The sequence below is a fragment of the Hyperoodon ampullatus genome (genome assembly GCF_949752795.1).
Source record: "Hyperoodon ampullatus genome assembly, chromosome: 18".
NCBI lineage: Eukaryota > Metazoa > Chordata > Mammalia > Artiodactyla > Ziphiidae > Hyperoodon > Hyperoodon ampullatus.
In genome coordinates this window covers 1,375,890-1,485,346 of record NC_136931.1, presented here as the reverse complement: position 1 = coordinate 1,485,346, position 109,457 = coordinate 1,375,890, and the positions used below count along the sequence as shown (strand labels likewise).

General features: G+C 55.4%; 4 protein-coding genes across 7 annotated transcripts; 2 read left to right on the top strand and 2 right to left on the bottom strand.

Annotated features, from left to right (window-relative positions):
- Positions 1 to 41,683: 41,683 nt before the first annotated feature.
- Positions 41,684 to 84,708, top strand: ZC3H18 (zinc finger CCCH-type containing 18; the record flags this gene model as incomplete). 3 transcript variants are annotated; one of them, XM_079724270.1, is made up of 18 exons in its annotated part: positions 41,684 to 42,271; positions 50,268 to 50,352; positions 51,070 to 51,141; positions 58,517 to 58,665; positions 58,963 to 59,055; positions 59,876 to 60,033; positions 62,456 to 62,573; positions 63,927 to 64,189; positions 75,555 to 75,746; positions 76,482 to 76,607; positions 78,379 to 78,480; positions 79,477 to 79,620; positions 79,967 to 80,026; positions 80,879 to 81,039; positions 81,169 to 81,368; positions 81,781 to 81,877; positions 82,956 to 83,052; positions 83,873 to 84,708. In XM_079724270.1, 18 exons carry the CDS (start codon positions 41,696 to 41,698, stop codon positions 84,084 to 84,086), a joined length of 2,907 nt encoding a protein of 968 aa, XP_079580396.1. In that variant the 3' UTR covers positions 84,087 to 84,708. The 3 variants fall into 3 exon arrangements, with proteins under 3 accessions (XP_079580396.1, XP_079580395.1, XP_079580394.1); XM_079724269.1 differs by lacking the exon at positions 51,070 to 51,141 and having other exon boundaries at positions 41,696 to 42,271; XM_079724268.1 differs by lacking the exon at positions 79,967 to 80,026 and having other exon boundaries at positions 41,696 to 42,271.
- Positions 84,709 to 89,827: 5,119 nt separating this feature from the next.
- IL17C (interleukin 17C) lies at positions 89,828 to 91,631 on the top strand (the record flags this gene model as incomplete). Its single annotated transcript, XM_079723312.1, has 2 exons — positions 89,828 to 90,591; positions 91,037 to 91,631. The coding sequence occupies 2 exons, from the start codon at positions 89,828 to 89,830 to the stop codon at positions 91,296 to 91,298; spliced, it is 1,026 nt and encodes a 341-aa protein (XP_079579438.1). The 3' UTR covers positions 91,299 to 91,631.
- Positions 91,632 to 93,733: 2,102 nt separating this feature from the next.
- Positions 93,734 to 101,450, bottom strand: CYBA (cytochrome b-245 alpha chain). Of its 2 annotated transcripts, none has more exons than XM_079723775.1 (6): positions 101,321 to 101,450; positions 97,737 to 97,806; positions 97,174 to 97,248; positions 96,880 to 96,963; positions 96,277 to 96,358; positions 93,734 to 94,097 (listed from the first exon to the last, which is right to left on the bottom strand). In XM_079723775.1, exons 1-6 carry the CDS (start codon positions 101,376 to 101,378, stop codon positions 93,888 to 93,890), a joined length of 579 nt encoding a protein of 192 aa, XP_079579901.1. In that variant the 5' UTR covers positions 101,379 to 101,450; the 3' UTR covers positions 93,734 to 93,887. The 2 variants fall into 2 exon arrangements, with proteins under 2 accessions (XP_079579901.1, XP_079579900.1); XM_079723774.1 differs by lacking the exon at positions 93,734 to 94,097 and adding an exon at positions 94,149 to 95,386.
- A 943-nt stretch (positions 101,451 to 102,393) lies between these two features.
- MVD (mevalonate diphosphate decarboxylase) lies at positions 102,394 to 109,145 on the bottom strand (the record flags this gene model as incomplete). The annotated part of the gene is made up of 10 exons (XM_079723489.1): positions 102,394 to 103,058; positions 103,422 to 103,530; positions 104,327 to 104,442; positions 104,635 to 104,853; positions 104,951 to 105,025; positions 105,114 to 105,313; positions 106,090 to 106,236; positions 106,502 to 106,616; positions 106,983 to 107,053; positions 109,076 to 109,145. 10 exons carry the CDS (start codon positions 109,143 to 109,145, stop codon positions 102,978 to 102,980), a joined length of 1,203 nt encoding a protein of 400 aa, XP_079579615.1. The 3' UTR covers positions 102,394 to 102,977.
- Positions 109,146 to 109,457: the final 312 nt, after the last annotated feature.

Here is a 109,457-nt window from a genome sequence, read left to right as displayed (position 1 = left end):
CGTACCACTGTTTTCTTAGGTCAGTCTCCCAAGGCAATAGAAATAAAAACAAAAATAAACAAGTGAGACCTAATCAAACTTACAAGCTCCTGCACAGCAAAGGAAACCATACACAAAACGAAAACACAACCTACAGAATGGGAGAAAATATTTGCACATGATGCAACCCACAAGGGCTTAATTTCCAAAAGATTCAAACAGCTCATACCACTCAACAACAACAACAAAAATAAAACAAAGCACCCAATCGCAAAAAATGGGCAGAAGACCTAAGTAGACATTTCTCCAAAGAAGAAACACAGATAGCCAATAGGCACATGAAAAGATGCTCAACATCACTAATTATTAGAGAAATGCAAATCAAAACTACAATGAGGTACCACCTCACACTGGTCAGAACGGCCATCATTAAAAACTCTACAAATAAATTCTGAAGAGGATGTGGAGAAAAGGGAACACTCCTCCACTGTCGGTGGGAATGTAAGTTGATGCAGCCACTACGGAAAACAGTATAGAGGTTCCTCAAAAAACTAAAAGCAGAATTTTAGTTGCCCAGCAATCCCACTCCTGGGCACATAACCAGACAAAACTCTAATTCCAAAAGATACATGCACCCCTATGTTCATAGCAGCACTATTCACAATAGCCAAGACATGGACTGAATGTCCAACAACAGATGGAAAAAGAAGATGTGGTATATACATATATACATACATACACAAACACATACACACACACAATGGAATGCTACTCAGCCATAAAAAAGAACAAAGTAATGCCATTTACAGCAACGTGGATGCAACTAGATATCATACCACGTGAAGTAAGTCAGAAAGAGAAAGACAAATACCATATGATATCACTTATAAGTGGAATCTGAAATACGACAGATGAACCTTTCTAAGAAACAGAAACAGACTCACAGACATACTAGTGGTTGCCAAGGGGGAGGGGGTTGGGAGAGGGGTGGAGTAAGAGGTTGGGGTGAGCAGGGAACTATATTTCAGTACCCCATGAAAAACCATGATGGAAAAGAATATTAAAAAAAAGAATGTATATATATGTGTAACTGAATCACTGCTATACAGCAGAAATTAACACAACATTGTAAATCAACTATACTTCAATTTAAAAAATGAGAAAAATAAGAACTGATAAGACAAAATACATTTCTACAATATAATCAGAATAAACACAGGATAAGAGATACTTATATTGAAGTATAGTTGATTTACCATATTGTGTTACTTTCAGGTGTACAGCAAAGTGATTTGCCTATACATTTTTTCGACTGTTTTCCATTATAGGTTATTATAAGATACTGAATGTAGTTCTCTGTGCTATACAATAAATCCTTGCTGATTTTCTATTTTAAACAAAGTCATGTGTATCTGTTAAACTTATACTCCTAATTTATCCCTCCTCCTCCCTTTTCCCCTTTGGTAACCATAAGTTTGTTTTCTGTGTCTGTAAGTCTGTTTCTATTGTGCACATAGGTTAATTTGTATTTTTTTTTAGATATTACATATAAGGGATATCATATGAAATTTGTCCTTTCTCTGCCTTCACCTGGCATGATAATTTCTAGGTCCATCCACATTGCTGCAAATGGCATTATTTCATTCTTTTTTACGGTTGAGTAATATTCCATTGTATATATGTACCACATCTCCTTTATCCATTCATCTGTCAACGGACACTTAGGTGGCTTCCATGTCCTACCTACTGTGAAGAGTGCTGCAGTGAACACTGGGGGGCAGGTATCTCTTTGATGCTGTGGGCTTTGCCCCCTCCCCACTCACTCTCGACTCCCCCCTGCACAACCCAGTGGCCCTCCAGCTCCACAAGGCAATCCCGGCTCCCAGCCACCATCACGGGGGGCCCACTGCTCACAGACAGACAACAGTGGCCAGGCCCCCACAGGCTTAATACTTCTGCTCCTACACACACTTCATCCCCCTGTTTCTCTGCACGACCCCCTTGCTCCCAATTACGCCTTGATCTAAGTGCGCATGTCACTTCCTAACCCTTCTCAGGTCACCTGGGGGGGCTGTGTGAGGGCAAACAGATTAAAATAGGGAAAAAATTAATTCTCTGGGTGCCAAAAGGGAATGGGACCATCCCCTCTCTTTCCTTAGAGCATTTTTAAAAACCTGTAAATTCTCTCTCTGCCTCTTCTGAAATGGATGTCATTTTATAAAGAGCTACATAAGCCTCTTGCAGGTTTTGTGACCCAGGACCGTCTTTCTCAAGCACGTGGGAGCTGCCTCTTTGAATGTGAGCCTTAGGAAGGTGGCTCCCTATCTACTCCCAGTTTCCATGGGGGCAGGTGCCTGGCTCCAGGTTGAAACCCCACTCTTGAGAGATGTCAGAACTTTTATTGTCCCTTTAGATAAAGGCAATTAGCTAACACAGATGCCCCCAATTAGAGGAAGAGTTGGCATGAACTATGTGTGACAAATGGCACTGTCAGGCCTCCTACATAAGGACTAACTCTTGTCTGTCCTGGGAATGTGTGCCTAATGGGCTGAATCTTCTTGGCTAAATGAAAGGGTGAGCTTCCCTCGTGTGTGCAACAGCCTAGTGGGTGTGATGAGCATCCCATGCCAGTTTCACACATATTCAATCATGAAACCGTCCTCTCTATTGTACCCCGAGGAGAGATTTTCTGGGTTGGCAGGACGTTTTGTTCTAATCATACAGGCTCACCTCAGAGATACTGCGGATTTGGGTCCAGACCATCGCAGGCAGTAACGCAAGCATGGCAATAATGTGAGGCACGTGAATTCTTTGCTTTCCCAGAGCATATGAAAGGGATGCTTACACTACACTGTAGTCTGTTAAGTGTGCAGTAGCAACGTGTATAAAAAATGATGTGCAAACTGTAATTAAAAATACTTTACAGGGACTTCACTGCTGGCAGAGTGGTTAAGCATCTGCCTGTTGACCAGAGGGCAGACAGTAGAAGCAAGAAGAACTAGAAACCTGCAGCCTGTGGAACAAAAACTACATTCACAGAAGGATAGACAAGATGAAAAGGCAGAGGGCTATGTACCAGATGAAGGAACAAGATAAAACCACAGAAAACAACTAAATGAAGTGGAGATAGGCAACCTTCCAGAAAAAAAATTCAGAATAATGATAGTGAAGATGATCCAGGATCGCAGAAAAAGAATGGAGGCAAAGATCGAGAAGATGCAAGAAATGTTTAACAAAACAAAAACCTAGAAGAATTAAAGAATAAACAAACACAGATGAACATTAAAATAACTGAAACGAAAACTACACTAGACGGAATCAATAGAAGACTAACTGAGGCAGAAAAATGGATAAGTGACCTGGAAGACAGAATGGTGGAATTCACTGCTGCAGAACAGAATAAAGAAAAAAGAATGAAAAGAAATGAAGACAGCCTAAGAGACCTCTGGGACAGTATTAAACGTAATAACATTCACAATATTGGGGTCCCAGAAGGAGAAGAGAGAGAGAAAGGACCCAAGAAAATAATGGAAGAGATTATATAGTTGAAAACTTCCCTAACATGGGAAAGGAAATAGCCACCCAACTCCAGGAAGCAGAGAGAGTCCCATAAAGGATAAACCCAAGGGAAAACACGCCGAGACACACAGTAATCAAACTGGCAAAAATTAAAGACAAAGAAAAACTATTGAAAGCAGCAAGAGAAAAATGACAAATAACATACATGGGAACTCCCATAAGGTTAACAGCTGATTTCTCAGCAGAAATTCTACAAGCAAGAAGGGAGTGGCATGATATACTTAAAGTGATGAAAGGGAAGAACCTACAACTAAGATTACTCTACCCAGCAAGGATCTCATTCAGATTTGATGGAGAAATCAAAAGCTTTACAGACAAGCAAAAGCTAAGAGAATTCAGCACCACCAAACCATCTCTACAACAAATGCTAAAGGAACTTCTCAAAGTAGGACACACAAGAGAAGTAAAGGACCTAAAAAACAAACCCAAAACAATTAAGAAAAAGGTAATAGGAACATACATATCAATAATTACCTTAAACGTGAATGGATTAAATGCTCCAAGCAAAAGACACAGGCTTGCTGAATGGATACAAAAATAAGACCCATCTATATGCTGTCTACAAGAAACCCACTTCAGACCTAGGGGCACATACAGACTGAAAGTGAGGGGATGGAAAAAGATATTCCATACAAATGGAAATCAAAAGAAAGCTGGAGTAGCAATACTCATATCAGATAAAATAGACTTTAAAATAAAGAATGTTACAAGAGACAGGGAAGGACACTACAGAATAATCAAGGGATCAACCAAGAAAAAGATATAACAATTATAAATATATATTCACCCACATAGGAGCACCTCAATACATAAGGCAACTGCTAACAGCTATAAAAGAGGAAATCGACAGTAACACAACAATAGTAGGGGACTTGAACGCCTCACTTACACCAATGGACAGATCATCCAGACAGAAAATTAATAAGGAAACAGTCTTTAAATGACACAATAGACAAGATAGATTTAATGGATATTTATAGGACATTCCATCCAAAAACAGCAGATTACACTTTCTTCTCAAGTGCGCATGGAACATTCTCCAGGATAGATCACATCTTGGGTCACAAATCAAGCCTCAGTGAATTTAAGAAAATCGAAATCATATCAAGCATCTTTTCTGACCACAATGCTATGAGATTAGAAATTAATTACAGGGAAAAAAACATAAAAAACACAAACACATGGAGGCTAAACAATACGATACTAAATAACCAAGAGATCACTGAAGAAATCAAAGAGGAAATCAAAAACTACCTAGAGACAAATGACAATGAAAGCACGACGATCCAAAACCTATGGGATGCAGCAAAAGCCATTCAAAGAGGGAAGTTTATAGCTATACAAGCCTACCTCAAGAAACAAGAAAAATCTCAAATAAACAATCTAACCTTACACCTAAAGGAACCAGAGAAAGAAGAACACACAAAACCCAAAGTTAGTAGAAGGAAAGAAATCATAAAGATCAGAGCAGAAATAAATGAAATAGAAACAAAGAAAACAATAGCAAAGATCAATAAAACTAAAAGCTGGTTCTCTAAGAAGATAAACAAAATTGACAAACCTTTAGCCAGACTCAAGAAAAAGAGGGAGAGGGCTCAAATCAATAAAATTAGAAAGGAAAAAGGAGAAGTTACAACAGACACCACAGAAATACAAAGCATCCTAAGAGACTACTACAAGCAACTCTACGCCTATAAGATGGACAATGCTGAAGAAATGGACAAATTCTTAGAAAGGTATAACCTTCCAAGACTGAACCAGGAAGAAACAGAAAATATGAACAGACCAATCACAAGTCATGAAATTGAAACTGTGATTAAAAATCTTCCAACAAACAAAAGTCCAGGACCAGATGGCTTCACAGGTGAATTATATCATTTAGAGAAGAGTTAATACCCATCCTTCTCAAACTCTTCCAAAAAATTCCACAGGAAGGAACACTCCCAAACTCATTCTATGAGGCCACCACCACCCTGATGCCAAAACCAGAAAAAGATACTACAAAAAAAGAAATTTACAGACGAATATCACTCATGAATATAGAAGCAAAAATCCTCAACAAAATACTAGCAAACAGAATCCAACAACACATTAACAGGATCATACACCATGATCAAGTGGGATTTATCCCAGGGATGCAAGGATTTTTCAATCTACACAAATCAATCAATGTAATACACCATATTAACAAATTGCAGAATAAAAACCATATGATCATCTCAATAGATGCAGAAAAACCTTTTGACAAAATTCAACACCCATTTATGATAAAAACTCTCCCGAAAGTAGGCATAGAGGGAACCTACCTCAACATAATAAAGGCCATATATGACAAACCTACAGCAAACATCATTCTCAATGGTGACAAACTGAAAGCATTTCCTCTAAGATCAGGAACAAGACAAGGATGTCCACTCTCATCACTATTATTCAACATGGTTTTGGAAGTCCTAGCCATGGCCATCAGAGAAGAAAAAGAAATAAAAGGAATCCAAATTGGAAAAGAAGAAGTAAAACTGTCACTGTTTGCAGATGACATGATACTATACATAGAGAATCCTAAAGATGCCACCAGAAAACTACTAGAGCTAATCAATGAATTTGGTAAAGTTGCAGGATACAAAATTAATGCACAGAAATCTCTTGCATTCTGATACACTAATGATGAAAATCTGAAAGAGAAATTAAGGAAACACTATCATTTACCATTGCAACAAAAAGGATAAAATACCTAGGAATAAACCTACCTAGGGAGACAAAAGACCTGTATGCAGAAAACTATAAGACCCTGATCAAAGAAATTAAAGATGATACAAACAGATGGAGAGATACACCACGTTCTTGGACTGAAAGAATCAACATTGTGAAAATGACTATACTACCCAAAGCAATCTACAGATTCAATGCAATCCCTATCAAATTACCAATGGCATTTTTTACAGAACTAGAACAAAAAATCCTTAAAATTTGTATGGAGACACAAAAGACCCCGGATTGCCAAAGCAGTCTTGAGGGAAAAAAACAGAGCTGGAGGAATCAGACTCCCTGACTTCAGATTATACTACAAAGCTGGAGTAATCAAGACAGTATGGTACTGGCACATAAACAGAAATATAGATCAATGGAACAGGATAGAAAGCCCAGAGATAAACCCACGCACCTATGGTCAACTAATGTATGACAAAGGAGGCAAGGATATACCATGGAGAAGACAGACTCTTTTTTAAGTCGTTCTGGGAAAACTGGACAGCTACACGCAAAAGAATGAAATTAGAACACTCCCTAACACCATACACAAATGTAAACTCAAAATGGACTAGAGACCTAAATGTAAGACCAGACACTATAAAACTCTTAGAGGAAAACATAGGAAGAACACTCTATGACATAAATCACAGCAAGATCTTTTTTGACCCACGTCCTAGAGTAATGGAAATAAAAACAAAAATAAACAAATGGGACCTAATGACACTTAAAAGATTTTGCACAGCAAAAGAAACGACAAACACGACAAAAAGACAACCCTCAGCATGGGAGAAAATATTTGCAAATGAATCAACGGACAAAGGATTAATCTCCAAAATTTACAAGCACCTCATGCAGCTCAATATCAAAAAAGCAAACAATCCAATCAAAACATGGGCAGAAGACCTAAATAGACATTTCTCCAAAGAAGATATACAGATTGCCAACAAACACATGAAAGAATGCTCAACATCATTAATCATTAGAGAAATGCAAATCAAAACTACAATGAGATATCATCTCACACCAGTCAGAATGGCCATCATCAAAAAATCTAGAAACAATAAATGCTGGAGAGGGTGTGGAGAAAAGGGAACCTTCTTGCACTGTTGGTGGGAATGTAAATTGATACAGCCACTATAGAGAACAGTATGGAGGTTCATTAAAAAACTAAAAATAGAACTACCATACAACCTAGCAATCCCACTACTGGGCATATACCCTGAGAAAACCGTAATTCAAAAAGAGTCATGTACCACAGTGTTCACTGCAGATCTATTTACAATAGCCAGGATATGGAAGCAACCTAAGTGTCCATCGACAGATGAATGGATAAAGAAGATCTGGCACATATATACAATGGACCATTACTCAGCCATAAAAAGAAACGAAATTGAGTTATTTGCAGTGAGGTGGATGGACTTAGAGTCTGTCCTACACAGTGAAGTAAGTCAGAAAGAGAAAAACAAATACCATATGCTAACACATATATATGGAATCTAAAAAAAAAAAAAGTCATGAAGAACCCAGGGGCAGTACAGGAATAAAGATGCAGACTTACTAGAGAATGGACTTGAGGACATGGGGAGGGGGAAGGGTAAGCTGGGACAAAGTGAGAGAGTGGCATGGACATACATACACTACCAAATGTAAAACCGAGAGCTAGTGGGAAGCAGCCGCATAGCACAGGGAGATCAGCTTGGTGCTTTGTGAGCACCTAGAGGGGTGGGATAGGGAGGGTGGGAGGGAGGGAGACAGAAGAAAGAAGAGATATGGGGATATATGTATACGTAGAGGTGATTCACTTTGTTATAAAGCAGAAAATAACACACCAGTGTAAAACAATTATACTCCAATAAAGATGTTTAAAAAAAAAGTCATGTACCACAATGCTCAATGCAGCTCTATTTACAATAGCCAGGACATGGAAGCAACCTAAGTGTCCATCAACAGATGAATGGATAAAGAAGATGTGGCACGTATATACAATGGAATATTAGTCAGCCATAAAAAGAAACGAAATTGAGTTATTTGCAGTGAGGTGGATGGACCTAGAATCTGTCATACAGAGTGAAGTAAGTCAGAAAGAGGAAAACAAATACCGTATGCTAACACATATATACGGACTCTAAAAAAAACCAAAATGGTCATGAAGAACCCAGGGGCAGGACGGGAATAAAGACACAGACCTACTGGAGAATGGACTTAGGACATGGGGAGGGGGAAGGGTAAGTTGGGACAAAATGAGAGAGAGGCATGTATAAATATACACTGCCAAATGTAAAATGGATAGTTAGTGGACAGCAGCTGCATAGCACAAGGAGATAAGCTCGGTGGTTTGTGACCATCTAGAGGGGTGGGATAGGGAGGGTGGGAGGGAGGGAGATGCAAGAGGGAAGAGATATGGGGATATATGTATATGTGTAGCTGATTCACTTTGTTATAAAGCAGAAACTAACATACCATTGTAAAGCAATTATACTCCAATAAAGATGTTAAAAAAAATAAAATTTAATTTTAAAAAACTACAATGAGGTATCATTTCACACCAGTTAGAATGGGCATCATCAGAAATTCTACAAACAACAAATGCTAGAGAGGGTGTGGAGAAAAGGGAACCCTCTTGCACTGTTGGTGGGCATGTAAATTGATAGAGCCACTATGGAGAACAGTATGGAGGTTCCTTAAAAACTAAAAATAGAACTACCATATGATCCAGCAGTCCCACTACTGGGCATATACCCAGAGAAAACCATAGTTCAAAAAGACACATGCACCCCAATGTTCACTGCAGCACTATTTATAATAGCCAGGTCATGGAAGCAACCTAAATGCCCATCGACAGACAAATGGATAAAGAAGATGTGGTTCATATATACTATGGAGTATTACTCAGCCATAAAAAGGAACAAAATTGGCTCATTTGTAGAGACGTGGATGGATCTAGAGACTGTCATACAGAGTGAAGTAAGGCAAAAAGAGACAAATATCGTATATTAACGCATGTATGTGGAACCTAGAAAATGGTACAGATGAACCAGTTTGCAGGGCAGAAATTGAGACACAGATGTAGACAACAAATGTATGGACACCAAGGGGGGAAAGTAGTGACGGGGGTGGCGAGGGAGGGGGTGCTGTGATGAATTGGGAGGTTGGGATTGACATGTATACACTAATATGTATAAAATGGATAATAAGAACCTGCTGTATAAAAAATAAATAAAATTTAAAAATTCAAAAAAAAGGAAAAAATTTAAAATAAAAATAAAAAATGCTAACCATCCTCTATGCCTTCAGCCAGTTGTAATCTTTTGTCCAAGAGTAACATCACAGATCACTGATCCGAGATCCCCGTAACAACTATAATGAAAAAGTTTGAAATATCACGAGGATTACCAAAATGTGACACAGAGACACAAAGTGAGCAAACGCTGTTGGGAAAATGGCACCAATAGACTTGCTCGACGCAGGGTCACCACAGAGCTGCAATTGGCAGTGCTGTAAAGCAAGCTCTGCCTGGGTTTCCTGACAGCTGGTGTAGGTGCGGACGGAGCCTCGGTCTGGACCCGCCGGGCACTTGTGGCCCAGGACAGCCCCGCACAGGTCCTCACTCTCCCAGGACAGTACCAGCAGCTGCCTCTGAGGCCTTCAGGGAAACTCAGGCAGGTGATGGAGTTGAAGGTAGTTTGTGGGTGAAAAGGAGCTCTTTTCACTTCTGTCTACCTTCTTAGGTTTCTGCAGGGCACTCACTGATTAGAATTAAGCGCCGGCAGTGATTTTTTTGTGATTCGGGACATGGATGCAGGTCCCTTGCAGGCAGGCAGGGCTCCTTCCACCTCTGCAGGCACTGCAGTGAGCTGCCCTCTCCTCTCGCGGTGCTCACAGGTGCGGGCCGCCTGAGGGGCGGGGGCTGATCCTGACGGAGGGCTCCAAGGGCTCCAAGCTGCACCTCTCCTCTGGCTCAGGAGTCACCAGCAGGAAGGAGGAGGGAGGTGGAGCATCGCCGGGCGGGAGTAAGGCAGGCGCCTGGCGCTGCCTGTGTCACGGGTGAACCTTTCCTCTCTGCACGTCAGTTTCCCCAAAAGTAAACCGAAAGGAAGGACAATGACTATTTATCAACGACAGGACTTGCCAGGTACTATATTAATCCACACCTCCTGTCTAAGTAATCTGAAATCTTTTCATCTCAGGACCCCATTTATGTTCTTAAATTACTGAGGACCCCAAAGAGGTTTGATCCACGTAGGTTGTATCTACAGGTATTTACCGTATTAGAAATACCTGAGGGGCTTCCCTGGTGGCGCAGTGGTTGAGAATCTGCCTGCCAATGCAGGGGACACGGGTTCGAGCCCTGGTCTGCGAAGATCCCACATGCCGCGGAGCAACTAAGCCCATGTGCCACAACTACTGAGCCCATGCACCACAACTACTGAAGCGGGCACACCTAGAGCCCATGCTCCACAACAACAGAAGCCACCGCAATGAGAAGCCCGTGCACCGCAACAAGAGTAGTCCCCACTCACCTCAACTAGAGAAAGCCCGCGCACAGCAACAAAGACCCAACACAGCCAAAAATAAAGAAATAAAGAAACACTTGAGAATTTTAAAAATATTCACGTTATTTAAAAATAACAGTAATGGGGGCTTCCCTGTTGGCACAGTGGTTGAGAATCTGCCTGCTAATGCAGGGGACACGGGTTCAAGCCCTGGGCTGGGAGGATCCCACATGCCGCGGAGCAACTAGGCCTGTGAGCCACAACTACTGAGCCTGCGCGCCTGGAGCCTGTGCTCCGCAACAAGACAGGCCATGATAGTGAGAGGCCCGCGCACCGTGATGAAGAGTAGCCCCTGCTTGCCGCAACTAGAGAAAGCCCTGGCACAGAAACCAAGACCCAACACAGCAAAAATAAATAAATTAATTAATGTCAGATGCAGGCTTGTGACATCCTCTGTCACATAGGGGAGGACGTAAGTCAGGCACCAGCAGATAAGCAAAGCTTTCACTTTGGCATTGGTGAGTGCAGTAGGTGGAATTCTAAGACGGCCTCTAGGATCGCCATCCCCTGCTGAATACACACCTTCCTCCAATGATCCAATCACACTAATCAAAAAATAAAATAAAATAAAAAATAACAATAAACCCATTACATGTTAACAGAAATAATGTTTTCATGAAAAATAATAGTTTCTAAAGTAAGGAGAAGGACACTGCAGTGCTTCAAGTTGCTTTACTGTTGGCTATTTAACAGCAGACAGTGGGATTCGCGTCTGTGTCTATACACTATTTTGAAGTACGCAACGAAAATGTGGCCCCACACATGTGTGGCTGGAAACGCAGAGGCATTTCAGTAGCCCCGTCGGACCCCCCGGCAGGCCCTAGAGACTAGCTTCGAGGTGGACTCTCCTACCATATCCCTGACCCTTTCCTCCCCTGTTACATTAAAATCCATTGGTTTGTTTTGCACATTGGAAGGATTTTTACCCAGGCATGCTCGGGCCGTTTGGAAAAATCTAAGTTCACGGGGTCCAGTGGATCTCCCAGTGGAGACTCACCTCACACAACCTCAAACACAGACACAGCAATCCGCCCCGTCACCACCAACTGTCAGCAAAGAGAAACCCTGTGAAGCTGTCAAGCTGTGCACAATTCTGATTTTCACGTGACAGCCCCAGCTTGATCACCAGCACAGACTCTGAGCTGGTCTCGTGGGCACGTCCTGGAGGAGACTCGGCCCCGCCCGCAGCACCTCGGCTCACAGCCACACCTGCTCCCCCCCGTTTCATTACCAAAACCATTAAAGAGACAAAACTCAAGAGCTGAGATTCAGTACGATTGGTATCTTGTTGCTGCCTCATCAAGGACAGCATCAGCGTCAGCTGTGGGGACCCCCGTGAGCACAGCCCGGGCCGAGGCCATCAGAGCAGAGGTCACCTTGTGACAAAGGCAAGTGGCGTCTCAGTGGCTTTGACGTCACAGACCTTGAGGGGGGCGAGCTCTGTTTCCTGAAGAAGAAACTGGAGGCTCGGTGATGTCAGCACAGGGCCCCAGCCCTGCCACTTGTCTCTAGCGGGACAGGAATCTGTGCGTGGCCCCTACTCCCACCCCACGCAGCCCAGCTCTCTGCCCCCCCAGCCTCTGTTAAGGCCCCCTCCCCTCCGCTGGGGACCTCAGACGGCCAAGCCCCCAGGTAACTCCCCCTCACCACGGCCCCCCCGCAGCCCAGCGATGACCCAGGTGTCCGTCGAGCCCCCAGAACAAGAACACTTCACCACAGACGAAGCGCAATTCACCCTCTTTCACCCTCAGGACCAGCGTGAGGATTGTTCCAAGCGGCTGATGAGCGGCGGGGGCCTCGTCTCCCAGGCTCTGGGGATGCTCCCACCAGAGCACGGCTCTCCTGACCCTCACGCCCCCCACACCTGCCCCCTCCCCAGCTTCCCCCCGGCCCTGCCCCCCAAGCTCAAACTCAGGAGCCACCTCGAGGAGTAAAGAGAGAGCTGGGGGGCTCACATGGGCCATGGACGCCTCTCCCCGTGCCTGCTGGCCCCAGGCCCTCCTCTGAGGACCACCCTGGCAGCATCAGTCGCCCCGCCCAGCGCCAGCTGCAACGCCTCCCAGATAATTCCTTCTCAGTCACCAAATCCCTTCGGAGCCAGGGTCCTGACATGAGCATCACTTGGCTGGACTGAGCACCTGGAACCCCAGGCCCAGGCCAAGCAGAGCAACCCTGCCCAGAGACAACCACTCCCCCTGGCACCCGCCTTCCCACCGAGCCAGCAGGCATCTGTGCTCTGGGCCGGGGTCCACAGCTCCTCAGTCAGGTGGGGGTGGGAGAGCCTGAGAGGGCCCCTGGCCTCGCAAGTAGGAGGACAAGGAAGATGCGGGCTTGGGGGGCCCGAGTCTCCCGAACATGCGAGACCCTGAAGGACCAGAGGCAGCGCCAAGCGCCCTGGGCGGTGGGCCTGAAGCTTCCTGGGGTCGGAGGGAGACAAAGTGCTGTGCATCTGTGTGGCGCTGACACCAGGCATCTACTGCCTGAGAACACGCCAGAACCCAGCAGGGGAGTGGGCGTCCCATCGCCCCGGGCCAGCCCAGCCCCGCCTGCAGTTCAAGGAGCAGCAAGGCGCCTGCGTCCACACACAGCTGCCTGTCCTTACTCGGTCTCTCCGGTGAACCTTCTTCCCTGGCGTTTTTCTCTGCAATTTCTTTAATGCATGATTCTCAGGCCCCTTGATCCTCCAGAACCAGCTCAGACCAGGAGCTCGGTCTGAGACATCAGAACCCTGAAGGAGGGGCTCTCCGGGGTCACCCAGTCATGCCCACCGTGCTAGGCGAGACCTGTCGCACCTGGACGGCCTGAGCAGCCAGCCACTGGACACGTGTCACTAGCCCAGGAGCACTGGAGACTAGAATTCAAAGCCGTGTGCAACGCACTCACTACCCCAGGGCCCATAAATCAACGTTGAGCACCTAGGGAAAAGTGTTAGGGTCTCGGGAGTTTTGGGGAGAGGAAGGAGTGGTGGGGAGGAAGGGGAGGGAGTAGTGGGGAGGGAGGGGAGGGAGGCGTGGGACGTGGGAGGGCTGGGGGTGCCACCAGCTGGGGGCTACCCGAGGGCTTCCTGGACGGGGAGCCTCCTGGTGAAGGTAGCAGCTAAAGAGGCACTGCATCAGGCGCAAACCCCGATTGACTGGCTGTAATGACACGATGCCCCCCAACAGTGAAGCGCCCGTTCGGGCTCCACATGAGGCCGAGCACAGTGGCTCCTCAGCTACACGGTGCTCACTCTCCTGGAACGGCCAGTGTGGCTTCCAAAAGGGCAAAGAGCCCTTCGTGTCCACGCACAAAGCTCAAGAAACTGCAAACAGGCTCCTTACCTCCACCATGGTGACTTCAGGCACCCCCTGGACTGTCCACTAAGTGCCGCTGGCTCCGTCCAGCCCTGTGACAACCAAAAAACCGCCATGCAGGCTGATGAGGTGGGTGAGACCAGCGCCGGAGACCAGCACCGGGCAAATCGAGGGAAAACAAGCTCTGGGCCCAGTGCCTGCTGGGATATCGGGATGAGGAGGCGAACACGTGAGCAACTGAGTGGATACTAACTCAGCACACCTGCGCCACTGCGGCGTGCGGCCTTCACAAGAAACACGTGGGCCGCCGTGGGGCCCGCTCAGCCCGCAGTGACCGCCAAACCGCAGACCCAGAGCAAGCAGGAGGGCTCCCCAGGGCCGAAGACTAGATGTCCCGGCAGGCAGCCCTGCCCTGGGCTCCTGTGAGGGGAAGGAGAGGTGTGACGGGGATGGCCTGTAGATGACAGGGCGGTGGTCTCCAGCTGGGCTTGTTTGACAATCAGGGGAATCTCGGTCAGCTGAACTGGAAATGGTTTTCTCTGTAGCTAGTTTCAGGGGAACAAGCGGCTCTAATCTCAGCTAATCAACCACGAGATGAAGATTGGGGAGCTGGAGGGTCACGGTCTGGCCTAGTCGTAGGTAACCCAGGGGTATCTGGGGTCCTCAAGGGGGTCCTGAGGAAGAGTGAATCAACTTCACTGCATTCGGGGAAGTCTCTGCAGTAAGCCGTCTCCCAGGGTGCTTTGAAAAACAAGGGGTTTGTGAGGCTTCTTACTTGCCCCTGTTTTCTGGGAGCACAGGCTCAGAGGGGACGTCACCCGTACACAGGCTGCTCCGGCATTTCCCAGGGGAGCCCACTGCCCGCAGGGCCCAGCGCTGGGCTGGGGAGTGTGGCGATGTCCCTGCACCCACGGCGGCCCCTGCTGGAGGTGGGGGAAGTGGGTGACCCACACAGGCTCCCGGAGAGGGGGCCGCAGGGTTCGCTGGCTCGGCCCGAGCGGGGCCGGCACCGGGCCCCACGCCCTCGGCAGCCCTTTGGCATTCACCCCGAGGGCCACACACACTCATCAGAGAGCAGAGCCTCGCGGGAGCTCCGAATGGCACCGAGTAAGCCAGCACCAGACATGGTGTCCCGATGGCCCAAGGGCGCTGCATGGCACACCCCACCCAGGGCCCTGGCACCGCTCCTTTTCCGAGCACTGTTTTCTGGGTCTGTTCCCAGGCAGCGCCCGCTCTAACCTCTAACTGCTGCATCTTCTCCCACGTGGCGACAGCTCCTCTGCGTCGTCCAGGACAGCTTGATTTCTGAGCCGCAGCAGGTCAGGCTTCACACACGTCCCCCGGGCCTCCCAGCCCAGCTGGGAGTGAACCACTGGTGTCCCCCTCCACACACCAAAGCTTCCTCGCTTTTAGCCCCTCGGGGTGGGAAATCCATCCAGAGCACAGTGCTGGTCCTTGTCCCCTTAAACCGGACGCGCTGCCTGTCACAGGCGCTGTCACAGTTAACAGCTGGGGTGCCCAGCTGGGGTTCTGGGGCTCTCTGCCTGTCCCGGTGCGTCCCTTAGAGCGGAGCGGGTTGTCACGGATTTGTTTCCCACCCAGGGCAGTGCTCCTGCCGAGTAGCTCTGGCCCCTCTTCTGCAGGCGCCCAGAACTCTGGGCCCAGGCCCAGCACTGGTATTTTTGAGGCTCCCCAGGGGGTGGGACGTGGGAATGGCTATTGTGAGAACCAGGAAATAGAAATCGGAGCGACTGAGTGAGGGGCTTCAGGGGGAGGCCCTGACGCACACCAGGTCTGGGGAGCCCTGGACCACCCAACAGGGCTCCTGAGAGCTGTGTGCAAAGTGAAGCCAGGGCATAGGCTTACTCCTGGGCATCAGGGCAGCAGTTTGGGGTCCTCTCTGACTTTCAGAAGTTCCCTTTTTTCATTTGCAGGGGCGTGGGGTGCCCAAATTAACTTATTTCCTGATTTGCATCTATGTCCTGGGTAAGGGACAATAAAGCAGTCAACCTCCCTGTCAATGACATGTCCCTATGCCAAGAGAAAAGAGAAGAGCAGTTCAGACAGCAGGACCAGCACAGCGGTGAGGCCAGAACTCCCATGACAAGTACCTTCCCTTGGCCCGGTCTTAACTGGGTGCAGGGGCACCTGAGCCCAGGTGTGTGACGGAGTGACGGGAAGGGTATCAAGAAAGGCCAGGGGCTTCCCTGGTGGCGCAGTGGTTGAGAGTCCACCTGCCGATGGAGGGGACACGGGTTCGTGCCCCGGTCCGGGAGGATCCCACATGCCGCAGAGCGGCTGGGCCTGTGAGCCATGGCCGCTGAGCCTGCGCGTCCGGAGCCTGTGCTCCGCAACGGGAGAGGCCACAACAGCGAGAGGCCCGCGTACCGCAAAAAAAAAAAAAAAAAAGGCCAGGAGGAGACCCGAAGCCTCACAGCAGGGGCTCGGTTTGGTTGGAGAGGTAACCTTAGCGTCAGGAGACCGTCCAGAAGGTACCAGAAACAAAGCTTGAAGCTAGGAACAGAGTAAGCAGGAAAAGCTGTCCCAGCTGTGCTGCGTCGGTCGGCGCCCACGCAGGAAGGCCTGCAGAGCTCGCCTCCCTTTCCCAGATGAAGGCAGAAGGGGCTACGGCTCAGGTCTCGGGACCGTAAGTAACGCGGCCGGGGCTGGCCTCTTAACGCCAGTGCCCAGACCTGGGCCCCGCACACCCTCAGTGGCCACAGGAGATGCTCACGCCCAGGCAGCCTCCATCCCTTGAGCTCAGCCAGGTCAAGGTGAGGGCGCCCTCCCTCCAGTGAGGCCCCATCTTCTCATCGTCCCCCATCTGTCCCCCGGCTCTCTCTGGGGACAGAGCCCCACCACGGCCCCAGCTTTCAGGACGCCCGACCTCCCTGACGGAAGTAATTCCCCATTCCCACCTCCTTCCATCCTGGAAGTCACATTTGGGCGACCTCTGGACACACAGACCTCCTCCCAAACAAGTGTCCACGGAAAATCTGCTTTAATGAGCATCACAGGGGCCCAAGAGGAAACTAATTTCGGAGAGGGTGGGGATGGGGTCAGGGTCCTGTGCCTTTGGCCTAACGAGCTTTGTGGTCAGGAGTTCCGCGGCTCACCCACAGGGGACAGGTGACCGCCTGAAGGTCTCCCGGCCTCAGTTTCCTCATCAGTAAAACCGGGAGAGCTGGAGGTCCCCCTTGACAAGGTCATTGCTGGGTTAGAAGGGCTGCTTGTAGCGGGCTGGCCTGGAGACCCTTACCGTCAGTAAGGACCACCAGGAGGAGGGCCCGGCGTGGACAGGCGGCAGGCAAGGGGCCAGCGGGGCGCCGCTGTCTGCGGCTGTCACGTGACCACGGCCACACCCACTCACACCCACGCTCTCCCCTCATTGGTGGATCAGCAGGATGGACAGTCGTGAGCACCAATGGAAGGCCGGGCATCAGTTCGTCCCGCTTGGCCGACACCCTCCGGTCGTTGTAAATAGGCCGCGTCCTCCCCTGGGGCCCGGACGGCTCAAAGCATAGCAGGCCGCCCGCAGGGCCATTGACCTGAGGGCTAGCTCTGGGGTCCCAGGTTCCTGGCCGCTCGCATGTGGCCCTCGGCCCAGCCTCCGCTGGCGCTTGGAGTCACAGCAGAGGTGACAACCCGTGATCTGTGTCCCTGCCCATGATTTTGAAAGCACTTTCCATACAGAGTCTCGCCTGGGAAGTGGCGGGAATTAACTGAAGCCTGAGGTTCTGAAAGCCGGGCAAGGCAACGGTCCCACGCACCAGCTGGCCCAGAAACACATCTGGCTCCCCTGCGGAGGGCTTCTTCTGCCACCTGACGCCTGAATTGTCAATGCCTTTGGCTGCAGTGTTCCACCCAGAAAAGAGATGAAGTCTGAGAGGAAGAAGCCTGGGGCCTGGCCGTCCCACGCCCTGACCTCCCTCTCTGGTGCTGGGTGTGGAGGGCGGTGGTCAGCAAAGCGGGCCCCACAAGAGCAGAGCTTGAACACTTCGAGCGAGGGGGTTCAGGAAGGCTTCCTGTTTCTGGCTGAGGGGCCCGAAGAAACACAGCACTCTGCTCTGTTTATGACCCGAGGCAGCAGCACTCAGGGCTTGTGGTCCAGGGACAGAGCTCAAAGGGGAGGAGGCCGGAGGCCCGGGTACCGGCCAGCCTCAGCACACGTGAGTGGCGAGTCTGCCAGCGGTGTCTCTGGGTGTCAGCGGTAGGGCTGGGTACCCTTTCTATGTGGCCCCAGGTGGCACCGTCCTGCTTGGAAAACGTCGCACACGGGCTCTGCCCACAGCCAGACTGACACAGGCTATCACCAGAGACTGGAAATGCATTCCTGTAATACCCATCAGGACTTTTGCCCTGGAAAACAGAGTGCTTAAACGAATGAATAATAACAGACGGAGGGTCCTAATTTTACACCAGTGAAGGCTGGCCCCCTCCCAGCTTCTTCCTGCTCCTAACCCCCCCCACTTCCAGAGGAGGGGAGAGCGCTACCCAAATGGAGTCCAGCCACCGGGCCAGAACTAGGACACGTGACCAGTCCTCGTTCATGGGGAGGGAAGGCACCAGGGACCCAGAAGAGCCGTTGGCAAAGGAGTGTCTCCCCTCTCCTGGCCCTGCCAGCCACCAGCGGACAGGACCCAGCACAGGAGCAAACCGAGGGAGGCAAGAGGGGCTGGGCAGGGGGAGGCAGCCCTCAGACGGTGCTGAAACCAGGCCCCTGCTGCTGGAGTGGGAGCCCAGCTGCCTGAGGGCCCGTGGCCTCACTCCCGCGGGTCTGCATCTTCTGGGGTCCATGCTGTGGCTGGTGGAGCTGAGGCCAGCCGTGCGCCTCTGTGGCTTCTCCACCCCACCCCCGCACAGCCGCTGGCAGGCAGCCGGAACTTCGGGGACGTGAGGCTGTAGATGATGGGGTTGATGGCGCTGTTGGTGTAGACACAGGTGCGGCAGAAGAGGAGCCCCCAGGGGTCCGGGAAAGGCTGGGCCACAAAGGAGTAGCGCAGCACCAGTGTGCGGCAGGGCGTCCACAGGGCGGCCAAGAGGGGCACGACCACCACCAGCACCGTGGTGACCTGCAGGGCGGGAGGGCAGGGGTGGGAAGCCCCTGGCACCCGGCACACCGAGTGACGTGGCTCCTGCCTCAGGGCATGTTTGCTAAGTGATGAGAACGTTAACTACGATAATCACTTAAACTACCACTGCGTATGGCTCTGTGCTAAACGTTTCCTGTGCAGGAGCCCAGGGCCGGCATTCAGAGCTGTGCTGGTTGATACGCTCATGAAATAGCCCCACTTCAGCTGGTAAATACTCACTGCCCTGAGCCCCCTGGCGCACCCTATCCACCAGACCTCTCAGACGCCCAGCAAGTGAAGACCGGATGCCTGGAGCGGGGCCTCGGGCCCGGGATGACACAGGAAGGCCCCAGGTGGACGCTGTGGCTGCTGGCACTTAGGTTACGTCCCCTGCACCGGGCCCTCCAGTGGTTCTGTTATCATCTCCACATGAAGGACAAGGAAGCAGGGAGTTCCCTGGTGGTCCAGTGGTTAGGACTCGGCACTTTCACTGCCAGGACACAGGTTCAATCCCTGGTCTGGGAACTAAGATCCTGCAAGCCACGCAGACAAAAAAAAAAAAAAAAAAAGGGAGAGGAAGCAGAGGCTCAGAGTGAAGGATGACACAGCACACGCGCCATGAACCAGCTTCTCCTGCAGCCCGCCTGTGCTCACCGCTGTCCCGAGGAGCCCAGCCAGCCACGGTCATATCCCCTTTCTACACCCCAATCTGTTCTTTCAGCCCAGGAGTGAGTCGCCAGGCCCAGAAGACAATCCTGTCGGGAGGGGGGCTGAGGACAGGGATACTCTGGGCTCTTCCACCTAACTTTCAGCTGCCAGCCCAGGGTCCCGGCTTCTCTGCGAGGGAGGAGGGTCAATGGGAGGGGAAGGGGCATGTGTCCCGGCCACCTCCGAGGGCAGCCTCCACTGACCCATGCAGGGAGCTTCCTATGGGCCCCAGAACTGAGGGGAGGTCTCAGGGGGGCCTGGTATCTGCTCTAGTCTTGGGCCCTCCCTGCTGCCGCCTTCAGGATGCAGGGGCAGTGGGTGGGAGCATGGGTGCTGGAGCCAGCAGGCGTGAGCTGTGTGACCACTTCCCAGCTGTGTGACCTTGGGCAGCCCCCTTAACCTCTCTGAGCCCCCCTCTTCCACTTGTGGCATCAGAATAGCAGTGTCCTTCACGAGTCTGTGGAGGGGTAGTGGGGAGAGGGCTCCCCGTGAAGTCATCACTGTTTTGCCCCAGGAAGTTTGACATCTCTGTGTCCATAGCTTTGTGCTGGGGCCATGCTACACCCCGGGTGCCAGCAGGCCTTGGCCGCTCTGTGCTTCTGGCTCTCCGTCCGTCTCTCCTTCTCTCTCCGCCTCTCTCCCTCTGTCTCTCCATCTCTCCCTCTCACTGTCTCTCTCTGTCTCTGTCTCTGTCTCTGTGTCTCCCCCTCCACTCACATCTCTGCTGCTCGTCCACAGGGGCCCTCTCTGCTCAGCCTTCCCCCTGCCTCAGCCTCTCCGAGTGCCCGTCGTGGTTACATGTGGGACCTGTGCACACCTGTCTGGGGCTCCAAATGTATGGGGATCCCCCTGAAACTGGAGGGGGGTGCGGCCCCTTCGCTCAGAGCCCCGGCCCCCTCCAGTCAGAGGCAAGTGCTTCCCGGGCCCCCCATCCTTGCTGATCCTCGGTGCACCAGGCCCTCCCCCTGCCCCCTTCCCCCGCCGCCTGGACCACTTCCTGGGTGTCTGCTTGGTCACCTCAGATCTTTATTCAGTCATCACCTCAGCAAGGTCTTCCCGAACTTTCCCCTAAACTCCCACTCCTCCGGGCTCCATTTCTTCCTCTGACAGGGTCCATGTTTACTTGTCCTGCTGTGAGCCCCGGGGGCAGGATGTTTATCTTGTTCTGTTCTCCCCTGTGTCCCCGCACCTAGAAGCTGGCCTGGCACACAGTCGGTGCCCAGGGGACACCTGCTGAGTGAGTGGGTGGACGAACGTGGAGCCAGCACCCCACCCCCCGTCCATTCACGCCTCAGCCGCATCTCCCTGCCTCTCTGCAAACCAACCCCGCCCACCCCTGCTCCCCACCGGCCACCCCCACCCACCTGCTTCCTGGAAGAAAGGGAGCCTCTGGCCCCGGGGCAGCTGCCCGCTGCGCCCCGCCTGGCCCACGGAGCTGCCTCCCCTGGGTTCCGGGCTCTGGCCAGTCCTCGCCACCCCCATGCTGGCCCTCAAGCTGGTCCCCGAGCTGTGGCAGGTGGGCCGGGGAGCTCTGGATCAAGACCCTCCCTACAGGACTGTAGAGGATGGTGGCCTCCAGCAGGGCGTAACGAAGAAGACGGTGACGTCCAGCAGGCAGATGGGCAGGTACAGGCTGCGGCCCCCGGTGCCCGCCAGCGTCCAAGTCCGCCAGGAAGAACCAGAGCAGGCAGTAGGTGGACGTGATCCCCCAGACGCCGGCCACGCGGCCTGTGCCCGCATCGGGTGTCAGATGGCGAGGTACCTGCAGGCCACAGGGCAGTCACGTGACCCACCCGCCGACCCCGGGGATTGGGCCATGGAGGGTGGTCCACTCAGCTAATCAGATTCCCCGATGGGGAACCGAATGTGGGCGCAATGGTGCAACTGCCCCTTTCGTAGGGGACCTGGAAGGCCGTGTTGAGGCAGCCTCGGGGACTGGCAGAGCAAAGGTGCCGGTCTTGAGGGGAGGGCAGGGCCGAGTCGGAAGGTGCAGCCCCTCGAGGTCCGGCCAGGCCCACAAGGTTCAGAGTGCCCTTGCGAAGACCTTGACCTTTGTGCAAATCCCAGGGTGGGTTTTCTACTGTCCACCGCCAAAGGTCACAGGCTGAGGGGTCAAGGACATTGCGACCCTAGATGGGCACAGCAGGGGAGAACCAGGACCGGGCCAGGGTATGGATGTCAGAAGGCCTCGGTTACGTCCCCGTTCTGTGTAGCCCTGGACGAGACATCCTAACCCTCTGGGCCAACGTGCTGAAGGCCACGCAGCTGGGAAGAGGCAGCGCTGGGCTTGAACCCGGTCAGAGGGTTTCAGCGTCCACATGCTTAGAGGCTAGATGGCCTCTCAGGTGTTAACTTCATAGCTGGAAGTCCGGTCCCAGTGCCCACGTTCCCGGTGGGGACACCAAGCCCAGAGAAGTGCAGGGTTACCTTGACATCCGCAGCAAGTCAGTAGCAGAGGTGAGATGAGAAGCCCGCTTCCCGGCGCCTGCCCCCGCCCTTGCCGGGTTCCTGCAGGGTCCCACACAGCGCCCCCTCCATAAGTGGGGAGCAGACTCAGTTTACCAAGGATCGTGGCCAGGAAGTCCTGGCCTGCAGGAGGGGTTGGAGTGTACCTCCCTCTCCGCGGCGAACGCCGGGACGGAGGAGGAGGAGGCACGGATGGCCAGGTACCGCAAGCAGGTGATGCCCAGGCAGCTGGCGTGGCCGCAGACCCACTGCCCAGCCAAGCTTTGGAGACGTTGGGCAGCCCGGCAGCCACCAGCACAGTAAGGTTTGCCAAGGCCAGGCTGACCAGGTAGCAGTTGGTGGGCATGTGCATGTCCCGTGTGGTCAGCACCACCATGGCGTTGCCCACTGTCCACCATGCACACGAGGAGCACCGGGAAGACCGAGACCATCTTGTACTCAGGGCTGGGGACGGCATCACTGGGAACCAGGGACACGGTGCTGGGGCTGCCCAGCCTGCTCCTGTTTTCCACGGTGGCTGCGCAGGCGCTGGAGGGGGAGGGGACTCTGGGAGGCGTCCACACCAGCGGCCGGGCCTCACGCCGCTGGATGAACACCTGCCTCTCCAGAGAGCCCGGCCCCAGGGACACGCAGGGACCCGGCGCTCGTGACGTGACTGCTTGGCCAGGCGAGGGACAGAACAGGGATGCTCCTTCTGGCCTCTGCCGTAAATACAGTCAGAGAGCTGCCTGCTGCGCCAGCCTCAGTCCCCTGGGACGTAAATGCAGACAACCGTCATACCTAAGATGTGAGACCGAGCGAAGGTTAAACCTGGAGGGATGCACGTCAAGCCCCAGCCCAGCACCTCCTGAGTGCTCAGCGGCCAGCTGCCCCCGGTCACTAGGAAGCCACACAGCATGTCCAAGCCCCAGGCAGCTTGTCTGTGAAACTGGGGGAATCAAGACACCTGCTTCTCAGAGACACGGTGAGAGTCCCACAAAACGGCGAGGCACGGAAATTTCTGGGCCCGGAGCCTGGCACCTGTCTCATGTCCGTTCCTCATGTTAAAATTGAGGCTTTAATCACCCTGGGCCTCAGTCTCCCATCCTTCAGGGGATCCTAGCTCGATCCCGGGTGGGCTGCGTGGAGTGGATGAGACGGGGGCGCCCAGGGCGTCCGCAGGGCGTCCGCAGGGCCCCAGCCGCGGCTACGCGGGCTCTGCTCCCTGTTGCTCTGGAAACGCCAGGGTCAGCCAGCCCCCCTCCACCCATCGAGGTTCACAGGCGCCCCTCCCTCCCGTCTCAGCTCCTGGAGTGATGGCAAAAGGGTTTGTATCGTGAGCTGATCGAGGGGTGAGGTCACAGCTGGGACTGGGGCAAATGGCTGAAGGCCCAGGGCACACACAACACTGACGCCACACGATGCACAGCACACCTACACACGCACACCTACACACGCACACCACGCACCACCCACCTCCACCCGTTAACCCCACAGGTGTCACCGGCCAGCAGTGCCGCGTGCCAGCTCCCTCAGAGCACGGCCTCGCCCCTGGCAGCCCCGCCTCCCTGCTGGACAGGCGACCCAGGACCAGAGCGGAGCCGGAGCTCTGCTGAGCAGACGGATCCAAGGCTGACACCACCAGAGCTTCACAGGGCGGTCCCCACTGTGGCCCACGGGGCAGGGCTGGGAGAGAGCTGGTGGCCCCAGGATGCCGGCCACACGCCCGCGCACACATGCAATACACACACAACACACGACATACCCACAGCACACCTGCACCGCACACGCACGCAACAGTCACATGGTGTTCACACACGTGCATACACATGCTGCCCACACAGACAGCCCAACTGCCCCTGTGCACAGCAACACGCAGAAATGCAGACACACAAGCACACAGACACAACACACATGAACCAAACCCCCCTGCACAGCATACCCGCCACACACAACAATACACACACACACATGCATCCACTTCTGCATGCACACTTAACTCACCCCACGCACACCTGTACCCACAACACAGGGACCCAAAAGCACACACAAGTACACAAATGCACATCACAACCCAGGCGTCTGTGCTGTAGCTAAAGACACACACTGTCCACACTCACACACCCAGGTGCACAAGCACGCAGAACACACGCCACACACCTGTGCCCACAGGCGTCTGCAGACACTCCCACACACGGGTCCACGCGGCCTGAGGCCCCTCGCTCTGCTGGAAAAGAGCATCTCTCCCGTTTAGCTGGAGGAGACCATGGCCCCAGGGTCACAGCAGCCGCCACGACCCCAAAGGCTCCACTTCCCTCCAGCCGGCGGCCCGGGGTCAGGACACACCCAGGGCTCTCCCAGCAGCCCCCCACCCCCGTGTGCAAGGCCCCCTGCGGCCCGGCGCTCACCCGGCGGTGTCTCGGGGGCCCCCCTCCTCCTCACCTCCATCCCCCTCCTGCCTGCACGCGAGCCTGTCTGAACAAAGCCTTCCACCAGGCGGGCAGCCGGGACCACCGTCTCCCAGCTGAGAACTTACCCAGCGAAGAGACTCAGCACCTTCCTCCTCCCAGAGGGGGACAGAGGGAGAGGTGAGCCGATCGCACAGCAAGGCTTCTGCTTCCGCAGGCTACAGTGCCGCCCACAGCCGTGCTGCGTGCTCACACGCACGCGCCCCCGCCCACTTCTCCCCGCCCCCGCCCCCCACCTGCCACCCTTGCGGGGCTGAAGGCAGCCGATGCAGCTTCCCCCGCAGGGACACCTGTGAGAAGAAAGCCCAAGCCCCCTGCCTTCCCCAGGCCACAGGTTCGCCAGGCTGGGAAGGACCCCGCTCGCCCGCTGAGCCCCTAGAGCCCGACAGGAAGAGGCGGAGACCCAGGGAGGAGGTGGGGAGGGCGTGGACTGGTCCCCTTACCCGGGAGGCTGGGATTACTGGGGCGGGGGACTCAGATGTCTGGAATCTGAAGTTGAGTCTGGTGTGGGGACCGCCCCCCGAGGGCCTTCCACTGTGATCTGGAGAGGAGGGGACACCGAGCTGAGCGCCGTGCTGGCTGGGAGGCTGAGGCCCGGGCAGGGGTGCAGGAGCGGGACTGGGGCCCTGGCCTGGGGGCTCCAGGGAGCAGGGGTGCCCCACCCTTCCCGCTGGGCTGGGACTGCCGTTGTGCACCCCACGGCTGGCACACCTTCTCTTGGCTAGCCTTCGGGAACAGAGCCCGAAGGGGCCCCTCAGCTGGCTCAGAAAGCAGGAATCCCAGCTGTCACCCCCAAATGGCCAGCGGCCTGGCTCTTCCAAGGCATTTAAAGTGCAGATTGCAGTGCCAGGCCCGGATGCCTCAGGCTGGAGGGACCTGGGTAGCGTGCGGATCCCTGGCCACCAAATCGAGCATCCAGGCGAAGTGCCCTTGAATACCTGTCTCCCAGAAAGACCAGCGACACCTAGTGTCTTTTCTTGTTTCTTTACGTTTTGATTTTGGAACATAGTATGCTCAGAGAAAGGTGCCCGAAACATGAAACGACGGTTGAATGAATAAAGCGAGCACGTGGGTGCCATCGCCCGCCCCCACCCTGGGGGCGTCCCCATCACTGTCTTCTGTTGTGCCCGTCACGGAACTTTTTATAACCAGAGCCACTGCAACTGTGTCCTGCTTATTCCGCTGGCACCGGCGGGTGGGGACTCGCCTGGCTGTGTGTAACCAGCTCATCCGTCTCCCCTGCTGTGTGATTCTCCGCCGTAGGGCTGGGCTGCAGTATGTCCACGCAGGATGGACTCTCAGTGGACTTCTGGGTTGTTTCCAGTTTGGGGGAATCAGACGCCACTGTTGTGAACACTCCTGTACGTGAATCCTCGCTGAGTGCATTTTCATCTGCTTGGTCCCTGAGATGTGATTCCCAGGACCTGGCTGGACACAGAGATGAGCGGAGGCGGGGGGAGGGCTGCTGGGGAGGAGAAAGGACGGCAGAAGAGACAGCATGCCTGGCAGGCTGTGGTCCTACTGCCCCAAACATGGCAGCCCAGCTCCCCACTGGGGCTGCCTGGAACACTGGGAGGGCCACACGGAGGGCTCCGCAGTACCCGGTGGGCAGGGGATCTCCCTGGCTCTCCCTGCCACCCCTAACCCACTTCCTGCGCCTTTCCTCTCTCCTCCAGGGTGGCCCTCCCCTGGGAATTCCGCTCCCAGGACAGCTCTCGACTGCTGTCCTCCTGGCTGGTGCTGAAATCACCAGGCTGGACTAGAATCTGTCTTAAGCCTCACATTTGGCCCTCACTCTACACCACTCGCCTTGCTCTTGGGCACGGGGCTCCTCCTTCTCTCTCTCGGACAGGAAAAAGGTGCCAGAGGGGCAGAGGCATCGCCGCCCAGCACCGATGTATAGAATGCCTCACCCGCCCTGAGTTCTCACCCACTAGCTCATCTGTGGACAGACCACAGCCCGCAGACTTTCCCGCGTCTCCACCCTCCGGTTGCCCCTGGAGTCCTGCAGCCAGCAACACACCGCCCAAGCAGCCCAGAAATCCTCGGTGGCTTCTCCCAGGTATGATGCAGTTACGGACCTCTTGTTCACGGTAAGACAACTCGCTGACAACTTAGATGTTCACTCGGAGTGGTTAGGACTTGATGCTATGTCCCCACAGCTGGATGCCTGGCAGTTAAAACAGATGTGGTTGAGAAAAACTGATTGGCATGTGGTCGGTTGAGTTAAAGGGCGGGCTGCAAATAGTGGGTGAGCGCTCTCACCTGTTTGCAAAATGTATTCGTGTCTCATAGCAGCCATCCTCCAGGAGCTTGGCATGTGCCAGGCATGGGGCCCGGCCCTGGGCATCTTGTGTGGCCATCACAACTATCCCCTCATGGTGGCAACTGTTATCGTCGCCGTTTTTCAGAAGAGAAAGCAGAGCCTCACAGGCGCAAGTTGGTTAGCTCAAAGCCACAGAGCTAGTCAATGGTAAAGCTGGTATCTGAACCCAAATCTCTCCTTCTACAAAGTTGGTGTCCTCGGCCATAGGCTCCAGAAATGTCTGGAGAAAAGGGACACCCGGCACCTGGGTCACCTTGTTTCTCTGTCTGCATTGATAAATGTGGGTTGATTCTGTAGTTAGGAAAAGAGACAAGGGACTTCCCTGGTGGCACAGTGGATAAGACTCCGAGCTACCAATGTTGGGGGGCCTGGGTTCAATCCCTCGTCAGGGAACTAGATCCCACATGCATGCCACAACTAAAAGTTCACATGCCGCAACTAAGGAGCCAGTGAGCTGCAACTAAGGAGCCAGCCTGCCACAACTAAGACCAGGTGCAACCAAATAAATAAATAAATATTTTAAAAATACATTGTAAAAAGAAAGAAAGAAAAGGAGATGAAATGCCCCACTGAAAGGCTGCCTGTCTCATGGGATCCTTCCTGTATTTGGTCCCAAGGCCCTCCACCTTGCCACCCTGCTACTCTCTGGAACCGTCTAGACGTCTCCACGGCCCAGGATCCAAAGCGTAAATGTCTGGTCCTATGTCGGAGGCCCTTCTGGCTGGTTGGTGGCCACACTGTCTGGTGATTAATGGATATTTGAGCAGCACGCCTGGGTATTTGGCCATGGGTTCTGCTGGAATCTGGGCAGAGAGGAGTGGATGGCTCCAGGCCAGGGGAGGAAGGGGTGGGGTGGGAGGTGCTCCTGGAGATGAGGTGATGTCTGTGTAAAAGAAGACGGAGGCACAGGCAGAAGGCTGTAGGCGTAAAGAGACCAGGCAGGCTGGTGCTTGAAAGGGGAAGAGTCACACTCAGGCAGTGACCTCACACAGAGGCTGGGCACCGGTGGGTGGGGCGCCTGGTCCCCGCCATGGCAGTGCCCCTGCCGCCTTGGTCCTCTGGTGCCGGGTGACTGGCCGCCCCCAGCGCAGGACCGACACTACAGCCTCCTTGTCATCCTGCCTTTCTGTCGGCGGCTCTTCTGCACGTGATGACGGCTGGGATGGTGTCCGGCTGCCTGGCTGGTGCCCACGGGGAGGATGGGCCGGCTGGGCGGGGCCTCTGCCTCTCCCTGCAGCCAGACCAGCAGACAGCTGGGCTCCCTACACGGCAGCTCAGCAGCCTGTCCCCTGCATCGCCAAGGCCCAGCCAGATTGAGGGGCTGCTGGGGAGCTCAGTCCCCGCAGGCGGGCAGGCAGGGTCCCTTGGGGCCGTCCTGGAGCCCGGCCACCACAGTCTACTTGTCTTCAGAATAGGAAGCTGCCGGCTGGACCACAGCATGGCCTGCGGGTTCACCATGGGCTCTGTTGGTGGCCAAAGTGGAGGAGGATGTTGGGGTGTGAAACTGCCGCACCCGGGTTGTCCACTGTGGGAGGGAACCCAGGGTCCTCGATAAAGGCCTCGAGGTGGGAACTGAGCTGACCTTCATCCCTTAGCTCAGTATTCACTCATCAGGACCTCCCTGGCAGTCCAGCGGTTAAGAGGCCACGCTTTCACTGCTGAGAGCATCAGTTCGACCCCTGGTGGGGGAATTAAGATCCCACAAGCCGTGCTGCGAGGCCAAAAAATAATAATCATTCATTCATTCATTCATTCATTCACCAGAACCAGCCTGCCCAGGCCCTGCCATGCGAGGGGCCCTGGGGCCACAGAAACTACACAGCTTTAGGCGAGGAGGTCCCAGGAGCCCTTTCCCCCCAACCTCCCCGGGGCCTGTGAACCTCATGAGACAGGGGCAGGCAGCCACCCGTTGGCTGGGTTTCAGGGTCTCCCCTGGATGTCTCCAGGGAGGGAAGGAAGCCAGGTGGGGTCAGTGCCGGGAACCCCATGAGGCCAGGATGGAACCTGGAGGGACCAGGGGTCCCACAGGGGTCAGCACCCCTGACGGTGGAGCCCATCCTTTCCTGAGAGTGGAGCCCTCTCACTGCGTCCGCGTAGGGGCTGCGACGTGAGTGGGGTCTGGATGAAGATGGGGGAGTGTGCACGTGTGTGCACGTCAGGGCCCGCACATGAGCCTGCGCCCACCTGTGCCCCTCACCACGTGACCGTGAGCTAGTGCAGGGGACGGACAGCATTTGAACGTCCAGGAGCCTGAGGCCCTCCCAGCATGGGACCCCAAACGCCCGTACTGGTGCGCCCTCTGGTGACAGCCTGAGGCATCCGGTCACTTGGAGAGGCGAGAACTCCTGGTTCCCTCCTCCTGGTGGATCCGTCCAGCAGATTCATTTTCGCAGATGTGGCTTTCAGACAGAAGCCCTTGTGCGGGGCTCACCCTCGCCCCTGGACAAACTCATAAAGACACACACGCATACGTCGAGGCATTTGGGGCGGGGTCGAGGGGATGAGCCCTGGACGAAGGCAGAGGACAACGTGAGCCCTGCACCCACCCTGGCGTCGGGGCACAGAAAGCAGCAAGCACCGCCTTGCTGAGCTGAGGAGGCGGGACACACCGGCTGGGGCTTGAGGGGAAGCTCCCACCCTGGGGAAAACCTCAGGAACCAGCGGAAAGCACCTGGCGGGGGGGTGGTCCGCGACACGGAGCCAGCCGTGTGTGGCATTGGGAGAGACAGGTTGCAGATGGAGCCTGCGGACGGGGAGGTGGGCGTAGAAGGCTCCCCCCCCCCGCCGGGAGCACGGACCAGCCCTGGTGATGCCTAGAAGCAAATCTTAACAGGGCCCAGTGATCTGCTAAAACCACCTGCCGGGGAGAATAAAGCCTTGCCTTCTTCGGGAGTAGATAATTCATCCACAATGTCCCACAGCAAATTGAAAATACAAGTCGTGAGATGAAAAAGGGCCAGATCGCTGAAAACCAGAGGAAACGCGGCAGACCCCAGGGTGATCCAGATGCAAGAACGGTCAGACGGGGGTTTTAACATAACCGCCTGCCGTGCCCTTCTTGTCACTGCCTAGGAGCCTCCCATGGCCCCATGGCTCCTCAGCAGGGCACCCAGCGCCCCCTCCCACCTCAGAAGCAGCTTCGCTTCACCCCTGTATAGATTTGTGTATAGATTTGTACACAGAAGCTTGGGATCCATATGTTACAATGCTAAACAATTACAATCTTGTAAATATTGTGAGATATCACAATCACCTGTAAACATTTGGGCCATTTCTGGTTTTTGCCTTTTTTCTTTCGGTTATTACGAAGAGACCTATGAACATCCTTGCTGGGATGGGCAAGAGAGGCCCAGGCCAGTGGTTCTTACTCTTCCCCGGGGCCTGTTAACCTGCAGGCCGCTGGCCCGCAGCCAGAGATTCTCAAGCAGCAGGAGTGGGGCGGGGCCTGAGAATGTGCATTCCTGACAAATCCCCAGGTGCTGCTGCTGTTGGTGATCCAGGGACCCCGCTGTCTGGGGTGGAGCTGCTGATCCCAGGCACTGCTCTCACTAATGCCACGCCATTTCCCAAGGTGGTCGTGGCCCAATGCAGATTACCACACCTTTAAGTTCCCATCCAGCATTCCACGATTATGGCCGTGAAGATGTCTGTCACAGCCCATGGCCACAGCTATTTTATACGATAAGTAATGTTAATGCAGGCCCATTGGCTCAACTGACCCAAAGGCCCTTGCCTGATGGGACCACACCTATTGTCCCACAGAACGTGGGGGGATGTGCCAGTTAATGTCACAGTGGCTGCTGGTGACAGTGACCCCAGATGACCAGGGCTGGATGAAACAGATGTTTACGTTTCTCTTACGTAACAGCCACAGCCAGAGTACCTTAATCTGGAGGCAGCCTCATTCACTAGGTCACTTGGGTTTTGTGGTCCAACTGCCTGGGGTGGAATCCCAGCTCTTAGACGTTACAGTTTCTATTTCCCTGACTATAAAACGGAGAGAATGGTGGGGCTGCCTCCCAGGATTCCACGAGATCGCTGGGCACCAGGCCTGCTGTGAGTCCATATAAGGACAGATGTTTGTGCCTGTCACCTCCTGTCTCTTCCTTCCCTCCTCAGAGGGAGGCAGCAGGGGTGAATAGCCCCACTTCTTAGAGCCGGAACACTGAGGCCTAGAGAGCACTGCTTGCATCCTTATACTTGGGGACTCAGTGGCTCAAGGTCGGGGATTTAGATTCAGAGAGACCTGGGTTCTAATCCCACCTTGGCCATTTTCTGTCTTTCTAAATGCCCCTCCCCCCCATACACACATGCACACTCCAGATGTTGAAAACACTGGGATTAGTAACCCCAGGTGGGGGGGCGGGGGGGCCAGCAGCGGCCCGGGGGTACAGAGCGGGGGCAGCGCACTCAGGGGTGGGTTTTATCTGGGGGCAGAGGGAGCTGCTGGAGGGGTCTCAGGCCGGAGTGATGAGATTGGAACCAATCTGAGATTTAGACACGTGGCTCTGAGTGCCGGGAGAGGGTAGGGCTGGGGCAGTGACGGAGCGGGAAACGGGGGGAAGGGCTGGAGCTGTGGTCTTACTCCTGGCAGGTGGTGATGTGGCTGGATCCAGAGGTGAGCGGAGGGAGAAACAGGAGGACACTCAGAGATTCACCTATGAGGAGTCCCCTCCCCCAAGCCTCTCCCACCGCCTCTCAGCTCCCACCCTCCTCCTCTCCTCTACCATCTCCCTTCATTTCTTTCCTTTTTTTAAAAATTTTCATTTATTTATTGATTGATGTTTGGCCGCACTGGGTCTTTGTTGCCGCGTACAGGCTTTCTCTAGTTGCGGCGAGCGGGGGCTACTCTTCGTTGCGGTGCGCGGGCTTCTCTTTGCGGTGGCTTCTCTAGCTGCGGAGCACGGGCTCTAGGAGGACGGGCTTCAGTAGTTGTAGTACGCGGGCTCGGTAGTTGTGGCTCGCGGGCTCCAGAGCACAAGCGCAGTAGTTGTGGTGCACAGGCTTAGTTGCTCTTTTCTTTTTTTAAAAAAAGAATAGCTTTATTGAAGTATAATTCATATGACATAAAATCTACCCTTTTTTAAATTAATTTTTATTGGAGTATATAGTTGCTTTACAATGTTGTGTTAGTTTCTACTGTACATCAAAATGAATCAGCTATACATATACATATATCCCCTCTTTTTTGGATTTCCTTCCCATTTAGGTCACCACTGTGCATTAAGTAGAGTTCCCTGTGCTATACAGTATGTTCTCGATAGTTGTCTATTTTATACCTACTGCCAATAGTGTATGTGTGTCAAACCTAATCTCCCAATTCCCCCCACCCCCCAAAATCTACCCTTTTAGAGTGCACAATTCAGTGGTTTTTAGTATATTCACAAAGTTGTACAACCATCACAACTGCCTGACTCTGGAATATTTTCATCACCCCTAAAAGAACTTTTATCCCCATTAAGTGGTCATTCCCCATCCCACCTCCCCCAGCCCCTGGTAACCTCTCACCTACTTTCTGACTCTGTGGATTTGCCTCTTCTGGATATTCCATGTAAATAGAATGTATTAGTCAGCTCAGACGACCATAACAGATACCGCAGACTGGAGGGGCTTCAACTACAGACATTTATTTCTCACAGTTCTCGAACCTGGAAGTCCAGGATCCGGGCTCTGGCAAGAGCCCCCTTCTACCTTCTTGTGTCCTCTTACGGTTGGACTATGGCATCTCTTCTTAGACAGAGTTCAATCTTCTGTATGGCTGAGTAGTACTCTACCGTATGGATGGGCCACATTTTTTTTTTGGCCCTGCCACACGGCTTGTAGGATCTTAGTTTCTGGAGCAGGGATCGAACCTGGGCCTTTGTCAGTGAAAGGGCCAAGTCCTAACCACAGGACCCCCAGGGAATTCCCTGGACCACATTTTACTGAGCCATCATCAGTTGATGGACACCTAGGTTGTTTCCACTCTGGGGCTGTTGTGAATAACACTGCTGGAACATTCGTGTACACGTTTTTGTGCGCACATTTCCTTTCTCTGGGAGTGACATCATCGGGTCAAATGGTAGCTCCATGTCAATGCCCTCAATTTCTTCTCTCGCTCATTCATTCACACATGGTCCACTGCAAAGTGAAAACGTGGGCCCCTTGTTAAAAAATGATTAAGAATCTTAAGGCGAGGACAGCAGAGCATTCGACCAAGCCCAGGGTCCCTCTAAGTGCAGGTTCCTGTTGTAACATGGACAGTTTGATGCTCTGCAGTAGGCTCATGTGGCTCCACGCTGATGGCTGTGAAGGCAGTTGGTAAGCTGTAAAAATACTCCCAATGCCACATGATGTCCTTCTGGTCAAGGACATTAAGCTGATTGCATTTAATAAGATACAGAGCTGTTTATCCACATGGAAAGAGCGTAAAATTTTAAGCTCTGATATTTAAACGCAGTATCTTTAAAAAATGATTAACTTTTGTGTTGAGCTGATTATTATTTTGTTTTTGTTTTTTTGAGCTGATTATTTTTAAGAAATCAGTGTTAAAAATTCAACTGAGTAAACTTGAAGATCTAACTACCTTTATTCAACAATTTATGAATCAGGCTGCATGCCATCTAGCAAGCAGAAAGGCTTCTAAAAGCTGTACAAAATGGAGGTTGTTATAGGCACAGGAGGGTGGGACAAGGAGGTTAAAAGGGTGGGTTACTTCCAGCAAGGGCACCTTCCCTTAGGGGATGCAGGGGTCTTAGGCAGATCATCTCCCTAGTGCTGACTGATGGGTTTAAATTTCCACTCTAGGGAGAGGCTAAAACTTCAATTAAATTAGGTATTAAGTCTTGATAGGCTTAGCATAAGTGACTCCATTTTGGACCTGTTGCTACTTTTTAACAACATTGGGAATAGTTTTAAATGTTTACGCTTTCAGTGGTCTATGTCCTTTTGCCAGCCGGGACTCCTATTTTTATTTATTTGCTATGGGGAAAATCCCACCCTGGACCTCTCATTCTAAGACAGCACCCAAAAAAATATTTTCTTTTCAATTTAAAAGCTAATTAAGGTTGATTTTTACTACTGAGAACTTTATGGTGCTTCCAGCAAATAGGTTACAAGCCACAGTGTGGTAAAATCCACTAGGACTCTATGAAATTTTCTTTTTAGTTGATCCTGTTTCTTAACCCAAAGATAACACCACAAAATGATGAAGCAAACTTTTCAACACTGGATTGCCTACAAAAAATAATAATAATAATTAAATGTTTAAGCTTTGACATTTAAACTCAATATCTCAAAAAAATGATTAAATTTTGTGTTGGAGTGATTATACTTGATAAAGCAGGAGCTATTTAGTCGCACAGATATAGTTTTAAAAAAATGTTTAGGCTTCATTCTTTCAGAGATTTCCTAATTGAATCACCTGGATACATCATGCTTAAGATTCAGTCAGAAATACACCAGAGATGCTCTCTAAAATAATCGGTGGGAAGTTGGATGAAACAAAATGATTAATCATCAATAGCATTACATACTTATTTGTATCTCGACATCACATCAACTCTGTTAATTTTATTATGTCATTTCTTATAATATTTGTTATACAAATAAAAATATTTTCTTTGTAAAAAAAATGTTTAGTCTTTGACATTTAAACTCAGTTTCTCGAAAACGATTAATTTTGCGTTGCACTGATTATATTTAACAGAGAGGGAGCTATTTAGTCCCCGGGAAGAAGTTTAAAATGTTTAAGGTCTGCTACTTAAACTCATTTCCCGAAAAGGATTAACTTTGGCTGGGACCTCTTCAGCCGGAACTTAGCAGGTAAGTTCCGAGCCCCGAGGTCGCAGGACCCGCCTCCGCGGGACCGACACCGCCTGCACAGCGAACTGCCAGGCGCGAACCGGCGCTCGCGGGTCACGAGACCGCGCGGCGCGGGAAGCCCTTTCTGCGTCTAGGCGGGCGGGGCGCCGGCGCGGAGACCCGCCCCAGGGGCGGTGTCCCGGCCGCGCCTGCGCCGTGCTCGCTCGGGCGGGCGCGCGCCGCGGGGGCGCGGCCGCGCGGAGGCGGCCGCGCGGAGGCCGGAAGGAAGCAGATAGAGGGCGTGGCAAGCGAGGGAAGCCCGCCGGCCCGCAGACAACCGTCGCGGCCTGATGACGTCGCACAATGGCCGGCCCCCGCGGGTAGTGGATCCCGTTTGTTCCGCCCGCGTCGCGCCTCAAGCCGGAGCCTGTGAGGAGCGGAAGGGCTGAGGGACGTCTTCTCCGCGCCGCCCCGACACCTGCGAAGCCGTGGCCCCCTCTCTGCCCTTGCGCTGAGGTAAGTGGTGGCGACGGCGAGAGGCCGGGCCGGCGGGAGGAGGAGGCCGAGGCGGCCGGGCGGGGAGCGTGGCGGCGGCGCGGAGCCGAGGCCCGGGAGCCCCGCCGCCTCCGCCTCCGCCTCCGCCTCCGGGGAGCGCTCCAGGCTGACCCCGGCCGAAGCGTGGCTCTCGGGCCTCGGGAAGGGGACGCTGAGCTAGGCACGATCCCACGTTCCGTCCGGGCGAGCCGGCCTGGGGGTCCTGGACCCCCTCAGCTCGAGCGCCCGACAGCAGCTTCCGCTCTCTGCAGTGGGGTTGATCTCCCGAAGCTGTCATTTCTCTTCCGGGATATTCGCGTGGCACTGCTTTCCGCCCACAAAGATGGGGTGGGGGGCGGAAGGAGGCACACAGGTTCGCCCTCCGGATTGGGGACAGGCTCTTCGGGAGCTTTGAGCTCCCCGGAGTCTCCTGGAACTTGCTCCCTCGGCTTCTCGGAGGCACAGGTAGGACCTATTGGCTGTGTCCCAAGACGCGCGCCACTCTTTGGAATAAAATTCCTTGTGCCCCTTTGGTTAAGAGCCCAAAGGATGCCGGCCCTGTTGCTGGGAGAACCTAAGACTTAAAGACTTTCAGCCTTCCTCCTGCTAAAACTTCAGTTTTACTGACTACTTCCTGACAGCTGAGTTTGCCGGCCAGAGTGGTTGATCGTCTTAAATGAGCTGTTCAGCTCTGTATCTGTGAGAGCAGGTCAGTTCTTCAGATTAGTTTGGGGAGAATGGACGAAGGGGGCATTTAGAGACATAGCAGTGCTGTCATCTTTTCTCCTTTGATTCTCATCTCCTTCTTGTTGCCTGTGGAGTGGTCCTGTCCCAGAGCAGAGGTTGGGATTCTCAGGGTGAGCCTGGACCCAGGCTGATTCCCGCTTCCCAGGCAGGGGAGTCTTTGCCTGATGATTTTACAATCTGAGCACATGTGTGGAGCCCAGCCAGCTCTGGAAACCAATCACGTGTGTCCCAGAGGCTGGAACTTGTCTCCGGTTCTGGGTGGGAAACGATCAAACACTGAAGAGGTTTTTTCCTTTTTCACAGATCATCTCAAGGGGAGTGCTTCCTCCCTGACGAGTCGTTTTGATGTCAGGTTTAGTCAGTCTGGGGATGGTGTCTGTCACCAACCCTGACATCCTTCCTTTGGAGGTTGTAAATCCATGAAGTTATGCGTCTGAATTTTAACCAGATGTACCAGAACTTGGGCATTCAGATAGGGATTGCTCCATTAAAACTTACTATCCTGGAAGGTTAGGCTTGTATTTCATTGGTGCTCCTTTGCCAAAACCTCTTTGGAACTCCTGTTTTGGTAGTAAACATACAAGCCGTAGTAAATACACAAGCCGTAGGAGAAAAATCAGTTGCATTCAATAGTCACACCCCATGTTTGACCAAAACCCATCTTACCTGGCTTGGGAACTCACCTCACTTACCAGACCAGGCTCTGAACAGCTTCCTGCGGTTTGTCAGAGTGACCCACCGTGAGAGAGGGAAGGTTTGCTGCCCCTGAGAGTGCCAGGGCAGTGTTCTGCAGGTTCTACAGGTTGCTGAGAAAGAGTGCCCACACGTTGTGTACTGTACCAGTGTCCTTGCAGTCAGGGCGCAGCCTTCCAGAATGACCGCTGGGAAACGAGGCGGCACCCACTCTGTGTCTCAGTTCTAGAACAGTCTTCTAAAAAGTAGGCAGTTACTTCAAGTTTCTTTCTGGCGTGCAACAGGTAGTTTATCAAGTAATGAGACTTTGTGATTTATTCAGCGAGCGTCTCTCAGTCGCCGTCTGCCCGTGTAGTGTGCTGTGCAGACACAGTGATGGACATTGTTATTCTGTTCTCCAGGCAAGTTCACTGTCTTGTGGGTCAAAGGACTAAAGAGTTCTAAACTTTGCCAAGAACGCTCGATGACAGGGTGATTGTGTGAGAACAGACTGAGGAAGAATAGTGAGCCTGGGGGTTGTGAAGACGTGCAGAGGACCCTCCATTTCATCGTGTGCATTTAACAGACCACATGGTTTTCTTGGCTCCCGACACAGAGCACGTACTCAGATATTTGCCACATTGAACTGATCTCAAAACAGGACACTGATGCCCAGAGAGCCAGTTAACTCGCCCAGAGCAGGGCCTGGAACACACACTGTCTTCTGATCCCCAGCGACACACCCCTTCTGTGCAGCGGGGTGTGACTCAGGTTGCTTCTGATAAGCAGGAAGATTCTTTGGCATGTTTTCCTCTGCAAGCTGTTCACCTGTGTGTAGCCTCAGATTGGAAAATCCCATGAGGTTCCACAGGGAGAGAAGAGATGGGACCCCTTTGCTCAGGAGATTGCCAGGGCCTCCTAAGGGTGACTGTGTGTCCCAGTGTGCCTAGGACAGCCAGGCTGTAATGGTTAACAGTGCCCCCTTTCAGTCTCAAACACGCCCCCAAGTTCAGACAATAAGTTATATGGTAGCTCTGCTACCAAGTGCCAGCCATTTGCTGAGTTCGGAGAAGCCAGGTGATTCTGAGCCCTTCCACTCAGGCCCTTCATGGGGCTGGGGGCGGGGGTCTCCCAACAGACTTTGCAAACAGATAGTTGTGTTATACAGTGTGGCGAGTTTGGGTATGTAGTAGAATAACGTACAGCATACTTAGGGCAGGAGTTCTCAGCGGGTGGACCTCAGGAGGTTTTGAACTCTGAAAGTGGGGGATAAATTGTGTATGTCCAGGTTTTTGTAGGGAGAGGAGCCATCCCCTTCCTCAGATTCTCAGAGCAATCCGTGCTGCCCAGAAGACTGACAGCGCTAGTCCTCCCCGATAGGAACAGATGCACAGGGCCTTTCACTCTACCACCTTCTGGTCAGCACTGAAAACTGCCCGTGAGAGGAGGGAAGTTAGCTTTGTGCATGGAAGGTTGAAGTGATTTCCATAATACAAACTTTGGGGAGCATGCAGGCTCTGCAAGTGCTTCTTTTTTTACACGCAGTACAGCAGTCTCAGGATTTTAATTTGAGGCAGCATTTCCTGTGGTGTCGGCGTAGAAGTGTGCACCTTTGTGAGGGCTTCTTTTATGAGATTCACCTTTACTGTAAGTGCCTAAGGTTCAAACTTTAGACACATATAAAATAAAAAAATAAGTGACTGGTGTCACAAGTTTGATTCCCATGTGGTCATCACTGTTCTTTAATAGTCTGTATGGATCATATAGTTACTTTTCCATCTCTGTGAAAATGTGTCTTTTTGGTTCTAGAAGGGCTAAGATAGCAACCTAGATGGATCAGCACAAGACTTTAGAAGGGAGAAAAGAACAACAGGCACAATCTACTGCTTCGGGAGAAGTCCCCGATTTACGTGAGGGCTCTGTTCCAAAAAAGAATGTGTAAAGTCAATTAGAGCTCAGGTCCCATTTTCCTGTCGAAACAATGGCGGTAAGTGGGGATTAGTCCCTGGGCAGATAGCAGGAGCTCGTTTCCTGCATCGGGCAGGCACCGGCACTGGGCACCTGCTCCGGCAGCAACTCGGAGATGCAAGCCCCGATTGCGCCCAGTGGCCACATGGCCTTGGTTTCCTTCTCTGTGAGCGGAGCAGCATTTGTTTGGAGGGTTGATGTGAGGAAGTGGGTCGAGTGCCTGGCGCAGTGGAAGTCCCTCAGCAGGTGGGGGACTTGGTTTTATTGCACACGTGGTCGTGCAGAGTTGATCACCCGGCATGTGTTGGATGGCTGTCTCCTGAGCACCCAGGAGACTGACTGCACTCTGGTGGGAGAGGGATGTGGGTGTTGGAAGCCATCAGGCTCATCTCATTTAGGTGTCGCAACGACTTCTGCAGTGGATGCTGTTTCCCTGTATTTCAGATGAAGAAACTGGGGTCTGGCAAGTTTATGTAATTTGCCCAAGACCCTAAAGCTGGGAAGCAGCAGCGCCGGGATTCAGGTTCTGACTCAGAAGCCCACACTGTGTGCCCTGTTCCATGTGTCCCAGAAAGACATGGCCCACTTGCTTGAGTTCGTATAGTTGAAGTTAGGCATTCTCTCTCCCATTTCTTACCCTAGGATTTAAATCGAAGTTTGCCAGAATATAAGAGCAATTTGGTTGGACCTAATCATGACAGAGAAACCTTTTGGCACCTGGGCCCCAAGGAGGGGCTGCTATCAAGTTACTAGTGAGGGAGCCTCTGTGCCATGAACAGGATAATATGTTGCAAAGCTAGAGTGTCCGTTGTGTGGATTTTAAACGAGTGAAGGGGACACTTCATTTTGATCACCAGTTGATTGATTTCAGAGGTGACTTGGTTCCCAGGGTTGCCATTAGACTGTATGATGTGAGAATAGAATTTGTCAGGTTTCCAGTAGGGATATGTCTGAGGCTCAGTGACCAGCTGCGCGTGACTGCCTGCCTACAGGGTCCCGGGTGCCAGCCTAAGCAGCTGGGGAATGAAAGTCCCTGCCCTTCTGTGGAGAGGTTTTGTTATATACAATGTAATAAAAACTGTACAAGGGTAGGCATAGGACATCATACACAGAGGAAAATCTCCAGTTTTTACTGATGTCATTAGCTAAGGAGGGGGAGGCTGCCGGTTTGCCACTGGCCCCTGACTGGCTGCCCTAACGCCCCCATGCTCTGTCTGGAAGAGGTGCGGGTGCTGGGCCCTGTCCGCGGTAGCCTTGTAGCCTTCTTGCCTTGCTCGTTGCCCTGGGCTGCAGGGGTGATGTGTGTGGTGACAGGCTCTGCCCTGCACAGGGAAGCCAGGAAGCCACGGGGCAGCAGAATACACCATTTTAGGGCTAACTTGTTAATAATTCTTTCCAGTAGTCCTACCTCTGGAGAGTGTAGTTAGAAGACTGAAAAGTGAATCATTTTCAAAGCTGTCTACTTTTAAGTGACTTTGAATGGATTGGTTGGTTTGTAAATTTCTTTTACTGCTAACCATTTAGTTTATTTATAAAGTGATGAATTTTAAGTAACTTGTCCTCATGTTTGCTGAATTTTAATAATTTCCATTAACAGCAGAAAAACAAAACAAAACTGTTTTTAACTGTGGGTTCAGATACCAGCTCTTGGTATGTGCATTTTTAAACATAGGTTCTCCTTTTGAAGGTATAAATTTAAAAGATACACTTTAAATTTTTAGTTATGTAAATGCATAAAGTAATTTTATATAACATATATAAACATACTTGTGCGTTTCCAGATCTCACTGAGGTACCAAGTAGCATGACTGGGGCATACATTATTTTAAATAAAAAATTTTGAAGAATCACGTGAACATTAAACCCTTCACTGTTCCTGCTATTTCACACCAGCTTGGTGGTTACTCGCACCCGTTGCGTGGTGGATGGTAAATGTTTGCTTGTAGGCTGTTTGCTGTCGATTTCATGCACACACCGCCTCAACCCACCTTCTGCAACCAGTGTTTAGAACCAATGGAACAATGTCCTATCTTTGCACATCGGGGTGGGAAAACCAGAAAATAGTCACTTTATAATTAAATCTAGTGAGTAAAAATAGAAATGAAATCTTCTAAAATGACACTGTTGGCCTTTTTATATAAGAAACTACTTAAATATGTAAGATTCTCTGCCAGAGTTCTTTCCCATGACCTGCCTGTCCTGGAACAGTGGTTCTCGAGAATCACAGCGCACGAAGGCCTTCCGGGCGGCCCTTGCTGCTCCAGGAGGGTCTGATGCGGCCATCACGGCCGGACCTGGAGAAACGTGCAGGAACGGGAGATGGCCCATGTCCTGGGGGCTCTCAAAGGCAGGCCAGGTTTCTGTTCCAGACCCTGCGGGGTGACTCTGGAAGAGGCCCGGCGCTGCCTTCAGTGTTGCCACCTCCTTCCGAATGCACGTTTTCCTGAATTTCACAAGTAATTACTTTACGAACCCAAAAAGCTGTTGCTTGCAATGCCCGTCTTCTTGCCCACTGTCTGATAACCAGTCGGGGTGCCCTGTGTGGAGGTGGGCACGCCTGCTCTCTCGCTACCTGGTGGCTCCAGACGTGAGGCTCCTGGCGCACAGCTCCGCGCGGTCGGCCCGGCCCCGCGGAGGCCTGGGATGCCGTGCCGGTGGTCTGCGGACTGGGGTCTGGGATGTGGAGGAGCCAGGCAGGGCCAAGCCCTCCTGCAAGTCGGAGGCAAGCCTGGGGCCCAGCAAAGCAGCGCGGGATTGACTGGCCCTTTTGCTGGAGGCTGTGAGTGTGTGTTCTCTTTGTTTTGCAGAACCGTGGGTACCGATGGATGTGGCCGAGAGCCCTGACCTGGACCCTCGCTCCCCAGAGGATGAAGAGGAGGAGCAGCAGGGGCTCTCGGACGATGACATCCTGAGGGCAAGTGGGTCTGAGCAGGATCTGGATGGAGCGGGGGGGAGGGCGTCCGACGTGGAGGACGAGGAGAACGTCGCCCCAGGACTGAGCCAGGAGGAAGAGGAGAGTCGCTCCGACGAGGAGGACCGGGACTCTGAGGCTCAGGAGCTGAGCGGGGGCCCGGCCAGCCCCCCGCGGGCCGAGGGGGACCGGGGGGAGGAAGACCGCACCAGCGACCTGAGGGACGAGGCCTCGTCGGTCACCAGGGACCTGGACGAGCACGAGTTAGACTACGACGAGGAGGTCCCCGAGGAGCCGGCCCCCGCCACGCAGGAGGACGATACCGAGAAGGCCGGGCCCGAGGATGACGAGGAGAGGGGAGAAGGGGCTCCCGGGGAGGACGGGAAGGCGGGCGTCCGCGGCGTGGAGGACAGGGAGCCCGTGGAGGCTGCCAAGGAGAAAAGGAAAGAGGACGACGACGGGGAGATCGACGACGGGGAGATCGATGTGAGTATTTGCCCAGCGGGGCGGCAGCGCCCCCGGAGGAGGGGGCAGGAGGCGTGTGCCGGGAGCCATCGCCGTGGCAATGAGGGAGCGCTGAGATCAGGGGATGGGGGCTGCAGTCACAAAACTGTCTTCCAGTCGGTAGCTGGCAGAAGTCCCATGGACCCTCACTCATCTGGTGCTGTTGGTTGGACTGTGTTAAAATTCTATACATACATATATATATATTAAACAAGCAGTAATTTTCTGTATTTTTCTTTGCTGTCTTTAAGTAATATTTGAGTTAGTATTCAACTAGACCCATTGTGGATTTCAGTTCCTGTTAGGTTCTTTTTATATATATATGTAAATTTATTTATTTTGGCTGCACTGGGTCTTCGTTACTGCATGCGGGCTTTCTCTAGTTGTAGCGAGCGGGGGCTACTCTTGTTGCGGTGCGTGGGCTTCTCATTGTGGTGGCTTCTCTTGCTGTAGAGCACGGGCTCTAGGCCTGTGGGCTTCAGTAGTTGTGGCACGCGGGCTCTAGAGCGCAGTCCTCAGGAGTTGTGCTGCATGGGCTTAGTTGCTCCGTGGCATGTGGGATCTTCCCGAACCAGGGATCGAACCCATGTCCCCTGCATTGGCAGGCGGATTCTGAACTGCGCCACCAGGGAAGTCCCCTGTTAGGTTCTTGAGCCTGAAAACACTTCCTTCCAGCTTTCTCTACTATTTTCGGCATTTTTATCTTTGCCTTTCTTCTCTGCTGAGGCTCACAGCTAGGCCAAGCTTCTTTGGGAGGGTCCCTGAAAAGACCCTCAGGACTGGATAAAATGGGGTTGTGTGTCAGAACGCTTTGGCTTTTGACCAAGCCATCACATTCTTATAACTTATTTAAATTAATCTGGCCTTCAGATTAAGGACAAGGTACCCAGTAATAATCATCTTAGTTGTGCGCAGGTTGGGTTTTTATGACAGATGATTCTGTTGAAAGAATTTCCGTCATGATCTTTTAAGAAGTTGAGTCTGTGGGGGGAAGAGCCTGAAGTCCTGCTGAGAAATGCTTTTACTAAAAGGGGTTGAGAGAGGGACGGAGCAGATTGACAAGATCTGGGGCTTTTAATATCCCGGAAAGGAGATTCCACTCACTGGAGAGTCGCTGTGGCGAGAGGTGTGAGGAGCGCCTCAGAACCGCTCTGGGTCGCCGAGAGGGGAGGGGCTGGTTAAGTGCACAACCCCGGCTCGCCAGAAGCGCCAGGCTCCTGCGACAGCTCGCACGGACACTGCGTCACGGTGGCCATGGCTGTGGCCTGGTTTCCAAAGACCGTGCTTCTCAAACTTTGGTTCACGAGAGCAGAACTTTGTGGGGCGTTACAAGATTGCGTATGTAGTTACAAGCTTAGAATTTTAGATCTTTTATCTTCTCGCAACTAAGTGTGGGAGATGGTCTCCTAAATTAGCAGCCGTTACTTATTAATACTGTACTCATTTAAAAGGGTATTGTCGGGACATTATCTATGAGCACTCTTAGGTTTCGCCAGCTATGCTTCCCTTCCCATCTGGAAAGTTCACCTTGGCCACAGGCTTACCAGAGGAAAAGGAGATGCCATGAGACTCCAGTTAGTCAGTTTGGACGACATTTTGGGCAGAAGATGAAATCATTGGTTGAGGTTGCCCGTGAGTTTGGTTTTTCAGTTTACAAAGAGAAAAGCTACGTCTGCATCCTGCCACCAAGGATTGAGGGGCTCCTGATGACTGGGGTGCTGTGGCCGGAGGTTCTGGGCAGTCTGTTTCCATTAAGAAAGGACCAGTTGCAAGCTCTTCTTGCTTCAACTGTTGAATAAGCTGTACGGGAAAATTCATCTACTTTCCTGCCTTTCCATGATCATATGTGGACAGGTATGTGTCTCCCTGCAGGTCCCGGGGGGCCTTGCCGTCATCGCACCCCCGGGCTTTCCTGCCGCACTTAGATGTGGTGCCGTGGGACATTGGGTTGAACTGAGCTGGCCCAGGAAAGCACCCATCGTCTGGAGGTTTGCTGGTTTCCCCCAGAAACAGCAGGTGAAATAGAAATCCAGTTTGATTTTCTTGCCCACTTGATCCTAGATGGTTGTTTGGTTTGGCTTGTGCCTGCCTGGCACCTGTCACAAGGGCCTCACAGCCCTACTGGACCCGCAGGCTGCTGGGACCAGAGCACAGCTTCGTTCAGCCACGGGGTGGCCCTGCCCTTCCCACACACAGCCCCACGGACCCTGCAGTGTGTCAGGCTCATTGTGACACGCTTGGGGTGTAACTGGGAAGGGCAGAGCCCATCACCCCCCGGGGATAGGTAGGCCTGAACGGGAGCGGGCGCTGTGAGTGGAGACCTGGGCCCTCGCAGGAGCACACCTGCCTTCCGGGAGCCCCTTGGCTCGTTTGCCCTTGCCTGTGCCCGCCTGCCTTCCAGGCTCCTCCCCATCCTTTAACCCTTGGCTTCCGTCCATGTCTCCTCCTTTCTGCAGGCTCTGCCTCCTGCCCCTGACTCTGTTACATCTGGCTCAGTGCCTTTGCTGGGCTTCCACAGTCTGAATTGACTGGGTCATTAGTGTGTTTGTTTCTGTTGCTCTTCCGTGCCCACACCTCCAAGAACACAAGTTCCCTAAGTCTGGGACCTGCGTGGCTTTCCCCCTCTATTCCCAGGACCTGGCACTTTGGAGGCAGCCAGTAACTGCCCTCTAAGCAGACGGGCGAACTCCAGCTGCTTTGGGGCGTGTTGAAGTTGAGTGCCGTTGAGATGGGGGTGGCAGTGGGTGGAAGGTCTACACTGGAGAGCCATTCGCATAAAGAGGCAGTTCAAGCACTGCGTGTGGGTGACCAGCACCAGCACTAGCCGCTGTTGGAAGAACCCAGTGTAGATACACATTAGCTCGTGTTGAAAAACTACTGCTGGTTCGCTTCTCCTGCTCTCTCCATCCCAGTTCCTGTCCGTCCTTCCTTGTCAGAATCTCGGCGAGAGAGTTTGCCCCACGTTCCCGCAAGCACACACTCCTGTATCTTTCTCTCCCAAGATGGAAAGGGAGCCAGAGGTGTGCACTTGGGTCCATGAGCAGCCTGCTTCTGACAGGCCTTTGGCCTGGTCCCTTTTAGTTTAAATCCCTGCCAAGTAGCCTCTGGTCCAAGTGGAAAGTATGCATCCCGGGGGGCCTTTTCCCCATTGCTTTCAAGCACAGTTTTGGTATCAGAAGTGAACTACCTGGATGTTTTTACGCAGAAGAAAAGGGCAGTTTGGCTCACACCTCGAAACTGTGCGTTCGCTGAGGCCCCTGAGCTTTTCCACGTCTGGCAGGGGTCTTGCAGCCCCGCTGACTCTTTGAAGAGGCTCACCGTTCCCAGGGCCCCTCTTGCACTTCGCTGCCCGTCTCCCCTCAGCATCCAGGCCTGGAATTGCTGGGAACGGCCAGCTGAGTGGAAGCGTCTAAAAGGCCTTGTGATTTATCCTCCTTTTAACTGAGAAGCACTTTTCTCTCCTGTCGGGGTACACTGTCCCTCTTTTTTCCCTTGTAGATTTTGGGTCACTGGGACAGGTGAATTGACTTGGGGGGGGTCACCCCCACCCTCCCCAGCTTTTCTGCCCTCTTAGTGGTTTCCTTGATAGTGACATCAATTTGTACAATAAACCTTTGACATTCTCTTGTCTGAACCACATAGTTTATAACTCAGGCCTTGAATTACTTTGGTATGTTTTGGTGTGCTACCTTCAGATACAAATGCCCTTCTGGAAGTGCCACTCCCTGCTGCAGTGGGGATGGGATTTTGCAAACAGGACTGTGGGCCAACTATTTATAGCACCCGGCTTATTTGTGGAGGGGGGCCGAGGGTCCCCGACAACCGACAGCTGAAGCGCGGGTGAGTTCGACTTCGTCAGCGGTCTCACCTGTGCCGGAAGCCACACTTAGGACAGGCAGACAGAGCAAGCGGCCTGTGAGGCCTGCCTGGCTCACTCCTGCACCCCCGCTGAGTTCCGCACACAGACCCCCTTCCTTCGTGGCCCTGTGATTCACCTTGACAGACTCAAGGCCTTCCATCTTTGGTCCATCCTTTGTCTCCTCCGCTTATGGACTTGGTTCTCTTTTTTATGTCTTGCTTGTCATCTGGTCGGCAGAACTTCAGCCACCTGGAATGTGCCGTCCCCGTGGGAAAGCGTGGCGTAGTTTGTGCCCTTCCTCCTTTCGTCAGTGACTGTCACACTGACAGGGTGCGTGCTCAGGGACGGGGCGGGATGGGCGCGCCCCCAGTGGACGGGCCACATGACTCCTTGGGCGGAAGTGGTAGCTCTGGGCCCAGCCACAGGCAGACGCACTTGGAGGCGTCTTCTTTGCAGGCAGTCTTTTGTCTTTTCTCCTGTTCACATCTACCTGCTCCTTTCGCGTCTGGACACACAGTATCTTCTGCCAAAGGGCTTCCAGGCGGGTGAGCCCTTGGGCTTAGGGATCTGGGGACGTCCACAGCACTGTCCCCTGGTGGGAGCCGGGGAAGCAGCCGTGGCGGCCTGGTCGCAAGGGACTAAATAAGGCCTGCCGCCTCCCTCGGGGTGGTTGGGGGGGCCCGGGCCACCGTCCCTGCTCAGCTGAGCAGCCCAGAGCTCTGGGGTAGGAAAGCTCTCCTTCTGCCAGTGGCTGACCTGGCCAGAGCCCATGGAGGCCGTTTGTGGTTTTGTATTTACCCGCTGTGGGCTGGTCCCGGGTCCCCTCACAGGAGAATGACTGTCCGTCCCAGGTGCCGCTCCACCCACCCGATCACCTTTCTGAGGCCAGAGCATCACCTCTGGCCCCAAAGGGTGTGAATGCGGGATTATAGACCCGAATTGCTACCCCACTTCGCAGGTGCAGACTTGAGGGTTCGGGGAGCCCCTGGGTGGCCCGGGGGGTGCCTGGGCCTCGGCTCCAGGGCACGTGCCGCATCTTGCTTCCGTGTCTGCCGAGACTGCGGAGCTGATGGGTGGGAAATGACTTCTTTTTGTTATTTAGGTCATATACAGGCTTTGTGGTTTTGTTTTCGTTTTAAGGAAAATAAAAACCTGCACAAAGGAGAAAGTGAGTCACCCATGCTCCCCTCATTCACGTTTTGACGTGATACCTCTGAGGGGTTTTTCTATCACGATGATACTCGCGCCCCGGCTGGGAGCTCTGGGTGCTCGGAAGGTTGGTGGGGGAGAGCACGGCTGGGGCGGAGGGCCGTGTCCACGGTCATGGCGGCAGGTGTGATCCAGGCTGCCCTGTGCCCCATGCCCTGTGCACACTCACCCCAAGGACACGCTGCTATGGTTCTCCTAGATTTGTAAACTGTGGAGGGCCTGGCACTCACCCCCTGAGTTAGTTGTTGGTGCCGTTTTAGCTGTTCATAGACCCACCGTTTGCTTCTTGCTGGACCTCTGCTCTCTGCTGGCTCTGGGATCAGGGGCTGCCCGTCAGAATTCCCACCTGACGGTTACAGCCCTGACTTGACAGGACGGCCGTCGAGCCGCTGAGCGCTGGGAGTCTGGCTTCAGAGACCTCCTTCCTGAGCCGTAATTGCGGGAAACTCTTTATAAGATTTAAGAACTCCTTTTGTTTGTCCAGCACTTGAAAGGCCATTGTACTAAATGAATAGGTTAGTTGACATTTGAGGGTGTTCGATTGCTGAGTGATGTGTTGATGTTTTCGTCTGCTTGGCGTCTGAGAAGCTGCAGCGTGCCCCCTCGTGGCCCGTGGCTCAGGGGACGCTGCCCGTCGGGGCTGAGGGGCTGGCTCCTCGTTGCTCTTGTGCATGTGGAGGGTGACATCTTTGCAGAAACACCTCTTTAACCCGATCTAGTGCACTAACTGAATCTTGATTTCTGAAAAGCAGTCACTCTGTGCTCATTTCAACTCCTGTGCATTGATTTCCCAAACAAAGCAGAAGATTTGAATGAGTTCTGACCTCTGAAAAGAGTTTTGTTTTTCTAATGAGAACAAACAGAATCTGCTCTCAACTTAGATGTGAGCTCCTGTGTGATAGATAATAGCACATTGAGGTTATGCCGGGAGGGAAGTAGTCAAAGGAAAACACGGCTGGGAGACCAGAAGGGCGGGTTTTTTTTTTTTTTTTGCACATTTACTAATGTTTATTGAGGGCACTTCCACTAAGAAGTCTGGCTGCTGTGGAGCACTTGGCAGTATTTCGAAGCTCTAGTGTAAATGCACAGGAGCAGATCGTCGTATTCCCACTGTTCCAGCCAAGTCTTCTGCCATACAGCATAAAATCAGCACATTTTCCTCAAACTGAAATCATTTTCGGGGTCGGGAAAATGGGGAGGTGTTGTTCACAGGGTGCAAATTTTCAGTTATAAGATGAATAAATTCTCGGGACCTTTAAAAAAAAAACCTTGAATAACTTATTTAATCTTTCTCTCTAAAAGAAATTCTGCTGACTCTCTCTTTTAAGGGATATAACTGAGGCATCTGTTCTTTTTTGTTATAAAATGCCTTTTAATAACTTGGTATTTTTAAGGCAAAAATTATACAAATATTTAAGCTTTTTTTTTTTTTTTGCACTACGCAGGCCTCTCACTATCGTGGCCTCTCCCGTTGCGGAGCACAGGCTCCGGACGTGCAGGCCCAGCGGCTCCGCAGCACGTGGGATCCTCCCAGACCGGGGCACGAACCCGCGTCCCCTGCATCGGCAGGCGGACTCCCAACCACTGCACCACCAGGGAAGCCCCAAATATTTAAGCTTTAAAATAAGTCATCATAAATCTAGGGTTTGCCTTCAGTATTTCTTCATTCGGTAAATATCAATACTTGCTGTTTACTCTGAGCCTGACGCTGTGCTTGGAGCGGTGACCCGTGGTGAGCAGAAGGCAGGGTCCGGTTGGGCAGCCACGACGGCTGGGACCCTTGCTCCAGGGGCAGGGGGCTGTGGGACCGGTTGTGAAGGGAGATGGGGGGCCCTGAGGAAGGGGACTCGAGCTGCGATCTGGACATGAGATGAGTTACATGCCGGGGAAGAGAGGCAAGAGTATGGTCAGGCTAGACTGGCAGAGGTCACGGCACTGTGGGGAGCCTGTGGAAGGGCTCAGGAGTGTGGACACCATCAGGAAGCAGTCCCCAGGCCAGATGGGACTGGGCAGTAGTTTGGACGAGGGTGGCGCTGCAGGAGATGGGGAGAGAAAGGTCCAGGTGACTCCCAGACCTCTGCCCTGCTTGTGATCCCTTGCTTTGACCACATGAGGGCGCCCTGGAATGCGCTGGGACCCGGGGGGGCGGGGTGGGGGGCAGTGAGGAGCTCCATCTTGGACTTGCCTACTTAACTATGTTAGCAGGGCGCTGGATACCCGCCCAAGCTGGGGGCGATCCCGGAGCGGGGTCTCGGGCGCAGGTGGGGACTGCGGAGGGTGCAGAGCAGGGGTCCACGTCGAGGCTGCTCTTTGGAATCCCCGGGGGAGAGGCCCGCCCGGGCTGTGGTCTTTAAACCCTCCTGCGTTCTTCCGAAGCCAAGGTTAGGGTCTCTGGACCAAGCACCAGAAGAGCAGGGCCCCGGTCTAAGCTAAAGGTGGATATGCTCGCTGGCCTGAGTCGCCTAAATTCCCTCCTCCTTGCCCCCAGACTTTTAAATTAGAGGAAGTGTCTAATTTAAAGGACATAAAATATTTTGTCCTGTAAATTTTGTTTAAATGTAAATGTTTTAAAAACCTGAAGTGTAGCCATTTCCTGCCCAGAATTGCTAATTAAGAGAAACATGATGACACCCTGCTTTTTGTCATGCATCACGTACTTCACAGAATGTTTTTTGTCTTGTGTGATGCTGCACTTTGGTGGGTAAGCTTTGAGAGAGCCCCATTGTGTGGATGAGGAGCCTAAGGTTTGGAAAATGTACGTGAACTTGGCCACGTGAGTGGCCAAGACCTGAGTCTTGTGACAATACCCTTTCTGGTTTAGTGAAGGCCGTGCATGGTGGTAGGTGCCCCTCCTGCCTCTTCCCTCATGAAGACAGGTCTCTCTTCAAGTCACGTTGTCCTCTGTTTCAGGATGATGACCTGGAGGAGGGTGAAGTGAAGGACCCCAGTGACAGGAAGGTGAGGCCTCGCCCCACCTGCCGATTCTTCATGAAAGGTAATTGTCTGAGTGAGGGCCCTTTGCGCGGCCCGCTTGTGTGGCCTCGGCTTTTCCTGGGACTGCGGTGGTGGTTCAGCCCTGGGCCTGTGCAGGGCAGTTCTCAGGGCCGGCAGTGACGGTCTGTGGCGGCAGTGGCAGTGCATCGATGTCAGCTGTGGGCCTTTCCTGGTCGCTCTAATGCCTCTTTCGGCGGGGAGCCAGCCTGCTCGTTTCACCCTGGGATGCCAGGCCCACCTGCCTAGCACAGACCTGTATCTTCACTGTAGACAATATTAACTCTTTTTCTAAGTGGTCCTTCCTATAAGGCCAAATGCCCCAGCCACCAATTGTGACGTTTTCCCACCTCTGTAAGGGGAGTTGCCACTTTCTGCAAGATGTTTCAGAGGCATATCTTTCATTTGGAATGGACTTCTGAATAGAGAGGGTCGGCCTCTGAAGGCAGCAAGGCCCCTCCCTCCTGAAAAGTGGACGGAGTGAGCCAAGTAGCTGTGACAGTGGCAGTGTGACAATGCTGATGAGCAGTGGGCAGTCAAGCCCGGGAAGACGTGTCACAGCACCGTCTGGTGTGCGTCTGTGATTGAACGTTTCCCTTGCACGGCAGGAAGGTGTTCTTCTCCTGCCCTGGGTTTTGCTCTGACCCTAGATGCCTCGCACAGTGACCGGCCCGCCCATGCAGCCTAACATTCACAAGAGCTTCCTGTACTTCTTTTCCAGATGTTGTGACACCATTGTCCACTCCTCCTTCACCAATATCAAATTCCATACCATTCAGAGGCCAGGTTAAAGGTACAAAATATACGATATTCGTCTCTTTAGTACCTCACAGTCCCTCTGCTCCGGAGGCCAGACTCCTTCCTCCTGGATCCAGAATACTGCCGTGCAGCCAGGGGAAGGGGGAGACTCTGAGGGCAGAGAGCGGCCATGACAAGGCTCACGGGAGCTGCGTGCTGCCTGCACGGGGGGTGGGGGCGTGGGGGCGGTGGAGCCCCGTCCTATGAGTGGCCTCGAACAAGCCTGTCCCTTGTCCCGAGGTGACCCAAGGATGAGGGTGCACAGGAACACTCGGGACCCCGGTCAGCGTGTGCTGGGGGCGTGTCCTCTTGGCCGTGCTAATTCCGTGCTGCTGGTTTCTGCCGAGTGGGGGAGTCCGGCTCGTCTGAGTTAGATGGCCACGCAACGGCTCCGTGTGCGTTGTGCCCGTGGAACGGGAGCGTAGCCACCCTCGGGATGCACATACGTGTGCAGTACCTTGTAGAAGGTAAATTGTTACAGGTCTTCAAAGGCTTTGGTGTTTTAAGCGTCATTATTTCAGAAAATTTAAACTTAAGCCGAAGACTTCTTTTTCATAATGACGTCAGCCCATCTCTGGAATTTCTGCAGTAAAATGATGGAGACAAACACGCATGCATACACATATATGTACTGCAGTCATTTCCAGTTAGCACTGTCCACAAACCGTGTGGTTCAGAAACCTGGCCATCGATCTAGACCAGCCGGAGGCCCCCGTGGCAGCAAGGGCAGGAGGCAGCAGCATCCACTGTTGAGGCCACAGAGGCTCTGGTCCAGGTGCTTGGGTTCCCACTGCTGAAGTACTTCCCAGTATTTAGCCCCAGAAGCACACCACCATGAAGCGAAGTTGGTGGTGGTACTGCAGGTCAGCATCACCGGGAGGTACCTGGACAGGGTGCCCTCTCCAGGGACGTCGGGGGGTCACGTCACAGTAGGAGGGGAGGTGCCTCCAGGTCACACCGAACGCCCAGTTGGGGTTTCGGGGAGTGAGACCAGTGGGTCAGGCATTTCGCGGTGGAAAAATCTGAAGCTAGTGGTAAGTGGCCTTTTTTGCAGTTTAATTGGGCCTGTTCCGTAACTTGTTTCAGGAATGTATTTTTTTAATATTTAGTCACCTTTCCCCCGTACTGTTTGTTTATTCTACAGAATAATGCGATAGAGTACAGAAGGAAATGGGTGTTCTGGAACATATCCTGCTTTTTCTTAGTTATGAGAAAGGTTTTGGATGTAAATGTTTTTGCTTACCTGCAGTTTGTAAGATTGGTGTTGAATTGAGATGAATGCATTTCAGTTCTCTCCAGTAGCAAGAGAGTCACTTGAAAAATGAAATGAAGTTTTTCATGTTTGGGGAGGATGTGGGGAAATGGAACGTCATATCCAGCTGGTGGGAACGTGAACCGGTGTGGCTGCCCTGGGCACAGCCTGCTCAGTGTGATGGACGGAGCTGCTCTCTGAGCCGGCCACTCCCCTCCTGGGTGTCTGTCCAAGAGAAATGAAGGCATAAGCCACGCGAAGACTCATACTAGCAGCATAGACACAACAGCTATGTGACTATGTGGAAACACCCCCAGTGTCCATCAGCTCATGAACGGATAAACAAAATGTGGTCCATCCTGATGCTACAACACGGTTGAACCTTGAGTACACAGCCAAGTACAAGAAGCCAGTCACGAAAGGCCCCATATTGTACAGTTCCACTTACAGGAACTGTCCAGAGTGGGCAGATCCACAGAGACTGAAAGTAGGTTAGTCATTGTCTAGGCCAGAGAGGGACGGGTAGCCATTGAGTCCAGGGTTTCCTTTTGGGGGATGGAATGTTCTAGAATTAGGGGGTGGCAGTGGTTGCACAACTTTGTGAATGTACTAAAACCCACTGAATTGTGCACTTTAAATGGGGGTATTTTATGGTATGTAAATTATATCTTTGAAAATGCTTTTTAAAAAATGTTTGTTAGCTATATTTCTGCTGTTATTGTGATCTGCAGGTTTATTGTTAAATTGCCCAAATGGACACATTGATATTTGTGACCATTGACAACAAAATGTACTTAGGAATACAAACTGAAACGTTTTAAAACACCAATACTTTGTTTATGGTGTGTTTTTACCTGTCTTATATTTAGGTTAAGTCATCAAGACATGAAGTTCTATCCACAAAGGCATAAATAGCATTTTCTTTAAACTGTCTTCTGCTTTGGGTCTCTGGTTACCTAGCTGTCAGTAGCACCCAGCCCGTTCTGTGGGCCAGGCCTCCTGTGTCCTCTCCTTCCCGCTCTCTTTTTCTCTCCCTCCCTCTTTCTTTCCCTTTTTTAAATTGTGGTAAAATACACAATATAAAATTTACCATCTTAGCCATTTTAAAGTGTACATTTCATTGGCTTTCAGTACATTCACGTTGTGGCCATCGCCACCATCCATCTTCAGAACCCCTTTCATCGTGTAAAACTGAAACTGTCTCCGTTAAACACTAGCTCCCCGGCCCTTGGCATCTGCCCTTCTCCTTTCTGTCTCTATGAATTTGACGGCGCCATGTGCCTAATAGAAGTACAGTCTCACAGGATTTGTGCATTTGTGACTGGCTTATTTCACTCAGCACAGTGTCCTCAGGGTTAATCCAGGCTGTAGCAGGTGTCAGGATTTACTTCCTTTTCAAGATTGAATAATATTCTACTGTGTGGATGAACCACAGTTTGCTTACCCATCATCCATCAGTGGACATTTGGGTTGCTTCCGTTTTTTAGCTATTATGAATAATGCTGCTGTGAACATGGGTGTGCAAACATCTCTTTGATGCCCTGCTTTCAAATCTTCTGAGTATATACTCGGAAGTGGGATGGCTGGGTCAGGTGGTAGTTGTGTTTTTAACATTTTGAAGAACCACCCTGCTGTTGTCCACAATGGCAGCATCGCTTTGCATCCCACCACTGAGCACAGGGTTCCGGTTCTTCTCGTCAGCGCTTGTTTTCCGATTTTGTGATAGTATCATTGTGGGTGTGAGGTGGGGTTCTGATTTACGTTTCACCACGATTAGTGCTGTGGAGCATCTTTTCATGGGCTTTTTGTTCATTTGTGTATCTTCTGAGAAATGTTTACTGCCCTTTTTTTTGTTGTTAATTTATTCTTGGCTGCGTTGGGTCTTCGTTGCTGCGCGCGGGCTTTCTCTAGTTGTGGCGAGCGGGGGCTACTCTTCGTTGCAGTGTGCAGCCTTCTCATTGCGGTGGCTCCTCTTGTTGCAGGACACGGGCTCTAGGCGCACGGGCTTCAATAGTTGTGGCTCGCGGGCTCAGTAGTTGTGGCTCGTGGGCTCCAGAGTGCAGACTCAGTAGTTGTAGCGCACGGGCTTAGTTGCCCTGCGGGATGTGGGATCTTCCCAGACCAGGGCTCGAACCCGTGTCCCCTGCATTGGCAGGTGGATTCTTAACCACTGCAGCGCCAGGGAAGTCCCTACTGCCTATTTTTTAATCCCTGCATCCTCCTGTGTTTAAAGCAGCAGGTCCCAAGGTGTGTTCTTGAGACCCAGGGGCGCCCTGAGGTCAGTGCTCTAATGACACTAACACTGCGCCAGGCGGCAGGTGTCGCCCACTGTATGTGCACCGAGAAATGACATCCGGGATAGAGCAGGAAGATTCATAGTTAAACTTTATTTTTGGGTCTAGGTCTTTCTTTTTTTTTTTTTTAATAACTTTATCGAAGTATAATTTAAATGCCATAAAATTTGCCTGTTTTAAATGTCCAATGATTTTTATTAATTTACCAAGTTGTGCACCCAGCACCACAGTCCAAATGTAGCATATTTCCATCACCCCACCACAGCCCCTCAGTGTGTGTCTCTTCGCTCTTCCATCTGACGAAACTACAAGTGCTTACGGAGCTCCTCTGCTGACACTGAGGCATGAGGGTCGCCTCCAGGGAGGGCGTGCCAGGTGTGGCTGTGAGCCCAGATGGCCAAGTCTCCTCCAGGACACCCAGGAGACCAAGACAGTGACTGTGCTAATGATAAGGTTCAGGCTCTCAAGTGAAAATCAATTTAATTATTTGATTTTTATATATTCTGCCTTCCTTTTAGGAAGTAATTTTTAAAAACCATGAAGCACTTTAAACTTCTTTATTTTATTTTGACAATCCCTATATTTGTTACTTATTCTGAGTTGTTGAGACTAACAAGAAATGGGACCAAGGAATATTTAGGTAAGACCACTGTGTCTTATTTAGAAATAAGAAAGTCTTTGTTTAAAATTCTAGTGTGAAGCAAGCATTTTGTATGGAAACTAGAGAGAGATTGTAAAATTATCTCCGCTGTTGCGGTGGGACGCATAGCAAATGCGGTGACATGCGGCTTATAAATGCCATCTGGAGGCACCACACTGATGCCAGTCAGACCAGCAGTCAGAATTTTAAGGTCTGTAGTGTTTCTGGACCCACCGGCAGCCACACTCACACATGCTCCCCTTACTCCACGAGCGAGATGGGCTCCTTGGGCTGCTGTGTGTGGTGTGTTTTCCTTTCCCGTCGTCTCTGTGTTCAGGTCCTTGGTTTCTGCTGAGACTCAGGTAGGCTTTCTCTGTATGTGTCTGTTTCACTGGTAGAGTTCGGGTTTGTTACTTTTGAGCTTGCAGGTTCCTTTTTTGTAGGTATATTTATTGTGCAGTGAAGAAAAGCAGGGCTCAACACAGAGTGTATCATACAACCAGGAAAAAAATGGGGATGGGGCTTCCCTGGTGGCGCAGTGGTTGAGAGTCCGCCTGCCGATGCAGGGGACACGGGTTCGTGCCCCGGTCTGGGAAGATCCCACATGCCGCGGAGCGGCTGGGCCCGTGAGCCATGGCCACTGGGCCTGTGCGTCCGGAGCCTGTGCTCCGCAACGGGAGAGGCCACAACAGTGAGAGGCCCACATAACGCAAAAAAAAAAAAAAAAAAAAAAAAAAAAATGGGGATGGATATACTGATTGACTGATGAATCGATCCCCCACAAATGGATCACTGCCTTTGGTGCAGGGCCCTGGAGATGGGGAAACATCACTGAGTACCTTTCTGAGTACTTGGATGCCTTTGTTGACCTGCATTCCCGTGCCTCACCATGCCCCGCACCACACTGCCACGCTGCATCCTTTTCTTGTTTTTTTGGTTTTTTGGTCGTGCCACAAGGCTTGCAGGATCTTAGTTCCCGGACCAGGGATTGAACCCGAGCCCCGGCAGTGAGAGCGCTGAGTCCTTAACCACTGGACCACCAGGGAACTCCCAGATCCTTTCTCCTTGTTCCCTTTGGGCTCATATCCCTGTCCACGCAGAGTCCTTACAGAATAGTAAGACTATTTAGTCATCCAGTCACAATCGCAATCCACATAAATTTTGTGTTCGTGAAGTTTCATTTAGAAGCAGAAAACTATACAATTTTTAAACCAGTAGATCTATTTTTGCTTCAATTTCCTGGAGAAATTTTTTTCCAAACAAATTGCTTTTTAAAACTATGAAAGTAATATGTGCTGACAGAGTCAAAACAATAACAGTTTGGGGTGTACCCTTCCAGACTTTTTTCTACACAATTAAAAACTCACTTCCCAAAAGGCTGGTGGGATTACACTATTCTTGCTGCTCTTCCTCCCTGCAGGTGTGGGACATCTGTCCTTGGCCGTGTGTAGACTGCCCACACTTCTTCCTGGAGTAGTCTCCTCCTTCTCTTTGGAGGCCAGGGGCCCAGACACATGCAGTGTGGACCTTAGCACTCTGGGAGCGGGCGCCCGGGGGCGGGCGTCTCGGGGGCGATGCCCCTGCCCTTGCCTCTCACCCTCCTCTCTCAGCTCTACTCATCCACCTGCGCCTCCTCCCTCCCCTGCCAGCATGAGGAACGAAAGCTTTTTTTGTCAGTGGGCTCAGGGGGGTGATGTTTTTGTTTTGTTTTGTTTTGAAAATTTTTTAAATATAAGAAGAACAGAGAATCACAAATACTCATTTATCTGCTACCCACATATTTATTTTAGATTTTTAAAAATTATAGAAATGCTGTGGTTTATATTGTTAATACTTTTCTGTGCTTACAGTTTTCTACAATGAGCTTTTGTTACTTTTAACTACATAAGCAGTGTGGACTATGACATGAGTTTATAGGAGTCAAGCATTGAAGAAGTATATGACGTTTTGGAATTCTTTATTTAGAGATATGACTGCATAGTCTTTTTTCTTTGAAACTCTCTGAGTCTCTGGGATTTTGAACCCCCTGTAGTATATATGTCCCAGCCTCATACTTATATGTGATCTCTCCAACACTTTTAGAAATTAAAAAGTTAATTGGTTATTTTTGCATTCTCAGAGAAGCAATTTTTTTAAGCATACTTTATTTCATATTTAATTTGGAGCATTGTATTATTAAGTTGGTTTTAATACAAGTTTAAATATTTATAATGTTTAAAAGGTAAACTTTAGTGTTTCTTTAAATATCAAATGATTATTTCTCTTTAATTTACATGGTACAAGAAAAAACGTATTTTGTTGACAGAAACATTCAAATGGAATATCATGTTTAGAAGTGAATATACATTAAAAGATGGCTTACAATTTAACTACATGATAACCAATTGAAAATGTTTTTTAAAACCACTTAGACATTGTATGCCATATTTGTTTTTTAAGCCTATGTACGTATTACCTATTCAAAAAATTAAATTTTAAAAAAGTGATTCACTCACTAATTAATTTTAAAATGTAGACTTCTTGTCTCCTGTGCTGAAAAGTCAAGTGGTTTTCTTGAATAATCTTGGTGTTCTGTTGCTGAATACTGCTAAAAGTTGACCTTCTTAATTCTTTGTTGTAAAGTATAAACACCCAATTTATCATTGCTGTCTATGTGTTTTCTCTCTAACGCATTTTTTTAAGTACCAGAAATAGCCTGAAGTGGTTTGGTAGGAGAAATGCAAATGTACAGAGCTGGTAAAGACCACCCTGGCGTGAACGTGCAAAATTCTGATCATTTTTGTGCTTCTGGTTGATTTCTGTTTCAGAATGGGCAGTCTTTTGAGTCAGAATAACCACCCTGTCGGTGCACATGCAGGCTCCCCAGGGCGCGTGTGTCCTGAGCAGCAAACCCTAAGGCAGGGCCGTCCCGGTGATCGGGGTGCTCTCGGGCTTCTCTGTTTCAGGGGAAATGAAGTGTTCCTATGGTGACTGTGGGACAGGGGCCCTGCGGGAGCCCTTTAGAAGGTGCCGCGCGCAGGACAGTCCCAGACCTTCCAGGCCTGCCTGCTGTGGCCTCGTGGGCTGGCCAGGACCGTGCTCGGCCCGCTGCCTGGCTGCCTGGCCCGGCACTGGGGGAGCAGGGGGAAGCTGACCTGTGCGCTTGGACCGGGCGCCCCTTCTGACCTGGCTTTTATTTCCATAGGGAACTGTACCTGGGGCATGAACTGCAGGTTTATACACCCTGGAGTCAACGACAAGGGCAACTACTCCCTCATCACCAAAGCCGAACCTTTCCCGCCCAACGGTGCCCCGCCTCTCGGACCTCACCCTCTGATGCCTGCCAACCCGTGGGTGCGTGAACACCTCTTTCATTGCTAGCAAATCACACCTAAGCTCTGTTTGTGACTCTCCGACTCAAAGCATGCTAATACACCTTGTATGGCAGGTGTTTCTGCCTTCTAGCTGCTCTGGTGTCTCCAGGTAGAGGCCCCTCAGGCTCAGGGCAGCTGGGTTGGGCGGAGGGAGGCTTGGAGGAGAGAGCAGGCAGTAGCCGGCTGGTGTTCTGCTTGGTGTTTTTGCCCCCTTGTTTCTGTGTGGATTTTAAAGTTCTCTTGCTCTCTTAGCTGTTCCCTTCTCGTTGTGTAACAGGGTGGGCCAGGAGCGGATGACATTTTGCCTCCACCCCCTCCAGAGCCCCCTACAGAGAGCGCTTGGGAACGAGGACTCCGGCATGCAAAGGAGGTAACGGAATCAGCAGAAAACCCGGGAAGAAAACTAGTGGCGGTCCTTGCGCACAACTAGCATTTCTGTCTCTCCGAGGCCTGCTAGGGCATGACAGAGCCTAGGCGGCCAGGGAGGCCCCACCAGGAACACGGCCCACGGTCTTCCTGGGGCTTGCAGTGCATCGAGCCGTGCCTGAGCCAGGGCTGCAGCCCCTGGCCCCTTGGAGGCACTCCCCAGAGAGTTAGTGCTCCCGCTCCCCCTGCGGCCTCTGCGTCTGGAGAAGCCATCCTGTCCCTGGAGGAGCGGTGCTACGCCGGCCTCCCCTTTCCCCCCACACTCTAGGCCGCAGCCGGCCCTGGTGCCCGGGCTTGCCCTTCTTGGCTCTGGGGCTGCCTTCCCTTCAGGGAGATGGCAGACTGAAGCAAAGCTGTTCCTGCCCTCGGCACACGCTCCCCGCCCCCAGCCCTGACCCGCTCCCGGTGCCTCTCCTGTCCGGAGCACACCTACCTGCCTCCCCACTGAGGGCACGTCTAGAGCCCCCTGGTTCAGTGCCAGCACTGGGAACAGGGAGCCACCACTCCGTCACCTCTTCCCAGACCTGGGTGAGCTCCTGAGTGCAGGGTTCACTGTGTCTGCAGGGACGGGGCACTCCCGTTCCCCAGAAGGGTGCGTGGGGTCCCGTGTCCACCCCCAGCGCGGAGCTTAGGCACGTCCCCAGTGAGTGCTCGGTCGCGCTCTCCTGCCACTGCAGCCCAGGCTTCTGGGGTCGGTCGGGACAGAATCCCCTTTGTTTTCCTAACAGTAACTGGTGTTGGCTTCTCTCTTCTTAAAATGGTAGGTTTTAAAAAAAGCAACCATTCGGAAAGAGCAAGAGCCTGACTTTGAAGAGAAAAGGTTTACGGTGACCATTGGTGAAGATGAACGGGAGTTTGACAAAGAAAACGAAGTTTTCCGAGATTGGAACTATCGGATCACGAGAGACGTCAGAGACACAGCGTAAGGAACGGCTCCGCCTCTTCCTTCCCTGTTGAGAGAGAGTTCAGTGTCCCCAGCTGCGTGGGGCTTGGACTCTGGAGAGCAGCAGCGCCGAGGTTACCCAGGGCGCGTCGGGGCCTGTCCCCCCGCCAGCCTGAGGATGGCCTCCCCAGGAGCGTTTCAGGCAGTTTGCTGCTGACTTGCCTTGTTGTTTTGCTTCTGGGGAGGACACGTTTTAGCTCCGTGCCTGGGCCTTGTGACTTCGGGGGGCCTCATGCCCGTGTGGGTTCCTACGAGAGCTCGGAGAGGTTTTACAGCTGCTCCTAAAGCCCCTGGGGCCCCGTGAGTGTCCTCCCCACTTTCCCCCAAGTTCCCAGGAACCAGGAAAAGCTGTGAAATTTGTCACTAAAATCCAGGAGTATGGCAGGTTTCTTCATTGTTTCCTCCAGACATTTTATCACTGGGCTTTTAAAACAAATGCAGAAGTACATGGGGTTGAAACACCTGTCACCTCTTGAGGAGCTGCGTGGCGTCCCAAGTACAGCCCTCGGCTCCCAGCACGTCTGCTCCGGGGCAGGTGCCGCTTCGTTGCGCTCACCTCTCAGGACCGAGCGGGCCAGGCCTCTCCTGAGCAGGCCGGCTCCAGCATCGTCTTATGTCACAGTGACACCGTGCGTGGAGGTTTGCTGCTACAAAGCACAACCCCTGATTTCTGACCGAAACGACAGGCAGAGGCTGAGAAAAAGGCCGTAGGGTTGGCTCTGTGTTTCCAAGATCACCAGTGCTTGCCTGAGCAGTGTGAGGGTTGGAGCGTTAGGAAGGCGTCTGGCTGTTGGGAATGAGAAACAGCTGTGTCACTTGGTAGAGCAGCCCAGGTCACCCCGCCAGCACCCCGCAAGTGCTGGGGGAGAGATTTCCTAGAAAGCAGCCAGTGCAGGCCACACAGACGCAGCGCGGCCTGGCCGGGGCCTCGGCCCTCTGCAAGCTCTGGGCATCTCTGTTTCCCCCGCCAGTTTACCCAACTGGAAGGGTCAGTCTGGAGCCAAGAAGTCCCTGAAACAGCCTCCAGGGCCATCTGCTGCCGGGTGTACACTTCCCTTCCCTGCACCCCACCCAGGGTTTGAGTCAGGGACCCGTGCAGGTCCTCTGGGTCTGTGTGTGTGGGAGCTGGGGCCTCCTCTTGCTTCTTCCCAGGGCTTAGTCAGCTGTCCTGTCCTTGTGATTAAAGGCCCACCTTTATCACCCGCACAGGGGTCTGCTCCCAGACCTCCTGTTTTATTCATCGGGTCTGTTTCTTCACGGGCCGGGCCGTCTGTGATGTTGTGAGGTTGTGGAGGGTGTGTTTTTTTTTTCTGTTTTTCCTTTTCTGTTATTTGGCCGCGCCGTGCAGCATGCAGGATCTTAGTTCCCCGACCAGGGATCGAACCCGTGCCCCCTACAGTGGAAGCGTGGCGTCTAACAACTGTTCTGCCAGAGAAGTCCCTCGGAGGGTGTATCTTGTTTTTCCCATGGTTTCTTGGCTGGTCTCACGTGTTTTGGTGTCCATGTGAACCTGAGGATCAGTTGTCTAGCTGCATAAAGAAATCTCATCAGCATTTTTACAGGGATTGCCCTAAATTTGTAAATTAACAAAGGGCTTTGTAAACTAACTGGCTTCTTGGTGATGTTCAGTTGTCCTTTCCAAAGACAAAGGACGTAGTCTCATTTATTCACACGTGCTTTTGTGTCTTTCAAGAGTGCTAAAGTTTTCTGCAGATAGCTTCTGCACGTTTCTGATTAAATGAATTTTGTTCTAAATAAGTTTCCTTCTTTTTTGCTAGGGTAAGAGGGGTTTTCTGTACCCTCTGTCTCCTGACTGGTTATTATCTATGTACACAAGGGTGTTGGTTTCTGTATGTTAAGTTCTCTGCATCTGCCTTACTGGGCTCCTCTTGCCACTTGAATCGGCTTCCCTGTCGTGTCTTGGCTTTTCGTGTACAGCATCATTTGATGTGCAGATTGAGGTGGTTCTGGGGTCTCCCGTAGTCTGACCACCACGGTGCCTACAGCACACGGGTGGGCTGCCTGAGAGGCACTGGGCTTCCTCAGCCCGTCCGGATCTTAACGGGAATGCCTCCCGATAAGTAAGGTGCTGGCTTTAGTTCTAAAGTCTATAAAAACATGTTATCACGTTAAGAAAGGATCACTTCCTATTTTCATTGAGAAAGGGGTATTGGATTTTTGTCACAAACGTTTTCATCATCTGTAGGTGTAATCCTGTGACTTTTCTCTGTAGGTTTGTGATTTTCTTTAGTATATTCATTTTCTAATATTGACTCAGCCTTGCAATAGTGGTATGTTATTTTTTTAATGTGGTGTCTGAATCTTTGCAGATATTTTATGTGATGTTTTTGCATTAATATTCCTAAGCGATAAGCTTGACTTTTACTTGCTCTTTTTCCAGACTTGAGCCTTACGCAGACCCTTATTACGACTATGAGATAGAGCGGTTCTGGCGTGGCGGGCAGTACGAGAATTTCCGGGTGCAGTACACAGAAGCGGAGCCGTACCATAACTACCGGGTATGTGGGGCTTACGTGTGTAGGTCAGAACTTCACTGATAGACCCATTAAAATCGTCCCTTTTTTATTTATAGGACTTTATATGAGCTTAATTGTGTGGGCGTGGTGTACTTATTTCAAGCCCCGGTTGGCTGTTCGTGGAGAACTAATTTGGGTCCATGGACTAACTTTGTGGTGATTTGAACAGATCCTTCCTTGGGTTAGTCTGTGCTCTTGCTCTGTTTCTCACTGGAGCTGCTGGTTGGGTGACTGATGCCAGCGGCAAAGGGTGTGTCCCACCCTCTTGAGCACATCACCCTTTCAGGCTCCTTAAGACCACCCTTTACGGGTCGTGCCGCCTCATGCGCTGGCTGCCTGGGCCACTTCCAGCCATTGCTGTTGGTGCTTCTCTGAGATGTAGTAGATTTGTGAATATATGCACTTCAGTCTCTGAGTCCCTGACTCTATGCTTTTGGCGTGAAGCTGCCACTTGGAAGAGACGTTAAAAGCAGGTTAGCAGGGCTTCCCTGGTGGCACAATGGTTAAGAATCCGCCTGCCAATGCAGGGGACACGGGTTCGAGCCCTGGTCCGGGAAGGTCCCACATGCCGCGGAGCAGCTAAGCCCGTGCGCCACAACTACTGAGCCTGCGCTCTAGAGCCTGCGCTCTGCAACAAGAGAAGCCACCGCAATGAGAAGCCCGCGCACCACAATGAAGAGTAGCCCCCGTTCGCCGCAACTAGAGAAAGCCCGCGCACAGCAACAAAGACCCAGTGCAGCCAAAAATAAATAAATAAAATAAATAAATTTATTTAAAAAAAAAAAAAAGCAGGTTAGCAGTTTTTGTGCCACGACTTAAGTCACATTCATGAGTTTTTTGGAGCAAAGGGAGCTGACTGTCCAGGAACCCGTCAGATGGCGAGCTTGTGGTGAGAAGGGACCCCTGGTTGACCACGCTGTGCCCTCTCCCCGGCAGGCAAAGCAGACTCCTCGCTGGGGCCGGCCTGCGGTTCCAGGTGCCTCTTGACAGCCGGGGCAGCCTCGAAGGGAGCAGGACCTGCTGGGGTCCCTGCCACCATGTACTCCTGTGCCCCAGGGCCAGGCTGCCTGTGCAGAGCTCAGTCATCTCCATCCCTCGACAAGAGCTAAGGCCAGAGAGGTCTGCCCAGCTCACAGCGGCCTGGGTGCTGATGTTGGAAGGGCAGCCTCTGCAGGGCACCCCCCGCCATGTGGCCTCAAGTCCGTTTCTAGCGCTGAAACAAGACCCCCACCCCGGCGGTTCTGCCTCCTCTTCCTGCTCTCGTGTGCCCTCCCCGCGCCTCCCCTTCCGAGTGGCTAATCGCGGCATGTGCGTGTGTTTGGCTTTTCCACGAAGGAAAGGGAGCGGGAACGAGAGCGAGAGAACAGACAGCGGGAGCGGGAGCGCGAACGGGAGCGGGATCGGGAGCGGGAGCGGCGGCAGCGGGAGCGCGAGCGGGAGCGGGAGCGTGAGCGGGACAAGGAGCGGCAGCGGCGGAAGGAGGAGTGGGAGCGCGAGCGCGCCAAGCGGGACGAGAAGGACAGACAGCACCGCGAGCGCGACAAGGAGCGCGAGAAGGAGAAGGAGAAGCCCAAGGCCCGCTCCCCGCAGCCACCAAGGTGAGGCGCGCCCCTTCGCTGTCCCCGGGCCTGGGGGCAGGGGCTGGGGCTGCGGGGCGGGGGGCGGCCACTGTGTGGCGCTCCAGGAGCTGGGATGCCGGAGCTGGAGGCCCGGGTGGAGGGCTGGTCCTCCCCACTGGCTCCGCCGGCAGGAGGCCCTGGGCCCAGGGCCTGAGAAGGGGGCCCGGCTCTGGGGCTTCGGGCAGCCTTTTGGCAACAAAAGCGCAAACACGTATTTGAGTACCAGACCAGGACACGTGGTCCTCACCAGAAGATCAGAACACTGGCTGAAGTGTGTATGTCCTGTGTGTCTTACAACTTTGTTGAGATATAAGTCACACATCATGCAGTGCACCCATTCAAAGTGTCTAGTTTCAGTGGTTTATACCAGAGTCACAGAGTCGTGGTGCCGTCACCACAGTCTTAGGACACTTTTTTTTTTTTTTTTTTTTTTTTGTGGTACGCAGGCCTCTCACTGCCGTGGCCTCTCCCGTTGCGGAGCACAGGCTCCGGATGCGCAGGCTCAGCGGCCATGGCTCACGGACCCAGCCGCTGCGCGGCATGTGGGATCCTCCCGGACCGGGGCACGAACCCGTGTCCCCTGCATCGGCAGGCGGACTCTCAACCACTGCGCCACCAGGGAAGCCCCTTGGGACACTTTTGTCCCCCAGAAGGAAATTAGCTGTCATTCCTCATTTTCTAGCCCCTGGCAGCCGTTCATCCACTTCTGTCTCTGTGGGTTGTTTCATATAAATGGGGACATAAAATGTGTGGCGTTTTGTGATTGGCTCCTTTCACTTAGCATGATGTTTTCCAGGGTCGGCCGCTTTGGGGCGTTTATCAGTACCTTGTTCCTCGTCATAGCCGAATACAGTCCCGTTACGTGGATGGACCACATTTTGTCTATCCATTCGTCCGTCGATGGACACTTGGACTGTCCCGACGTTTTGGCGACGGGGAATGTGGACATTTATGTACAGGTCTTTGTGTGGACATAGTTTTCATTTCTCTTAGATATCTATATATCTAGGAGTAGAATTCCTGGGTCACGTGCTAAATATGCTTAAGCTTTTGAGGAGCTGTTAAACTTCCACAGCAGCTGCACTATTTCACATTCCCACCAGATATATGTGAGGGTTTGGATTTCTTCCTCACCCTTGTCAACACTTACTATTACCCATTTTTTAGGTCCTAGCCATCCTGGAGGTTGTGGAACAGTATCTCATTGTGGTTTGATTTGCATTTCCCTAATGACTAACAACGTGGAGTATCTTTTCATGTGCTTGTTGCCTGTTTGTGTATCTTCTTTGGAGAAATGTCTATTTAGATACTTTGCCTGGTTTTTAATTTGAGTTGTAAGAGTTCTTTATATTTTCTAGGGACAAGTCCTTTATCAGATATCTACTTTACAGCTATATTCTCCCATTCTGTAGGTTGTCATTTCACTTTCTTGATGATGTCCCTTTTCTTCTTCTTCTTTTTTTCTTTTTTAAAGGAAGGCCTCTTATTTTTTCAGCTTTATTGAGATACAGCTGACATATAACATTGTGTGAGTTACAGGTGTGTGATGTGGTGATTTGATATACTTACACGTTGCAGGACAATTCCCACAATACGGCTTGTTATCACCAGCCTCACATAATTGCCTTTTCTTTGTCAAATATTAATTGACCGGGTATGCAGGGGTTTGTTTCTGGGCTCTGTATTCCACTCATTGGTCTATGTATCTGTTTTTATGCCAATACCATACTGGTTTGATTACTGTGGCTTTATAGTACAGCTTAAAATCAGGAAGTGCGGTGCCTCCAGCTTTGTTCTTCTTTCTCAGGATTGCTTTGGCTATTTGGGGTCTTTTGTGGTTCCATACAAAATTTATTTTTTTTTTAATGGACTGACACCAAGCATTGTAAACGGATGACCACAACAAAAGCAACAATGATTGCAGTTACCAAACATGAAACACACTCACACTATGTCATAATATTGACATTCAGTCTAGTAATCCTCCACTGTAACAGCTCCTTTACTTTGCAGTGAAAATTGATTTGTATATGTTTTGCCTCTGAGTCCTTGTGGGATTTTTTTTTTTATTATTCAAACAGAAAGTCACAAAAATTATAATCATCATCATCAGTTCACTCAGTCCCATGTAATTAATTTTTTTCATCTTGATCTTTTGTTAGCACTTTTATGAGTTCATCAGTTTTCCATTAGAGTTCTGAAAATGCTTATTCACTCAGTTCAGCAGTATAGTCAGTTACCAGAAACCTGCACTTGTCAGAGTCTTTTCCATGAATTCCTTGAAGATGAAACCCTTTTGTAGGAACGTATTTGCAAAAGCATCAGAGTACACCCAGAACTGTCTGTAAATGACAAAAGACTTAAAAATGACCACGGTTAAAGATTTGATGAAAGTTCATAATAATGCAATTGACAAGGAAATTTAGTTATTTCTGAGATATACGTTTTAAAGTAATAACTAGAATAACTAAATCCTAAATTTTAGGATTGTTTTTTCTATTTCTATGACAAATGCCATTGGAATTTTGGTAACGTTTGCATTGAATCTGTAGATTGGTTTGGGTGTTACAAACATTTTAACAGTATTAATTCTTCCAATCCATGAGTGTGGAACATCTTTCAGTATTTTGTGTCTTCTTCGGTTTCTTTCATCAGTGTTATAATTTTCAGTGTACAGATCTTTCACCACATTCATTAGATTTATTCCTAGGTATTTTATTATTTTCGATTATCAATAGGATTATTTCTCTTTCAGATAGTTTGTTGTTTAGTGTATAAAAACACAACTGATTTTTGTATGTTGATTTTGTATCCTGCAGTTGTACTGAATACGTTTATTAGTTCTAACAGTTTTCTGGTGGATGAAACAAGGCTCTCATCCCTAATTCTTGTCCTTTCGTTTGGACAAACTTCCGTCCTGTGTGCAGTTCTGTCTCTGAAAGTAAATGTCAGGACTGTAATCTTTCATTTTAGTTTGTGGTCAGTGCCAGATCTGACTGTTTCCATCCTCTAGATTACAGTGAGCTGACCTCCTTGAATTTCCTGTATTTTTTCCTAACACTGGGCAACGTGAGGTTTTACAGAACACTCAGAGTGGATCGTCGTTTAGACGCATTGAGAGAGTTCTTTCTTTCTTTTAATTAATTGATTTAGTTTTGGCTGCGTTGGGTCTTCGTTGCTGCACACGAGCTTTCTCTAGTTGCGGTGTGCGGGAGCGACTCTTTGTTGCCGTGCGCAGGCTTCTCATTGCGGTGGCTTCTCTTGTTGCAGAGCACAGGATCTAGGCACGCGGGCTTCAGTAGTTGTGGCTCGCGGGCCCTAGAGCGCAGGCTCAGTAGTTGTGGTGCACGGGCTTAGTTGCTCCGTGGCATGTGGGATCTTCCCGGACCAGGGCTCGAACCCATGTCCCCGGCATTGGCAGGCGGATTCTTAACCACTGCACCACCAGGGAAACCCAGAGAGAGTCCTTTCTTTAAAAGGCTACTTTGATGAATCTTTTTACGTTACAGTAATCACTCTTTAAGTTATCTGAAATTTATATATCCATTTGAGTGTTTGAAGAGCTTCATTTTCATCTTTCTGTTGGTGGTCCCTTTGAAGCCCCTCTTTGGTAGAAGCCCTCTGCCCTTCAGTTCGCACCCGCCAGCTGTTCCACCTCCGCCCCGGTCTTTGCTCTGCCATCGCCCCCGACTCCAGGGCTTCACCCCCTGCTCAGAGGGGTCGCCCCGCTCATTCCTGTCTTCTCACCCTGCTTTATTGTCCTCACAGCTCTTATCACCCCCTGACCTCATATTACTCGCTTATTTATCTGTTGTCATCTGTGGCCCTCGAAGAATGGAACCCCCAGAGGGCACTGCAGTCTCCAAGCCCGGCACAGAGGGGGCGCTCATGAGCACTTGACAGATGCCGTCGTGAGTTTTGGGTTAATGTGACACAAGAGAGCGTTCTGCTTTCCAGGTTCAAAAGGTGGCTCTGTTTTCACGCGTACCCAGATGCCTGGTCTTGGAAGCAGGGACCCAAGGAAGAAGGGCAGGTGATAGCTCGGGCGTCACTGCGTGTAACTCTGTGGACTCCTGAATCACGTTAGCAAGTCCACTCTTGTGGTTTCACGGTTTCTGAGCATATTTCCTCCGGCTACAGGCCGCCTTCCCCAGCCCTACTAGGATGTCCTGCTTGTTTCCAAGGAGCCAGCTGACTCTTCCCGGGTAGATGTCTGTATTTCCAGCTCAGGGGCGTCTCTACACGAGGGTGGCGTTGGGGACCCTGGGGAAGGGCAGGCCAGCTGTGTCTGCGTGTGACCACAGATCCACCCAACTTACGAGGTGTCACGTCTCGATGGACCCGTTGTACATTGAAAATGCATCTAACCTGCCAGACGTTGTAAAGTGTGGAATAGCTCATGTAATTTATTGAGCACTGTACTGAAGGTGAGGCAGACTGGCTGTCTAGGTCCAGAAGGGTTGTTTGGTGTAGTGGTTGTCTGCCCTTGTGGTCACGTGGCTGATGGAGACTCTGTGGCTGGTTGCCCGGGAAGAGATCCAAATGCAAAATTCAAAGGACAGCTCCTACCGAAGGCATGACGCTGTCGCACCATTGAAAGTCAAAAAATTGTAGTCAAGCCATCGTAAGTCAGGGACCATCTGTAGCTCATGGGACAGACGCCTGTGTTCACATTCCAGGGCTGCCTGGCCTCTCCACAGGGAAGTACAAGCAGATCCAAAAGGAGGGTTTTTTTTTTAAAGGCAGTAGCATGTCTTGGCCTGGCCCCCAAGCAGCAGAACACGGTGAGAACAGCCTCCAGATCTGACGTTTACACAACCACAGGGTCTCCCATGAGGAAGGGCTCAGTGAGAAAGTGGCTGAACTATCGGGTCAGGGTTCAGGAAACTTCGTGAATTCTTCCTAAAATCAGGTGCAGCTTTTCTTATGGGCCGATCGGCTGTGCTGCCGGCCTCTGACCTGGTTTGCTTCCTTCTGTTGGGCTCAGTTCTGCTCCCATGGGTCTCCACCCCCAGCACCTACTACCCTCGCGGTGGGTGCGGGGGGCGCTCCATCACTCGGGTTAGGCTGGCTCACTGGTCTCTGGAGTCTTGAATTCCATCTTTGATCACCCTGGCTGGGGCCCCGCCAGCCCTGCAACCAGTCTGGAGGGTGGGGTTTCACCAGAGCAGAATTTCCAACATGGCCTCCTGTTTCCTTTCCCTTGATCAGCCGGAGCTGGAGTGACCACTTCTTTAGGAGGTGGCCAAATTCCCTGCCGTGATTCCTTTATATGACTTCCCTTTTATAGAAGAGCTTGTTTATTTAGCCTTCGACAGGTTGGGAATTTTTCTTTTTCATAATAGATTTATTTATTTATTTTTGGCTGCATTGGGTCTTCGTTGCTGCGCATGGGCTTTCTCTAGTTGCGGCGAGCAGGGGCTACTCTTCGTTGCGGTGCGCGGGCTTCTCATTGCAGTGTCTTCTCTCGTTGTGGAGCACGGGCTCTAGGAGTGTGGGCTTCGGTAGTTGTGGCACGTGGGCTCGGTAGTTGTGGCTCGCAGGCTCTAGAGCACAGGCTCAGTAGTTGTGGCATACGGGCTTAGTTGCTCTGCAGCACGTGGGATCTTCCCGGACCCGGGATCGAACCCGGTCCCCTGCATTGGCAGGTGGATTCTCAGCCACTGCACCATCAGGGAAGCCCCGGGAATTTTTCATCAACAGCTGAATAGAAAGAACTTTTCTCACCTGAGACAAGAGACTGACAAAGCTTCATCCAGAAAGACCACTTGGGAAGCTCTTGTCTCCAGCCTCTGTGTGAGGGGCTCTGGACAGTGGGGCATAGTCTGTGCCGGGATCTCACTTGTGGTTCCTGCGGATGTACGTGGGGGGAGATGATGACAGAGTGAGCGTGGTGCTGGGTCTTCCATTTCATCTGCAACAGCACGAGCTCCCGAAACCCACCTTGCGGCCAGGAGGGGAAGGGAGGCGGGTGCACAGCGGGGTGGGCACTGCCTCTGCCCGGCGCCGGCAGGACCCGGTGCTCCCTTCTTACACCACCTCCGAGCCCTGCGCCTCACCTGCCCGAGCTGTCGCCCTGAGACAGGTGGTTGGTGAGCTGCCTGCTTCCTTTTGGCTCTTCTCCAGACCCCCGGGCCGGACGCCGTGTCGCTGTGTTTGGAGGTGGCACCACTCTTTTTGTCCAGGTTTGCCTTTGTAATTAGGCCTCTGGAGACATTTTGCCCACTCTGTAGCTGGGCTATTTCTAGACTAGAGCAGAGCCTTTCAGCCAGCTCTGTGGAGCTCATCTCTGTGATGGGGAAGTCCCTTTTGTGCAGTGCCCTCCTGATCTTTACAGCCAGGCCAGGGGGTGTGCTCTGCCGGGTGGGGCGCCGGCGGTAATTAGGATGTTCTCGGCACAGGCAGAGGAGTTTCATTCGAGACAGAAACAGTAACCAGGACCTTCCTGCGGGGATTGCCCAGACTGCCTGTTAGCTTTATAGCTGTTTACTGAATGTTTGGGTGTAGTGTGAGGTTTGGTGCCTCTTGGTTGCAATGGCCCGCTTCTCATTTCCTAGGAGACCAGTAGTCCTCGTGAGGGAGCGCTGTCCCCGCTTCTTCACACTCTCTGGAGCCTGTCAGTCTGTCACTTCAAAAGCAGGGAGGTGCCCTGCCCAAGCGTGCCCACCTGGGGGTCTGGGGGCAGGCGAGGAGCCACTGTTCTCGAAGGCCCTGGGGGCGGGGAGGTTACTGTGCGTGTGCGGTTGACCAAGCAGCGGCTGGACCCCTGCCCGTGCGTCTCTGTTCGGCTCACGCTGGCCCCTGGGCTGAGGCTGCCTGGCCTTTTGCTGCCCTGGAGACAAGGGTTATGGTCGCTGAGGTCTGCTGTGACTGGTCCGTGGGACTCTGTTGTCTTTGCCAAAAAGTGCATGTTCAGTTTCCCTCTGCTCTGGGTGCTTTTTCCCTCCCTGTGTCCCTGAGTGCTGCGCCTCCTCCGGCCTCAGCTCCTGCCACCGTGGCTCCACCTTCAGCACCATCCGTCTTATATGTGGAATTCATGGATTTCATGAATTTGAACACCACAAGTTGTGATCTGTGTAGACCCCCATGGTGGTGTCGCCTACCTTTGCTAACCTTGAGGGTGTCAGACGCTCGCACTGCACACCTGCCGCGCTGTCCCTGGGCCACGGGCACCTCCCACTCCACTCTGTCTCGGTCCTCGCGCTTAAGGAGTTAGATCCCCAGCACTGACCTTTCTGTTAGCAAGAAAGACGCTCCCTGAGAGCTCTGGAAACCTTTCTTTATCTTTCTCATCTCATTCCAATCTATCCTGGTCATGGCTTACCTGCTGACTTGCTCTGAGAAAGTCACCGTGCCCGGGGTGTTTTCGAGGAAAGGTGTACCTGTGTTTCAACTTCTTGACTAACGCACTGAGTTACAGAGGCTGCCCGACTGAGAAGATGGAAAGCCTCGTGGTCTCTCACGTGTTCTGACCTAACTACACACGTGCGGGTTGCTGGGAACTGGGTAATGCAGGTGAATATGAAAGCAGTCAGGCCGTGGCTGCGCTTCACAGTGGGAACGGCGTGGGGCCTGGGGTCAGCACAGAACGGAAGGCACTTTGGGAGTGGGCTTGGGAATGACAGGGCCTCACCTTGGAAACAAAGTTTTCACGACCCCGCCCAGAAATTGAAGTCCAACCTCGCGTTGGAGTTGAAATATGTTTTCAGAATCTGAGGATTAAAGCAACAGGTCTGTGGTCCCAGGTGCCACTCACTGGGCACTGCCCTCACCTTCCCAGGCCCCCTGGGGAAAGTGAGTAGGAGTGAGGGGGCGGGACCTGTTCCATCCCCTGCTCATCTGCGTGCGGGACCCTGGGTGCCGCCAGCCTGGCGGAGGCTGGAGGAGGGCTGCTCACAGCCAGGCAGGTCATGCAGGCTGATGGCCGTCCTGGCCGGGGCCCTGGGAGCCGGCTCCACGTCCACCGGGCCCCGGGGTGACCTCGTCCAGTGCTTGGGAGGCCAGCAGTTTCGAGGGGAAGGGCTGAGAGAAGGCCCTTGGGAGGCGTGAGCGAGTCCAGTCGGGAAAAAGCCACCTGGCTGCTGCCCGTTCCCTCTCCCTATGTCTCTCCCGCTCTTTAACCCTTCCATCTTAGAAGAGAACCTTCCTCCTTTTTATCTTTTCTTATCTTTGACCCAAAACTGGGCTTGCTGCTCAGGCTGGAGTCTGCAGACACCCTCACTGTGGCCTGCCGTGCCTCTCACCTCCGCCCTGGCATCGCAAGGGGCCTCGGGGGCCCTTTCTCCTCAGAGTCCCTCTCTTGTGGCCTTGAACAAAGGATCAGGTGCCTGGAAGATAAGATTGTTGTGTGGCCATGCTGTCTAGAGGCTGTTTCCCCCTCTCTGTTCAGAAGGGTTTATGCAAATTCCAGATCCGTTCGATGCCAGCATGGCTGGCAGTCGTCCCCCTCCCAGCTGTCCCCACTCCCTCGGGTTTCCTCCCGTGCATCCCCAGCTTCCCGTCGTGGAGCGGCCCGTGCGCCGGCCTTCGGTGGCTGGCCTGTGGGGAGAGCCTGGCACGCCTGCTCTTACTGCAGTCCAGTATAGTTGCTTGTCTGGCTGCCAGGCTTTCCAGGTCTCTTGCGGCTCTCCTCTGGGGTGTTGTCAGAAAGCAGAGGGACGGGCTGCGTGTCAGGGGTACCGACCTGGGCCCCATCCTCTGTCCTGGATCCCCCGAAGCCTGAGTTGGGAGCAGACCTTCTCTGCCTCTTCCCCGCCGTTCCGCAGCAGTATAGGAACAGCTTCCCAAAACGGGATTGTGAATGAACTCTGTTGACACCCCGTACTGACATGGCTGCATCGTGAATCACGCCCTTGGTATCCGTCTGTTTTTCCCTGAGTTAGAAGAGCCACGGGTTGACAGAGCTGGGACATTCTGATGACTTATGAAAAACCTAGTGACCAAGGTGTTCCATTTCCTGTTGCATTTTTAGAATGAGAACAACACAGGAAGTTGTAAAGGTGAAAGCAGCTTGGGATGGCCCAGGCCAGGCCAGGGTCATCAGGCGGGTTTCACTCCCTTCCTGGACACTTCAGGAGGACTCACTGAGGAGCTGATGGGGCAGTGGCCCTCAGCATTTGCGGCTGAGATTACAGGGATTTTATGCCTCAGTTTAGTGTGTCCTTGGGGCGATTTTAAATGTTGGGTGGTGTTCCTGGTGTGGGACTCTTAGCAGATAGTAGGCATGGAACTTGCTCGTTGGTGGATTGATTGAAAAGTCCTGAAAATATCAACAGGTGTTGGTTGTTGTACGTTATGATGTAATGTAAGTAGACGCTGGTGATAGAAAATGTATGTAATTCTAAAAATCTAGTCCCAAAAGGCAGGACCATTTTTGAATAAAACTGTGATGTTTTGCTGGCACCCATGGAAGGTGGGAATCAAAGGCAAGACACAGTTCTTAAGTCTGACAGCGCTCTAACCCGAAGCCCAGCAGGTTGGGGGCAGGGCTACCATTGTTCTCTAGGTCAACGGACAGGACACGCCCAGAACCCTCTGAAAATTCAGAGTATCTGGAATTGTGACAACACTGTGGTTCTGTGTGCAGACAAGATTCTAGAATAGGAGAAGACAGATTAATGGGAGAGCACAGCCCCTCGGAGTAAGAATTTATATGCCCCAGAGACGGTATCGCTCACAAGCCATTCTGGAATGGAAGTGGGTCCACTGGCCTGCGGGTTAGTGGGCAGGAACGTGCACCAGAGAGGGGGAGGGGGTTAAAATAGCAGGTCTAGAGCAGCTAGAAGCGAGTGTGGCTTAGAATGGAGAAGGCTCTGTGAGCCTGGAAGAAGCTGTTACACTTGAAACAAGGGTTAGCACCACCAGCGCAAGTGAAAGCCAGTGGCCTGGGAGAAATACAGGACGCAAAAGCGTTCCCAGAAAACTGGCCAAGAACAAGGCACAGCCAGAGCTCAGGTGGCCTCCCCGCCGCCAGGTGCTGCTGCACAGATGGGAGCCCATTTCTGTGCGTGGAGCTGCCAGGACTCAGGTTTACTTTTGCGTGGGCTGTGCTGTGGCGCCCCCCGCCGGTTACAGGGGGGCCCAGAATTGATGAGAGGGAGGGAAAACAGGCACCCCCGCCGTGCTGAGTGCAAGCTGCTTCAACTGCAGGGAACACGTGACGGTTTACCAAGAACCTGTTAAACGCTCACCTCCTTTGGGCCACTGATTCCCCATCTTAGGAATTTGCCCTTGGAAAAGCATGGTGTCCATAAAGATTTATATAAAGGGTGATTTTATTGTTCTTTGTGTTTTTTAAACACAGAAACAGCTAACCGTAGAGAAATGTCTAAATTATGTAACACCTGACAGTGATCTCCTGCACCGTCAGGCCACCTCCGGGTGGAGCAGTCCCCAGGCGGTCTCAGCTGTGCCTCCAGGGTTCATCGTGGGGAATGAAATAAAGGCAGAGAGGAAATTCAGAGCTGCTAAATGGTGGCTGACCCCAGAGAGTGAGATACGGGGATTTTTATTTCTCTGTTTTTACTTTCTGTGTGATTTTTTAATTAATAAATATCACAAGGCCAGCAGATACCTTCATACTGAACTGCTGCCAGTTGTGGGACCCTGTGCTCTGGCCACTGTAAAGCAGGGGTGCTTTGGTGTGGGGTGCGGGGCGCCCTGGCGTGGTGCTGCGCTGCCGAGCTGCTGCCGGCCCCCTGCCCCCACTCTCCTGCACGGTTTGGCCTTGTTGCATTCCCAGTTGGTGGTGACCACGTGGGGAGCCCGCCGTGGCGGTGGCTTGCTCACGGGGCCCAGCAGGCCCTGCTCTCGCTGACCCGCTGGCCCTCGGTCTTGATGCTTCGTCACGGCGTTGACTTGTCCTGCTCTCGTCCCTCTCGCTGGGAGATGATGTTCTTTCAGTGAATTAAACCTAAGAGAACAAAGGAAATGTGTAAGGCTTGGGTTTAGCTCATTTGCAGACAAGGAGTTCCTCAACCCCTTGAGCTTCCTAAGTGCTGGTGTGTGGCCACTGTGCGCCAGCTCTAGAGAGAACGTGCCAGGCCCCTTCCTCCCTGTGCTCCCGGAGCCCATGCAGCGGGGAAGGCGGGGGTTCTGGGGGAGGATGGCGCCGGATGGCCAGCTGCCCTGCTGCCCTGGAAGGCACCGCGCGTGGAGAGAGCCCCACGTGTCTGGCTCCAGGTGAGTTCTCCCGTAGACAGAGCGCCTGCTGCCCTGCGTGTCCGGCGTTCCTGGAGTGAGCCGTCAGGTCACAGTCTCTCCTCTGACTCAGTTTCTTTCACCAAACGGCATTGCTGTCTGCTGGGAGGTGGCCCTAGACCTGCTAACCCCTCTGTGATTTCAGCCGTCAAGCTGAGCCACCAAAGAAAGAGACGGCCTCTGCCGGGCCCCAGGTTAAGAGAGCTGACGAGTGGAAGGACCCCTGGCGCCGGTCCAAGTCTCCCAAGAAGAAACTTGGGGTATCGGTCTCCCCTAGCCGGGCACGACGGCGTCGAAAAACATCAGCCTCATCGGCCTCTGCCTCTAATTCCTCCAGGTAAGGAGGCAGGGAGGTCAGCGGGACTGAGCGGCATCTGTGTGCTCAGTGGGGCTGTGGCGTGGCTGGGTTCCAGAGCATTGCTGGGTAACAGAACTGACACTTCACACCTGGTGAGGCTTCACATACCCCCCGGAACAAGGTCAGCCGGGGTGCAGGCCACCCAGAGTGGAGCACAGACCTGGGCAGGGGTCAGTGTGGGGAGAGACACTGCTTGGCAGAAGACCAGAAGAGCAGCCTGGCCCCAGTGTCTAGTCGGTCCACCTGTCGCCTGTGAGTTTGGGTCGGCAGCTGTGAAATCTGTGTGTGTACTAGGTCTGCACAAACAAGTGAGGATGCTGTGGGCGGTGAGAGCGGGGGCTCTCCCTGAAGAGGGCCAGGAGGGGCCTGCGGAGGTGGACGGGGACTGGACGTGTCTATGGACTCAGGATTTCCACTGTCTGCACTGGTGGACACATAGATGCACACACGTGTGTCTGCCCGGGTCAGACACACTCACCTACACACACGGGCACACGTATTCTGGCTCTGTCCCCCGAGGGCCTGGGAGCTGTGTCACCAGCGACAGTGAGCACACCCAGCACCCAGGTCTTGGTTTCTAAGCACCATTCCCACGAGAAGGGGGACTGGAGTGCAGCGTGTCCGCAAGGCATCCAGAGAGCGGGCGTGTGCGTGTGAGCCGGGGGGCGGGCGGGCGGAAGGAGACTCCGCCTTCTCTTCTCTCCTGGGCTCCAGGTCGTCATCGCGGTCATCCTCCTACTCTGGCTCCGGCTCCTCCCGGTCCCGGTCCCGGTCCTCGTCCTACAGCTCCTACTCCAGCCGCTCTTCCAGACACAGCTCGTTCTCAGGCAGCCGGTCCAGGTACGTCCCTGAGGCCCAGCAGGTGTGGAGAACGCCGGCTCCTCCGGGTTCCTGCGTGACGGCGGCTTTCTGTGTTGACGGGCGCCTTCCAGGTCCTCACTGGTTGGGGAGGAGTCTCGCTAAGTTAGGTGTCTGGTGAATTCTGAAGAATACACAGCGAGGGGCCAAGGAACCAACACGGGTGCACGTCAGGGCTCACAAGCCACACCGATGTTGGTCTGATTGGGGGCCGTGCTCATATCATGAACGAGGCAGCCACAGGGTCAGCGCCAGCTCGGGTGACCTCCTGGGGACCTGCACTGGCCACACGTGGTGGGTCGGGTCACGTTCCAGCACACTAGAATTTTGGAGTGGGTGCAACCCCTGTTTGGGGCGCTCAGATACAGAATGTTTCCATCTTCACAGAAGGTGCTACTGCCCTATTCCAGAAAGATCGGGAGTATTTCCCCACTGAAAATGGGCAAACTGCAAATAGGCAAACTGCTTGGAATGTTAGAGAATTTCTGGTCATCGTCTGGGTGGGAGGAGTCACTGGTTCGCATGAGGAATAGGAAACGGCTCACACCGTTTTTGCCGCTTCAGCCTTTTCAACCAGTGCAGGCTGCTGCGTGCGCCTCTGCCCCCGGTGCCACCTGCACACAGACCCAGAGTCACTCCCCCGCCCTCTCTGCCTCCTGCCAGCCTGAGACGCGCAGGTGGGGCCCCACCCAGGACAGGTCTGGGACCAGAGGGAGGCTGCGAGTGGAGGGGGCCGCCTGTGTGGCTCTGTCCCCGCCGTCGCAGACAGGCGCAGCTCTCCCAGAGGGCCGCAGCGGGGCGTGGACCCACCCCTATGCGCTCACACTCACACCACACACACACCCACACAGACACACGTGCCCACCGCTTCCCTGGGGAGCACGTCACAAAGTGTTCTTGGGGTAAACTGATGGGTCCTCCTGCGGGGTCTGTGGCCCCCAGTGGTGCCCCTTCCTGGCAGGCTGTCTCACCCTAGGACAGCGTAGAGCGGGTGGGAGCAGCACAAGGAGATCATTGAAGCTGTTGTATCTGAAGGCCACGTTCCTGTGTTTGTGGACTTAGATGACAGCTGGACCTGCTTTTCCTGAATGTCATCTTGTGCTGAGTGACAGCTGTGAGAAAGGAAAGCCAGCCTTTTGCTAAGGGTATCCAGAGGGCCAGCTGTGGGCACTGTGGCCTCACGGCCTTCCTGCCAGAAGTGTAGGCAGTGCCTGGGTGTCCAGGGGAAGGCTGCTGTCATGGGACAGTCGGGGAAGGCTGCTTGTAGGAGGCTGAGAGGAAGACAGCAAAGGTATCGATCATCAACGGCAGGAGAAGCCTTCTGTGGTTTCACGTGAAAAATAAGGCTGGTGAGCTGTGGGGAAGAAGCCTGGAACCAGCTGATAAATTTGGGGGTTCTGGAAATCCCAGGGTGTCGGGGGCTTACCTGCAGTCTCCCCTCTGTGAGCACTGGATGACACGGGGACAGACGGAAGAAGGCCCTGTCTGTGAGCTGTTCTCACAAAGTCGGGGACGCTTACTTCGCTACTTAACCTTCCCCTTGGGTTGTGTTTGCGAGCCCCCTGACTGTTCCAGGGCCTCCCCGCTGGCTCCCAGGTGACGGCTGATGGGGCGCTGCCTGCCCCTTGGCACCTCTTTTCCCCTCTGACGTGCATTTCAGGAGACGACCAAGACCCGTCCGAGGCCGATCGGTAGCCCCTGCGGGGGTGCGGGCTGGGTGGAGCGCCTCCTCTCACCTCTGTTCACTCCCTAGGTCCCGGTCCTTCTCCTCGTCCCCGTCCCCATCCCCGACGCCCTCGCCGCACAGACCTGTCAGAACCAAGGGGGAGCCGGCTCCGCCTCCCGCAAAAGCAGGGTGAGTGCTGCGACGGCCGCGGGAAGTGGGCAGGGGCGCGGGGCACAGGCCTGGCCTCGCGCTTCCTGGGTGTGGGCCTCGGGGCCACGGGCCACATCCATGCACTGATCCTTCTCAACAGATGTGACGATGGGAGGGGTTAGAAGCATCTAGGACTTAGCACACAAACCTCACAATACCTGGCGTGCAGGGTTGGGGTGCACGGTCCACCGGGTGAGAGTGGGCTCCGCTCCTGCAGCTCTGCCGAGTGCGAGGCCCATCCTGACGTTGGCCGTCCCCACGTGCGTCTGGCCCCAACCCGCATGGCAGGTTTTCCTCCTGAACGGGGTCGGCTCCCGGGCCTCAGGCTTAAGGAGTCCTGGGCGGCTCACTGTTAGAAAGAGAGCGGTGTGTTGGCGTATAACTTAGGCCCCAGGCACCGCATCCACCTAAACTGTACTGTTGGGTGGGGACCCCGACCACAGTGCAGGCGCTTCGGGCCCCCAGGCTTCACGCAGACGGCGTCGGGCGGGGGTAAGTGCGGGTCTGCCTCCTGGTCGGCACAGGCTTGGACTCGGCCCTGCTGCTGTGCTGAGCAGCTTCCTTTAACCCAGACTCTGCTTCCTGCTGGTGTCAGCGTTGCTGGCAGGGTCTGCTCTGTGGCCCATCTGTGCCGTGCGTGTTCAGGGCGCTTAACAAACTGGCAGGGTATCTTCCCCACGCAACAGTGAAGAACAGCTTGGGGGCCGTTTTCCCGACTGCAGTGGGGTCCCCAATTACTGAGGGAGCACAGCCCAGCTCTGGGCACTGCTCCGGAGCTCTTCAGATGGCCCCGTCTTCCTCTCTCTCCTTTCTTGGAGGGGGAGGCCGAGGGATGCTCACTGTGGGGTGGGGTCTGCGGGAGACAGCTCCTCACAGGGGAGTGTGTGCGTGCACTGCACGCGCCCCGAGGTCGGCCGGCAGGGCCGCCTCTGCCTGCCCAGCCAGGTCTGACCCTCCCTCTGTCCCACGTCACAGAGAGAAGCTGCTGAAGAAGCCAGCCCCACCTCCAGCCCCACCACAGGCCCCCAAAACCACCGCTCCTGCCCCCGAGCCCGCCAAGCCCGGAGACCTTCGGGAAGCCAGGAGGAGGGAGCGGCAGGCCAGGAGCCCGCCCAGGAGGTGAGCGCACCGGCCTCCAGGGCTGGCAGAGGGGTGCTCCCAGGCAGCAGGGGCCGGGGACCGCAGCACGTCACCGAGCCTCGGTGTCACCAGGAGCTCGATGGTTGCGAGGGGCCCAGGTGCTCACTCGGTGCCAAGTTTCCCCCCGCTGGAGGCACAGTGTCAGGGGAGCTGGCCAGGGCTATGGTTGGTTCACTTGGAGGGAATCAGAGCCCCGCCCGCTGCCCGGTCGGTGGCGAATCACTGGGGGCGCGTTGGTCTCAGGCCAGCGAGCCCCGGCTTGGAGGAGCACCCGCACGTCAAGGCCACAGAAACGTGAGCAGCCGGACTCTTGGTTGTGTTGTAGGCGGACTGTCAGCGGCAGCGGCAGCGGCAGCAGCTACAGCGGCTCTAGTTCCAGATCCAGGTCATTATCACGTCTCTCTGGCCCCAGTCCCATCAGCACCTGCCTCTGTCCCCCAGTCAGGGTCCAGGGAACCCCGGGAGAGGCCACCTCAGGTGTGAGCACCCTCCTCCCTCGGGTAGCGACACCGTGGGTCCAAGGAGCTGTTCCCGAGCCGCTCCGGCGAGGAGGTGGTAACGGGCTGGGGCAGCTGGGGGCGGCCGATCGAAAAGGTCTGAGGAAAGAGCAGGCAGAAGAGAATGCTGCTGTTTAGTTTAGAAGGCAGACAGTATCGGATCAGTCCTTAGATTCCTCGAATCCGGTTTTCTCTTTCATTTGCGGGCAGCAGGTGGTGTATACATTTGCCCAAAGCTGTCTGAGTGGGCCTGGGGTGTGTTAAAGACCTAACCTTTCAAAAAGGCTGGGCTCTTCCCTTCCCTGTTGCAGCATCCACACACCTTAGGACGCAGTGCTGCCGGTTTTCTCAGAGGGCGGGAGTCCCTGTGGAGCCTGGGCTGTGAGGGGACCAGGGCCTAGGATATCGGTCATGTTCAGCGCCTCCTGAGTGGGCCCGTTGGGTTGTCTGGCACAGCGTCTGCTCACGCTGCGGCCCATGTCCACCCTCTGTTGTGCACCGTTGCCAGGGTGGGTGTCCAGCTCTTGGTCACACTCAGCCGTATGTCCCTGCCCAGCTAACAGCACAGTCACCTGGGAGCACGAGGGCCTGGCCACAGCCACGTGGGCATCCCCTCCCTGGGTGGCACCTATAGAGTGCCCAGAGCCCCCCAGATCTCGGGCTAGGTGGGTTCCCCTTCCCTGGGAACAGGTATCGGGTCTCAGGCTGGGGCCGTGGTGCAGACGTGCTTGTGCGTGCAGGTCCCTGAGCGTGAGCAGCGTCTCCTCCGTGTCCAGCGCCACGTCGAGCAGCAGCTCAGCGCACAGCGTGGACTCGGACGACATGTATGCGGACCTGGCAAGCCCCGTGTCCTCGGCTAGCTCGCGGTCCCCCACCCCAGCCCAGACCAAGAAGGAGAAAGGTAGAGCCTGTGTGCAGGGGAGGGGGCGTGCAGCGGCCCCACGCTGCCAGTGATGACGCCTCCCCCAGACGGCACGCGGGCGGCCGCCTCAGCGGAACAGAGGCTCTGATGGGCGTTTCTCACGGGCAGGAAAGTCTAAGAAAGAAGACGGTGTGAAAGCAGATAAGCGGAAGCGGGATCCGTCCACGCAGCCGCCCAAACCCTCGAGAACCCCCGCGGGCGGCAGGTCCTCCCAGCAGCCCACGACCCCCCAGCAGGCGCCACCTGGCCAGCCCCCACCGGCCGCGTTCATCGCCCACAAGGAGATCAAGTTGACTCTGCTGAACAAGGTGAGGCCGTGTGCAGTGCTGCTGGGGCTCCAGGGCCCAGGGCCGGGCCGGCGGGCAGCTCTCCACGTCACCCGGCTCGTCCTGCCCTCGTGGCCAACCCTGTGGGCAGTGCCTGTGGGCATAGGGTAGATGGGAGACGGGCCGGTTCCCACACGGCAGCCCTGGGACCTGGGGCAGGGAGCAAAGCAGACTTGGCCTCTGAGTGACATCCGCGATGCCCTGAGAGACCAGAAGGCCTGAGTCCCTCCCCTGGCGTGGAGGCCTCGAGACTGTGGGCCCTGCCCCCCTTGGGGCCACGTGGCGCAGGAGCCCCAGAGGAGTGCCTGCAGCGGCGGAGAGCAGGTGGCCGCCTGCTCCAGGGCCTGTGTTCGTTCAGGCCCTGGTCCTCCTCACACACACCCTGTTGTTCCAGGCTGCTGATAAAGGGGGCAGGAAGCGCTACGAGCCCTCAGACAAGGACAGGCAGAGCCCACCTCCAGCCAAGCGGGCCAACCTCTCCCCGGACCGAGGTGAGCCTCCCGTGTCTGGAGCCGGCACCCCATTCACCCTTAAAAAGTCTTGAGGGCCTCAGGGACTTCTGATTGGGTGGGTCGTGTCTATCGACATTTACGGTTTTAGAAGTTAAAACTATATATAATACTTATCTTTAAATAACACAGGTAAGATTTTTTATAGAAAATAACTATCTTCCAAAACAGACGTTAGTAGGGGTGGCATTGGTCTTTGGTTTTTTTACAACCCTCTTACGGCTGGGATCCCATCTCTTGTGGTCACACAAATCACTCGGCCTCTGGAAAACCCCACCCGGGCTTGTGAGGCCGTGAGCGCGAGCGTGCGGAGGGCGGGCAGCATCTCAGTGTCGCAGGACGCACCTGACTGCTGCCCCGGCGGTGCTCGACCGCACCCAGAGAACCACTGGCCCAGGCAGAGCCTCTTCCTGACTGGCTCTAACTAGTAAAGCAAAAGCCTGAGTGTTTCCAAGCCGTCTTTCCCCCTTAAAATGTAGAGGTCCCGCGAACCCCACCAGGAGCAGGAGGTGGACACCGCCCGCCCCTGAAGCACACCCCCCGGGGCTGCCTGCATGCCTCTGCGGGGCGGGACCCCCTCCGTCTGCCCTCGCTGGGGGCCCCCACACTCGCACGACAGCAAGCACTCCTTCCCGTTCTTGGTTTTGCTTATAGTTTTTAAGCCGCCGTGCCTTTTTGTTCCCCATTTGAAGACCCTCACCGTGAGTTTCTTCAGGGCACGGAAGGAGGGTTTTGTCTGCTTGGAGTTGGACGCTCAGAGCTCGGTGGCCTGTTTTGATGCCGGCTCAGGAAACCAGAGCCGACATTAGGCCTCGGCGTCCGTGTGTCTCTGGGGCGTCGTTTTCCAGCGTCGTCCACCCTCCCGTCCGTCTCCTCACTGGCTCTGCTCCGTACGTCTTTCTGTGGAATGAGGAGGCCGTACTGAGCGGCCACCGCTTTGTGGCATGGGGTCACCAGTGGTCAGAGGGGCCACCCCATCCCCGTCTGAGCACACCAGCCCCTGCGCAGCTGGCCCCGTGTGGAACTGGGACCCTTGTCTTACCTGTCCTCTGTCACCCAGGTTCTCGGGACCGAAAGTCAGGTGGGAGACTCAGCTCCCCGAAGCCAGAGCGGCAGAGGGGCCAGAATTCCAAGGCACCCGCGGCCCCGACAGACAGGTGAGTGTCTCCCCCCGGCCCCCGTGCCCTGGGCACAGCACGCTGGCTCCTTTCCCACACAGAGGGCTGGCGCAGCTTCCCTCCCCAGGTGGAGGCCAGCAGGACTAACCAAGGGCAGGCTCAGAGGCAGCAGGGATGTGGCGCTTGGCTCAGATCCAGAGGCAAGAGGGCGGTCCGGCCCGTGTCTTAACTCTGCCCCACCAGTGGGTCCTAGAATGAGGAACGGCCCAGAGCGCGCAGCTCCCGGCCAGGGGACCAGGACCCAGATGGTGGCACCCCTTCCCCTCCCTCCCACGTCAGGCACAGGAAGTAGGGGCATGGATCCGCTTTTCCCAGGAAGTGGGCTGAGTCTCTGCACACCTGCACCCCTGGCTTTGGGTCGAGGGCCAGGTGGGAGGGGCTGCGGGGAGGGTGGGCACAGCCCCCGGCCCTCGGCCCACAGCACGGCTTGAAGCCGGGGTCAGCAGCGTGGGGTTTCACGTCAGCACAGAGCGGGGCACGTACGAGGACCAGAGTAGGAGGGCGGGATAGCGTGGCTCCAGGCCAGCCCTGACGCTGCGCCCCTTCGCCCGCGCAGTCTCTGCTCCACGATCGGGGGGCGTGGGAGCGGCGTGGGGAGGCCACCTCGACTGTGGCCAGAACCCGGGCTGGGGGCAGGAGGCTGGGCTGGGCCCCGCACGCTTACCCATCGTGGGGGGCCTCGTCCAGTGGGGAGGGGTGCCTTCCACCTGGCAGGTACAGCTCCTGGGGTCTAGGCCCCCGGCAGGAGGCTCAGAGAGAGAGGCTCTCCGCCCCTCTGACTGCCTCCCCACCCCCACAGGAAGCGCCCGTTGTCCCCCCAGTCCAAGAGCTCCAGCAAGGTCACCAGTGTGCCCGGCAAAGCCTCGGACACCAGTGCTGCCGCCGGCGCGTCCGCGGGCACCAAGTCAGGGAAGGCCAGCACGCTGTCCCGGCGGGAGGAGCTGCTGAAGCAGCTGAAGGCCGTGGAGGACGCCATTGCCCGCAAGCGGGCCAAGATCCCCGGGAAGGTGTAGCCCGGGCTCTGCTTCCCGAGGCAGAGACTCACTTGTTTTTATAAATAGGGTAAGCGCAGCCATTTTGGATTTTGCAGTTAATGTCTTATTTTGGCTGTGATTCTTTTTAAAAATTAAAAAAAAAAAAAAAAGTTTCTCAGCTGGAAAAGAAGCCACACACATAACGAAGATGACGCTGAATCCCAGACTGAAGCAGCCCCTTCCCAGAGCAGAAGTCCGGCGAGCCGGCTGGGCGGGCGGCAGCGCGGTGAGGACCGGCTCGATTTTATGTAAATGATGAGTCCTCCCTCTGCTCGTCAGTCAGGCGCCCTCACCACCCGGTCGGTCGCGCCCTCGGCACCCGCCCTCCTACTGTCGCCAGGAACACCAAGTCTGCCGAGCGTCCTCCCCGCCCCTGCCGTCCCCAGGATCAAAAAGTATATATATATTCTTGACTAAAGTCTGATTGGGAAATACTCCTGTCTTTTATTTTAAGCATCAAATTGTTTTAGTTGATTTAAAAAGAAAAAAAAAAAATACAGAAAAGACCAAAAAAAAAAGGCCGAGGGTATTGTTGGGCATCTGTCAGATGTGGAGGGTCTTTTTTTGAGGGGTCTCCTAAAATAAAATATTTTGATAAACAGCTGTCTTGCCCTGGTGGTGATGTTTGCCTGTGCCTGGGCCCCTGCCTCGGCCCTCCGCTTGGCAATGCCCACTGGGCTGCTGGCTGAAGGAGGCCCCACCCTGTGGAGCACTCACCTTGGTTTCCTCGCGGGGGCTGGGCTGGCAGGTCTTCCTGAACACCGAGATCTCCGCCTGAGCGAGAGCCCAGCTTCCCCAGCAGCGGGCCCTGAGCCAGAGAGGTGACCCCGGCCCGAAAGCCAGCTCTCCATTCAGTGCCTCAACGCGCAGTTGGACCCCACCCGGACACGCAGGAGTCTGAGCATGAGACGCCCCGGCCAGGACCACGGTGCCGTCTCACTCACTGCAGGCTGGGAAAGGCTGTCGTTGAGTCTGAGAGCCACCGCCCGCAATGCCCTCCTCAGCCCCTGCTCTCCTCCCAGCGGGACCAAGACCACTGCGGGGTGGGGGGGACCCTTTCTTGTGGGTTGAACTTGCAGAGTGGTGCCAGGGCCTGGGAGTGCCCCCGCCCAGTCCACCCATCGGCACCTCTGCTCTCGGGTGACTTTAAAGCAAGTTCCATGAGCCCTTGCAGACGATATGCCTCCCAGAGGCCCTGCTCTGGGCCGTCAGGAGGCCCCAGCGTGGGGCTCTGGCCTGGGGTCATGACCCTGAGGCCTGTGTTCAGTTACCTCAGTTACCGCGTGCTCTGTCCCAAGGCCGCATAGCCACTGAGCTGTGGGACAGGAAAGCCGGCTGGGAGCCAGTGCCACGCCGCGGGGCCTCCTGCGTGGACTGTTTGCAGTGCAGTCCACGCCCGCCCCACAGCACAGCACACATGCGATGCTTCTTGCGTCACCGGCCTCAGTACTGTGTCTGGGCAATTTCTCAAGATTTATCTGATTTGCCCTCGGGTCAAAGCCAGGTGCAGAGGGAACTCCCAGTCTCCGAAGGGCGGCCTTCAAGGACACAGAGCCAGAATCCAGGACACCTTGGGTGACAGTCTGTCCCTGCATTCTGCACCCCAGCCGCTGGGCCCAAGAGCCAGCCAAGCAGTGATGGCCTCTGAAGCCAGGAGCTGCCAGGTGAGCAATTCCCCACGTAGGTGTCAGCACGCTGCCCCCCTGGCCCGGCTGACCAGCCAGCTCCTGTGCCAAAGGGCTGGGCTGACCTGGCTTCCCACGCCTGGGTTGGACCTATGGCCCTGGGTCCCCTGGACCGGAGCTGGGTTTAAACTAGCAGCTTGCCATTTGCCATCTGGGGGCAGGGGTGTGTCCTGGGAGGGGTGAGAGTCACACCCTGAACTCTCCCCCAGGTCTAGTGGAAAGAACATTCCAGGCCAGGCATGTGGGAAAAGGGAGGCTCTGTGGTATAATGGGTCCTCAGCATCTTTGCCCCCCAGGGGACGTGAGGGCTGAGGCCCTGCCAGGCAGTTAACATGCAAAGGTGGGAGTGATTCCCTGTTCCTCAAGCTTCTTTTCTGCCTACTGACCCCTGCCCCTGCCTCCAGCCCTCCTCCTCCACAGCTGCAGACCCCGCCGGAGCCCCTCCCCTGCCTGTTTGCATTCCTCCTTCCCACCCCCGGCCTCGGCACACACTGCTTCCTGTTCCTGGAACTGCGACCCAGCTGCATCTCACCCTTCTCCCAGCTCAGGCCAGGCCTGCCCCGGCCGCTCAGGCCTTCCCCTGTCTGCTGCACCAGTGCTGTCCTGGAGCTGGCCTCCTCCGGGGGAAACTTTGGTGTGCTTTCCCCGAGTGTAAAGCAGAGGCAGAAAGCCCAGCCTCGGCCCTTCTGAGTTTTCTGATACTGACCCTCCTCGTCTCGAGGGAAGGGGCCGGGGCTTAGCTCCACGGAAGGGGAGCCGCACCCCTGGGGCCGCCCTCCCCAGGCCAAGGCACTCTCCAGCTTCGAGTGTGCCCGTCTCTCCTCCTCTCGCTCTGGAACGGGTGAAAAGAAAAGAAAGATTTCATTTTTTCAGTTTATAACTTTCCTAACTCAAATGTGAAGTAGCATCTCCAACGTCATGGGTGAATACATCGAGCTAGTGGGGCAACTCAGCCCAGTGAAAATTAAGTTCCTGTGGGTTTCTTACGCCTGCTGGTGATTTACAGCCGCTGCCAGTCCCCTCCCCACAGCGCCAGCCCTGTGCCCCCTGTTCCCTCGAGGCCTGGGCCTCCACCGTCCTCTCACTCTCTGCCAACCGTCCAGCTCCCCCCGTGACGGTTCAGCCAGCGACTCAGCCCCTGCGGGCCCGTCCGCCCCTGAGGACAGCAGTCAGCCTCCACCGGGAAGAGGAGCTGGGCAGGAGGTGGCTCAGGCCTTGGGTCAATGGGCAGGGACCCCTGCCCCGGGCAGCCGCCCTTGAGGGGCCGTGGACAAGCATGAGGCGAAGGGGTCGTTCCTGGTGGTGCAAAGTTTTGGGAGCACGAGAAAACTGGGCTGTGTCCTAGGTTGACTGTGGGCAGGGCTGCCTGGGGCCCCATGGTCGGAGAGGCCATGCCACAGGAGGGAAGGGGGAGACGGTACTGCCACCCCCACTTCAGGCGGGACTGAGGCCTGCCACTGGGCTTCCCTCTAGGAGGGGGGAGAACTCCGAGCCTGGAGCTGGCAGGGCCTGGAGCAAACCCCTCCTGCAGGCCACGTCCCCAGCCCAGGCCCACTGGGCTGCTCCTGTCCAGCCAAGGCTGCAAGGGCTCCGAGCCACAGGCAGGGCCACCCCAGAGGCGCCCCGAGGGACTGGCCCTGGTGCGTGTCCCTGCGGCTCCTGTGTTTCTGCCTTCCTGCCCTGGCTCTGCCCTTTCCTCTCTGCCCTGCCTTCCATCTGTGGTCTCTGCATTTATCTGAGTCTCCCTGGATCTCTGTGCCTGTCTCCATCCATCCCTCCTCCCCTACCTCCATCCCCCGCCTCTCTGTGCCCCTCCATCCCCTTTCTGCATCTCTCCAGGCAGGGGGACTTGGGAGCTTGGTCGAATGGGTGTGGTCCGGGGGCAGAGATGTGGTGGGTGTGGTTTGAGGGGCGGAGCCATCCAGGGCACCTCCTCCAGGACGCCCTCCAGCCTTCCTCCTGCAGCTGCCTTTCCAGTATTGCCTAACCCTGTACGGTGTGCTTGCCTCAGCCACCCGCAGGAATGAGGCACTGCTGGGCTCCGCCCTGTCCTTCCGTGGGTGCCTGGGACCCTGACCCCGGGCAGGCCACCGGTGCACACAAAACAGCTCGGGGTGGTAGTGAGGAAGGAGGCGCGTGGCCCAGCCCCGGGGTTCGTCCCTGACTTGCCCACCCAGAGACACAGAAAATGCTGAAGCTCAGCCCCTTGGCGTAGGGACCCCGAGCCTTGCACTTCCGAAGATCCTTTGCGGGGGACCCCAGCCCCACGAAGGCAAGGCCATTTCCCCTTGGATTCCCCACCCAGGGGCCAGTGCCAGGCATGGGTGCCCCCTCCCCTCTGCGAGGGCAGCTCCACGCCTGGGGACAGGGCAGGTCCACTGTACGGTGTCCCTGCCCTGGAGGGGCTCGCACTACCTTTGGGGCCGAGGCAGGGGAACTGTGGTTTCTGAGGTCCTGGGTGCCCTGCACTAAGGCGGGCCTCACCTCAGCCTCAGAAGGGTCTTTCTCTGGACCTGAGCATCTGTCCCAGTGGAAGGTGGAAGGGGCTCAATTGTGTCCCCCAAAACTATGTTGAGGGCCTAGCCCCAGTGCCTGGGAAGAAGGTGCCTCTATCTGGGAAAAGGGTCTCTGCAGCTGTGCTTAAGGTCAGGCTCTTGATGAGATCACCCTGGGTAGGTGAATGTCTGTAGAAGGTACAGAGGTGAGAGACACACATGGGGAGAGGCCATGTGGGAGTGAGGCAGAGGCTGCACTGGTGCGTGTACAGCCCGGGGCCCCAAGGATTGCCAGGAGCTGCCAGAGGCTGGGAGAGGCAGCAAGGATTCCCTCTCAGAGACCCCAGAAGGAACCAGCCCTGCTGACACTTCGACTTGGGGCTTCCAGCCTCCAGACCGTGAGAGAATAAACTTCTGTTGTTTTAAGCCTCCCGTTTTTTGGGCACTTGGTTATGGCCACGCCAGGAGATGAATACAGGTGGTGAGCTCCCTGCAGCAGGAGGTGTGCAAGCAGAGGGTGGATGGCCACGGGCAGGGGTGTGGTAGGCAGGAGCAGCCCTGGGGCCTCAACGTGTCTGTCCATCCATCGGTCAGAAAGAAGCTGGGAGAACAGCCATGACGCGATACCCGCTGTGGGAACATTTCCTCCAGACCGAGGCTGGGAGGGCGGGCGGACTCGGGGCCCAGAGTCACACACTGCCCACTGGAGGTCCTGGAGGGCCCCGGCGTCCCACTGCCTTCTCCATCCTCCTCTCAGGGGTCTTCCTGTCCACCGAGTCTGCGCCTCCAGAGTCAGACTGGCCCCTTCATGGTGTACATTCTGGCTCCAGCCAGCAGGTGAGGAAACCCAGAAGGCAGGTTGGCTCCATCCTCCATGCCCAGGCCCTCCTCAGCGGGACATTTTATACTGATTCGAGAGGACCGGGGCAGATGGGCCCTCGCCAGCATGGCATCCGAACCTCAGCATTCAAAACTTGGCAGGATCTGGCCCTAAACCGTCTCCCTTTTAGGGTAATGAAGGACCCCCAGCACCCTCACCAGCAGCACGGAGTTGGTGCAGGTGGGCTCCGGGGGCCTCCTTAGAAAGCTTCTTAGGGCACCCTGCCCTTTAACGGTTCCAGGGCATTGTCACCCCCTCCACCTCAGACTTGCACTTTTCTTGACTGAAACCACAGAAGCCCAGCAGAGAATCCTGAAGAGGCTCACTGGCCCCCAGCCGCCCCGGTCCCTTCTGGAACCTCCCCCCGTGACAGGAGGAGGGGACGGGAGAATCGGCCCCGGTGGAGGACTGGGCAGTGGCGCAAAATGAGCAAGCTCTCGCCTCAGGTCACCAGGTCCACACGGCAAAAACGTACAAGGGGTTAGGACTTGGCACTTGGAGAAGGTTCGACAGTTCCTGTCACACAGGGAAGACCGTTCTGAGCCCCATTTGTAAGTGCTTGGCCTGGGGTAGGGTCCCTGGAGGTGGGGGAGAGGAGGGAGGAGTGGGTCCACCTGTCCTGGAAGGGAGGGGACAGCTGCAGGGAGGGGAGGAGGAAGCATGGCCAGGCCCTTCCCGAGGAGGGAGGGTGCTGGATTTTCCCCAGGCGTGGCCCGAGGTATAAAAGGCGCTGCAAGCCGGCTGCAGCCAGGGCAGCCACGGGTACGCCAGGACCGCCAGGTGCGCTGCCGGAACCCAGCCCCAGCTGCGATGGTGAGCCGCTCCCCTCCCCGCCCTCCCACCTGGACGGTGCCGCCTGGCCTGCCGCCCGACACCCAGGCTGAGGACGTTGCGGCAGAGTCCAGGAAGCCGCCCAAATCTGGGGGCAAAAGGGAGCCAGGAGCCCAGATACCCCCGGGCCTCCGTTTCCGCACCTGTAGAGGGAGGCTACGTCCCCCCGCCCGCTTCCCACAGGGAACAGAGCCAGCGGCGGGCAGGGCGGGGCCCCTCCCCGGGGCGCCGCTGACCCCCCACCGCCTGGTCCACCAGCCCCTCCCTGTCCTCCTGCTCCTGCTCTGGCCGCCCACCAGCCTGGCTCTCCACAGCCCCCCACTCCGGCCGGGGGCCCGCACCCACGCAGCCGGGACCCCGCGCTGCTACTCGGCGGCGGAGCTGCCCCTGGGCCACGACCCTCCCCACCTGCTGGCTCGAGCGGCCAAGTGGGAGCAGGCGTTGCCGGTGGCGCTGGTGTCCAGCCTGGAGGCGGCGGGCCGCAGGGGCCGGCACGCGGGGCTGCCGGCCGGGAACCAGTGCCCTGTGCTGCAGCCCGAGGAGGTGCTGGAAGCTGACGTCCACCAGCGCTCCATCTCGCCCTGGAGATACCGGTGAGAGCGGGCCTCCCCGGGCACAGGCCGCTGGGCCCCCCGAGCCTCAGCGCTCTCACCTGCTGACCTCCGGTGGGCCCGCCCCACCACTGGGAGGTCAAGGCTCCCCCGCGAGCTGGTCCTTGCCCAGTGTCTCATCAGACCGCAGCCCAGACCTCAGACACCAGGGTCCCCTTGGGAAAATGTGGGGGGCCCCCATTTGAGTCCTTGCAGGGGTGGGGCTGGGACTGGCAGGGAGAGCGGGGGGCTTCTGGGCTCTGGGAGGGCCGTGGGGCACATGCACAGTCTCACTTCCTGGGCACCAGCTGCGTGCCAAGCCCTCCCAGCGCCCCACACCTCCCGCCCTGCGGCCCGGAGCCGCCCTGAGCGCGTGGGGCAGCCGTGGGGCCGCGGGCAGGGAAGGGGGCGCCCGCCCGGGCTCTCTGACACCCCGCCTGTCCCGCAGCGTGGACACGGACGAGAGCCGCTACCCCCAGAAGCTGGCCTTCGCCGAGTGCCTGTGCAGGGGCTGCATCAGCACCAAGACAGGCCGCGAGACGGCTGCGCTCAACTCGGTGCCGCTGGTCCAGAGCCTCCTGGTGCTGCGCCGTCGGCCCTGCTCCCGGGATGCAGCGGGGGCGCCCACGCCCGGGGCCTTCACCTTCCACACCGAGTTCATCCGAGTGCCCGTGGGCTGCACCTGTGTCCTGCCCAGGTCGGCCCGGTGATCACCGGCTCGGCTCCTGGACTGGCCTCCAGGGACGCCCCTCCTATTTATGTGTATTTATCGGGTATTTATGTGCCCCCCTGGGGCCCTGGGCAGGTACTGAGGCTCCAGGCCTCTGCTTTGAGACCTGGCCTGGGAAGGGCCCAGTCCCCGGTGCCTGGGGGATGATCCTGTGCTGGGCAGCCCCCAGCTCGAGATGCAGTTTATCCTTTGACAAAAACAGCTGGGCTAGAAGGAACATTCTCACTCTTCTAGAACTTGCTAAAACACCTACAGAAAAGGGAAGAGGTGTTCTGATGGCCACCTCCACTTCCTGACCACCTGGGCTCCCCGCACCCCAGCCCCCTGGGAGGAACAAGCACCCGTGTTTCTAAAACAGCTATTTATTTTACACGTGAATACGCGTTGTCTCACTGGTAAACAGTATCTCAGAGCACAGCACTGGCTGGCCCAGAGGACAGCGGGTGAAGCCACTCTCTCACCCTCTACCCTGCCTGGTCGTTAACACCCAGCTGGTCCCCCAGGGGCAGCCACTGGCCCAGATCATGGGGTGTCCTTCTAGGAAGGTCTATGCATGGACCCAGGTGCACCCAGGTCGGGCTTATGTTTTAACGCAGAGTGGAGCCCAGGTGTGCCCTGCTGGCCATGCAGTAGCTCCCGGGTCTGGCGATGGGACTCGTTCCCAAAGCCCAGCCCTCTACCCACAGATGTGGGTGTGGCCCCTGGGGACTACCTCCCTACCCCATGGACAGGTGTCCTGGGGTGACTTCCCGGGGGGTCCGCTCAGGGGGACATGTCTTTGTAGCCTGGCTGAGTCATGCTCCCCCAACCCCAGCAGAGGCCCAGGCAGCTCTGGACACCTCCTTGGGCTTCTGTCCACCACGAGTGACCTGCCAGACGAGGGGCAGCCAAGCTAACGGGCACCCCCCAGCTCAGGCACCCAGCCAGCCACCTGAGAACCACCTGACCTATCACGACAGAAGGTCCTGGCTCAGAGCACGTTTTGGGGCAGTGAGTTTAGGGGCCCAGGAGTGCGTGGCCTCAGCAGTTCTGGATCAGCTACGATGCCCGCTTTGGAGCCTCAGTCCCCACCTGTGACGCACGTCAGCTCTAAGGGCTGTGGGGCTGCAGGGCAGTTGTCTGCACCCCCCTGCCACTTTCACGTGCTGATTGACACCTACTGTGTGTAAGGCCCAGGAAGAGGGGAGGGGTCTCAGAAGGCTGCCTGGAGGAGGTAACCTTTATCTTGAGCTTGGAAGGAGTCTTCAATCAGCACTTACTGAGTTTCTGTGAGCTGAAGCCCAGGGATCAGAGCAGTGAACAGAACGGATAGCTGCCCACGTGCCCCGTGGGTGACCGACAACCGCGGCACCAGCAGCGAAGCCCTGGGCCGGTTGGTGGTGGAGGGATCAGGGAAGGGAGAGGGGCTGCAGTGGAGGCCACCTGAGAACCACCCGAGTGGCCATCCAGGGCCCGGTGCTCCAGGCAGAGGGCATGGCCTGTGCAGAGGCTGAGAAGGTGGCCTGCCTGTGCCCAGGGGTCAGTGTGGCTGGAGCCCAGTGGGCGGGGTGACAAGGGTCAGAGCGGATGGGGACGGGGGCTGGAGACAGTGTCCGTCCTGGGCTATGGGAGCCTGTGGGCTCTCAGCTGGGCACCGGGCGGGACAGGGCAGCGCTGGGAGTGGCCTGGGAGTGGGGGCGGAGGAACGGTGGGCCAACTGGATTTATGCTGAAGACAGAGTGTAGGCTGACAGGCAGTGTGCCCTCCAGGCCAGAGGTCCCTAGAGACCGCCAGCTCTGGAAGCGTGGGAGCAGGAGGCGAGCAATTTAAGGGCTTTTCCAGACCTCGGGGGAGTGGGTGCCGGGAAGGAAGGGGCTTCCCAGGCTGGGGTGTGCGCTGAAGCCAGGCAAAGCTCTGGGGGCCACAGGGGCTCCTGGCCCCGCCATGGCTACTGTGGTGTGTGGGGTGTGTGTGCGAAGGGGGCATGTATGGTGTGTGGGTGTGTATGTGTTACCGAACCCACTTTGGGTTCACTCACCCACTGAGTACTCCCCCACCCTCCCTCCCTCCCTCCCTCTGGCTTTAAAAACCTTTCCCTGAAAGCCACCAGGGGGTTGGGGGTCTTTTGAGCACGAGCTGCCTGGACTCCTTGCTTGGTGCCTGCCGTAAACCCTGCACCTGCCTTCACCACAACGCGTGTCAGCAGACTGGTTAGCTGTGCGTGGGTGAGCAGACCCGAGTTTGGTTTGGTAACAATTTTGGCGACCTGGCTGGAGCGGAAGTCCCAAGTGGGCACCTTGCCCACGGCACATTGGCCCCAGGGTGGTCCGAGGGGTGCTCCAGCAGGTGAGTCCTAGCAGGTCAGGGAGCTGGGGGGACACATACGCCCTCCCCCCAGACCTGAGACGTTCTTTTCCAGAGTAGAAACACAAACACTTGGAATTCCAGATACGTGTTTCACGGAATAGGCGATGCATCGAGATCCCAGTGCCAGTGAGGAAGATGATAGCCCTGTTGCTGGTGAACCTGAAGGAGTCTGCAGGAGAAGCCCTCGAAGCTTTGGCGGGACGGGAGTGGCTCAAGGCCCTGGTCACACGACCTCATCAGTCACTGGCATGGGGTTTTCCTGGGGGCCACCCACAGGGACCCCTGCCACCTCCTCCTCACTCGGCTTCTTGCGGGCCTCGGCCGGGGGCCGGGGCGGGGGGTTGCTGGGTGGCTGCTTGATGGTGCCCCCCACCTGCGGCCGCTCCTTGGGCTTGGTCTCGATGGGGGTCCACTGCTCCCCGTGGATAGCCGCCTGCAGGACATGGAGGGGCTGGGCTGGGGGTCCTTCCAGGCCGCCCCTGCCCCGCCATACCACCTCCCCGCGCCTGTGCTCCCCCACCCCCGCCAGAAGCCAGGACACAACCGAATTCAGTGAGACCTGAGGGGATTGGAGCTCAGAGAGGTTATTTGATGGGCCTGAGGCCACACAACCAGAACCCAGCTATTTCACCACAACACAAGGGGCCCCACAAGGGCGAGGGGTGCTGAACCCCGGGGCTCCTGAAAGATCCCCTGGAGGCAGCTTCCAGGCGCATAGCCCAAGACCAGCCTTCCTCCCAGGGACTAAGGGCCAGGAGCAGGACAGAAGCCCAGGCCCGAGTGGCCACGATGCTGAACTGAGGCTGGCAGCTCTGGGTGAGGGGGCTGGGGAGAGGCCCAGGAGGGTGGCCAGGGAGGCCAGGGGCCCAGGTGTGTTGAGGAGGAAGAGTGCACAGCCCAGGGAATTTGCTGAAATGCAGACTCCAGGGCCAGAGGCCAGTGGACCTAAGAACGTGTATCTTTCATTTTGTATCCCCTAATACATTAGTTGATAAAAAAAATATGTGACAGCATATACTTTATGGAGCATAAGAATAAAGTGAATTTCTATAATCATACCTCCTAAATTAAAAACTAGAACACTGGGACTTCCCTGGTGGTACAGTGGTTAAGAATCTGCCTGCCAGTGCAGGGGACACGGGTTGGAGCCCTGGTCCGGGAAGATCCCACATGCTGCAGAGCAACTAAGCCCATGCACCACAACTACTGAGCCCACACGCCTAGAGCCTGTGCTCCACAACAAGACAAGCCACCGCAATGAGAAGCCCGCGCACCGCAATGAGGAGTAGCCTCAGCTCACTGCAACTACAGAAAGCCCGTGTGCAGCAACGAAGACCCAACGCAGCCAAAAAATAAATTAATAAATTAATTAAGAGAAAAAACAAACAAACAAACTAGAACAGTCTATCCCAGAAGGTAAAACTAGAAAGTTGAAGGAAGAGAATGCAGGAAAATATGGCATACGGGCAGGGAAATCCTTTTTCTTTCTTTTTTTTTTTTTGCGGTACGCGGGCCTCTCACTGTTGTGGCCTCTCCCGTTGCAGAGCACAGGCTCCGGACACGCAGGCTCAGCGGCCATGGCTCACGGGCCAAGCCGCTCCGCGGCATGTGGGATCCTCCTGGACCGGGGGCATGAACCTGTGTCCCCTGCATCGGCAGGCGGACTCTCAACCACTGCGCCACCAGGGAAGCCCCGGGAAAGCCATTTTTAAAAAGCACAATCTATAAAGCAAATAAATATATTAGACAGACAGACTTCTGCTCAGTGAAGAATTCATGGACAAAGTTAGATCTTAATAGAGAAGGAGGAAGTATCCACAATGGCTAAAGCTTACAAAAGATTCACAATTAAAATACACGTGACATTCCTGCAAACTAACAAGAAAAAGACAAAACCCCAATAGAAAAATGGGCAAAAGATCTGAAGAGGCAGCGTAGAAGCACTCAGACAGCTGAAGCGAATGAGGAGGCAGCCAGCTCGTAATCAGTGGAGCAATCAAGTCAAAATCATCAGGCCCTGTTGGCCTGACTGAAGCTGGTGGCCGTGGCGGGGCTGGAACCACGGCTCAGCAGGTCAGGGGCACCACGCGTAGGAGAACAGCGAGCGTCCAGCAGCCTGTGCCTGGTGGGGCCCCCGCGCCATCCCTACCGCCCCCTGCCCTGCTGTAAAGGTGGCTTCGTGCAGCCTCACTGACAAGGGGCCCTTTGCGTAACCTGGACTCCAGGCAAACCCAGCCCCAAGGGTTTTGCACGTGGCCTCTGCCCTGCTCACGAGCTCCTGACAGCATCCCGAACTGGATGAGAAACGTTTGAGCAGTGGATCCCAATCCAGGCCGGGCCTGCCGGCCGTGTGACCTGGGCCAGCCACATCCCCTCTCTGAGCTTCCACCGCTTGTCTGTGAAGTGGAGGCCCCACCTCCCACCTCGCAGGGCTGCAGCGCAGGTTACAGAGGACGTAGGGGAACGGCTAGCACGTCAGATGAGCCAAAATGGAGGCTACGTTGTAACTGTCCCCACGGTGTGAGCAAGGACACGGGCTTGGCCTGCAGGGCCAGCCATGGGGCCAAGGCTGTCAAGGACCAGCGGGGCTGACCACGGAGGACACTACTCACCATCAAGTAGATGCTGCTTGCGATGGCCAGGCAGGCTGTGCCCAGGATGGTGGCGAGCAGGAAGCCGGCAGGTACCGACAGCCTGGGGCGGGGGTGGAGGACGGAAGACAGTCAGAAGCGGGGTCTGCAGCCCCAGGCCTTGGTCAGAGACCACAGGATCTCAGGACAAAGCCTCCAGGACCTTGAGCAGAGGGGATGCCCAGTGCTGCCCAGGCTGGGCTTCTAACTTTGGCCCCGGAGCTGTTCTCTGTCTGGTTTGCACAGGGCAAACCGGGCAGACATAGGGGCAGGGCGCTGGGCCCCCAGCCACCACCCAGGGAGGAGGCCCAAGCAGCTGCAGAGGCGCTGCGTGTGGCGGTCTCCCCGGCAGCGACCACCAGACTCATTGTGGGACGGCTGAGCAGAACCGCCCAGCTGAGCCCCGTCAACCCCAGAACACTGATTATTCCTGACTTAAGCTACCAGGTTGGGGTGAATCGTTACCCAGTAAGTAATGACGGATACAGGTTTAGGGAACCTCTGGCAGAGCCCGGGAGGGGCCTGACTTGACCCCAGAAGTCCTCTGCCGGCGGCGCTGGTGGTCCCAAGGGGGCAGAGACTCACCCCAGGTGCAGGAAGGCCCGGATGTAGTAATTGCTGGTGAGAGGCCCGAACACCTTCACCACTCTGGTCAGGTACTTCTGTCCGCTAGGCAGAGGGAGGGAGGGGAGACAGACCGCATCCAGCTCAGCCCACCCCACCGCCCACCCCAGCCCAGAGCGCCCGGCTCTTCCTCCCAGGGGCCCGGGGGCTCAGCGGCTGGGCAGACACCGAGTGCGCTGGTGCTGGGGACAGGACCAGGTTCCTCCGGGTTACGGCTCCTGGAGAGGCCCCCAGAGCAGGGGAGGGGAGACTCACCACCTCTCCATGGTGGAGCCCTTGCTCCTCTTCCCCCGGGGGTACTCTAGCAGGCAGATCAACACACCTGCTGCACTGAAGCTGCGGTTAAGGAACAGCCCAGCTCAGCCTGAGGGGCTGCAGTGAGCCCCCTCTGCTGATGAGAAAAGAGAGAGGTGCGGCCGCTGCCCGAGGTCACACAGCTGGGAAACAGCTGGGCGGAATTCCCGTAGCTCTGGCCACTTTGCTGCCTTCTTTGCTGTCCTGTGCCCTCCCTCCCCCCACGTCTGCCTTGGCCTCCAGAGAGCCTGTAACAGCCGGGCTGGCGGGGGGAAGGGGGGACCCGGTCCACTCGTGGATAGGCCCGGCCGGCTAGGGAGGGTGGCTGATAGACGGGGGTGTGGAGGGGGTCCCGAGCATTCCCGAGGCCTCAGTGCCACCCTCGGGGCACTGACACCTCCCACCCCGCCAGGGCCCGGCCCGGTGTGTCTGTCACCTCCCTGCTCTGAGCCCCTCCTGCCTTCCAGGGGCAGCGGCATCTCTACCACCCCCGCCCCGACCTGGGGTGTGCAGCGGGAGGATACATGGAGTATGCGCCCAGGTACCACTGGGCAAACTGGCCGGCCGTGGCCACAATGCCCCCGGTGATGAGGACTGTGGACAGAGGAGAAGCAGGTTAGTAGGTGCTCCACCCCATGCCTGCAGGGGCTCTGGCCACCTCCCTGTGCTCCCACCCCCCAGAGGGGCCACCAGTCCACCACAGAGCTGCCCTCTGTCCGCCACCGTGTTAGCCCAGGAAGGGGACCCAGGTGGGTGCAGCCCCTGGCCGGTGATAGGGAATGGCCGTAGGCATGGGGGTCGGGATGCCTTCCCCTGGGAAGCAGCATTCGAGCCAGGGAGGGGCCTGAGGGGCTGCTGAGGGATGTGTGGGAGAGGAAAGGCCTGGGCTCCAGCCTGGACACACTCCCCAGGCCCCTGACCCTCAACACGCTGAGCGTTTGCTCGATGCATTTAAAGACTGCACTGTTGGTTGCTGATTTTGTACCGGCTGCGTGGACATTCTCTCCCGGCTGGGGGTGTCCTGGACGACCCCATTCGTGTGTTTTGTGTGATGCTGCTCCTCCCACCAGTTCTGAGTGGACTTGGTCTCTCCAGCCCTTTACCTGCAGCTCTGTGTGCGCCTGCCGTGAGCGAGCGTATTTGTCTTTCCTCCCCAGTAATTTTTTTCTTTTCTATTGCGGTAAAATCAGTGAACAGCTCAGTGGCGTCGCGAAGCACATTCACATTGTTGTGGCACCGTCACCACCAACCATCCCCCGGATTTCCAGTCATTTATTGAGGTATAATTATTACATAAAGTGCACAGACTTTTTACATGTGTGACCCCCTACGTGATCTCCACCTGAATCAAGATTCCCGCCACCCGGAAAGTTCTCTGAGGCCCTTTTTTGCTGAACCGAACGTTTGTCCAGGCCCTCCCTGCGGTGGGTTGCGTGGAGCTCCAGCTCACTCTTTGTCGTGCTGGGTAGTTTCCTACTGTGTGAATCCACCACGATTTATTTATCCATTCTCCTGTCTTTGGGACATGTCAGTTGCTTCTGGTCTTGGGCTATAATGAATAAGCTGATAGAGCTAAATTCTTTATAGTTTAAGCAATCTGATAGTGAATTTAACACCTTTTATTGACTGTGATTGCAGATAACTTACTTTGCTATTTTATTTGTGTTTTCTCTTGAACTAGCTTTTTTTGTTGCTTCTCCTGCCTTCTGCTGACTTGATCAAACTTTAATTTTAAAATTCCTCTTTCTGGGACTTCCCCTGGCAGTCCAGTGGTCAAGATTCTGCGTTTCCAATGCAGGGGGCACGGGTTCAATCCCTGGTTGGGGAACTAAGATCCCAATGCCACGTGGCGCAGCCCCCAAAAAAAAAATTCCTCTTCCTGAACCACATGTGGACTTTAGAAGGTTTAACTTCAGTCTCACCCCAAATTACCCACGATTATTAATTATTTACGGTCAGTGTCTTCACGCTGCTGTGGCCGTCCTTCTCTCTGGATCCAGCTTCACTCTCGCTGTAGCACATCCTTCAGTAGTTCTTTCCGGTGACCTGAACTTCCTGGTCAGGGGGCCCTGTGGCACAGGGTGTGGGAGGGCAGCCCGCCCCCATGCGCAGTACAGGCCTGAGTTTCCAGCGGTTTTGTCTTGTTCGAGTCTTTCTTCATCCAGGCTCCAGTGGCAAATGGCACAATTCCTTGGGGGGGATGATCTTTTGGTCTGTTTCTTCCCGGCTCTGGCCTCAGAATCTCAGCGGGTAAAAGCCCTGACTCCTGGCGCCCCTCCCTTCGGCCCCTGAACCCTCATCATTTCCGCTGGCGTCAGGCTCAGCTACGTTCATGTTCATGCTTGCTGTGCTGTCAGCACCTCCCTGAGCTGGAGGAGGGAAGGGACGTTTCCCCTGCATTCAGGCAGCACCATGTCCACTCGACCTGGGGGTGTAATTTCCTTGGCCTGAGCCTCCATCATTAGCAAGAGCCTCAGCTCCCATGGGGCTGTGGCCTCACGATGGGGATGGAAACTTCAGCTAGTGGTGAACCAGGCGAACGTGGGCAGAGGTGCTGGCTACGTCAGGCTGTGTGCTCTGGAAAGACTTCTCTGAGCAGGTGGATGTGAGCTGAGAGGTCGGCTTCAGGAGGAAGCCGCTTCCGCAGAGGCCAGGGAGGGTGGGCCCCAGAGGACTAGAGGGCCAGGGGTGGAGCGGTCGGAATTGGAAGGGACATGGTCTGATTAGATGGGACTTTCTACAATAAAAAGGGCCCAGGGGCTGCGATGCTTGTGGGGCCTGGCCTGGTCAGCCCGGAGGGCTGTAGTTAGTACTGAATCAGGAGGAAAAGTCGGCAAAAGGAGGAATTTGGAGCCAGAAGGGGGACCTTCTGACAAACCGCCCCCTTTGATGGTGGAGGAAGCCGAGCCGTAGTCATTGCGGGGAGGGTGGGGGGAGAGGACAGCTCTGGGCAGAAGCGAGGAGAGCCAGGTACTGACCCACTGGGTTCTCAGCCACTTAGATGCCAGAAGGGGGCCTGTCTGCCTGGACCCAGATCTTGGGGCTGGTGCCCCAAAGCCGCCCACCTCCCCAAACGCAACCGTACAGTGCTCCCCTCTCCACCCAGCTTCGCTGGCTCCTCCAGCCCCCAGGATGGGGGTGGGGGCCTCGGGGTGGGTCCCAGGTAAGCGGTGGTGGGCTGAGACCCTCCTCATCCCCATATCCCCCAGTCCTCCCACCCGCCCACTCGGGCTGGGTGTGGGGCCTTCCTGGGAGGGGCAGAGCCGTGAGCGGCTTCTTCTTGCTTCCGGCCCCGCCGCCTCCTGAGAGGTTCCCGAGTCTGTACGGCACGGGCTTCCGCCCGCCCCCGTGAGCGCAGGGCGGCAGGGTGACGGCGCCTTCCCTCCCCAGAAGCAGCCCCAGGGGGCTGGGTGGGAGGAGGTCACATGGGCTGTTTCTAGCCGCCTTGTGCAATGGCCTTCGGAGCCGACTCAGGGCTGGGCCCCAGAGACAGAGCGGTCGCCCCCCATGGGCCAAGTGCAAGGCCAGGAGGCAGGAGGAGCCCACCTCCACACCACAGGACCCCCGGGGCGGGAGGGGCCAGTCCAGGCAGGGGTGGGTCAGGCCAGGTTTTCCCAACCCTGCTGGGTGGTGACTCTCCGGAAACCCCCGGGGGCAAACGCTTCTTCCCCCGACTGTAACTTCCTCTTTTGACGGGGGGCGGGTGGAGGAGTGAAAGGACAGAGGATGGGGTGTGGGTGTGCAGGGTCTGCAGGGGCAGGAGGGCCCCGGATCCCCCTCCCCAGCCCCAAGGCTCCGCTCGGAGGCTGCTGCCTGCTCCCAACACAGGCCCCCAGGCTCCTTCCCGCTGGAGTCTCCAGTCTCGGGGCCCCCACCCCCAGGCTTCAGTTCCCACTTCCTGGCCTGCAGCCCAGGGCCTCTGGCTCCTCAGGACCCTCTCCCGCCCCCTCTCCAGCCTGCCCCCTCCCCCTTTCCTCGGCCATAGCCTGGGGCCTCCAGGCCCCCACTTCCCCAGCCCGGGCTCCAGCCTGGACTGCCGTGGCACCCCTCACCCGAGGCGCAGCCGCCCTCTGCAGCCCCGCCCCCCGTGCGGCAGCCCCCCACTCACTCAGGCCGGATGCCAGCGCCTGCTCGTTGGCCCACATGGCCCACTCGATCTGCCCCATGGTGGCGACCCTGCTCGGACACAGCTTAGGCCCTTCGGATCCCGCGTCCCCAGAGCTCCGCCTGCCTCCCGCCCCGAGTCCCCCCGAGTTCCGGCGCCGCCCGGCCCGCCCCGCCGCTGGCCCCGCCCCAGCCCCGGTTCCCCAGGTGGCAGGCAGGCCTGGCGGCAGGTGGGGTCACAGTGCTCCCAGGAGCCTCATCCCCCACCCCCGCCCCGAGAGCCTGGGACCTGGAGCTCAGGAAGGGGCCCTGCTCAGCCGGCCCAGGCCTTCCTCCATGCAGACCCAGCCAGCTCGGCCGCGGTGGACTCGAGTGGGGGCGGGGCTTCAAGCCAGGACCCCTGAGCCTCGTGGGGATCCCTCCCCGGAGGTCAGCGCAGGCCCAGCCTCCACCTCATCTGGCCCTGGGCTAGTGCAGGTGTGGACAGGTGTGGCCTCTGCAGGCAACCCTTTGCTCAGAGACTAATTTGGGAGGGGTGGTGCTGAGAGTGTGGGAAGCTTCTGGGAAAATCCAGAATGCAGGGGTGCTGGGCCCTGTCCTCTGTCACCTCCCTCCTCTGACCCCCCCCTTCAGGGTCAAGGTCAGAGTGCTCAGATGCCCTCCCCCTCCCCCCAGCTGGGTTAGGACAATGGGGAGGGATGCGAACGGTGACGTCGCTCAGGTCAGAGGAACGGAGAAACTCACTTGGAGGGAGGGCTCTGGTTGCAGACCCACAGCTTCGGGCTGAGTAGGGGCTCCTGCCCGCAAAGCCGCTTCCCACCTCCCTTCCTGGACGGAGCTTAGAGCCAGGCCCAAACCGCGTCCCCAGCCTGTCAGCCTGAGCGACCACGTCCACCACGGTGGTGGCCATGGCCATGGGGCAGGGTCAGCTGAGCACCCCATATGTGGCTGGGCAACAGAGGGCGAGCTGGGGGCAGAAGTCGAGTCCCCGGCCCCATCTCCCGCCGAGCCCTCCCAGCCCCCTCGGTGAGCTCTGCCTGGAGAGAAAGGAGAAAGCACGCCAGGCAGAGTCCTTGAACCGCCTTTACTGCGGCCTTGGTGCTGCTCCCCCGTCCCCACAGACACAACACTGGTCTTTTTGTGAAGACACCCTGTGCCCACTCGGGGGCCTGGGCTCAGGGTCAGGCGGGGCACTTCACGGGGGTGTCCTGAGGTCGCACCCTGTGCTGTGGCCCGTGCTCCAGCTCCGAGGGGGGACCCCTGACACGCCGTCGTCTCCAGTGGTAAAGCTGCTGTTGGGGGCAGTGGGAGTGACCCCCGAGTTCAGGGCCAGAGCCCTTTATTGGCAATGCACCGACAGCTCCCCACTGGCTGGTTCGGTCCCCCAGTGCTTGGATCCGGAACCAGGCTCCCACCTCAGCAAGGTGCTGGGCGCAGGTCGAGGAAAGGTGAGGCACCTGGGGGCCCCGCTCCTGACCGCCTGGGCACCTGCAGGCGTCATCCCACTGTCCAACTCGGCCACAGCACACTGCCCAGTCCGGAGCCAGGCGGCCACCCACAAATCCCAACAAGCGCGGCCAGGCAGCCGCCACACCCGGTTCCCAGTCCCAGCAAAGCGGCCCCTTCTCCCAGCGGTGGCCAGGGCTCCGTCGAGGAGGCGGTCAGGCAGCTGCCTTCGGCAAACCATCGGGACCCAGGAGGTAAGCGCCAGGGTCATCCAGGACTTGAGGCCCGGGTCCCACCTAGGGGGTTGAGGAATCAGTGTCAGGGCAGGTGACAGGGAGCAACTTCCTTCCAGGAAGTGCCAGTCAGATGACACCCTCTTGGTGACACCGGGCCCAGGGCCCAATCCTCCAGCACAGCCTCAGTCCCTCCGGGCAGACCTGGGGTGGACAGCAAGTCCTGGGGTGGACGGTAGAGGCCAAGGCCTGGGTGCACAGGTCACAGGTCTGGGAATTGGATGGATGTGGCGGAAATCCTGGCCCTGCCACTCGAGCAGGGACCCTGATCTGTTCTGGGGGTCTCCACGCTCCAGCCCCACCCTCCCCTCCCCTCAGCCTGGGGCTGAGCCCGCAGGGCACGTGCGGTGTGCGGCCAGGACTCACCTGAGTGGCAATGATGTATTTGATGCCGCCGGGGGTGGTGTCCGCACCCAGCGCAGCCTTAAGCTCATCGGAGAGCGGGACAGGCTCCACGGGCAGCCCCTTCAGAAACCTAGGAGACAAGGCAGGACTGGACGGGGAGTGCGGGGACGGGGCATGTGCAGAACAGGCAGATCCAGGACGGAACGCGAAGCAGCTGCCGGGGGCCGGGGGCTCGTGACTGCCAACGGGGTCGGGGCCTCTGGGGCTGACGGACAAGGGTGCCCAGCATGTTCTTAATGCTCCGGGCTGTACACCTCAAAGCGGTTAAATGGTGGGTTTACGTTACGAGCATTCACCAGGCGCACAGACGCTGAGCGGGAAGGCCGAGGGCCTGGCGCCGTCACTGAGGGGCGGGTTTCGGGAAACCTCCACGAGGCTTTGGTGCCGCCTCTCACCCTGGCCCACGACTGCTGCTGCGCCCGTTGGGGGACACAGCTTAAGAAGAAAAGGCCTCAGCTGACGCTTGGGTTGGTGCTTAAACCTACAAACTACCCCCAGGGTGACCAGGGCGATGAGTCCTCGGTCGTGGGGCCGGTCCCACGTGGTGTGGAAGGGAGCATCCGGCTCTTCCCACCAGAAGGGGCACCGCCCCCCCCGGGTGACAGATCAAAGGGCCCCACCCACGCTTCCCGCGCCCCTAGCGGGCAGCCGTCCCCTCACTGAGTACTGGGTCCCTTAACCAGCGGCGAGGGAGAAATCCAGACGCCGTGCCATCACAGGAGCTGCGGGCGGCACGTGCGTGCCCCCGGGGCTGGGCCGAGCGGAGTAGCATCCGCAGTCACACAGAGGCACACGTGGGACACACTGCCTGCGGCCCCACGGGTCCCCGCCTGCCGTGGCCTCCCGGGAGGGGGCCCACAACTCACTTGTCTCCGTTCAACTCGGGGGGGAAGCTGTGCCTCACGGCAGCCGCGAACTCAGCCACAGTGTCGTCCAGGGTGAAGATCACGGCGTTGGCACCTGCGTCAAATGTGTACGCCACCTGGGACCGACCGCGAGGTCAGACCGGCTCAGACCGGCTCCCAGTGCCTGCAGGCCACCCGCTCACGACGAGGGTGGGGGGCCGCGCAACCAAAACGAGAGCGAGAGGGAGATGCAGCCCTCAGAGAAGGGGGCTCCGTGAAGCCCTGGCACGACCGGCTCACGGCCCGGGGCGCCCCAGCCCCGCACCTGCCTTGGTCCGCCCGTGGTGCGCGTTGAAGCAGTGCACCAGGTGGATGATACGCCGGGACGTGTCGTTGAGGTAGGAGATGGGCGGGAAGGTGTCCAGGCAGGTGGCGTGGAACTGGTTGCTGTCCTTCATGGTCAACTGGCCGAAGGCCTGGAAGTCGCGCTCCCTGATGCAGCGGGTCATCTCGGCCATGCGTGCCGGCACCAGCGCCTCGGCCCGGAACTGCAAGGCAGGCGGCCACTCCGTGAGCCGAGCAGAGCCACGGGGCCCGGCTTCCGAGCGCCCCGGGAGCCACCCGCCCAGCCGGCCGCGGCCTCACCCTGAGCAGGGCGCTGGTCTCCACGCTGGTCTGCATGCCCGCCGTGCTGCCCGTCGGCTTCCTCTCGGTGCTCACCTGCGGCGAGGGAGGGAGGTCTGCGCCACGCCCGCGGCCCCGGGAGCTGGGGAGGCCCTCCCGCCCCCAGCTCGGCCCTCCTGCTCACCACGAGGATGAGGACACGGAGTTCCGGCCAGTGTGACTCGGGGGCCACCTGACGGGCGATGCTGTCCTTCCCGTCGGCCCGCTCTCCCATCTGCCACTCCACGAAGCCGCCGTACAGGCTGCGGCAGGCGCTGCCCGAGCCCCTGCGGGCCACTTCCGACAGGTCGCTCTCCACGCCATAGACCCGGGCCAGGGTGTAGGCTGCAGGCAGTGATGGGGGCGGGGAGGCTCAGACAGGCTGGAGGGTCCCTGGCCTGTGCTCAGTGCCACGGGAGGGGGGCACCCGGGTGACGGAGGCTCAGCCCCCAGCTCCACGGCTGGCATCCAGCACCCACGTGCTCATGCACTCAGCCTCCGCAGAGGGCTCTGGCGGGACGGGAAGCCTCCTGGGGACTGGGAGGCCTGTGTGCCGAGGGGCCGGAGAAAGCTTCTCTGAGAAGCTCTGAGGGGTGCTGTTTGGGGCACGGCCCAAGGCACAGAGGGCAAAAAGTGTGCACGCCTGGGGCTGCTGGCAGCGCTGGGCACAGGGCCAGAACTGGTCAAGGGTCTGATGCCAGGATGCGGACCTGGGGGTCCACGAGGCAGGCCGTCTGCCCCCGATGCAGCCTGGCTCACTGGTCTCAGGCTACATGGAGGACGTGACTCAGCTGCCCACCCCTGTGGTAAGTGCCTTTGCCCCCAGCTCGGGGGTGGGGGTCCCCGCTGGAGAGTGAGCCAGCAGAGGGGAGGGCAGAGCAGAGATTCAGAGGGAGAGATGGGCTCCCAGTAGGCCGTCCGACAGCCTGGGGCTGGCCACAGCCCTTGGGATTCTGCTACATAAGCCAAGAAATCGTCCCCGCTTAGTTTAAGCCAGTTTGAGGGGCGTTCTGTCACGCACAGGGTCCTATACACAGAGCTCAGCGTTCAGACATGTGACACAGCCGAGGCCACGGCCCTATGCCCGGGGCACAGCACTGGGGCCCGTCCCGGGCACCCACCTAGGCAGGCGTAGCCCGCTGCTGAGGAGGCCAGGCCCGCAGCCGTGGGGAAGTTGTTCACCGAGGCCACGTGCACCTTGTAGCTGAGGCTGAGGGGCAGCGGGTCCTCGTGGCCGTCGCTCCTCCGCTTGCGGGCCAGGCGACGGACTGCAGGGATAGGAGACAGCGCCATGGGTAAGCACGGCGGGGACCGGCCTCTGTCCGAGCTCCGCATGCAGACTTCCTTCTCGGGAGGCCCCAGGCCCCAGGCCCAGCTGTGCTGATGGGCGTCTGTGGCCCCTGGGGCGTGGGAGGTATGGGGGGTGGCGGCAGCAGCGCCTTCTGTGCACTCGGACCCGCCCAGCGCGAGGAAGGGGCACAGGGGAAGGAGCGGGCCTGGCCTGACCCCAGCATCCCCGGGGCCCCCACTCACTCTCCCTCAGGCAGGCCTGGAGGCGCGGCTGCCCCACGTCCTCCTCCCGGCCGTTTAGCCAAATCCGGTCCTCTGTGAAGTCCCTGCTGATGGCGGCCGTTGTGGTGGTTTTTAACTGGGAAAGAAAGTGCAGGGCCTCCTGAGTGGCGGGCATCGGCCAAGCACCCCTCTCTGCGGGGGCCTTTCCGGCCCTGGTCCCTCCTGGGCGCCCACTCAGGGCAGGTGGGCTGGGCTCAGGCGGTGAGAACACCCCATGGGCGTCCACTACCCAAGGCGCGGCCCATGCTCCCATCTCCTGGCAGAGAATGCAGGGCAGGGACCGCCAAGGAGGGGGCCAGGCGTGTGCATGCGTGTGCGCTGAGCACTCCTCACAGCGGGTGATGGCACGCACAGCATTCATTGGCTGGGGATTTGCTGCCACCATCTGTAAACAAAGGTTTTGTAAATACTTTTTCGGTGTGTATCACCAGCCCAGGCTCACCTGATCCTGGTGCAACGTGACACTCAGAGAGGAGTTGATGGGCAGGATCAGCTCCTCGTCTCGCTTTCCCCCTGGAACACATGGCCCACGGCAAAGCCGGTCAGTGTCCCAGCCCAGCAGACTGGCGCACTGTTGCTCCCGCCCACCCACACCCCACCCCTCCCCACCCCCGCTGCCACCCCACAGCTCCCCAGTTGCCTGGACCCTGCTCTCTCACTGCACAAGCTAAGTCCTCTTCCTGCTGTGCCCCCGCCTTCAGGAAGCCCTCCTGGATTGCTCCCCCACTTCACTTAGCTCCCGAGAGCAGGGCTGGACCCCTTGCTTCACTGCTTCTGTTTTGTCTTTCACTCACTCAACAAATAGCCTCGGAGCGCCTACCAGGTGCTGAGTGCTCTGATTATAAGGCCCTTGCCTTTTCCTCCCAAACAGAAGGAGCCCCAGTTACTGAAAACTCTTCAAATCTCCCTGTTCGTACCCCTTGGAGACAGCATTCCCCCCACTTCCGCTGAGCACTTCCCCTCCTGTCATATCACAGCAAACACAGGAAACCTTCCAGAAAGTCCAAAATTTCAAATCCATTGTTAGGCACAGGTGCTGCACTTTTGTGCAGGGTCTTTGGGGTGGCAGACAGTTACGGGACACAAGAAAGACAAATCCTGGTAGGTAATACAGGAAAGTCCAGAAGGATCCCCCGTAAACACGCCCAACTGGTTTCTGACAAAAGTGCAAAAGCGGTTCCTCGGAGGAGGCGCAGCCTCTTCCGAAAAGACTGCTGGGTCACTGGACATCCACCACTGAGCAGAGCTGAGCCCCACATCTCAGACCTTGGACAAAAAAAATCACTCAGAATGAATCACAGAGTTAGATTTAAAACGTAAAACCCTAAAACTTTTAGGAAAAAACATAAACACTCTTCAGGACGTAGGACTAGGAAAGACGGCTCTGACTTGGTAGGAAGGATGGAGAAGGTGACCCACTGGGGCCCTTTTAACAACTCAGCCCTTTGAAAGACCCTGTTAGGGGGATGGAGAGAGAAGCTACACGGTGGGAGAAAATATCTGCAAACCACACATCCAGCAAGAATTAGTATCTAAAATACAAAGCGAACTTTCAAAACTCAACGGTAAAAAGCAGACAATGCAGTTAGAATGTGGACGAAAGTCCTAAAGAGACATTTCACATAAGACTCTCAGAGGGCAAGCAAATGAGCACTGGGAAAGCTGTTCAACATCACTGAGCGGCATGAGAACACAAACTAAAGCCACAGTGAGATGTCACCACCCACCCATCAGAATGGCTAAAATAACAGCTGGTGACAACACCGCATGCGGAAAAGCTGGATCACACCTACATTATATGTTGTTGGTAGGGATGAAAAACGGTACAGCCACGCGGGAAAAGTGTGTTTCTTTAAAAAACCAAACATGCAACCACCCTATGGCCCAGCAACTGTACTCCGGGCCATTTATCCAGAAGAATGAAAACTTATGTTCACACAAAAACCTGTACAGGAAAGTTTACGGCAGCTTTATTCATAATTGACCCAAACTGGAAACAGCCCAGCTGCCTTGAAAGGGCATATGGCCAAGCAAACTGTGGCCCCTCTACGCTGGGAACGGAACAGAAGAGAATAACTGACTCCAAGATTCACCCGGGCGACTCTCCAGAAACTAGTGAGCAAGAAGAGCGAATCCCAGGAGCATTCCTGAGACCAGAACAAGACAGACACGGAGAGCAGGTGGAGGTGGCAGAGTGGGCGTGACCATGGGAGCCAAGCCCCCGCGGGGACGGGCGACCTGTATGGAGTGTGTCTCCCGGTGTCTAGCCCCGCGGGGACGGACGTCCCGTAAGGACAGTGCCCCCAGGTGTCCCGGCTGCAGGTGGTGCCAGCTCCGCGATCGCACTGCCCTGCCGGGTGGAGGGCGCGGCGGGTCCTCACACCTGCACGCGGACACACAATCTCATCCAGACGAGGGCCCAGCCCAACTGCCGCGGCCGGAGGACCCGGTCCACCGCCCAAACCGGCCCCTCCGAGCCTCAGTTTCCCCGTCCGCAGGGCCCCCACATCCCGCGCCCCGAGGCCCGCCACTCACAGTACTTGATGACCGCGATGTTGACCGGCGCGGTGCAGGTCACCACCTCGAGCCGCTTCTCCGAGGCCATGGCCGAAAAGCAGCGCGACCCTAGCTCCCGGCAGCAGGCCTTTCCTACCCGCGCCGCAGCCAGCCCCGCGATTGGTCCGCGTCGCCCCACCTGCTCGCGTGCTGCCCAATCAGCGGCGGGCCCTGTCCACGCTCCACCTCTCAGCCAATGAGCGGGATCGGACGATGGACTGCAGACGCTGAGCCCGCCCCCGCTGGCCAGCGGACGCGCTCCGGCTCTGCGCAGGCGTGGGGATCTGTCCCAACGCGGTGTCCGCGCAGGCGCCGGCTTTGCGCAGGCGCGTGGCGGCGGCCTTACCGGTAGGGCGCGGGT

Coding starts and splice junctions, on each gene's coding strand:
- CYBA (XM_079723774.1), bottom strand. CDS start 101,378: ATGGGGCAGATCGAGTGGGCCATGTGGGCCAACGAGCAGGCGCTGGCA. Junction 96,359..96,879: donor CGGGCCTTCCTGCACCTGGG/GTGAGTCTCTGC, acceptor CCCCCGCCCCAG/GCTGTCGGTACCTGCCGGCT. Junction 95,387..96,276: donor CAAGCAGCATCTACTTGATG/GTGAGTAGTGTC, acceptor TTTGCTTTATAG/ATTGTGCTTTTTAAAAATGG.